This window comes from Salmo trutta, chromosome 5 (assembly GCF_901001165.1).
Source record: "Salmo trutta chromosome 5, fSalTru1.1, whole genome shotgun sequence".
NCBI classification, from domain to species: domain Eukaryota; kingdom Metazoa; phylum Chordata; class Actinopteri; order Salmoniformes; family Salmonidae; genus Salmo; species Salmo trutta.
The window spans coordinates 6,088,533-6,224,374 of record NC_042961.1 but is presented as its reverse complement, the minus strand read 5'-3'; the positions used below and the strand labels follow the sequence as shown (position 1 = coordinate 6,224,374).

The 135,842-nt window shown below is 43.7% G+C and overlaps 3 protein-coding genes across 13 annotated transcripts; 2 read left to right on the top strand and 1 right to left on the bottom strand.

Annotated features, from left to right (window-relative positions):
• Positions 1–20,208: 20,208 nt before the first annotated feature.
• On the bottom strand, positions 20,209–45,154 carry LOC115193573 (annexin A11). 2 transcript variants are annotated; one of them, XM_029752324.1, is made up of 15 exons: positions 44,958–45,154; positions 41,733–42,016; positions 39,306–39,394; positions 38,440–38,784; positions 38,081–38,168; positions 33,204–33,298; positions 29,755–29,868; positions 29,423–29,513; positions 29,218–29,297; positions 29,048–29,104; positions 28,748–28,841; positions 28,374–28,469; positions 21,885–21,943; positions 21,529–21,651; positions 20,209–21,334 (listed from the first exon to the last, which is right to left on the bottom strand). In XM_029752324.1, exons 2-15 carry the CDS (start codon positions 42,004–42,006, stop codon positions 21,275–21,277), a joined length of 1,665 nt encoding a protein of 554 aa, XP_029608184.1. In that variant the 5' UTR covers positions 42,007–42,016; positions 44,958–45,154; the 3' UTR covers positions 20,209–21,274. The 2 variants fall into 2 exon arrangements, with proteins under 2 accessions (XP_029608184.1, XP_029608186.1); XM_029752326.1 differs by lacking the exon at positions 44,958–45,154 and adding an exon at positions 44,526–44,951.
• A 10,864-nt stretch (positions 45,155–56,018) lies between these two features.
• On the top strand, positions 56,019–78,631 carry LOC115193572 (WASH complex subunit 2). 6 transcript variants are annotated; one of them, XM_029752320.1, is made up of 27 exons: positions 56,019–56,283; positions 56,770–56,913; positions 57,207–57,371; positions 57,855–57,914; positions 58,023–58,190; positions 58,512–58,605; positions 58,779–58,840; positions 58,989–59,042; positions 59,364–59,450; positions 59,889–59,973; positions 62,504–62,619; positions 62,836–62,890; positions 63,164–63,238; positions 63,746–63,925; positions 64,181–64,347; positions 65,716–65,817; positions 67,356–67,448; positions 67,542–67,643; positions 68,559–68,716; positions 68,851–68,974; positions 70,953–71,171; positions 71,497–71,679; positions 71,754–71,885; positions 73,722–73,916; positions 74,022–74,762; positions 77,521–77,683; positions 77,867–78,631. In XM_029752320.1, the coding sequence occupies exons 1-27, from the start codon at positions 56,206–56,208 to the stop codon at positions 78,013–78,015; spliced, it is 3,951 nt and encodes a 1,316-aa protein (XP_029608180.1). In that variant the 5' UTR covers positions 56,019–56,205; the 3' UTR covers positions 78,016–78,631. The 6 variants fall into 6 exon arrangements, with proteins under 6 accessions (XP_029608180.1, XP_029608181.1, XP_029608183.1 ...); XM_029752321.1 differs by having other exon boundaries at positions 58,020–58,190; positions 59,367–59,450; XM_029752323.1 differs by having other exon boundaries at positions 58,020–58,190; positions 63,185–63,238.
• A 3,850-nt stretch (positions 78,632–82,481) lies between these two features.
• LOC115193571 (AN1-type zinc finger protein 4) lies at positions 82,482–119,907 on the top strand. 5 transcript variants are annotated; one of them, XM_029752316.1, is made up of 11 exons: positions 82,482–82,710; positions 82,890–82,979; positions 84,115–84,424; positions 92,096–92,171; positions 93,135–93,202; positions 100,006–100,195; positions 100,642–100,789; positions 101,057–102,325; positions 102,662–102,713; positions 115,722–115,839; positions 119,319–119,907. In XM_029752316.1, the coding sequence occupies exons 3-11, from the start codon at positions 84,241–84,243 to the stop codon at positions 119,452–119,454; spliced, it is 2,241 nt and encodes a 746-aa protein (XP_029608176.1). In that variant the 5' UTR covers positions 82,482–82,710; positions 82,890–82,979; positions 84,115–84,240; the 3' UTR covers positions 119,455–119,907. The 5 variants fall into 5 exon arrangements, with proteins under 5 accessions (XP_029608176.1, XP_029608172.1, XP_029608174.1 ...); XM_029752312.1 differs by having other exon boundaries at positions 82,886–82,979; XM_029752314.1 differs by having other exon boundaries at positions 82,886–82,979; positions 84,081–84,424.
• Positions 119,908–135,842: the final 15,935 nt, after the last annotated feature.

Below are 135,842 nucleotides of genomic sequence, written 5' to 3'. Positions count from 1 at the left end.
TGTTGTAAAACAAATCTGTTTAATTACATAGCAATATACACAGCGCACAAAACATTAGGAACAGCTGCTCTTTCCATGACATAGACTAACCAGGTGAATCCAGGTGAAAGCTATGATCCCTTATTGATGTCACTTGTTAAATCCACTTCAATCAGTGTAGATGATAGGGAGGAGACAGGTTAAAAATATATATTTTTAAGCCTTGAGACAATTGAGACATGGATTGTGTGTGTTTGCCATTCAGAGGGTGAATGGGTAAGACAAAATATTTAAATGCCATTGAACAGGGTATGGTAGTAGGTGCCAGGCGCACAGGTTTGAGTGTGTCAACAATTGCAACGCTCTGGGGTTTTCATGCTCAACAGTTTCACGTGCGTATCAAGAATGGTCCACCACCCAAAGGACATCCAGCCAACTTGACACAACTGTGGGAAGCATTGGAGTCAACATAGGCCAGCAATCCCTGTGGAATGTTTTCGACACTTTGTAGAGTCCATGCACCAACAAATTGAGGCTGTTCTGAGGGCTATAAGGGGTGCAATCAATATTAGGAAGGTGTTTCTAATGTTTTGTCGACATATGTATACATGTGATACTGAATGAACCATTCTTACCAGTGTGCCAACTGTACTGAGACATTTCTCAGCCTCTGACACATTGCTGTGCAGCCAAAATGAATTGAAGGGAGGCAGCAACCAAGAAGATGAATAATACCATCACTAACACAGAGAGGCTGCTGCCTTCATACAGACTTGAAATCATTGGCCACTAATTGATCACTAGTCACTTTATTAATATTGCCACTTTAATAATGATGTTTACATGTCTGGCATTACTCATAACATATGTATATACTATATTTTATACCATCTATTGCACCTTGCCTATGCCGCTCAGTCATTGCTCATCCATATATTTATATGTACATAGTCTTATTCCATCCCTTTACCTAGATTTGTGTGTATTAGGTAAACGTTGTGGAATTGTTAGATGACTTGTTGATATTGCTGCACTGTCAGAACTAGAAGCACAAGCATTTCTCTACACTCGCAATAACATCTGCTAACCATGTGTATGTGACTAATCAAATTTGATTTGATTTACCATGTTGGTCGTGAATAAGATCAAATAGTCACAGAGTAGCAGGCCTGGAGTGTAATCATTAGTCTAAACAGTTAAACAAGAGTTTCTATTGGACAAATTCCGTTAAGTCCCTTGCCATTTAGTTTGCTTCCATTTAAGAAACATTTTGGGGTGCTTATATTTGCCCTGTTTCAATGCATTTACAAGTGGGTAACCTGTAAAAGCGTGAGGTGTGAAATGAAAATGTTTTTCTTTTGCATATCCTGAGAGAGTGAGGTCATGGCCAGGGATCAGCCATTATTGACAGCGACCCTTGAGCAATTTGGGATAAGTGCCTTGCTCAAAAGCACATCAACAGATTTTTCACCAAGTCAGCTCAAGGATTTGAACCAGCAAACCTTTCGGTTATTGGTCTAACTTTCTTAACCGCTAGGCTACCTGCCGCCCCAACAGAATCACCGGAATGAATACACCCCTAGGTTCAAATACAGTTCATTTCAAAATAAGTATTCAGATAACCTTTATTTGAAAAAACAAGTACTTATTAGAAAACACTCAAATACACGCCGATGCATTTAACCCAGGTATTTGAAAATAGTATTTCAAATAAGTATTTGAAAATACGTTCAAATACAATTTGATTGAGTAGTTGGTTTTAACAAATAGCCATTAAAATACTTAAAGACAGAAAAAAGTTTTAAATAACAAATACCTAATACAGATGTGTTTGAACCCTGGGCTGTGTTCAGATCGAAAATACGTCACTGATTTCTTCAAGCCACCCCCCACGATACCCACCAAACGTACCTTAAAGTCTGTTCAAGAACGTTAAAACATTTTGAGGGAAACATGCAGTGGCGACCCATCATTCATTTTTGGCTTGCCTATTTTGCATGTTATTTTGGCATTAATACGTGTCACATCAGTTTGAAAACAATGTAAAACAATTACATAATTGAGTTAATAAAGCTGCAAACTGTCACGTCCTGACCAGTAGAGGGTGTAGTTGGGTCAGGACGTGGCAGAAGAGAAGTGTGTTGGTTGGTTTGTTTCGTTTATTTTGGCCGTGTGGCTTCCAATCAGGCACAGCTGTTGAGGGTTATTGCTGATTGGGAGTCACACATAAGTAGCCTACTTTTCCTTTGGGGTTTGTGGGTAATTGTTCTTGTTACTGTGTTAAACGTGATAGGACTGTTTTGGTTGTCTGTTTATTGTTTTGTATTGTATAGTGTCCGTTTGATCATTAAATATATGATGAACACTAACTCCGCTGCATTTTGGTCCACTCTCTCTAAAGACAGCCGTTACACATACAAACATGGTCTCTTTTTTGTTTTATTGAGTAAGGCAGCTCCAAAATGTAGGTGTTTCAGCCTAGCTCAGTGCTTTCTGTGGTGGTGGGGTAGCCAGGGGAAAATACGGAGCATAGGTGTTGGTAAAGTTCTCTACTTGCGCCATGATTGGCTCAGTGTTCTGTCACTCATGGGGACACTACGTCACCGCCAAGTCTAAGTGTAGAGCTAAAAAAATTCAAGCCCCTTGGGTGCTGCCAGAGTTACATTAGAAGTGCCCTCGAGGTCATTGGCCACAGATAAAATGATGTCAAATCACGTTACATCTACAGTACCTTTGATTGGACTGATCATGTCAACATTATACTTTCGAAATCTTAGCTAGCAGTCATCCTCATGAATCAAGTCGACAATCTACTGGCAAATCCTTTTTAATCATTGTCATATGAAGATAAATAATAAAGAGAAATTATAGATAAAACTTAGCGGTGCTCATCGGCCATTGGACATCAACATTACACAACAAGTTGCAAATCGCAAATTCAATAATGAGTGGTTTGGAAGGAATCAGTGGCTAACTGCAAGCATTGCAAAGCAATCCCTAGCCTGCTATTCCGTGGAGTGGCTTTGTGGTCCCTAGTCTGGGATTAAGGGTCTCTTTTCCAAACTTAAAATCATAAACATTCAACATTGGCCATGCTGTCATTGAAGCATGATTTGTGCTGTGCTCAAAACAACTGTTAACTCAGAACTGCGAAATTTCAAGACAACTGGGAACTCGGGAAAAACGAGCTCCAATTGGGAAAATACGTTTTGAACGGTCATCCAACTCTGAATTTTAAATCCGGAACTCTGGCCTCTTTCTAGACCTACGACCTGAAGATCACTGACGTCATCATGATTCAGCCTTGTTTTTTCCCCAGAGTGCCCAGTTGTCTTGAAAGCACCATAAATCCAGAGAATGCCAAACTTTGATGATAAAGTGTGATAACAGTACCCCCCCTTGACACGTGGCTCCAGCGGCGCGCTGACACCGGCCTCGAGGACGACCCGTAGGACAAGGCGCAGGGCGATCCGGCCGGCGACGGTGAAACTCCCGCATCAGTTCAGGATCCAAAACATCTGCAACTGGAACCCAGCACCTCTCCTCCGGCCCGTACCCCTCCCACTCCACGAGGTACTGAAGGCCCCCCACCCAACGCCTCGAATCCAGGATGGAACGAACGATGTACGCCGGGGCCCCCTCGATGTCCAAAGGGGGCGGAGGGACCTCCCGCACCTCAGATTCCTGGAGCATACCAGCCACCACCGGCCTGAGGAGAGACACATGGAACGAGGGGTTAATACGTAATCAGAGGGAAGCTGTAATCTATAACATACCTCGTTCACCCTCCTCAGGCCTCCCGTGTCTCCTCCGCGCGCCTAAACCAGTCGTCCACCGCAGGAGTCTCGGTCTGACCCTGATGCCACGGTGCCGGCTGGTACCCCAATACGCACTGAAAGTGGGAGAGGTTAGTGGAGGAGTGGCGAAGCGAGTTCTGTGCCATCTCGGCCCAGGGCACAAACGCTGCCCACTCCCCTGGCCGGTCCTGGCAATAGGACCACAGAAACCTGCCCACATCCTGGTTGACTCTCTTTACCTGCCCGTTACTCTCGGGGTGAAAACCTGAGGTAAGGCTAATCGAGACCCCCAGACGTTCCATGAACGCCTTCCAAACTCTCCATGTGAACTGGGAACCCCAATCCGACACTATATCCTCAGGCACCCCGTAGTGCCAGAAGATGTGTGTAAACAAGGCCTCCGCAGTCTGTAGGGCCGTAGGGAGACCAGCCAGAGGGAGGAGACGACAGGACTTAGAAAAACGATACACAATGACCAGGATCGTGGTGTTTCCCTGTGAGGGAGGAAGATCCGTTAGGAAATCCACTGACATGTGTGACCAAGGTCATTGTGGAACAGGTAAGGGATGTAACTTACCTCTGGGCAGGTGTCTCGGACCCTTACAATGGGCACACACCAAGCAGGAGGAGACATAAACCCTCACGTCCTTAGCCAAAGTGGGCCACCAGTACTTCCCAGTCAGACAGCGCACCGTCCGACAAATCCCCAGATGACCAGAGGAGGGAGACGTGTGGACTCAAGAGATCAACTGGTCACAGACAGCAGACAGAACGTACACACGCCCAACGGGACACTGGAGGGGAGCGGGCTCTGTACGCAACGCCTGCTCAATGTCCGCATCCAGATCCCACACGACCGGCGATACCAGGCAGGAGGCCGGGAGTATGGGAGTCTGATCCATGGGCTGCTCCTCTGTGTCATACAGCCAGGACAGTGCGTCTGCCTTCTTATTCTGGGAACCTGGTCTGTAGGATAGGGTAAACACAAAACGGATAAAGAACATGGCCCACCTTGCCTGACGAGGATTCAGTCTCCTCGCTTCCCGGATGTACTCCAGGTTGCGAGGGTCAGTCCAGATGAGAAAAGGTTGTTTAGCCCCCTCAAGCCAATGTCTCCACGCTTTCAACGCTTTAACCACAGCCAACAACTCCCGGTCCCTCACATCATAGTTACGCTCCGCTGGGCTGAGCTTCTTTGAGAAGAAAGCACAGGGGCGGAGTTTTGGTGGCGTGCCCGAGCTCTGTGAGAGCACGGCTCCTATCCCAGCCTCGGACGCGTCCACCTCCACCATGAATGCCAAAGAGGGATCCGGATGGGCCAGCACTGGAGCCGAAGTAAACAGAGCTCTTAGTTGCCCAAAAGCCCTGTCCGCCTCAGTCGACCACCGCAACCTTACAGGACCCCCCTTCAGCAGTGTGGTAACGAGTGCGGCAACCTGGCCAAAACCCCGGATAAATCTCCGGTAGTAATTGGCAAACCCTAAAAATTGCTGCACCTCCTTTACCGTGGTGGGAGTCGGCCAATTACGCACAGCTGCAATGCAGTCACTCTCCATCTCCACCCCGATGTGGAAATGAGGTACCCTAGGAAGGAGACGGCCTGCTGAAAGAACAGGCATTTCTCAGCCTTTACTTACAGGTCATGCTCCAACAGTCGTCCAAGTACCTTGCGCACCAAGGACACATGCTCGGTGCGTGTAGCGGAGTAAATCAGAATGTCATCTATATACACCACTACACCCTGCCCATGCAGGTCCCTGAAAATCTCGTATACAAAGGATTGGAAAACTGATGGAGCATTCATCAACTCGTACGGCATGACGAGGTACTCATAATGCCCTGTGGTGGTGCTGAACGCTGTCTTCCACTCATCTACCTCCCGGAAACGCACCACGTTATACGCACTCCTGAGATCCAGTTTCGTGAAGAAGCGCGCCCATGCATTGACTCAATCGCCGTGGCGATAAGAGGTAGCGGGTAACTGTACTTCATGGTGATTTGATTGAGACCTCTATAGTCAATGCACGGGCGTAAACCTCCATCCTTCTTCTTCACAAAAAAGAAACTCGAGGAGGTGGGTGAAGTAGAGGGCCGAATGTACCTCTGACGTAGGGATTCAAAGACATATGTATCCATAGCCACCATCTCCGCTTGCGACAGGGGATACATGTGATACATCTGCCAGGAGATTTATCGCACAATCCCCACAATCGATGAGGTGGTAATTTAGTCGCCTTCCAAATCGGCATATTCTGGGGGGATGTGCAAGGTGGAGACCTGGTCTGGACTTTCCACTGTGGTAGCACCAACGGAAATCCCTACACACCTCCCTGAGCACTCTCGCGACCAGCCCGTGAGAGTCCTCTGTTGCCAGGAAATAGTGAGGTTATGCAGAGCCAACCAAGGAAGGCCTAGTATCACAGGAAACGCAGGAGAGTCAATGAGAAAGAGACTGATTCTCTCCTCATGATTCCCCTGCATAATCATGGCCAAGGAGATGGTGGCCTCCTTGATTAGCCCGGACCCTAATGGTCGACTATCAAGAGCGTGTACCGGGAGGGTCTAACTATAGGAAAAATAGGGATCCCTAACCTAATGGCTTATGCTCTGTCGATAAAATTCCCAGCTGCGCCTGAATCGACGAGCGCCTTATGTGGGGAAAACTCAGGGAAACAAACAGGCACAAACAGTTGATCAACAGAAGACTCTGGATGAGTGTGGTGCAAACTCACCTGGGGTGACGCCAGAGTGCCCTGCCTGTTGCCTCGACTCCCAGAGGAACCAAAACTGCACCGACCGGCAGTGTGTCCTCTGCGACCACAGATGGCGCACATGATGGCTCCTCCTCCAGTCTCCCTATGAGCAGCCCCTCCTAACTCCATGGGCACCGGAGCGAGGATGCTGGACGATGGAACCGACAGAGCCCCCTCTGGACGTCCGCGGGTGACCAGCGGGTTATTCAACCGGATGGACAAATCCACCAGTTGGTCAAAGGAAATGGTGGCATCCCTGCAGGACAGCTCACATCGGACGTCCTCTCGTAGGCTGCATCGATAGTGGTCGATGAGGGCCCTGTCGTTCCAGCCTGCTCCGGCGGCCAAGGTCCGGAATTCCAGGGCGAAGTCCTGGGCGCTCCTCGTCCCGTCTCAAATGGAAGAGCCTCTCCCCCGCTGCTCTGCCCTCAGGTGGATGGTTGAAGACGGCCCTGAAGCGACGGGTGAACTTCTCGAAGTGGTCTGGCTTCTTCTCTCCACACGGCGTTTGTCCACTCCAGTGCTCTTCCTGTGAGACAGGAGACGAGTGCGGCCACTCTCTCCCCTCCTGAGGGAGCTGGGTGCACAGTGGCCATGTAGAGGTCCAGTTGTAACAAGAATCCCTGGCACTGTGCTGCCGTTCCATCATACTCCCTGGGAAGGGAGAGACGCATCCCACTGGAACTCTCTCCGGATGGAATGGATGGAGACAACCCCGGTTGTGCTGGTCGAGGTACTGGAGAGACTTCCTGTCTCTCCCAGCGGTCCATGGTCTGGACAACGCGATCCATCATGGCACCAAGATGTTGTAACATGGCCGAATGTTCCTGGACGTGCTCCTCGACTCCTCTAACCGGGGTACCTGCTCCTGCTGACTCCATTGAAGGTGTGTAATTCTATCAGCGTGTGTAAAAGAGGCGAAGTCAGGTGCAGGAGAGTAGCGTGATATAAACAGGCGCACTTTATTAAAGTTCCAAAACGAGAGCACAACATAAATCAAATGCGCTCAATAACCCGGAACATGACAAAAGTAAAGGGCGTAAAAAGACACCACAGCAACATGAAACAATTACACACAAAACATGATGGGAAACAGAGGGTTAAATATAAGTAGCTTAATTGGGGAAATGAAAACCAGGTGTGTATGGAAACAAGACAAGACAAATGGATATATGAAAAAGGGAGCGGCGATGGCTAGAAAGCCGGTGACGTCGATCGCCGAACGTTGCCCGAACAAGGAGAGGAGCCGATTTCGGCGGAAGTTGTGACACCCATTGAAGGACCGCCGCGCCACCTTCCTGTTCAAGTGAACACAGCACAACAAGGTGAGGCCAAAAATGTCTTGTATGCTGCTGCATAAATCATGTAATATGCCAGGGACATATGTATACTGTAGCTAAGAAAGTAATACTAAGTGTATGTTGTGTAGTAAGCTGTTAGTAGCCCATGTGCCTCACCCTAATAATTTGGTATATTTTCCCTTCTTAATATAGCCTACTGTTCTGACTTGGTGGTGCACATGTAGTCTTTAACTTGTTTTAAAGAAATGTTATCATCGAATATTGAAAGAGCTTTCATTGTCTTCTTATATGCCCCCTTTATTTATCCTATGGTTCTGACTTGGTGTACAGGGAAAACACTGTACACCTGTTTCCTGTTTCCGGTCACAACTTGCAGACTTGTTTACGCTGTTGTGCGTTTTTGTTGCCGTTTTTACTTTGCTACCTGACGGTTTTTACTTTTTCATTACCGTATATTTTTACTTTTTCCCTCACTCAACTTTTTTTTCATTCAACTTTCCTACCCCGGAGGTTTTATCTGGACATGGTTCGTCAGGACTTCAAACAGCCGAAGCTAAGTAACATTAACATGATGCCTTCTAATTGCAGTCGTTGTACTCATAATATACAGGAGAACGATCGCCTTACGGCAAGGATAGCTGTGCTGCAAGCCCAGCTTCAGACGCAATCGTTAGGCAAGGGTCATTTCAGTGTAGGAAAGGATGAAACAGCGTCTGTGCCACCAGTAAGTACAGATAGTAACGTTAGTATAAACCCCCTCGCACGGTCCCCGCAGCCGGACATCTTTCTCATGGCTTCTGGAGGGAAACGCTGTAGGAATGCTCAACCGGTGTCGCTTATTCAGCCGACAGAAACTTTCAACCGGTTCTCCCCGTTAAGCGAGTCGGAGTCGGAGGCCGAGACTTCTCTGGTCTCTGCTCCTCCCGTTGTGGGGTCTGAGACGCCGACGGCTCCCACCATTAGCTCTGACAAATTGAAAACCCTAGTCATTGGCGACTCCATTACCCGCAGTATTAGACTTAAAACTAATCATCCAGCGATCATACACTGTTTACCAGGGGGCAGGGCTACCGACGTTAAGGCTAATCTAAAGACGGTGCTGGCTAAAGCTAAAACTGGCGAGTGTAGAGAGTATAGAGATATTGTTATCCACGTCGGCACCAACGATGTTAGGATGAAACAGTCAGAGGTCACCAAGCGCAATATAGCTTCAGCGTGTAAATCAGCTAGAAAGATGTGTCGGCATCGAGTAATTGTCTCTGGCCCCCTCCCAGTTAGGGGGAGTGATGAGCTCTACAGCAGAGTCTCACAACTCAATCGCTGGATGAAAACTGTTTTCTGCCCCTCCCAAAAGATAGAATTTGTAGATAACTGGCCCTCTTTCTGGGATTCACCCACAAACAGGACCAAGCCTGGCCTGCTGAGGAGTGACGGACTCCATCCTAGCTGGAGGGGTGCTCTCATCTTATCTACGAACATAGACAGGGCTCTAACTCCTCTAGCTCCACAATGAAATAGGGTGCAGGCCAGGCAACAGGCTGTTAGCCAGCCTGCCAGCTTAGTGGAGTCTGCCACTAGCACAGTTAGCGTAGTCAGCTCAGCTTTCTCCATTGAGACCGTGTCTGTGCCTCGATCTTGGTTGGGCAAAATTAAAAATGGCGGTGTTCGCTTCAGTAATCTTACTAGTATAAAGACCTCCTCCATTCCTGCCATTATTGAAAGAGATTGTGATACTTCACATCTCAAAATTGGGTTACTTAATGTTAGATCCCTCACTTCCAAGGCAGTTATAGTCAATGAACTAATCACTGATCATAATCTTGATGTGATTGGCCTGACTGAAACATGGCTTAAGCCTGATGAATTTACTGTGTTAAATGAGGCCTCACCCCCTGGTTACACTAGTGACCAAACCCCCCGTGCATCCGGCAAAGGCGGAGGTGTTGCTAACATTTACGATAGCAAATTTCAATTTACAAAAAAAAAAAAAATAAATAAAAAATAAATAAAAAAACAATAAAAAATAAAAAAAACAATGACGTTTTCGTCTTTTGAGCTTCTAGTCATGAAATCTATGCAGCCTACTCAATCACTTTTTATAGCTACTGTTTACAGGCCTCCTGGGCCATATGCAGTGTTCCTTACTGAGTTCCCTGAATTCCTATCGGATCTTGTAGTCATAGCAGATAATATTCTAATTTTTGGTGACTTTAACATTCACATGGAAAAGTCCACAGACCCACTCCAAAAGGCTTTCGGAGCCATCATCGACTCAGTGGGTTTTGTCCAACATGTCTCTGGACCTACTCACTGCCACAGTCATACTCTGGACCTAGTTTTGTCCCATGGAATAAATGTTGTGGATCTTAATGTTTTTCCTCATAATCCTGGATTATCGGACCACCATTTTATTGCGTTTACAATTGCAACAAATAATCTGCTCAGACCCCAACCAAGGAAGATTAAAAGTCGTGCTATAAATTCTCAGACAACCCAAAGATTCCTTGATGCCCTTCCAGACTCCCTCTGCCTACCCAAGGACGTCAGAGGACAAGAATCAGTTAACCACCTAACCGAGGAACTCAATTCAACCTTGCGCAATACCCTAGATGCAGTTGCACCCCTAAAAATTAAAAACATCTGTCATAAGAAACTAGCTCCCTGGTATACAGAAAATACACGAGCTCTGAAGCAAGCTTCCAGAAAATTGGAACGGAAATGGCGCCACACTAAACTGGAAGTCTTCCGACTAGCTTGGAAAGACAGTACCGTGCAGTATCGAAGAGCCCTCACTGCTGCACGATCATCCTATTTTTCCAACTTAATTGAGGAAAATAAGAACAATCCGAAATTTCTTTTTGACACTGTCGCAAAGCTAACTAAAAAGCAGCATTCGCAAATGGAGGATGGCTTTCACTTCAGCAGTAATAAATTTATGAACTTTTTTGAGGAAAAGATCATGATCATTAGAAAGCAAATTACGGACTCCTCTTTAAATCTGGGTATTCCTCCAGGGCTTCATTGTCCAGAGTCTGCACAACTCTGCCAGGACCTTGGCTCAAGGGAGATACTAAAGTGTTTTAGTACTATATCTCTTGACACAATGATGAAAATAATCATGGCCTCCAAACCTTCAAGCTGCATACTGGACCCTATTCCAACTAAACTACTGAAAGAGCTGCTTCCTGTGCTTGGCCCTCCTATGTTGAACATAATAAACGGCTCTCTATCCACCGGATGTGTACCAAGCTCACTAAAAGTGGCAGTAATAAAGCCTCTCTTGAAAAAGCCGAATCTTGACCCAGAAATTATAAAAAACTATCGGCCTATATCGAATCTTCCATTCCTCTCAAAAATTTTAGAAAAAGTTGTTGCGCAGCAACTCACTGCCTTCCTGAAGACAAACAATGTATACGAAACGCTTCAGTCTGGTTTTAGACCCCATCATAGCACTGAGACTGCACTTGTGAAGGTGGTAAATGACCTTTTAATGACGTCAGACCGAGGCTCTGCATCTGTCCTCATGCTCCTAGATCTTAGTGCCGCTTTTGATACCATCGATCACCACATTCTTTTGGAGAGATTGGAAACCCAAATTGGTCTACATGGACAAGTTCTGGCCTGGTTTAGATCTTATCTGTCGGAAAGATATCAGTTTGTCTCTGTGAATGGTTCGTCCTCTGACAAATCAATTGTAAATTTCGGTGTTCCTCAAGGTTCCGTTCTAGGACCACTATTGTTTTCACTATATATTTTACCTCTTGGGGATGTCATTCGAAAACATAATGTTAAATTTCACTGCTATGCGGACGACACACAGCTGTACATTTCAATGAAACATGGTGAAGCCCCAAAATTGCTCTCGCTAGAAGCCTGTGTTTCAGACATAAGGAAGTGGATGGCTGCAAATTTTCTACTTTTAAACTCGGACAAAACAGAGATGCTTGTCCTAGGTCCCAAGAAACAAAGAGATCTTCTGTTGAATCTGACAATTAATCTGGATGGTTGTACAGTCGTCTCAAATAAAACTGTGAAGGACCTCGGCGTTACTCTGGACCCTGATCTCTCTTTTGAAGAACATATCAAGACTGCTTCAAGGACAGCTTTTTTCCATCTACGTAACATTGCAAAAATCAGAAACTTTCTGTCCAAAAATGACGCAGAAAAATTAATCCATGCTTTTGTTACTTCTAGGCTCGACTACTGCAATGCTCTACTTTCCGGCTACCCGGATAAAGCACTAAACAAACTTCAGTTAGTGCTAAATACGGCTGCTAGAATCCTGACTAGAACCAAAAAATGTGATCATATTACTCCAGTGCTAGCTTCCCTACACTGGCTTCCTGTTAAGGCAAGGGCTGATTTCAAGGTTTTACTGCTAACCTACAAAGCATTACATGGGCTTGCTCCTACCTATCTTTCCGATTTGGTCCTGCCGTACATACCTACACGTACGCTACGGTCACAAGACGCAGGCCTCCTAATTGTCCCTAGAATTTCTAAGCAAACGGCTGGAGGTAGGGCTTTCTCCTATAGAGCTCCATTTTTATGGAATGGTCTGCCTACCCATGTGAGAGACGCAGACTCAGTCTCAACCTTTAAGTCTTTACTGAAGACTTATCTCTTCAGTAGGTCCTATGATTAAGTATAGTCTGGCCCAGGAGTGTGAAGGTGAACGGAAAGGCTGGAGCAACGAACCGCCCTTGCTGTCTCTGCCTTGTCGGTTCCCCTCTTCCCACTGGGATTCTCTGCCTCTAACCCTTTTACAGGGGCTGAGTCACTGACTTACTGGTGTTCTTCCATGCCGTCCATGGGAGGGGTGCGTCACTTGAGTGGGTTGAGCCACTGACGTGGTCTTCCTGTCTGGGTTGGCGCCCCCCCCTTGGGTTGTGCCGTGGCGGACATCTTTGTGGGCTATACTCGGCCTTGTCTTCGGACGGTAAGTTGGTGGTTGTAGATATCCCTCTAGTGGTGTGGGGGCTGTGCTTTGGCAAAGTGGGTGGGGTTATATCCTGCCTGTTTGGCCCTGTCCGGGGGTATCATCGGATGGGGCCACAGTGTCTTCTGATCCCTCCTGTCTCAGCCTCCAGTATTTATGCTGCAGTAGTTTATGTGTCGGGGGGCTAGGGTCAGTCTGTTACATCTGGAGTATTCTCTTGTCTTATCCGGTGTCCTGTGTGAATGTAAATATGCTCTCTCTAATTCTCTCTTTGTTTCTTTCTTTCTCTCGGAGGACCTGAGCCCTAGGACTACCTGGCATGATGACTCCTTGCTGTCCCCAGTCCACCTGGCCATGCTGCTGCTCCAGTTTCAACTGTTCTGCCTGCGGCTACGGAACCCTGACCTGTTCACCGGACGTGCTTGTTGCACCCTCGACAATTACTATGATTATTATTATTTGACCATGCTGGTCATTTACGAACATTTTAACATCTTGACCATGTTCTGTTATAATATCCACCCGGCACAGCCAGAAGAGGACTGGCCACCCCTCATAGCCTGGTTCCTCTCTAGGTTTCTTCCTAGGTTTTTGGCCTTTCTCAGGAGTTTTTCCTAGGGAGTTTTTCCCAGCCACCGTGCTTCTTTCACATGCATTGCTTGCTGTTTGGGGTTTTAGGCTGGGTTTCTGTACAGCACTTTGAGATTTCAGCTGATGTACGAAGGGCTATATAAATAAATTTGATTTGATTTGATTTGATTTTGATTTGCAAGAACGGCCCATGTTCTAAATTCTGTCGCTGTACATTTCAAAAGTGCTGAACAAATAGTTATATTGAGTACGTCCGTCCTAGCTCGCTCATTAATGTCTTAATCGAAATTACGGATTGCCTCTTATCCTCTTGTCGTCCCCTTATGCCATAGAGTGTACATCTCAATTGTCATTAGAAACCACATTTGTTTAAGCAAGTCAGCCATATCAGCTATGTTTTTTTTAAAAGCAGTAACTGAGGCTGAATTAATTGTTTCTCTGCCAGGCAAGGCTCCGCTGATAGCCAGGTGTAGCAGTGGTAAGGTGTTGGGACTGCTGTTGGGACTCTGCTGTTGGGACAGCTTTATGTAGGCCCTAACAGTTTGTGGGCACCATTTGTCACCGTTATAGTGCAATTAATGTATTGTTTAGTGTTGTGTTGTATAGTGGCTTTGCTGGCACGCATCCCACATATATTTATTTTTTTGCCCCACAAAGATTTCCATGCTAAAATAACCACTGGAAACATGTCATTCAGTACAAGCCGTTACGCAACATAGCAAATGTTCAATCATGTAATCACTGACATGTGTGCACGGAGCCTTTCGATAGGTTAACCACAACAGTGTCTGACTTTTGGCTGTCGATGATGCACCTACCCCGACTTCACTCATCGACTTGTGTTTAGTCGGCTGCGTTAGCCATACAAACCGACATACGTTTTACTGTTTCAAATGAAATGAAATCAAATGTTATTTGTCACATGTGCCGAATACAACACCGTGAAATGCTTCCTTACAAGCCCTTAACCAACAATGCAGTTTTAAGATCTGCAGTTTGTAGAGTTTATTATGTTCCTACCATTTCCTGACTTTACTTCTGTGGAAACAAACCATCCCATCATCCCTGCTATTGCATTCTACGAATTAACCAGGCAATAGTCCAAATAGCTGTACTCCTCTCCCTCTGTGTTTTTACAGACACACCACCCATACCAACAGCAGAAATCGAACCGAATATAAAGTTCTTTCAGCCTACCAGTTTTTACAATCACAATGAGTGTTCTCGGCCCTCTACTAAATCAGCAGTGCCAACACATAGAGAGAGAGAGACTCATCTTAAAACATGAGTTTGATCTCAATCATCATTATGCATACGCCACATTTCCATGGTGACAGTCAGTCAGCCAGAGTGCTGCTCAGTATCATGCATGCTACTCAACAGCTTACGCAACTACGCACCCCTTTCATTCATAATACACATTCATGTCAAAGAGGAAAAGAGAGGCAGGTGCTTCTATGACTGCTGACAGTACTTTAGACACACGCACGCACGTGCACACATGCACGCACGCACGCGCACACACACAGGGAAGGTGCATGGGGAGTGTTGCTGTCTATTATGCCCTGGTTATGAGGACAGGGCATTTGAAGACTACTTAGTGATTTTATTATGGGTGTATAATTTATAGACAGTGATGGCAGCAGGCACGTCAGTATGATGTCGTCATGTGTCTGGGAAATGCTCCTGAAACACCATGAGTTGTTTATTAAACCACCCTGACAAGACAGAGAGAAGGAACAGCACGTCAGAAATCAGCTCAATGTAATTGAAGAATCCATAGAATCTAACCACTTCCAGGAAAATTGGAACGCACTAAACAAACAACAACACTCTTTTTCCACATTTTGTTACATTACAGCCTTATTCTAAAATTCAATACATTATTTTGTTTTTCTCATCAATCTACACACAGTACCCCATAATGACAAAGCAAAAACAGGTTATTAGAAATGTTTGCATATTTATAAAACCAAAATACAGAAATACCTTATTTACATAAGTATTCAGACGCTTTGCTATGAGACTCGAAATTGAGCTCAGGTGAATCCTGTTTCCATTGATCATCCTTGAGATGTTTCTACAACATGATTGGAGTCCACCTGTGGTAAATTCAATTGATTGGATATGATTTGGAAAGGCAGACACCTGTCAATATAAGGTCCCACAGTTGACATTCCACGTCAGAGCAAAAACCAAGCCATGAGGTCGAAGGAATTGTCCATAGAGCTCCGAGACAGGATTGTGTCTATGCACAGATCTGGGGAACAGTGCCAAAAAATTGCTGCAGCATTGAAGGTCCACAAGAACACTGTGGCCTTCATTGATTAAATGGAAGAAGTTTGGAACCACCAAGACTCTTCCTAGAGCTGGCCGCCGTCCAAACTAAGCAATCGGGGGAGAAGGGCCTTGGTCAGGGAGTTGACCAAGAACCCGATGGTCACTCTGAAAGAGCTCCAGAGTTCCTCTGTGGAGATTGGAGAACCTTCCAGAAGAACGGCCATCTCTGCAGCACTCCACCAATCAAGCCTTTATGGTAGTGGCCAGACGGAAGCCACTCCTCAGTTAAAGGCACATGACACCCCGCTTGGAGTTTGCCAAAAGGCACCTAAAGACTCTCAGACCATGAGAAACAAGATTCTCTGGTCTTTTTAAAACATATTTTAATATTTTTTTTTACCCCTTTTTCTCCCCAATTTCGAGGTATCCAATTGGTAGTTACAGTATTGTCTCATCGCTGCAACTCCCGTACGGACTCAGGAGAGGCGAAGGTTGAGAGCCGTGCGTCCTCCGAAACACAACCCAACCAAGCTGCACTGCTTCTTGACACAATGCCCACTTAACCCGGAAGCCAGCTGCACCAATGTGTCAGAGGAAACACTGTACACCTGGCGACCATGTTAGCGTGCACTGCGCCTCTCGGGGGGCCCTTAAGATTCTCTGGTCTGATGAAACCAACATTGAACTCTTTGTCCTGAATACCAAGCATCACATCTGGAGGAAACCTGGCACCATCCCTATGGTGAAGCATGGTGGTGGCAGAATCATTCTGTGGGGATGTTTTTCAGCAGCAGGGACTAGGAGACGAGTCAGGATCGAGGGAAAGATGAACGGAGCAAAGTACAGAGTGATCCTTAGTGAAGACCTGCTCCAGAGTGCTCAAGACCTCAGACTGGGGCGAAGGTTCACCTTCCAACAGGACACCGACCCGAAGCACACAGCCAAGACAACGCAGGAGTGGCGTTAGTGACTATTTATATATTTGTGTATTGTTTATAGTAGTTTATTCTTTATTTAAAAAAAATACTTTTGCCATCTCTTGACTGGTGTGTTGACTGGTGAATTGACTCAATTTGTTCTCTTTAGCTCTGTATTACCTCTACTTGACAACAGCTCAGAGTAAATAAATGTTTCATTTATTTACAGGGAGGGAGAGGTTCCCCCTACTGGCCCTCATGCTTCAATACAATTTCAATGTATGAATCACTACGGCTGCGTTTAGATCTGCAGCCCAATTCTGATATTATTTCCACTAATTGGTCTTTTGACCAATCATATCAGATCTTTTCACATCAGAGCTTTTTCAGAGCTGATCTGATTGGTCGAAAGACCAATTTGTGAAAAGAATATTAGAATTGAGCTGCCTGTCTAAAGGAACTATGGAGGCAATTAAGCCTGTCTAGAAACAACCCCCAGTCCCTACACATGTGGAAATCTGAGAGGATTTGATAGCATTATGATAATAACTCCACCTTGTCCTCCGATTGGTTATGTGGGATTTCACAATATTGCTTACACCTCCAATCCTTTCAGAACTACACAACTCACTCAATGCATTGCTTTAGAATTCAGCCTATCATAAGGCAATCAGAAAACACTTCACTTTGTGTGGCTTTCCGGCAGACTAGACGCTATGTTGCATATTGCTGCCTTTCACAGTTTGGAAAGTGCACAGCACATTTGTTCACAGAACAAAAAGGGAAATGGGAAATAGGGAAAAAAGGAAATTGCACTGCCGTCAATACACACTGAGTGTACAAAACATTAAGAACACCTTCCTAATATGGAGCTGCACCACCCCCTTTGCCCTCAGAACAGCCTCAATTCATCAGGGCATGGACTCCTAAAGGTGTGTTCTACAGGTATGCTGGCCTATGTTGACTCCAATGCTTCCCACAGTTTGTCAAGTTGGCTGGATGTCCTTTGGGTGGTGAACCATTCTTGATACACACGTGAAACTGTTGAATGTGAAAAACCCAGCAGTGTTGCAGTTCTTGACACACTCTAACCGGTGTGCCTGGCACCTTCTACCAGACCCCATTCAAAGGCACATACATATTTTGTCTTGCCCATTCACCCTCTGAATGGCACAAATACACAATCCATGTTTCAATTGTCTCAAGGTGTAAAAAACCTTCTTTAGCCTGTCTCCTTCCATTCATCTACACTGATTGAAGTGCATTTAACAAGTGACATCAATAAAGATTCATAGATTTTACCTGGATTCACCTGGTCAGTCTGTCATGGAAAAGTTTTGTAAACTCAGTGTTTATGCAGACGGTGTAATTACAATGTAGTTACACATTTTGCCTTTTTATCAGCAGTTAATCCTGCCGGGGTCAAATTGTTGTTTGGGCTCCCGAGTGGCGCAGCAGTCTAAGACATGGCATCTAAGTGCAAGAGGCGTTACTGTAGTCTCTGATTTGAATCCAGGCTGCATCACATCCGGCCATGATTGGGAGTCCCATAGGGCGGTGCACAATTGGCCCAGAGTTATCCAGGTAAATAGGAATTTGTTCTTAACTTACTTGCCTAGTTAAATAAAGGTTAAATAAAAATTTTATAAATAAAAATACAACCAGTGAACACAATCTGAGAATGTTCTGAGCTTCAAGACATTACTGCCCTCTACGGGCCAGAATGAAGAACTGTCCTGAGCTACAATACATTACTGCCCTCTACGGGCCAGAATGAAGAACTGTCCTGAGCTACAATACATTACTGCCCTCTGTGGGCCAGAATGAAGAACTGTCCTGAGCTACAATACATTACTGCCCTCTGCGGGCCAGAATGAAGAACTGTCCTGAGCTACAATACATTACTGCCCTCTACGGGCCAGAATGAAGAACTGTCCTGAGCTACAATACATTACTGCCCTCTACAGGCCAGAATGAAGAACTGTCCTGAGCTACAAGACATTACTGCCCTCTACGGGCCAGAATGAAGAACTGTCCTGAGCTACAATACATTACTGCCCTCTACGGGCCAGAATGAAGAACTGTCCTGAGCTACAATACATTACTGCCCTCTGTGGGCCAGAATGAAGAACTGTCCTGAGCTACAATACATTACTGCCCTCTGTGGGCCAGAATGAAGAACTGTCCTGAGCTACAATACATTACTGCCCTCTACGGGCCAGAATGAAAATAACACATATGACAGGTTGAGCTATTGTTGGATATTGTATCTCGTAAACATGATTCTAATCATAAATGCACCAAATTAATACTGATTACATGTATTGACTATTGGCCTCATGATTATCTGAACTCCAGTCCCAATGTCTTCTGTATTGGAACAGGGTTTATAGACCAGTGTGAAGAAAAGGGTCAAAGAGAAATTTAAATTACTTTACTTCATATTTATCATCTCCAGCACCACCCCAACATATGTGGAAAACAGCACGTGTTTCCAATGACAACATCCGGTGTGTATCATGTGATTTCACTTAACTATGACCTTTAGTTACCTTTGCCTACTCATTGGACAATAAAATCACCTAACGCACACCAGATGATATCATCATAAACACTTATCTTCCTCTATCTTTTTGACTGCAAAACATAGAAACACACATTTCTTCGCATATGTTGATGTTGGGGTGTTGCTGGAGATGATGAATATGAAGTTGAGATTTCCCTTCAAAGCCTGGATCCATAATTGCTTTTCACAACAGAAGCCGCCCCCCTGCTTATGTTGTGAGAGAGAATAGACAAGAGTTTGAACGACAAACATGGGGGAGTGGCCCAGCCACAGGAAAGGTGTGTCTTTCTGATAAATCCGGGCCAGTGGAGTGAGAGGAAACGGAAGGTATCTGCTCCTACTGCCACCTGACTGAAACAAAGCAAACAACCAAAACCACTGACAAGTGACAAAGTCACAAATAAATGGCAGACGTTCTCCTATTCAGGTCAGTGTTGGCATTGTTGCCTTTACAATGAATGTACAAAACATTAAGAACATCTTTCTAATATTGACTTTAACCCCCCCCAGTTTTGCCCTCACAACAGCCTCTATTCATCATCAGCATGGACTCTACAAGGTGTCGAAAGCACAGGAATGCTGGCCCATGTTGACTCCAATGCTTCCCACAGTTCTGTCAAGTTGACTGGATGCCCTTTGGGTGGTGGATCATTCTTGAAACACACGGGAAACTGTTGAGCATGAAAAACCCAGCAGTGTTGCAGTTCTTGACACAAACCGGTGCACCTGGCACCTACTACCATACCCCGTTCAAAGGCACTTCAATCTTTTGTCTTGCCCAATTACCCTCTGAATGGCACATACACAATCCATGTCTCAATTGTCTCAAGGCTTGAAAATACTTCTTTAACCTGTCTCCTCCCCTTCATCTACGCTGATTGAAGTAGATTTAACAAGTGACATCAATAAGGGATCATAGTTTTCACCTGGTCAGTCTGTCATGGAATACTCAGTGTATAATTAAATAAGCCTGCTAGCTACTTGCTAGCCATTGGTTGAAAATGTCAGTAGCAGAAACAGGAAATAGTACTCTTTCTTGCCTCAAGACTAAAACACAGTATGACGCAACACAACATGAGCATGGATGGAATTACTAGGGGAAACAACAGCCGTGTTTCTCAGCATTTATTTTCAGATGTAGTGATCATCAGAGCACCGTTACTGAAATGTGATGCAATGAGGTTTACATTTGGAGTTATATTGACAGATATGCTCAAAGAAAAATACATTTCACTGTACTTGTGCACCATTAAAAACTTGAAACTTGCGCTCGTAGCAAACAGCAGAAAACACATGAGTGAGTGTAAAGGAAAGTAAACAACAGTGATTGTGTACACACACCATATAAACACAATTATAAACTGGGCAGTTCAATCCCTGAATGAAGATTGGCTGACAGATGGGGTATATCAGACCGTATACCACATGTATGACAAAACATTTATTTTCACTGCTCTAATTACATTGTTAACCAGTTTATAATAACAATAAGACACCTCAGGGGTTTGTGGTATATGGCCAATATACCAAGGGCTGTATCCAGGTACTGCTTAAGAACATCCCTTAGCCGTGGTATATTGGCCATACATTACACCCACTTGGGCATTATTGCTTAAATATAAACTGACCACTTTGGTATTTTAGCCGCTAATTATTCTTTTCAGAGTAACGTATTCAACATTGCTCAGCCAAATCAATTAGTACTGAATTAACTTGTACAATTAGATACGCATAATATTGGCACAGGCTGGTTAAAATAAAATATATCTTTAAAAAAAAAATATATATATTGATTTAAATTCCAAATCGAATCAATGTTGCACATTGTACCTTTAAGGGCATTTTCAGATCGACTAAGATATAATACCAATCAAAGGAAAACTTATTGAAAAATATATACTTTGTTGCTCATAAAAATATAGAAAAGGAACAGCTTTAGGACATGATGTTCTCATATCATAACATGTGACAACAGTTGCAATGAAAAAATGGATGGCATGGCATGCAGAACTGCTGATTGTGGTGCATGCATAGACAGACAGTCAGACAGATTGGCAGAATGGCATATATTATGATAAAGATTATATTATAGGCCAGTCAGTAAATGGATATAGTGTGGAGGAGATCCCGTAGAGAGCTGGCATGGTCCCTCTAGTCGCTTCCTCCACACAGCTTTAACAGCAGTTTCTTATAGTCCCCTGAGGTGTCTCCCTGTCATAGACAACAACAACAACACAAACACATCAACAAACTAGTCCAGAACATCATGCTAGAATAGCTAACCTGCTCTATAGCAGTAGCATTGTTGGAGGTTTGTGTGTGTGTGTGTGTGTGTGTGTGTGTGTGTGTGTGTGTGTGTGTGTGTGTGTGTGTGTGTGTGTGCGGTGATGAGGAGAGATACTTACAGAGATGTCTGTGTAGAGCGACTTGCCGTAGTTCTTGACGTATTCCTGACGGATATCCAGCATGTCCACCTCAGAACGGGTCACCATGATCCGAATCAGGGTTTTGTCTTTGGTCCCGGCCCCCTGAGAACACGAACACACAGGTCAGGCTGGACCTAAGCACTTATTTGAAGAGTACAATTATCAGAAGCAATTACAGTAATAACAATGTCATTTCATTGGGACTGGGAAAGTAGAAATGTAATGAACTTAAACAATGTGCACTTATCAGTCGTGGACAGTTCTGTTGTACTGTGTGTATGTACAGTATGTTGTAATCAGCCCAGACAGGCAGACCGTAAGGGAGCGTGTCTTACCTTCATGGACTTGTAGAGTCTCTCTGCAAAGTAGGCAGGCGTGTTCTTAATACACTTGACTGGAACACAGAGAGAGCAGAGGGTTAGAATGCCCAGCATGTACTGACCACCCTACTAAACCTTAGACCAGCCCCAGCTATATGGAGGGAGGGACTGATAACATAGCCCGATTACCAGTCTGTTAGTGCTAGCATGCCAACTCCTTGTCAGTCATTGTCATGACTAACGTTTGGGTTGACGATGAAAGCAATGGAACTGGCAAGAGCACAAACAGATCCGAGAGGAGGGAAACTCTCAAACAAACAAAACAGTTTCAAATTATAGGAAGAGATTCAACTGAAAATATTGTATATAAAGTCCTATCTGAAACCTGAACTTGAGAGTTGAAGAAAACAGAGAAAATATGACTGTAGTTTGGTGAAATACATTTTCAAACATCACATCAACATGACTTCTGTATGGATGAACATGCGTAATGGAAGAAGCAAACAACACGCCACATCACATCATCACAAGGGTGTAAGGTTGAGATATTCTCTTGATACACAGTCAGATAACAATGTCATCCAGTCAAATGAATCTAAAAGCATGTTACTGTACCATTAACCTGAGCAATGATAGCCAAGTGGGGAAAAACACAACAACAATTACTCATTCAGGCAGCAACAGTGTGGCAACACATATTGTTAAAGCATCTTCAATAACATCTTTCAACAATAACAATGAGTAAGTTATGGGTGTTAACCAATTATGTAAATAAACCCTGGATTGCTGATGCTATGTATTGACCATTGAGAGGCTTTGAAGCCACTGGTCGGCCATATTGTCACTCCCAGTAGGAGCAGTGCTCCATAGGAATGAATGGAATTCTACAGTATTTCAATTAAATGTTTCAAGGACAAAATTGCATTTATTTAAGTATTTCATTCTTGCAGTGGGGGCAGTAATGTTAGTAATCTGTAAAAAAGATATATTTTAATAAATCAGTTTTTATATATTTTTATGTTTAACTTACATAATATAATTTAAACGTATGCATGAATATTTTTTAAATGTATATTTTGTATTTTTTAACCTTTATTTAACTAGGCAAGTCAGTTAAGAACAAATTCGTATATACAATGACGGCCTACCCCGGGCCAAACCCGGACGACGCTGGGCCAATTGTACGCCGCCCTATGGGACTCCCAATCACGGCCAGATGTGATGCAGCCTGGATTCTAACCAGGTACTGCAGTGACACCTCTTGCACTTAGATGCAGTGTCTTAAGGAAGGGGTAGGCAACTAGATTCAGCTGCGGGACGATTTTTGTCAGAGACGATGGTCGGGGGCCAGAACATAATTATAAGAATTTGTACACTGCAAATTTACCACAACTAAGCCCAAAAATAGATCATTTTCAAATACAATAATTTCATACCTTGATTACATTGAGACATGTATCATGGCACTGTAGAAGATGGCTGGCGTTTTACGTGCTCCTAACCAAATGTGCTTTTTGTACAAAAAATCGCGTTGTTTGTAACTTCTTTTTAAAAATGATTCTGTACATAATGTTGCTGCTACTGTCTCTTATGACCGAAAATAACTTCTGGACATCAGAACAGCGATTACTCACCACGAACTGGAAGAAGCTTTTTTTTCCTTTAACGAGTCTGACGTGAAGGACATACTGCTTTCCCGGGAACAGGCCCAAATCCCCGTCATTTGCGGGAAGAGAAGACAGAGAAAAAGAGGACGGAGGTCGGGCTGCCTTCTGAGAATTCGTAGGCGATCGACTAATCCCCCATTGCCTTCCGTTCTACTAGCTAATCATTGGAAAAGTATTGGAAAATCATTCTGCAATCATTGGAAAATTCAATTGACGACCTACAAGGAAGATTAAACTACCAACGGGACATTAAAAACTGTAATATCTTATGCTTCACGGAGTTGAGGCTGAACGACGACATTATCAACATATGGTTATACTCTGTATCGGCAGGATAGAACAGCCGCGTCTGGTAAGACAAGGGGTGGCATACTATGTATATTTGTAAACAACAGCTGGTGCACGATATCTAAGGAAGTCTCGAGGTTTTGCTCGCCTGAGGTAGAGTATCCCATGATAAGCTGTAGACCACACTATCTACCTAGAGAGTTCTCATCTGTATTTTTCATAGCTGTCAACATACCACCACAGACCGATGCTGGCACTAAGGCCGCACTCAATGAGCTGTATTCCGCCATAAGCAAACAGGAAAACACTCGTGCGGCGCTCCTAGTGGCCGTGAACTTTAATGCAGGGAAACTTAAATCCGTTTGACCAAATTTCTATCAGCATGTTAAATGCGCAACTAGAGGGAAAAAAACTCTACACCACCTTTACGCCACACACAGAAATGCGTACAAAGCTCTCCCTCGCTCTCCATTTGGCAAATCTGACCATAATTCTGTCCTCCTGATTCCTGCTTACAAGCAAAAATTAAAGCAAGAAGCACCAGTGACTCGGTCAACAAAAAAGTGGTCAGATGAAGCAGAGACTAAGCTACAGGACTGTTTTGCTAGCACAGACTGGAATATATTAATGGCATTGAGGAGTACACCACATCAGTCATTGGCTTCATCAATAAGTGCATCGATGACGTCGTCCCCACAGTAACCGTATGTACATACCCCAACCAGAAGCCATGGATTACAGGCAACATCCGCACTGAGCTAAAGGCTAGAGATGCCGCTTTCAAGGAGCGGGACTCTAACCCGGAAGCATATAAGAAATCCCGCTATGCCCTCCGACGAACCATCAAACAGGCTAAGCATCAATACAGGACTAAGATCGAATCGTACTACACCGGCTCCGACGGTCGTCGGATGTGGCAGGACTTGCAAACCATTACAGACTAAAGGGAAGCACAGCCTACCAGACGAGCTAAACTACTTCTATACTCGCTTCGAGGCAAATAACTCTGAAACATGCATGAGAGCACCAGCTGTTCCGGACGACTGTGTGATCACACTCTCCACAGCCGATGTGAGTAAGACCTTTAAACAGGTTAACATTCACAAGGCCGCAGGGCCAGACAGATTATCAGGATGTGTACTGCGAGCATGCACTCCACACTCTATTGCACTCCACACTGCCCTTTCCCACCTGGACAGAAGGAACACCTATGTGAGAATGCTATTCATTGACTACAGCTCAGCGTTAAACACCATAGTGCCCTCAAAGCTCGTCACTAAGCTAAGGACCCTGGGACTAAACACCTCCCTCTGCAAATGGATCCTGGACTTCCTGACAGGCCGCCCCAGGTGGTAAGGGTAGGTAACCACATATCCGCCACGCTGATCCTCAACACGGGGGCCCCTCAGGGGTGCGTGCTCAGTCCCCTCCTGCACGGCCTAGCACGACTCCAACACCATCATTAAGTTTGCCGATGACACAACAGTGGTAGGCCTGATCACAGACAACGACGAGACAGCCTATAGGGAGGAGGTCAGAGACCTGGCCGTGTGGTGCCAGGACAACAACCTCTCCCTCAACGTGATCAAGACAAAGGAGATAATTGTGGACTACAGGAAAAGGAGACCGAGGACGCCCCCATTCTCATCAACGGAGCTGTAGTGGAGCAGGTTGAGAGCTTCAAGTTCCTTGGTGTCCACATCACCAACAAACTAACATGGTCCAAGCACACCAAGACAGTCGTGAAGAGGGCACGATAAAACCTATTCCCCCTCAGGAGACTGAAAAGATTTGGCATGGGTCCTCAGATCCTCAAGAGGTTCTATAGCTGCATCATCGAGAGCATCCTGACTGGTTCCATCACTGCCTGGTATGGCAACTGCTCGGCCTCCAACCACAAGGCACTACAGAGGGCAGTGCGTACGACCCAGTACATCACTGGGGCCAAGCCTCCTGCCATCCAGGACCTCTATAGCAGGCGGTGTCAGAGGAAGGCCCTAAAAATTGTCAAAGACTCCAGCCACCCAAGTCATAGACTGTTTTCTCTGCTACAGCACGGCAAGCGGTATCGGAGCGCCAAGTCTAGATCCAAGAGGCTTCTAAACAGCTTCTACCCCCAAGCCATAAGACTCCTGAACATCTAATCAAATGGCTACCCAGACTATTTGCATTGCCCACCCCACTCCCCCATCTCCTCTTTTACGCCGCTGCTACTCTCTGTTATTATCTATGCATAGTCACTTTAATAACCTTTAATAACCTACATGTACATATTACCTCAATTGCCTCGACTACCTGGTTCCCCCGCACATTGACTCTGTACTGGTACGCCCTAAATATAGTCTCACTATTGTTATTTCACTGCTGCTCTTTAATTACTTGTTCATTTTATTTCTTATTCTTATTTGTATTTTTTAAACGGCATTGTTGGTTAGGGGCTTGAAAGTAAACATTTCACTGTAAGGTCTACACCTGTTGTATTCGGCACATGTGACTAATAAAATCTGATTTGATTTGAACATTTGATATGACACAATCACGTATTTTTTTTTGTGGGAAGACTTGGGAACAGATTTCCTAAATTAAACACATTTTTTGCTGAATTTCTGGTGATTTTACAGTCTTGGACCAAAAACTATTTTTGGAGGCCCAAAAAAATCACTTGTCTGTATGAGTGAGAAAGTTACAGATGCACAAATATCATATCCTCCAAGACATGCTATCCTCTCACCATTACAATAACAGGGGAGGTTAGCATTTTATATCATACCCCCAAGACATGCTAACCTCTCAACATTACAATAACAGGGGAGGTTAGCATTTTATATCATACCCCCGAGACATGCTAACCTCTCACCATTACAATAACAGGGGAGGTTAGTATGTTTGGGGGGGTATGATATTTGTGCGTCTGTAACTTTCTCACTCATCATTATTCACAATTACTTCAGGATTTTCCGTAATCATGGTAGCATCCACATTCATGTAGAAGTGTTGAGAAACATATTCTATTCTTATTTACAATAAAAGTGACTCCAAAATGACACAATCAATTATTTATCATTAATTTCTATTGGGCACAAAATAATCTGAAACACAACCAAAACAAACAGCAAATGTATTTAACAAGTTTGTAAAGTCACAAACTTCATGTAATCCTTGCGTGCTAGGAATATGGGACTAAATACTACATTTTTCACTACTTTAATACACATATAAGTGAATTTTGATTCCCTAAAATGGGGGGACTACATAAACAAAGTGCTGTAATTTCTAAACAGTTCACCCGATATGGATGAAAATGCCCTCAAATTAAAGCTGACAGGAACTTCATAGTCATTGTATCATTTCAAATCCAAAGTGCTGGAGTAAAGAGCCAAAACAACAAAACATTCACTGTCCCAATACTTTTCAAGCTCATTGGTGTTAACACATTCAATAAATTTGGCCTCAACCCAATTGAGATGGTTTGGGATGAGTTGGACCACAGAGTGAAGGAAAAGCAGCCAACAAGTGCTCAGCATATGTGGGAACTCCTTCAAGAATGTTGTAAAAGCATTCCAGGTGAAGCTGGTTGAGAGAATGCCAAGAGTGTGCAATGGGTGACTACTTTGAAGAATCTCAAATATAAAATATATTTTGATTTGTTTAACACTTTTTTGGTTACTACATGATTCCATATAATTATTTCATTGTTTTGGTGTCTTCACTATTATTCTACAAAACTCAAACTTTTAACTGGTACTGTAGGTGTGTGTGTGTACATGTTTTACTATACCTGTGAGCCAGAAGTTCTCACAAGAATAGTAAACCAACATAAATTCATTTTGCCAGTCCTCACTTGTAAAAATGCAATTTTAGGCTTCGGTTTAAGGTAAGGGTTAGGAAATTATTATTATTATTATTTATATTTTACCCCCTTTTTCTCGATCTTGTCTCATCGCTGGGACTCCCAACAGGCTTGGGAGGCGAAGGTCGAGTCACGCGTCCTCCGAAACATGACACCCAAAACCGCACTTCTTAAAGACCCGCTCGCTTAACCCGGAAGCCAGCCGCACCAATGTGTCGGAGGAAACACCGTTCACCTGATGACCAAGGTCAGCCTGCAGGTGTCCGGCACACCACAAGGAGTCGCTAGAGGGTGATGAGCCAAGTAAAGCCCCCCTGGCCAAACCCTCCCCTAACCCGGACGACGATGGGCCAATTGTGCGGCGCTCTATGGGACTCCCAATCACGGCCAGTTGTGATACAGCCCGGGATCGAACCCAGGTCTGTAGTGACGCCTCTACCACTGCGATGCAATGCCTTAGACCGCTGCGCAACTCAGGAGGCCCGGAAAATATGATTTTGAATGGGAATCAATTGTTGCTCCCCAAAAAGTCCTCACAAGTAAAGTAAGACATAGTTGTGTGTGTGGGTGGTGTGCGTTGTTATGGGTGCTACGTAGTGTTAGTGTGTGCCTGTGTAGAAACGTGTAGGTGTGACACCGGATAAACCTGTATAGGCATGGCAGTGCATGTGTGTGTTTAACCAAAAGGTTTCCCCTTACCCACGGCCACCATTCCACTCTCCAGGTCTCCAGACATTTCTCTGTCAATGCTCTTCTCTAGGTCTCTGCCACACATCTGCTGGTACTCATGGAACACTACACACACAAACACAAACACACACACACACACACACACACACACACACACACACACACACACACACACACACACACACACACACACACACACACACAGATAAGGTAGCGGCAAAAGCTCTAGCTACGAGTCAAGGTGAGCGGAGAGCACTGATATTTCATATACATTAAATTGATATTTCATATACATGTAATTGATATTTTATATACATTTCATTTATATTTCATAGATATTTAACTTCTGTCGTCACAGTACCATTCCTCTCCCCTGTAGTTACCTGCTCTGAGGTGGGACTTGCTCCTAGAACACAGGATGGCGTTGAACTTGGACTCATCAGTTCCCACCTTGTTCTCCCCAGCAGCATATAGGGCCTGGACAGAGGGCACACAATACACACAGGCATCTTTCAACGAGGAGGTAGAGATTTCTAATATGTTGTGTAGAGTCCAGAGTTTTTCCTGCTCAAATCACGTGGTCATGAAAAACTCATGGCCCGAAGTATGCTGAAGACATACTACAGTATGTAGATTAGACGTCACAAGGTTTGTGACAGATAAGAAATGGCAATATACAGTACCTGAGCATCTTGTTTAGCTACAGAGATGTCCACCGTCTCTCTTTCATCTCGATTACCCTGAGAGCACAAACACAACACATAATGAATCATCCATCTATATGTACTGTTCCTATGTGTATATGTATTTAGAATGTATACACTATTCTATATCTATGGGTCATAGGCTGTACCTGGGCCAGAGAGATGAGGAGTCTACGGAAATGTCCCGAGGTGTCCCCACTGATGGCATCTTCCAGAGACTTCTTATACTCTGAAATAACACACACAGTCCACTTCCACAATCCAATACAACAGAGGCGTGGTGTGTTTCTGAAAGGAAATATACAACTTCCTTGTTAACATTGTCTCCCTGAACAGTGTTTGTATGTAACTCACCTGTCTTGTAGACCTGGTTGAGCTCTCTGATCTCTGCATTGGAGCGAGAGGACAGGATCTCTATCAGACAGGCCTCGTCTGTCCCTGCGCCCTGTCAGAACATACAGCAGAGAATGGCTGGGAGGTTATAACAGGGATATTATTATATACCAAGTATGATTTGTCTTTCTCTGTTCTTTAAGTTTAGTTTAGCTAGTTAATAACACAAAAATAACACAAAACAAAACATTACTCTTGTTTTCATGCACACACACACACACACACACACGCACACGCACACACATGTTAAGAAGAGGGAATCTGTCAGTGATTATAAAAACCCTTTCACAAACCTTAATGGCTTCCTTCAGTTCGTATGCATCAAGCTGGGATGGAGTCTTCAACATGGCCAGCACCAGCTTCTCAAAGTTCCCTGACAGCTCGGACTTAAGATCCTTAACCAGATCCTGGGAAGGTAAGGGGATACAAGCTTGGTATAATTCAATGCTATCCAAGCTGTCTTTGAGTTGGGCCGGTGCTCAGCAATACAGCGAACAAGCACCTTGAATTTTCTGACTTGAATACAGACACCGTAATTTTCTGTACTGCTTGAGGACTGGCACCTCTTTTAGAATATTGGCAGTAAGTCTATATAGTATAATGCAGGGCTCTCCAACCCTGTTCCTAGAGAGCTACCGTTCTTTAGGTTTTAACTCCAACCCTGTTCCTGTAGAGCTACCGTTCTATAGGTTTTAACTCCAACCCTGTTCCTGGAGCGCTACCGTTCTGGAGGTTTTTACTCCAACCCTGTTCCTGTAGAATTACCGTTCTGTAGGTTTTTCCTCCAACCCTGTTCCTGTAGAATTACTGTTCTGTAGGTTTAACCTCCAACCCTGTTCCTGTAGAACTACCGTTCTGTAGGTTTTAACTCCAACCCTGTTCCTGGAGCGCTACCGTTCTGGAGGTTTTTACTCCAACCCTGTTCCTGTAGAATATCGTTCTGTAGGTTTTTCCTCCAACCCTGTTCCTGTAGAATTACTGTTCTGTAGGTTTAACCTCCAACCCTGTTCCTGTAGAACTACCGTTCTGTAGGTTTACACTCCAACCCTGTTCCTGTAGAATTACCATTCTGTAGGTTTAACCTCCAACCCTGTTCCTGTAGAACTACCATTCTGTAGGTTTAACCTCTAACCCTGTTCCTGTAGAACTACCATTCTGTAGGTTTAACCTCCCACCCTGTTCCTGTAGAACTACCGTTCTGTAGGTTTAACCTCCAACCCTGTTCCTGGAGAGCTACTGTTCTGTAGGTTTAACCTCCAACCCTGTTCCTGTAGAGCTACCATTCTGTAGGTTTAACCTCCAACCCTGTTCCTGTAGAACTACCATTCTGTAGGTTTTAACCTCCAACCCTGTTCCCGTAGAACTACCGTTCTGTAGGTTTAACCTCCAACCCTGTTCCCGGAGCGCTACTGTTCTGTAGGTTTAACCTCCAACCCTGTTCCTGTAGAACTACCGTTCTATAGGTGTAACCTCCAACCCTGTTTCTGGAGAACTACCATTCTGTAGGTTTAACCTCCAACCCTGTTCCTGTAGAACTACCGTTCTGTAGATTTAACCTCCAACCCTGTTCCTGTAGAACTACCGTTCTGTAGGTTTAACCTCCAACCCTGTTCCTGTAGAACTACCATTCTGTAGGTTTAACCTCCAACCCTGTTCCTGTAGAACTACCGTTCTGTAGGTTTAACCTCCAACCCTGTTCCTGTAGAACTACCGTTCTGTAGGTTTAACCTCCAACCCTGTTCCTGGACAGCTACTGTTCTGTAGGTTTTAAATCCAACTCTAATCTAGCACAACTGATTCTAATAATTAGCTGCTTGATAAGCTGAATCAGGTTAGTTACAACTGGGGTGGCAGCAAAAACCTCCAGGAAGGTAGCTCTCCAGGAATAGGGTTGGAGTGAAAACCTCCAGGAGGGTGGCTCTTTAGGAACAGGGTTGGAGTGAAAACCTCCAGGAGGATGGCTCTTTAGGAACAGGGTTGGAGTAAAAACCCCCAGGAGGCTGGCTCTCTAGGAACAGGGTTGGAGTGAAAACCTCCAGGAGGGTGGCTCTTTAGGAACAGGGTTGGAGTGAAAACCTCCAGGAGGCTGGATCTTTAGGAACAGGGTTGGAGTGAAAACCTCCAGGAGGCTGGCTCTTTAGGAACAGGGTTGGAGTAAAAAACCCCAGGAGGCTGGCTCTCTAGGAATAGGGTTGGAGTGAAAACCTCCAGGAGGGTGGCTCTTTAGGAACAGGGTTGGAGTGAAAACCTCCAGGAGGCTGGCTCTTTAGGAACAGGGTTGGAGTAAAAACCCCCAGGAGGCTGGCTCTCTAGGAACAGGGTTGGAGTGAAAACCTCCAGGAGGCTGGCTCTCTAGGAACAGGGTTAGAGTGAAAACCACCAGGAGGCTCTCTAGGAACAGGGTTGGAGTAAAAAAACCCAGGAGGCTGGCTCTCTAGGAACAGGGTTGGAGTGAAAACCTCCAGGAGGCTGGCTCTCTAGGAACAGGGTTGGAGTGAAAACCTCCAGGAGGCTAGCTCTCTAGGAACAGGGTTGGAGTGAAAACCTCCAGGAGGCTGGCTCTCTAGGAACAGGGTTGGAGTGAAAACCTCCAGGAGGCTGGCTCTCTAGGAACAGGGTTGGAGTGAAAAACCCCAGGAGGCTGGCTCTTTATGAACAGGGTTGGAGTTACAATCTCCAGGATGGTGGCTCTCCAGGAACAGGGTTGAAGTTACAATCTCCAGGAGGGTGGCTCTCCAGGAACAGGGTTTGAGAGACCAAATGAGTAGAGGTACTTATTTCAGTCCACTTCAAGTACTGACGCCATCTGTGTTCAACTGCTGTGCCATGTGTGTTCAACTGCTGTGCCATCTGTGTTCAACTGCTGTGCCATGTGTGTTCAACTGCTGTGCCATGTGTGTTCAACTGCTGTGCCATCTGTGTTCAACTGCTGTGCCATGTGTGTTCAACTGCTGTGCCATCTGTGTTCAACTGCTGTGCCATCTGTGTTCAACTGCTGTGCCATCTGTGTTCAACTGCTGTGCCATCTGTGTTCAACTGCTGTGCCATCTGTGTTCAACTGCTGTGCCATGTGTGTTCAACTGCTGTGCCATGTGTGTTCAACTGCTGTGCCATGTGTGTTCAACTGCTGTGCCATGTGTGTTCAACTGCTGTGCCATCTGTGTTCAACTGCTGTGCCATGTGTGTTCAACTGCTGTGCCATCTGTGTTCAACTGCTGTGCCATCTGTGTTCAACTGCTGTGCCATCTGTGTTCAACTGCTGTGCCATCTGTGTTCAACTGCTGTGCCATCTGTGTTCAACTGCTGTGCCATGTGTGTTCAACTGCTGTGCCATGTGTGTTCTGGGTATGGCTGTAGCTAATAAAGTCTGAGTGAATCAGATCCCTCAGCGAGTCGTTTACTGGCAGAACCAACAGCTGCTGTTTAGATATCACTGGCACACTAGAGAATACACTCTGACTGTCACTTCAGGGCAACATATTCAGCCCATTTTATGATGCTGTAACACTTATTTCATTGTTCCCTAAAAACTTAAATAGATAAATAAGGTATAACGTTTTTAAATGGGAGCGAGAGTCATGCCTATTCCTTTCAAATACCTTCCTAGAAAGAAATTATAGAAAAAATGTATGGTCATAATCACTGTATAGTCTTTCTATAATAAGAAATAAGCTATTAGAAAATGTATATTGTACTTACATAGTATAATATAGTATAATGTCAATATGACTGTATTAGCTACCTTTCCGTAGGAGGTTTTGAAGGCCATGAGCATGGGAACACGCTGTCTGTTGGAGCGACTTCCTAGCAGGTCTATGATGGCCTGTTCATCAGTACCTGCAGGACAAGTCCACTGTCAGAACACATATTCAAACAGCCCATCCATTTCCCTTGATGGATTCAGAACACCAAGGTTTTTAGTAGTGTAGCTGAGCAAACAACATTACCAGGTCCTTATACATAATTAAGTCGTTCAAAGATCGATGATCATTAATAGAAGACAACATAACTGCTAGTGTTGATTATACCTATGCAAACTGTTCAAATCTACAGTGTGTATTGTATAAGGGACTGGCAAGGGGTTGTTTCAGGACAGGGCCTATTCTAACAGCTGGCCATTACGCATGCAATTTTTGTTTCTGGTTCCAATATTAGACTGGGTCTAACTCACTCACTAGACCCCTATATAAGGGGCTAGGGGTTGTTTCTGAATGGGGTCTAACTGGCCGTGTCCGAATACCCATACTTGCGTCCTAAATAGTAGGCTGTTTGAGTATGCACATTTTTTTTATTTTTATAGTATGTATTTCAAAAATCGAGTACCCTTTAAATGCCCAGATGTCATAGTAATTTCTGCTTTGACAACAGTTGATAATCAGATATGGGGATGTGCTCCCAAAATCAACCAATAATGCGAAACAACGCAATCGCGCATTGCTCATTCTGACTATGAGAAAATAGAACGTTTTATAGTAAGTTCATTTTTGAAAATCGAGTATGGTTGTATGTATTTATTTATTTTACTTAACCTTTATTTAACTAGGCAAGTCAGTTAAGAACAAATTCTTATTTACAATGACGGCCTACACCGATGAGCCAAGTAAAGCCCCCCGGCCAAACCCTCCCCTAACCCAAACAATGCTTGACCAATTGTGTGCCTCCCTATGGGACTCCCGATCACGGCCTGTTGTGATACAGCCCAGGATCTAAGCCGGATCTGTAGTGACGGCTCTAGCACTGCGATGCAGTGCCTTAGACCGCTGCGCCACTCAGGATCCCTAAATGCCAGGATGGTATACTAATTTCGGAGCTTCATCAAGTAAATTTCAATGCACACTATTCCACAATGCATTGGAAGAGGTGGGCTGGGTGTGATAGGCCCTAGTTCTGTACAAGTGGCCAAACAACTAAACTAGGCTACTTAAAACCCGTTCCTGCAGTGGAATGACCAAATCGCCCTTCTATGATGTACAGTTTATAGTGTAATATTGGGATGCAAACTCAAAATGTAAAACATCTCAACTCTATGTCTGACATGGAAAGGGAAAGGGATACCTAGTCAGTTTGTACAACGGAATGCATTCAACTGAAATGTGTCTTCCAGGCCCATAACCACGTGTGTGAGGTGTAAACTTTTGTTTCAAAGTAGATTTGTTTAAGACTACCAAGAAACACTGAGTGACGCTGATTTAGACCATTGCATTAAAAGGTTAATTGGGAAGATGCCGAATAGCGAAGCTTCTGAGGTTTTGTTCAAATGTAGGCTATGTAGTTTTTGTTCTTCTTAAAATTATCACAAGTATTGCATCGTAGGCTACATCTTTGAAAACAGAAGCATTTTTTTATTTTTAAAGTGGATTTCTGTTTTCTCATTGGAAAGTGTTTTTTGTTCTCTTGGTTTTTGTCAGAGCTTTTAAACTAAATACAAAACCATCTTTTGATTTCTGAATGTGTCGGCACCGGGACTCGGGATGTGGCTGCATTATTGATGTCATGTTAATCAGGCCTTTTGATTTGAACATATGAATTGTTTTAGTTTTGGAGGCTAGGCTACCTATTTAAAGCTGCAACATGTAACTTTTTGGGCGACCCAACCAAATTCACATAGAAATGTGAGTTATAGATCTGTCTTTCGCATTGAAAGAAAGTCTAAGAAGCGGTTTCTTAAGTTTCGTTTTTGCGTCTTTTACTTTCGGTCTTGTACACCAGCTTCAAACAGCTGAAAATACAATATTTTTGGTTATGGAAAATATATCACAGCGGTTTAGATGGTACAATGATTCTCTACACTCTGAGTGCTTGTTTTGTAACATAAACTGAAATTAGGCGAAATTATTTTAATTTTAGCAACCAGGAAATGGCGGAGCGATTTCTGCATATTGAACCGTGAATGATTTAATTTATGGATCAAGCCTTAGCAGTCAATCAGATCTCCTTCCCTATGGTCAGTGCTTTAGTTTGTTATGTTGCTGTCCAGCGGTTCAGAATTTGCAGTGCTTTAGTTTGTTATGTTGCTGTCCAGCAGTTCAGAATTTGCAGTGCTTTAGTTTGTTATGTTGCTGTCAAGTGGTTCAGAATTTGCAGTGCTTTTGTTTGTTATGTTGCTGTCCAGCGGTTCAGAATTTGCAGTGCTTTAGTTTGTTACGTTGCTGTCCAGCAGTTCAGAATTTGCAGTGCTTTAGTTTGTTATGTTGCTGTCCAGCGGTTCAGAATTTGCAGTGCTTTTGTTTGTTATGTTGCTGTCAAGCGGGTTCAGAATTTGCAGTGCTTTTGTTTGTTATGTTGCTGTCAAGCGGTTCAGAATTTGCAGTGCTTTTGTTTGTTATGTTGCTGTCAGCGGGTTCAGAATTTGCAGTGCTTTTGTTTGTTATGTTGCTGTCCAGCAGTTCAGAATTTGCAGTGCTTTTGTTTGTTATGTTGCTGTCAAGCGGTTCAGAATTTGCAGTGCTTTAGTTTGTTATGTTGCTGTCAAGCGGTTCAGAATTTGCAGTGCTTTTGTTTGTTATGTTGCTGTCAAGCGGTTCAGAATTTGCAGTGCTTTAGTTTGTTATGTTGCTGTCCAGCGGTTCAGAATTTGCAGTGCTTTAGTTTGTTATGTTGCTGTCCAGCAGTTCAGAATTTGCAGTGCTTTAGTTTGTTATGTTGCTGTCCAGCGGTTCAGAATGTGCAGTGCTTTAGTTTGTTATGTTGCTGTCCAGCGGTTCAGAATTTGCAGTGCTTTAGTTTGTTATGTTGCTGTCCAGCGGTTCAGAATTTGCAGTGCTTTTGTTTGTTATGTTGCTGTCAAGCGGTTCAGAATTTGCAGTGCTTTTGTTTGTTATGTTGTTGTCAAGCGGTTCAGAATTTGCAGTGCTTTAGTTTGTTATGTTGCTGTCCAGCGGTTCAGAATTTGCGATACACCCGACTGTCCACGTTTTCTGTGCAATAGCCTATGGATTAGAACATTTGAAAAGTTTTGGTGTACTAGGCTATTTGATGTCATTTATATATGTTACAGCACTTTGGTTTCACTAATAGATAACTTTTTCCTGTTTCTCCAGTTTTGCATTTTGCCTCCAGCAACTTCACAAATCAGTTTTGGGTATGTGGTAGATTCTGTATATTAACTAATAAATATGTTGAAATGGAACCAAATGTTCTGTTTCTGTCTTTAGACCTTTTTAAATAGCATAGATTGGCTATATGGGCTACAGTATAGCGTGAATGTGATAGTCTGGCTACAACCAGCCTGAGTAGGCCTACAACTCCATTAGGTAGAATGTGATAGTCTGGCTACAACCAGCCTGAGTAGGCCTATAACTCCATTAGGTAGAATGTGATAGTCTGGTTACAACCAGCCTGAGTAGACCTATAACTCCATTAGGTAGAATGTGATAGTCTGGTTACAACCAGCCTGAGTAGGCCTATAACTCCATTAGGTAGAATGTGATAGTCTGGCTACAACCAGCCTGAGTAGGCCTATAACTCCATTAGGTAGAATGTGAGAGTCTGGCTACAACCAGCCTGAGTAGGCCTATAACTCCATTAGGTAGAATGTGATAGTCTGGCTACAACCAGCCTGAGTAGACCTATAACTCCATTAGGTAGAATGTGATAGTCTGGCTACAACCAGCCTGAGTAGGCCTATAACTCCATTAGGTAGAATGTGATAGTCTGGCTACAACCAGCCTGAGTAGGCCTATAACTCCATTAGGTAGAATGTGATAGTCTGGCTACAACCAGCCTGAGTAGGCCTATAACTCCATTAGGTAGAATGTGAGAGTCTGGCTACAACCAGCCTGAGTACACCTATAACTCCATTAGGTAGAATGTGATAGTCTGGCTACAACCAGCCTGAGTAGGCCTATAACTCCATTAGGTAGAATGTGAGAGTCTGGCTACAACCAGCCTGAGTACACCTATAACTCCATTAGGTAGAATGTGAGAGTCTGGTTACAACCAGCCTGAGTAGGCCTATAACTCCATTAGGTAGAATGTGATAGTCTGGCTACAACCAGCCTGAGTAGGCCTATAACTCCATTAGGTAGAATGTGATAGTCTGGCTACAACCAGCCTGAGTAGGCCTATAACTCCATTAGGTAGAATGTGAGAGTCTGGTTACAACCAGCCTGAGTAGGCCTATAACTCAATTCATATTATATTCAGAGTTTAGAGAAATTAATTGAATTGGAAATGAGATATTATCAGGCTGGTTAATGCGAGACATGTCCGTTGAATTTGGAAAATGCACCCACACTCAGCCCTGCCCCACCTACTCAAGCCAGTCAGGAGTACATAGTGTGCACTTTAAGTATGTAGTACACTAGTATGGGTATTCGGACACAGTCTCTCACTCTCTAGACCCCCATATAAGGGTATAGGGGTTGTTTCTGAAGAGGGTCTAACTCACGCTCTAGACCCCTATATACGGGTATAGGGGTTGTTTCTGAAGAGGGTCTAACTCACTCTCTAGACCCCTATATACGGGTATAGGGGTTGTTTCTGAAGAGGGTCTAACTCACTCTCTAGACCCCTATATACGGGTATAGGGGTTGTTTCTGAAGAGGGTCTAACTCACTCACTAGACCCCTATAGTGTATAAGGGGCTGTTTCTTGACTGGGCCTATGTAACCAACTCACCAAAGCCCTTCATGGCTTTCCTCAGAACCTCCACATCTCTCAGTGGGTCTGCTCCTGGAAAATCCTTGATGCTTCCCCGGAATCCTCTCTGGAAGAACAGGGAAGAAGACGACATTTTCCAGATTGCTTTACCCTTTCAGTGTTAGCTGCCAGTAAAACTGTCAAATCTCTAATCATTGACATCTCAAGAAGAAACAGAAAACTATAGAAACACTATCAATATTATTGCAGAACACTCAGATATCCAAGTTGAAACCCATGGATGAAGTATGGACACTTAACAGGATGTATACCTGTCCTAAATAGTCTTTTGAAGTACTATTGTCACAATAGGGTTAAATCTTCCCAGTGTCTCTTACGTTGATGGCAGGAGCGACGGGCATGGCTCCACCTCCGTATCCTGGCATGGACGGGTTGGGCGACGGGGCACGAGGGTACCCTGGCATGGGCTGGTTAGGCGCTGGTCCTCCTCCGTAACCAGGCATGGAGGGGTTGGGTGAGGGTGCCTGTGGGTAGCCAGGCATGGGCTGGCCTGGGTAGCCCATGCCTGGGCCTTGAGTCTGTGGCATCTGCCCACCTGGCTGTGGGTACAGGCCTTGGGGCTGTTGGTTAGGGGGCTGGGGGGAATGTTGGGGGTACCCACCAGGGGTGAACATGGCAGGGTTGGGGTTAAAACCCCCCATGGATGATGAGATCTGGTTGGCCTATGATTGGATGAGAAATGGGCATCCAATAAAGATTTGCACAGACAGTACGCTGATTGGTTTAAACTATTATACACGCAAAACTGTTTTGCAGATGATCAATCATGTATTATAGGTAATACAGCATCTGCTGTTGTGTTTTGATTACAAAGAAAATAAAAGACAATGCAACAAAGAAATTATACAAAACATGTAGTTTTGAAGGATTACAACAGTGAAAGAGGAGGTTGCAGAAAATTCTAACATTTTTAAAGCAGTATCTTAGCTAATTACGAGCCATATTATTTTTGTCATGCAAGAGAGATTTTGAAGAAAGGTTAACAAGAAAGCTGCAACATAGATTATTTTTTATAAAAGTCTTACCAGTCAATAATTGGGTTGTGATTTCCAATATTGGCCATGCAATTCATGCTAACTGAAATATTTAATGCAATGATCTGAAGGGGGATGAAGTACAGGCATGTTGAGAATATTCTCTGTGTGATTTGGGGGGTGTGGATGTATTTTCATGCCAGACTTACCATGCCTGGAAGATTGCCTGCGTTGAATCCAGGGTTGGACAGATTATCAACACCTATGGTGGGGAAACCAGCACCACCTCCCCAACTACCTGCAACAGGTGACATAGATGGGTGTTTTTGTCACTAAACAGTTTATGGCAAATCACTGACAAACTGATATACAGTGGGGGGGAAAAGTATTTGATCCCCTGCTGATTTTGTACATTTGCCCAGTTACAAAGAAATTTTCAGTCTATAATTGTAATGGTAGGTTTATTTGAACAGTGAGAGACAGAATAACAACAAAAAAATCCAGAAAAACGCATGTCAAAAATTTTATAAAATGATTTGCATTTTAATGAGGGAAATAAGTATTTGACCCCTCTGCAAAACATGACTTAGTACTTGGTGGCAAAACCCTTGTTGGCAATCACAGAGGTCAGACGTTTCTTGTAGTTGGCCACCAGGTTTGCACACATCTCAGGAGGGATTTTGTCCCACTCCTCTATGCAGATCTTCTCCAAGTCATTAAGGTTTCGAGGCTGACGTTTGGCAACTCGAACCTTCAGCTCCCTCCACAGATTTTCTATGGGATTAAGGTCTGGAGACTGGCTAGGCCACTCCAGGACCTTAATGTGCTTCTTCTTGAGCCACTCCTTTGTTGCCTTGGCCGTGTGTTTTGGGTCATTGTCATGCAGGAATACCCATCCACGACCCATTTTCAATGCCCTGGCTGAGGGAAGGAGGTTCTCACCCAAGATTTGACGGTACATGGCCCCGTCCATCGTCCCTTTGATGCGGTGAAGTTGTCCTGTCCCCTTAGCAGAAAAACACCCCCAAAGCATAATGTTTCCACCACCATGTTTGACGGTGGAGATGGTGTTCTTGGGGTCATAGGCAGCATTCCTCCTCCTCCAAACAAGGCGAGTTGAGTTGATGCCAAAGAGCTCCATTTTGGTCTCATCTGACCACAACACTTTCACCAGTTGTCCTCTGAATCATTCAGATGTTCATTGGCAAACTTCAGACGGGCATGTATATGTATTCTTGAGCAGGGGGACCTTGCGGGCACTGCAGGATTTCAGTCCTTCACGGCGTAGTGTGTTACCAATTGTTTTCTTGGTGACCATGGTCCCAGCTGCCTTGAGATCATTGACAAGATCCTCCCGTGTAGTTCTGGGTGGATTCCTCACCGTTCTCATGATCATTGCAACTCCACGAGGTGAGATCTTGCATGGAGCCCCAGGCCGAGGGAGATTGACAGTTCTTTTGTGTTTCTTCCATTTGCAAATAATCGCACCAAATGTTGTCACCTTCTCACCAAGCTGCTTGGCGATGGTCTTGTAACCCATTCCAGCCTTGTGTAGGTCTACAATCTTGTCCCTGACATCCTTGGAGAGCTCTTTGGTCTTGGCCATGGTGGAGAGTTTGGAATCTGATTGATTGATTGCTTCTGTGGACAGGTGTCTTTTATACAGGTAACAAGCTGCGGTTAGGAGCACTCCCTTTAAGAGTGTGCTCCTAATCTCAGCTCGTTACCTGTATAAAAGACACCTGGGAGCCAGAAATCTTTCTGATTGAGAGGGGGTCAAATATTTATTTCCCTCATTAAAATGCAAATCAATTAATAACATTTTTGACATGAGTTTATCTGGATATTTTTGTTGTTATTCTGTCTCTCACTGTTCAAATAAACCTATCATTAAAATTATAGACTGATCCTTTCGTTGTCAGTGGGCAAATGTACAAAATCAGCAGGGGATCAAATACTCCCCCCCCCCACTGTAGGATTATTATTTTAATAGTATGTATGTAGTATGTACTGCTTTTGCTATGATGTTGTGGCTGTATATGCTTTTAAACAATCAATCGATCAATTATGTTACCAAAAAAAGTGCTGCTTTCAAAACAACATTGAAAGTGCTAAGATTTCATAGGAAGGTTTCAATAAATATCTGGTGATTGTGCTAGGCACCAGGACTGGCAATGAACTGTTCACACTTGCCAATATATGTGACTAACCTCGGCTTCTAGTCAGCAGATATGGAATGATTCTCAGGGCACACAGAATGGGAGGACTGTGTCAGACACTAGTTGGTCTGTGAGTGTTGTCTCTCAGCACAGCAGAGGTTGTTTAGAAAACACAACGCATGCACCACAACATTACATCTAAACCTCATGATGATCTCTGGCCCTGAGATACAGGAGGACAGAAGGACTCAGTCTCTGAGTCTGTCCAGCAGTACCCTATCCTCTTTTCTTGACCATGTCTTTATGTTTCTGTCTGTCTGTCTGTCTGTCTGTCTGTCTGTCTGTCTGTCTGTCTGTCTGTCTGTCTGTCTGTCTCCCTTAGATTACATTACATTTCATATACCTTGTACCTATAAGAAATACTGGACATGTCTGCATATTTTAGGCCAATCATGATCTGTTGAGCTGAGGCCTTACCTGCTGGGGGCATGGCTGGGTACCCTCCAGCTCCAGGCTGTGGAGGATAGCCACCAGCCTGAGGGGGGTAACCTCCAGGCTGAGAGGGGTAACCCCCTGCTTGAGGGGGATAGCCACCTGCCTGGGGTGGGTAGCCTCCGGCCTGGGGTGGGTAGCCTCCGGCTTGGGGTGGGTAGCCTCCGGCTTGGGGTGGGTAGCCTCCGGCTTGGGGTGGGTAGCCTCCGGCTTGGGATGGGTAGCCTCCGGCTTGAGGAGGGTATCCTGGATAGCTCATGGTTTATGGTCTGAAATAAAGAAAAAGATCAAAATATAAGGCCTGTTTAATGTGTAAATGCAATTTATAAGGCCAGGAGTTTTTCTGTTCCTGGTTAGGTCATGATGACAGGAACACCTCCTGCCTTACAGACACACAATATGGCAGTTGGACACACAGTCAGTGCCACGCATCTGTTTGTTGTAAAACAAAGTTTTATGACTCAAATTGTGGCGTGAACACATAGGTTGGTGTTGTGGTGTCCATAGCAACTACAGAGCTAGAAACACGCCCATATACACAGTGGGCCCCTCCACCCTCAACGAAGTTAAGCTGTGGAGGAAAAATAAGGCTGAATTCCTCAGGATGACCCAAGGTTTAAGGAATCTGGGTTCCCTAAGCTGATGGCTTAATTGTTAACATGGAAAATGTATGGGTTGGGTCATACTGTGTGAAATGGAACTACTATGTTCATGAAATTTAGTATTTTCCTGAAATCTAGCACAAAGAAATGCCATCTGGAAGAAGACATACATACAGTGTGTATCTGAAATAGTAATTAAGAAATAACTGATTAAAATGGGAGAACCTATTTAAAGCCTTACTGTACACTGAAATACTACATTTCAAATGACCCAACCTTGACTCTCATTTGCTATTGTTACTTTTGGTGCTGCTTGTTATTTGACAATGATTATGCTGCTGTGTGTGAAAAACCAATACTCCCATTTCATATGCCAACTTGTTCCATCCATGGCTCCATGTACAGAATCCCTTCTCATAATTTGCATTTTAAGTACAGGGGAAAGAATGACAGACTGCTGCTGTATTTGAATAGGAACACAGTTCTACATCAGTGGCCTGTTCAGAAGGATGTAAGGTTAGGCTAGAAAATGCTCAGATAGATATGTATAGTGTAGAACAGATATGATTCTCTCTCCGATTGAATAGGGAACATGTGAGCAATATTAATTATGTTTCAGACCATTTTATATTACCGACTACACCTCAGCAAAAAGTTCACTTTTAGATGATACAGTATAATATTTATGATATAAGGACTTACTACACTGTTATTACACCGTCACCCCCTATTTAATGTACTGTGCATGCGTATAAGTCTACAGCCTAAAGGCGTCCATCCATAGATTCGGTTTACTCCTTGCAGAACTCGACTAGACGAAGTGAACGTCTGTTTTCGCATATTACCTTAAAATATCTTAGCATGAAAAACGAGAAAAAAGCGGCAATATTACTGTTTGTCCCTCTTGAGACGCTGTAGCCAGTAGACGTGAAGACGAGGTCTTAGTTGCGCAATATTACATCTTAGACGTTTGGTGCAGTATTTCTCAAGTGGAAAACTGCATGAAAACTAGTCGTCTGTCGTTGAATGACAAACACTTGAAGAATCCCTACTGTTGCCCAATCACCAACGAAGGGTCAACAGGAAAGATTTGTATAACTATAGCTAACTGGTTGAACGAGACCTGTGAATAACGACAAGTCGGAAATGTTCGAGTTTCCCCTTGTTCCGGCTACCACGTGAACGCGGCAGTAGACAAGCCTAAAAAAATGTGTGTGCTCGAACGTCACAACATTTCGAAATAAAGCATCGTACTGTTGACGGGAAAGCCAAAGTCCAAACAGGAATCGACCACGCTGTCGAAAAGAGTAAGACGTATGAATGATTCTCATCTAACCCATGTACAAAATACTAATTTCAACACAATGTATTTCCCCTTCTATCATTGTCCTGAGGCTTACAGATTAAAACTAACGTTAAGCAAGTGTAATACTGGAGAGAAATTGTGACTGACGAAATCTCATCTACACAAAAACAGCATTTGACTAAGACTCCTGCTCGGCCTACTCACTAAAGCCGATAAAGGCTATTACTGTATAATAACCAAACCTCAAATCAGTGGCAAATAAAGGCTAACTGAAGAACTAGGCTACCAACTGACATAATCGCTTTGATAGATTACAATGAAATGTCACACCTTTTCTATTGATAAAAGGTGAGGAACGGTACTCATTATAAGTAAGTAGCCATTTGGGTTCCTTGTGTCCACCAACCATATTTGCTGGGGGGATGGGAGTGTTCAATACAATACACATGATGGGTGTTGGCTGTTGAGGCATTGAACTCATACAAAAATAGATGGTTTGAAAATAACTTCCGAGTGACTCAAATGTGTATAGGCAGGCCTATCCAAAAGTTCAAACAACTCTTTTGCTGTATGTAGTAGACACCAAAGAAAAATAAGTCTTATTTCCATCCACATGATTGGCCTATTACACAATATTTGAATAAATAAATAATTGTAGACAGCTAAACATCCTTATTCTAAATGTCATTTTCAACATTGAATTAATGAGAATAGCCATAGGCCGCCGCTTATACTAACGTTTTCGGAATAGCCTTACACTGACTGCCTCTACACCAAATGACAGCACAGCAACTGTCAAAATATACAGAAGCAAAATATTGTGCATCAGTCAACATCGAACCAAGGTAAAAAATGTCAATATATCAGTACCTTTTTAGTCGACTTTCAGGCGCCAGCTAAACGTTAAATTCGGTATTTCCTAGTTGTAATTTTGCGTTGTAAAGGTTTTCTGCACTCGGCCTACTAATCGGAAGAAGACAAGCCAATTTACCGAAGCTCTGGAAGGCCGCCTTTCGCGTTGTCAGGCAAATTATGCAAACATAGTTTCTAATAGGTCTATAACGAGAGGCCTAACCGCTTAGCCTACTGTTATCATGTTCTCTGTGAGACATTTTGTTTTTGCGTATCATATCCTTCGAGGAAGAAGGCTCGCTAGTAAATTAAATATTTCTGAGGAAAGCGACGTGTCAATAACACATCTACAAGAAACTCAATTGCGCACGATCGCTAATGGAAATGTTTGATCTACAAGGCTAAGTCACATTTGATTTAACCGAAACGTGCATTTCGTTTGCCACTTACTTTTGGTTCGCTAGACGCCTTGTCCTGGCTGCCCTGCGCTCTTTTTCAAGCTGTACGTATATAAGGAAGGTGGGTGGGACTCATATTTTCCATTGAGAAACACCCATAGACACACCATACAGTAATCGACACACCACAGTCAGCACAGTGCTAACACTCGAGCACTATTGAGTGGACCAACGTATGACAGTGACATGTTAGGTGACTCATCGAGTTAGGGAAAAAGGCACAAATGATGACACAATTCACCTAGTCATAGAGAATATGGTGCAATCGATTGAGCATAGCCTATGGTTATCTATGCTAGTACAATGATACACTCTTAGGCTTACGGTTTTTTCTATTCAACTGGCAATTGTTAATTTTTCTTCAATAATTGCTGTTGATTTTTGTTCACAGGGTGTACTTTTAGACTTTACCCGGCCTACTAATAACAGTGGTGGAAAATGTACCCAATTGTCATACTTGAATAAAAGTAAAGATACCTTAATAGAAAGTTACTCAAGTAAATGTTAAAGTCACCCAGTAAAATAGTACTTGAGTAAAAGTCTAAAAGTATTTGGTTTTATATATACTTAAGTATCAAAAATAGAAGTAAAAGTATAAATCATTTCAAATTCCTTATATTAATTAAGCAAAGGAGACGGCACCATTTTCTTGTTTTTAAATGTACGGATAGCCAGAGGCACACTCCAACACTTAGACATTATTTACAAAAGATGCATTTATGTTTAGTGAGTCCGCCAGACCATAAGGCAGAAGCGATGACCACGCGTTCTCCTGAAAAGTACGTGAATTTCACAATTTTCATGTTTTGCTAAGCATTCAAAATGTAATGAGTACTTTGGGTTGTCAGAAAATATTTATTGAGTAAAAAGTACAATATTTTCTTCAGGAATGTAGTGAAGTAAAAGTAAAATTTGTCAAAAATCTAAATAGTAAAGTAAAGTACAGATACCCAAAAAACGACTTAAGTAGTACTTTTAAGTATTTTTACTTAAGTACATTACACCACTAACTAATATATCAATGGGTGCGTCTATGACCATAATAACTTGACAAACAAACGGGACGAAAAGGGGATAGGCTACCTGAATTTGACCAATAAGAAATCCTTGTCTTCATTTTCGTTGCAAAACATTTTGTTGCCAGGTGCACTAATGAATATACGACCATGTTCTTCAATGGGCCTACGACCAGATGGGGCAGAATTTGCTGTGCCTTCTAGCCACAGAAATATTTGACAGTAACAAATATTCTATAGTTTATTTAGCCTATCTATTTTTGGAAGCTTGTGGAAGGTGTGACAAGTTTCGGTTCTTTCACAAACAGTACAATTGGATAGGCAGAGTTCCATCATTATGTGCTTTCGCCAATTACCACACTAGCCTATAATGACCTGCCTAAATTTCATCACAGCATTCACAGCATTGTGAACTATTTTATTTACTCTGGAATAGTTATATTTCATTTACAGTGGATCAATTGAAGTCAATGAACTAAGCAGACCAGACCCAGCTGCTATCACATTGATGTCTAAGGGAGAGCCACCTCGTTAAGCAGAAAGGATTCCCCCCCCCCCCAATGGTAAAAGGCCTGAGTGAACTATCTTGATTTATCCACCATCTTTAGCGATGTCTTATAACTATTACTTTATTCCCCTGTGATGGCACAAGAGGGAGTGTGAATATGTGCTGCTGTTTGTTAGGAGGTCAGGGTTACTCTCTGTAGACTAGCTCAGGGTTAGTCTCTGTAGACTAGATCAGGGTTAGTCTCTGTAGACTAGGTCGGGGTTAATGTCTTTAGACTAGGTCAGGGTTAGAAGGGTTAGTGTCTGTAGACTTGGTAAGGGTTAGTGTCTGTGGACTAGGTCAGGGTTAGTGTCTGTAGACTAGGTCAGGGTTAGTGTCTGTAGACTGGGTCAGGGTTAGTGTCTGTAGACTAGGTCAGGGGTAGTCTCTGTAGACTAGGTCAGGGGTAGTCTCTGTAGACTAGACAGTGAGGGTCTCTGTAGACTAGGTCAGGGGTAGTGTCTGTAGACTAGGTCAGGGGTAGTGTCTGTAGACTAGGTCAGAGTTAGTGTCTGTAGACTGGGTCAGGGTTAGTGTCTGTAGACTAGGTCAGGGGTAGTCTCTGTAGACTAGGTCAGGGGTAGTCTCTGTAGACTAGACAGTGAGGGTCTCTGTAGACTAGGTCAGGGGTAGTGTCTGTCGACTAGGTCAGGGTTAGTTTCTGTAGACTAGGTCAGAGTTAGTGTCTGTAGACTAGGTCAGGGGTTAGTCTGTGGACTAGGTCAGGGGTTAGTCTGTAGACTAGGTCAGGGGTTAGTCTGTAGACTAGGTCAGGGGTAATCTCATGTAGACTAGGTCAGGGTTAGTTTCTGTAGACTAGGTCAGGGGTTAGTCTGTAGACTAGGTCAGGGTTAGTCTCTATAGACTAGGTCAGGGTTAGTCTCTATAGACTAGGTCAGGGGTAGTCTCTACAGACTAGGTCAGGGGTAGTCTCTATAGACTAGGTCAGGGGTAGTCTCTATAGACTAGGTCAGGGGTAGTCTCTCTCTCGCTGGATGACCATTCTGCCCATTATCTGCTTTCTTTCCAATCAAATCTAAATAAGACTGTCTTTAACTGACTTTCTACTGCTGTTTATGTAAACACGCCTCTCTGTGGCAGACAGTGACGAACAAATGATGGACTAGTTTAACCAAAGACTGCTGAGCTGCTGCCCTTGCTGCCCTCTGCAGGAACATAGTACTGATTACACAAAGATGGGTGAATGAATGCAGATGATGAACTAAGCAGACCAGACCAAGCTGCTAATGCATTGGTGCCTATGGGAGAGCCAACCCCAACAGGATCGGTGTCCCCCCGCGGGACTGTTGAGCTAATGTGCGCTAATGTGATTAGCATGATCTTGTAAGTAACAAGAACATTTCCCAGGACATAGACATATCTGAAATGGGCAGAAAGCTTAAATTCTTATTAATATAACTGCACTGTCCAATTTACAGTAGCTATTACAGTGAAATAATACCATGCTATTGTTTGAGGAGAGCGCACAGTTATGAACTTCAAAATGTATCAATAAACCAATTAGGCAGTTTGGGCAGACTTGATAAAACATTTTGAACAGAAATGCAATGGTTCATTGGATCAGTCTTAAACTTTGCACATACACAACATCTAAATTGCGCCTAAACTGGAGTAATACATTGTGGCCTTTCTCTTGCATTTCAAAGATGAAATGTTCTTGTACATTAATAATTTCACATTTCCACAAACTTCAAAGTGTTTCCTTTCAAATGGTATCAAGAATATGCATATCCTTGCTTCAGGTCCTGAGCTATAGGCAGTTAGATTTGGGTATGTCATTTTAGGCGAAAATTGAAAAAAAGGGTCCGATCCTTAAGAGGTTTTAAGCAGACTGGAACAGTGAACATTTTTTTCCAATGGTAAACGGTCTGAGCGGTACATCTTTGTTTATCCACCATCTTTGGTCTAGTCTCTACTACAGCGTCTTTGGAACCAAGGAACTTGCCGAACAGGATATGTTGTTTTGTCTGGAGCTATACTATGATGACCAACTGAAGTATTATCGGCGATGGAAAAGTGTATCTGTAAAATTGGGAACCATCTTTTCCCAATATTCAGATACCTTGGGCTGATCTTCACTGTAAATAAAGACACAGTTGCCATTGTTATGAAGGTTCAAGGACTGTTACTGGATATAGTCTGGGGTTTATTTGAATTGTTATGAAAGTTATTTGCATTTAATTTAGTTGACAATCTCACTCATTCTCTCTCTGACACACACACACACACACACACACACACACACACACACACACACACACACAAGCACACACCCAGGCTACATCATATTAAGACTGAACAGTTTTATAGGTTGCCACTGCACACCAAACACAATTTTGTCAAGTACTATACAGTGTATATATTTTGGGGTTTAAGACAGAATGATTGGTTGACAAATAATGCTCCCACTAGACAGGCCATGGCTGCATAGTTGGTGAGAAGCCGACTTGAAGGAGACTTGATCAAATGGTTTTTGTAAAGTTCATGCAGTCGACATGTACAGTTGAAGTCGGAAGTTTACATACACCTTAGCCAAATACATTTAATCTCAGTTTTTCACAATTCTTGACATTTAATCTGAGTAAAATGTCCCCGTTTTAGGTCAGTTAGGATCACCACTTTATTTTAAGAATGTGAAATGTCCAAATAATAGTAGAGAGAATGATTTATTTCAGCTTTTATTTCTTTCATCACATTCCCAGTGGGTCAGAAGTTTACATACACTCAATTAGTATTTTGTGGGCTATACTCGGCCTTGTCTTCGGACGGTAAGTTGGTGGTTGTAGACATCCCTCTAGTGGTGTGGGGGCTGTGCTTTGGCAAAGTGGGTGGGGTTATATCCTGCCTGTTTGGCCCTGTCCGGGGGTATCATCGGATGGGGCCACAGTGTCTTCTGATCCCTCCTGTCTCAGCCTCCAGTATTTATGCTGCAGTAGTTTATGTGTCGGGGGGCTAGGGTCAGTCTGTTACATCTGGAGTATTCTCTTGTCTTATCCGGTGTCCTGTGTGAATTTAAATATGCTCTCTCTAATTCTCTCTTTCTCTCTTTCTTTCTCTCGGAGGACCTGAGCCCTAGGACCATGCCTCGGGACTACCTGGCATGATGACTCCTTGCGGTCCCCAGTCCACCTGGCCATGCTGCTGCTCCAGTTTCAACTGTTCTGCCTGCGGCTACAGAACCCTGACCTGTTCACCGGACGTGCTTGTTGCACCCTCGACAACTACTATGATTATTATTATTTGACCATGCTGGTCATTTATGAACATTTTAACATCTTGACCATGTTCTGTTATAATATCCACCCGGCACAGCCAGAAGAGGACTGGCCACCCCTCATAGCCTGGTTCCTCTCTAGGTTTCTTCCTAGGTTTTTGGCCTTTCTAGGGAGTTTTTCCTAGGGAGTTTTTCCTAGCCACCGTGCCTCTTTCACATGCATTGCTTGCTGTTTGGGGTTTTAGGCTGGGTTTCTGTACAGCACTTTGAGATTTCAGCTGATATACGAAGGGCTATATAAATAAATTTGATTTGATTTTGATTTGATATTTGGTAGCATTGCCTTTAAATTGTTTAACTTGGGTCAAACATTTCACGTAGCCTTCCACAAGCTTCCCACAATAAGTTGGGTGAATTTTGGCCCATTCCTCCTGACAGCTGGTGTAACTGAGTCAGGTTTGGAGGACTCCTTGCACACTCCTTTCACACACGCTTTTTCAGGTCTGCCCACAAATTTTCTATAGGATTGAGGTCAGGGCTTTGTGATGGCCACTCCAATACCTTGACTTTGTTGTCCTTATTAAGCCATTTTGCCACATCTTTGTAAGTATGCTTGGGGTCATTGTCCATTTGGAAGACCCATTTGTGACCAAGCTTTAACTTCCTGACTGATGTCTTGAGATGTTGCTTCAATATATCCACATAATTTTCCTCCCTCATGATGCCATCTATTTTGTGAAGTGCACCAGTCCCTCCTGCAGCAAAGCACCCCCACAACATGATGCTGCTACCCCGTGCTTCACGGTTGGGATGGTGTTCTTCAGCTTGCAAGCCTCCCCCTTTTTCCTCCAAACATAACGATGGTCATTATGGCCAAACAGTTCTATTTTTTTTTCATCAGACCAGAGGACATTTCTCCAAAAAATACGATCTTTGTCTCCATGTGCAGTTGCAAACCGTAGTCTGGCTTTTTTAGAGGTTTTGGAGCAGTGGCTTCTTCCTTGCTGAGCGGCCTTTCAGATTATGTCGATATAGGACTCGTTTTTACTTTGGATATAGATACTTTTGTATCTGTTTCCTCCAGCATCTTCACAAGGTCCTTTGCTGTTGTTCTGGGATCGATTTTCACTTTTCGCAGCAAAGTACATTCATCTCTAGGAGACAGAACGCGTCTGCTTCCTAAGCGGTATGATGGCTGCGTGGTCCCATGGTGTTTATACTTGTTTACTATTGTTTGTTCAGATGAACGTGGTATCTTCAGGCGTTTGGAAACTGCTCCCAAGGATGAACCAGACTTGTGGAGGTCTACAATTTTTTTTCTGAGGTCTTGGCTGATTTCTTTCGATTTTCCCGTGATGTCAAGCAAAGAGGCACTGAGTTTGAAGGTAGGCCTTGAAATACATCCACAGGTACACCTCCAATTGACTCAAATGATGTCAATTAGCCTATCAGAAGCTTCTAAAGCCATGACATAATTTTCTGGAATTTTCCAAGCTGTTTAAAGGCACAGTCAACTTAGTGTATGTAAACTTCTGACCCACTGGAATTGTGATACAGTGAATTATAAGTGAAATAATCTGTCTGTAAACAATTGTTGGAAAAATTACTTGTGTCATGCACAAAGTAGATATCCTAACTGACTTGCCAAAACTATAGTTTGTTTACATGAAATTTGTGGAGTGGTTAAAAAAACAGTTTTAATGACTCCAACCTAAGTGTATGTAAATTTCCCACTTCAACTGTACATGTACATCTCCTGGTCTGCCAGAAGGACATCATCTGTCACGTCCTGACCAGCAGATGGAGCTATTGTATTAGTTTTGGGGTCAGGACGTGGCAGTTTTTGTGTGTGTGAATGTTTATGTTGGTGATTGGGACTTCAAATTGAAGGCAGGTGTGTTGAGTTGCCTTTGATTGGAAGTCCTATATAGGTGTGTGTGTTTTTCTTTGGGGTTGTGGGTAGTTGTTTTTGCACTGCGTTTTTGTAGCCTGTAAAACTGTTGCTGTTGTCATCTTTATTGTTTTGTGAGTGGATGCTTTACTCCTTTTTTGAATTAAAACATGAGCATCCATATTCCCGCTGCACCTTGGTCTTCTCTCCATGACAACTTCTGTGACATCATCTCTCTGGTTCTGATTTGAAGGAACTATTTGGACAAAGTGGAGGTAGATGGCCTCTGACAGTATGCTGGTAGTGATTCTGTCCTGTCTGGATTTGGCCAGTTGTCTCAGTTTGATTTTGATATCGTTGCATCTTTGAGATCTTCTTGACAGATGTTTCTGGTCTAGGTCTCGCAGGTGGTCTGCCAGAGCTTCACGTGTAGAAAGCGGCTCTGTGTTCATTAGGAGTGCTTTAACACAGATCTGGTCTAAGAATACTGTAAGAGTTTCATTCAAGAGATCCCCAGGGGTGAAGTTAAACTGCTAGGACTGCATTTTGTTCAGCTGTAGTTTGGGTTTCACACAGGCAAATGCATCTGACTTGCAAAGGTCAGTTCTCAACCTATTCTGGGGATTGCTCTCAGCAGATACTGGTCCAGTCTCAAAACAGCAGGGGGACTATATGTTTCAATGTCACAAACACTGCTGGTTCTATGTATACCTTTTGTTGTATATACATTAAGTATGGCTTGACGATGTAGAGTTGTCGTGTGTCTGTGTATGAATGGCTGAGACTAAGCTTGGCTCTGAGGTTGAGCTTGAGGCTGAGGAGTGTTGAAAATGAACCCCAAGTTGCTTAATCTCTCTTGTGACCGCTGTAGTAATGGCAGTGGTCAGCTTCATGTTCCCGGTGCTGACAGCTCTTCTCAGTGCAAAGTAGGATCCCATTTGCCCCACAATCCCTGTGGAGTGACTAAACAATCCTAGGCCTCGCTGATCTGGAGTAGTGCAGTAGCAGGTCCTCCACAGTATCTATGGTTATTTTCAACAGTTGGTCGCATGCCAGGTCCTGCAGTGCAGATGTCACTATCCCAAAAGCCATGTCACTCAGGGTTGCCCTAGCTGACCTTTCAGAGATCACGACTCCATGGTCAGGTCCGATGTCCATCAGAAGGTTGGCGACCAGGTTGACCACCACTTCTCTGGCAGGAAGCAATGGAGACAAGGGCTGACTTTCATCCTCAGTCATGGCTGTCTCTATGTCACTGAAAACCCTGCGGGCAGTGCCGATGTCTTCGGATGAGAGGAGTTGGTTCCAAGAGCATGTCTCCTCATCTGAGTCAGAATCATAGCTGTGACCAGGTGTTCTTGAAACATTACATGAAACGTGTCTAGAACATTAATATTTGAAATTCTGAGAACATGGTAACCATGTTCTGGGTATGTTCTGTTTGACAGTAAGGGAATATTCTCATAACTGTAACGCCAAAATATATTCTCTGCTTCTCTGAAACACCCCCCCCATGGCTATCCAACTGGATGGATTCTCCATTCACCGAGCAGACTGGACAGTGGAGTCAGGGAAATCAAGAGGGGAAGGGGTTTGCCTCTTCATCAACAACAAATGGTGTACTGGCTCGAGCGCAGTCGTCCCATTGTTCACCCACCTTGGAATACCTGATAGTCAAATGCCAACCCTTGTACTTCTCGAGGAAGTTTTCAGCTGTTATCGTGACTGTTGTATACATTCCACCTCAGGACAAGAAAAATAACAAGATGGCACTTAACAAACTGTACAAGGCTTTAAACAAGCAGGAAAACTTGCACCCAGAGGCTGCTTTTCTTGTTGCTGGTGATTTTAATTCTGTGTCATTAAGACACATGATGCCCAACCCATCAACACGTCTCCTTCGCCACTAGGGACGATAAAGTCCTACACCACTAAGACTCTACCCACAATCAAGCAAACAGGGCCCTCTCTCGTCCCCCATTCGGCAAATCAGATCATGACTCCGTACTCCTGCATCCTGTTTACGAGCAGAAGCTCAAACAGGAAGTACCCGTGACTCGCTATATTGAGAAATGGTCATCAGAATCAGAAATTACTCTACAGGACTGCTTTGCTAGCGCTAATTGGAATATGTTCAGAGACTCCGCCGATAATATTGACGAGCTAACCACCACTGTCGCTGGCTTCATAAGGAAATGTATCGGTGAAGTTGGCCCCACAGTGAAGGTTTGCTGCTTCCCCAATCAAAAGCCCTGGTCATTCTGAGAGAGATAGCAAGAGAGCTGGCCAAGGACGGCACGTTCAAGAGTTTTGGAGAGAAAAGAAAGAAGGGATACTGGTCTGTAGTTGTTGACATCGGAGGGATCGAGTGTAGGTTTTTTCAGAAGGGGTGCAACTCTCACTCTCTTGAAGACGGAAGGGACGTAGTCAGCGGTCAAGGATCAGTTGATGAGCGAGGTGAGGTAAGGGAGAAGGTCTCCGGAAATGGTCTGGAGAAGAGAGGAGGGGATAGGGTCAAGCGGGCAGGTTGTTGGGCGACCGGCCGTCACAAGACGCGAGATTTCATCTGGAGAGAGGGGGGAGAAAGAGGTCAAAGCACAGGGTAGGGCAGTGTGAGCAGGACCAGCGGTGTCGTTTGACTTAACAAACGAGGATCGGATGTCGTCAACCTTCTTTTCAAAATGGTTGACGAAGTCATCCGCAGAGAGGGAAGAGGGGGGGAGGGGGAGGAGGATTCAGGAGGGAGGAGAAGGTGGCAAAGAGCTTCCTAGGGTTAGAGGCAGATGCTTGGAATTTAGAGTGGTAGAAAGTGGCTTTAGCAGCAGAAACAGAAGAGGAAAATGTAGAGAGGAGGGAGTGAAAGGATGCCAGGTCCGCAGGGAGGCGAGTTTTCCTCCATTTCCGTTCGGCTGCCCGGACCCCTGTTCTGTGAGCTCGCAATGAGTCGTCGAGCCACGGAGCAGGAGGGGAGGACCGAGCCGGCCTGGAGGATAGGGGGCATAGAGAGGGGGCAAAGAGAGAATGTCCACTTGGGAGAGATGAGGATTCCAGTGCCACCACCCCGCTGGCCAGATGCTCTCGGGGTATGCGAGAACACGTGGGCAGACGAGGAGAGAGCAGTAGGAGTAGCAGTGTTATCTGTGGTAATCCATGTTTCCGTCAGAGCCAAGAAGTCGAGGGACTGGAGGGTAGCATAGGCTGAGATGATCTCTGCCTTGTTGGCCGCAGACCGGCAGTTCCAGAGGCTGCCGGAGACCTGGAACTCCACGTGGGTCGTGCGCGCTGGGACCACCAGGTTAGAGTGGCAGCGGCCACGCGGTGTGAAGCGTTTGTATGGCCTGTGCAGAGTGGAGAGAACAGGGATAGACAGACACATTCACATTCTTTCAAACATGATTATTTGGATATAAAGATTAACTTTATCAAACAAAACAAACATTTATTGTGGAACTGGGAAACCTGGGAGTGCATTCTGATGAAGCTCATCAAAGGTAAGTGAATATTTATGTCCAAATACCTCAATTTTGTAGGTGCACTATTACAAATGCAAGGCACGTGCTTATTAAGTCCAGACGAAAAGTCAAAAAAGTTATACTACAGTTTTTAGAAACATGTCAAACGATGTATAGAATCAATCTTTAGGATGTTTTTATCATAAATCTTCCATAATATTCCAACCGGACAATTCCTTTGTCTTCAAAAAAGAAAAGGAACACAGCTAACTCTTACGTGAGTGCGCGCGAATGAGCTCATGCCATTTTCTCAGTCATCTGATTCCAATGGCTCTTATTCTCTCCCCATTCACAGTAGAAGCATGAAACAACATTCTAAAGACTGTTGACATCTAGTGGAAGCCTAGATTTTTTCTCAGGTTTTTGCCTGCTATATGAGTTCTGTTATACTCACAGACATCATTCAAACAGTTTTAGAAACTTCAGAGTGTTTTCTATCCAAATCTATATCATATCTTTGCCTCTGGGACTGAGTAGCAGGCAGTTTACTCTGGACACCTTCTTCATCTGGACGTGAAAATACTGCCCCCTACCCTATAGACCAAAAAGCTCATTTTTGTATTCATTTTTTATTTTATTTAACTTTTATTTAACCTTGAGACGTTATCCTTGGGACGTCCCTACCCTAACCCTTACCTAACCGTAACCTTTGACTGTTTGAATCGTCAACTTCAATGGGGTGACGTCAGAGTTAGGAAGTCCCAAGCAAGGAGCCTGTTTAAACTTTTGGCTTTGGCATGCTTACCCCACTTTCCCCTAGCTGGAAAAAAATGAATGAACTGCAGTGTTTCTCAAAAGATTAGACTAGGCCTAGAGTAAATAAATGAACAATTCTAGCTAAGGAAAACTGCATGCATTTCAATAACATGACAATGCATTCAACATACACATTACATACCATACAAACAAAGACCTGTATGTATTGATTACTATTGCTAATTTGATGTGGTAACGTTGCATTGAGTCAGGTGACTGCCGTCAGCTGATTGACTCCAGACAGACAGACAGACAGAATTATGGCCGACCTGTCAAGAGCTCAATGAGGAACGGCATAATCGAGTCTCTTTTTACGACTTTTGGGGCTCACATTTCACTAACGTGGACAACAGTTACTAAGGTGAGTTTAGTAAAAATATCTCTGAAAGTGCGAGAGTATGCTCTCAATGAATCATTGCCTGGCTAGCTAGCTAGCCAGTCTCCGGCAGTGCATAAACATTTATTCAACTAACGTCCTATACCTAGTTAACATTCCAAATGACATTTTGCGAAAGCTTGCGACTTCCCAATGAAACATTGCACCTACAATGTTCGAAAACTAGTTTGCTTGCTTACTAGGGTAGCAAACTAGCTAGCTTGTTTGCATTGCAATAAAGCAGACACTGGTGCCAGCTAATTTAGCTCGCATTTGCCAGTCCATGCCTGTGTTGATCGCGACCAAAGTTATATCATTTGGGCTTATTTTTGACAAATCAGGTAATGGATCGCGTCCAGTTTGCACGAAACAGTAGAGAACTTTTAAATGATTATTGTCTACGCTGAACGCCCGTTTGAAATGTTTTCTCCGGTTTATTCCCACTGAATACATCCTTCAATATTGTTTCAGATGAGCGGGTTGCCGGTTGGCATGGCGAATGTCCCCAGCAAGAGCAATCACACCGGGAAGGATGGCCAGGTGTGGGAGAGACTCTGGACCTTGGAAGAGATGCGACAGACCAGCGCCAACTGGTCCCTGGCTGCAGACTCAGGGGTAGGCTTTGGTTATTATCTACAAGTTATTATTCAGTTTCTGAATACCCAACTGTTTCTAATGCATTTAACAGTGTATCATCTGGTGGCTGAAGCAGAAACAGACTGGCAGGCAGGCTCTCAGCCTCTAACTCTACATTTTATGGGTAGAGCAATCACATAGCGTTGTAAACAGCAATGCAACAGATTAACTACCCTTATCGCTGTGGCAAAGACAACGTCCGCTACTGAACAATCAGATACACTGTTGAATAGATGAAGATTAAACAGTTGTTGGTATCCCCTCGTCCACAGCTATTCCTGTTCCTGCAAGACTTCTCCCAGAGGATGCTGTCAAAGACTCATGAGATAGAGAAGCAGCTGGATGGACTGATCAGAGACACCAAGGCCACAGACTGTTGCGTGCACACTGTCTTCAACGACTTCCTCATGCTCTCCAACACACAATTCATTGAAAACGTACGTTGTGGACTGGAAATACCATGGTCGTCTTCATTAGAGCATTTTAATGGAAGAAAACTGACTGAAACAGGGAAAGGACCACCTGTTCTTGACTTGTCTAATAAGTAACACAAATTTACTTTTTTTTGCTTCAAATTTGTTTTACTACAGTGTGCCCAAATGAACACGACCCATGTCTTGTTCTTCTGTTCAGCTTGGTGCCCCTCTACTTTAGAGGATGGTTATGCCGTATTTTACATTTCACAGATATTTTGAAACTTCACAAGCTTTTAACAAAATGAATAAAAGATGAATCGTGCTACATGGTACAGAACTATGAGGAACTGATGACACTTGTGTTTAATGATCTGCTTGCTCATGGTGCCGCCTCTTTTTGTTCACTATCTCAAGGTGCTGTGTTACATTGATAGATTCTAACTCATTCTTCTTGTATTGATTGTGTGATGTGTTACTGATCTTTGTTTTTGTTGACCTCATCAGAGAGTGTATGATGAGGAGGTGGTGCCAAAGCCTGAGGCCTTGGAGAGACCGCCTGAGCAGGTAAATCATCTACCTACTCCTTCCTTGATGTGTTGTGACATGTATAGCACTGTGACGTTGCGAGTTCCCCCCCGGGGATAGTTCAATTCAATTACCCCGCATTAGAAGACTCGTGAGCAGAAGGAAGCCCAGCTGATTCCTAAGGTCCAGGAAGCAGTGAACTACGGTCTGATGGTGCTGGACTCTGCCTTTGAGCAGCTAGACATCAAGGCAGGAAACTCTGACTCAGAGGACGAGGAGGCCACAGACAGAGTGGAGCCCATACTGGAGCCCAAGGTGAGTTTGGAATCATCTGGAAACATACAGGATTAGAGATAGAATGAAAGTTATTCACTGCTCCAGATATCACGTTAGGATTAATACCTGCCCAGTCTAGTCCAGGGAGGATGGCCAATGTTTCCATGCCACTGTGTTTTTGATCTGTCTTTGGGGTCTAGCTCAGGTTAAGCACTTTGACAACTGATGTACACGCTTATTTTACATTTTTTTGACTAACATTTGATTTCAATGATTCTGCTCGTATTGACCAATGACGTTTTCTCTGACCGCTTCCTCTCCGTCTTTCTTTCTCTAACCCACCTCTCTCTCTGTTTGTAGGACCTGTATGTGGACAGGCCTTTACCATATTTGATTGGCTCTCAGCTCTTTATGGGGCAAGAAGACGTTGGACTGGGAGACCTCTCCAGTGAAGGTAGATCACCTCTGTTCCTCATGTACTCTTTCTACTGAAGGAAAGTGTGTGTATTCTTGGCATGTGTTTATATTGTTAGTGTTCAACACTCTTCCAAGCATAGTGTTTCTCCTCTAACATTAGTCGTATTTCGCAAAGAGAAAGTGAAACTGATGTCATTCTTTACTTCACAGAAATGTCAGTCGACAGCGATCGAGACACCGTCATTTTGAGCGAAGATGGCAAAGATGCTGACGTAAATCTTTTTTCATATTTTCGGCTAGAAAGAGTCGGATGTTTTTTTAAGTGTGAAGTTGGCATTATTATTATCCTCAAAATAAGTTGAAAATACTGACAATTTTATTTAGATGACTGTATTATCCCTGTGGTGTTTATGTGAACAGCAGTCAGACGATGACTTTGACCAGGATGAGGAGGGGCCAGGCACCATGAAGAAGGTGAAGGTCAATTTCACTGTGACTGTCAGGGTCGACGATCAAACCCAGAGTTAGTTGATATCGCTGTGAAAACAATAACAAACGTACAGAATTGTATCTCTGTGTGCACAATTCTGACAATGGATGATTAAGGTATTTGCCAATTTAATCAATGACGAAACACAACAGAAAAGTGTGTGGTTGATTGAATCCTACCTACACTCTGGACACTGGCCATAAGCATGCTGTTGTTTATGGCGATCATGGTAATGATTACACCTTAGTGAAGATTGTGATTTTATTTGCAACCTCATGGATGACATTGAATGATTTCCCCTTCAGAAGTCGTCTATGTTGAGTGATGATGAGGAGGGAGATTCAGACATTTTCGGAGAATCGGACGAAGATGATGATGATGATGATAGAAAGGTATGTTTGATTATAGTTTGCTGGTGGAGACTGATACTAATAATATGACGGACAGATCATTTATAAAATATAACTAGCCTTTATCCAGCTAAGTCAACATTGCTAATACATTTGTTTTAGGACTTGAGGGAGCATAATGAATGTGTCATGTCTCAGCTATTGAATGTAGACAAATGTGAAATATTTTGAAGTTAATTGCATGTCCCCTTACTTTTACATTTTAGTCATTTAGCAGACGCTCTTATCCAGAGCGACTTACAGTAGTGAATGCATACATTTCATACTTTTTTTTCTCCGTACTGGTCCCCTGTGGGAATCGAACCCACAACCCTGGCGTTGCAAACACCATGCTCTACCAACTGAGCCACACGGGACCTTACATGATAATTGATGTTCTATTCCACCTCTCTTTTACGGAAGTCTTTGTGTCACATTCAGAACCCAAGACCATCATCCTTTGCTGATGAGCTGGCTGCCAGAATCAAAGGGGAACCCATCAGCAAGCCAGAGGGAGATCGCACATGTATGTTGGGTTGATATGACCTGAGTTACAAACTACTCAGCACGTCCATTATCACCTCCACCATCATGGTATCTGTATGAGCTCATATGCTAGCCTGGGTATCAGTGTGTTTCTGCTTTAGCCAATTTATTGCCATATGATCATGTGGCCCTGTGTTTTGTGCAGTAATGTGACATGCCTGGATTTTTACCCTTTTATTTAAAGCTTTTTCATCAAAATGTCCTTTTCTTTTTATGTCAGATGGTCCAGGACCATCTTCATCTAGGTCACAACAATAGACAATCACAGTCTGCTTAAACTAATAACACACAAACAATTATACGTTTTCATGTCTTTTTTGAACACACTATGTAAACATTCACAGTGCAGGGTTGAAAAAGTATGTGAACCGTTGGATTTAATAACTGGTTGACCCTCCTTGGGCAGCAATAACCTCAACCAAACGTTTTCTGTAGTTGTGGATCAGACCTGCACAATGGTCCGGAGGAATTTTGGACCATTCCTCTTTGCAAAACTGTTTCAGTTAAGCAATATTCTTGGAATGTTTGGTGTGAACTGCTCTGTTGAGGATATGCCACATCATCTCAATAGGGTTGAGGTCAGGGCTCTGACTGGGCCACTCCAGAAGGCGTATTTTCTTCTGAAGCCATTCTGTTGTTGATTTACGTCTGTGTTTTGGGTTGTTGTCCTGTTGCATCACCCAACTTCTGTTGAGCTTCCATTGGCAGACAGACAGCCTAACATTCTCCTGCAGAATGTCTTGATAAACTTGGGAATTCATTTTTACGTCAATGATAGCAAGCGGTCCAGGCCCTGAGTCAGCAAAGCTGCCCCAAACCATGATGCTCCTTCCACCATACTTTACAGTTGGGATGAGGTTTTGATGTTGGTGTGCTATGCCTTTTTTTTCCTCCTTTCTTATTAGTTTAAGCACACTATGTTTGTCTATTGTTGTGACTTAGATGAAGATTTGATCAAATTTGATGACCAATTTATGCAGAAATCCAGGTTGTGTTTTGTGTTCCTTCCAAACAACTCCACTGTAGTTTCATCTGTCCACAGAATATTTTGCGAGTAGCGCTGTGGAACATCCAAGTGCACTTTTGCCAACTTCAGACGTGCAGCAATGTTTCTTTTGGACAGCAGTGGCTTCTTCCGTGATGTCCTCCCATGAACACCATTGTGTTTTACGTATCGTAGACTCTAGTGTTCCAACTGTTAGTGTTCCAGAGATTTCTGTATGTCTTTAGCTGACATTCTAGGATTCTTCTTAACCTCATTGAGCATTCTGCGCTGTGCTCTTGCAGTCATCTTTGCAGGACGGCCACTCCTAGGGAGAGTAGCAACTGTGCTGAAATTTCTCCATTTATAGACAATTTGTCTTACCGTGAACTGATGAACAGGCTTTTAGAGATACTTTTGTAACCCTTTCCAGCTTTATGCAAGTCAACAATTCTTAATCTTAGGTCTTCTGAGATCTCTTGTTCGAGGCATAGTTCACATCAGGCTTCTTGTCAATAGCGAACTCAAATGCTGTGAGTGTTTTTTATAGGGCAAGGCAGCTCTAACCAACGTCCAACCGTCTCATTGATTGGACTACAGGTTAGCTGACTCCTGACTCCAATTAGCTGTGGAGAAGTCATTAACCTAGGGGTTCACATACTTTATCCAACCTACACTGTGAATGTTTAAATGATGTATTCAATATAGACAAGAAAAATACAACTTTTGTGTTATTAGTTTAAGCACACTGTGTCTGTTGTGACTTAGATGAAGATCAGATCAAATTTGATGACCAATTTATGCAGAAATGCAGGTAATTCCAAAGGGTTCACATACTTTTTCTTGCCACTGTAATTCTCAATTCAGGCTTAAAATAAAGGAAAACATCTTGATATGCCGTATGACTGCGCGGAACACACAGTCTGGCACCCAGACTAATGATCCTACACTTCACTCTAACAATCTACCTAAATTCATTTATCTGTCCTCTCTGTTTTGATTATTATGGCCACTGTTTGCTCCATACAAGTTCCAAGATGTGTTTTCAGTTGGTACATTTGTACATAATGTAGGCCATACAACAAATGTGATGTCATAATGCAAATAATGATGGCAGATTTCAACAGCACATGCATGTTTCACTACATATCATTGTTCTGCATGTGCATGCTCATGTTTCCTTCCCCGTGTCACTTCTCTGAAGCGTTGTCGTCTGCCTCGAAGAAGAACAGTAAAGCAAAGAAAGAGCCCAAGGCTGAGAGGCCACCGGGTTGGACAGCAATTCACTCATCTAAAAGAGTTTTCTTTACTGCACATTGTGTACAAGCACCTAATCTCTCTCACTATCTATACAATTATATTATACCTGCTAAGCTGTTACTTCATAACACTTCAGTCAGAAGAGCATTAGTGGAGTTGGTCTCGCTCCAAAGTGACTGAATGAGATGTCATTTGACAAGCAGTCATGACATTGCAGTATTTACCAGTCATTTTTTTGACTTGTTGACACCTGTTCGTGTTGTTGTAGCTATTGAAGATGACGGCGAGGAGTTATTCGGGCCGCCCAAGATGGAGGACGAGGACCTCTCTCCGTTTGGAGGGAAAGGAGGCCTCTTCAGCGGAGGGAGAGGACTGTTTGATGAGGTAGGCTCACATGAACGCCGTTTTGTAGCTTCCATGTCTTACTTTTTCCATGTTACTTACCCATTGTAATTTCACATATGATGGATAGAAATCAATAAGTGAACTGTTCAAAGAAAACAAAATGAATCTACAGCCTGTTAAAAGCTCCCGAAGAGTACATTTAAATGAGTTTTGTCTGAAACCATAGCGACCCTGATAATGATGTTTGTTGTCCAGGGGGATCTGTTCTCTGATCCACCTCAACAGCCTGTAGCAGAGGAGAAGACCACAGGTAATAATAGTCATACAAACTGTCTGTTGAAACACCAAGGCTGTTTTCATTAGGGCACACTAGATGTTTTGCAATCAAAAACATTTTTTTTCTTCTGCAAGTTTAGATGGTTGCTTTCCTTTTCAGGATGTTTTCTTGTAAGTGAATTGAGAATGTTGTGAAATGGCTGTGGTCACTGTTTCTAATTCATTTTTTGTGGGTTACCTTATTCATTTTGAGTAATGCTATTTTTCTGGACAGTATAGAGACTGACCTGTTAACAGAACCTGTAAGTCTCTCTTGTGTTTCTGCCAGAACCTGTCAAGCCTGCTAAGAAGATTCCTTCAGGGACTGTGTCAATATTCCCAGGTAATATAATTTGAATTTATTTATTTAACCTTTATTTAACTAGGCAAGTCAGTTAAGAACAAATTCTTATTTACAATGACGGCCTACACCGGCCAAACCTTATGGGACTCCCAATCAAGGCTGGATGTGATGTAGCCTGGATTCGAACCAAAGACTGCAGTGATGCCTCTTGCACTGAGATGCAGTGTCTTAGACCGCTGCGCCACTCGGGAGCATAGAAACATGCCCTAAGGACAGCAAAGGCATTTCAAAGATGAAGTAGTAATAACAGTGTTACTCAAATGAAGAAGACAGTTTTCTGGGGCTTGAGAACATAATGCCTCTGAAGATACCGTCCTGCCTTTCTGAAACGGAATTGGATTTATTAAGTTCAAACTAAATACTATTACAATACATGACCACAGACAGTCTACTGTACTATGTTGACTATTCTGTGACGGTACTGAAAATATTATCATCTCCAGGTTTTATCTGACGAGTCTATCCTGTCCTCTTCTTTCCCCATAGAGAACAGCCTGTTTGGCACTCCTAATGACTCTGACTCAGTGGGGGGTAGAGAGAACGGCAGTCCAGCCAAACCCCACAAGACCCAGACATCAGCCCCTAGAAAGACCGCTTTAGGGGGGCTGTTTGACGATGAGGAGGATGACTTCTTCACCGGCAAAAGCCTTAATAAATCCAGCTCAGGTAAGTCAATCAAACCGTAACTTCTCTCTCTCTCTCGCTAGCATGGTGGGCGAGATCCCAACTTCAGATCAATGATCGTAAAATATCAGTAAAAATCTTACATTGGCATCACGCCAATACATCATTTGCTCTTAGGTATGTGAATCAAGTTTTCAGCTTATTTTCATTCATGCAGTAAGTTTCACATCTTAGATCTTGCCACACTATAACTGTCTTCAGCACAAGCACTCATAATGTGTTGTCACCTGTGTTCAGCTGGACAGGAGGAACCCAAGCAGAGGAAGACAGTGGATCTGTCTGGAGGAGGTGATGAGGATGGTGACATCTTCAGTGAGAACTCCGGTGTTCTGCCCCCTCTACAGAGTAGGAGGGAGGTGGTGGAGGAGGAGGAAGAACAGGTGAAACAGTCTCCTCAGAAAAAGGTGAGTGTACAGAGCGTTGTTTTTACCTATACTGTATCATAGGGCCTCCGCTCACTACCTTAGAATTTAGAGAAAAACGGGGCAATTCAAGAGGATGCTACAAAAGTTATGTCAAAACGTTGTTTTCTTATGTGTCATTATAAATCACACATAATGAATCATTAGATTGTTCTCTGCAATATTGTAACTTGAGTATACTTATAGTTGACAGTGTTGATGAAATAAGAATGTTAGTTTGTTGTGACCGTTGCTAGTTTAGACTGTGCTGCTCTTGGGTCTATCTCTTCCATATTTGGCAATGGGAGGTGGTACCAGTTGGAGGTGTTTCTGCGGGTTAGATTGGTATCAAGTTGATTTAGATTTTTCTATGTTGAGAGGTGCCATTTCTATGGCGATTTAAAGGGAAAGATTCAGAAATACACAATGTAAACATGAACATATTGTCTTCACGGAGGGTGGTTATTGAAATTGTCTGTTAGCTTTGTAAATAAATACATATTTAGTCCCTATTTTGTTTTTATACTGCAGATTTCATTTAGAAAAAGCCAATGTTTTCACTCATTTGACCTGCAGCCACTAGTTGACTTTTTCCCCCAATTTCGTGGGATCCAATTGTACTATTGCTGCAACTCTCGTACGGACTCGTGAGAGGCCAAGGTCAAGAGCCATGCGTCTTCCGGAACACGACCCTGCCAAGCCGCACTGCTTCTTGACACACTGCTCGCTTAACCCGAAGCACCTTACACCTGGCGACTGAAGCCAGCGTGCATATGCCCGGCCCGCCACAAGGAGTCACTAGAGCGCAATGGGACAAGGACATCCCGGCCGACCTAACCCGGACGACGCCGGACACCTCATGGGTCTCCACGTCACAGCCGGCTGTGACACAGCCCGGAATCAAACCCGGATCTGTATGATGCCTGTATCACTGCGAAGCAGTGCTTTTGACCGCTGTGCCGCTCGGGAGGCCTGTTAGTGCTGTTCTGCCGCGGAGCAGAGTTCTATGGAGCAGTGACCACTTTGATCATGCCTGTGATGACATTCCATTCACTCTAAACATGATAAATTCTCAGAGTAAATTGTCTAACTTTTAAACCGTCTATGGTAGCGACATGGGGGTTAGACTACTGTTTTTCTGACACAATTCTCTGTTGTATGTTGTATGTTATTTGTATAAACCTTGAATTAATGAATACTTTTATGGGTGAACACCCTACATATTAAGTGGGATACTTGTTAATTGACTAACATTAGCGTGATCATGGTTATTGATTTAGGGGACTTGGGGATCATGATTACATGTTGCACTGATGGTTGTTGAGAATGATGGTTGTTGCTTTCAGTGATGAGGTTTTTGGTTGTGTTTAGATGCCAGCAGGAGGTGTCTCCATGTTTGGTCCTGGTACCAAGAGCCTGCTGACTGAGCCACTAAAGAAACAACGGCCCTCCACCAGTGAAGAGTCAGAGGAGGTGGGAGTCCTCTTTTATCCATCATCTCTATATGCAATATCTCTCTTTCTCTCTAACTCACTCACTCGCAGGTGTGCTTCTTTTCAACACTTATTCTCAAGTAAGGATCCATTACTTGAATGTCATTGAATTAAATGAGAGAACAGATAATGATGAAATATGTCAACATGAAAATTGTATTGGTCTTGCAAATTATTTTCCAGGCAGACTACTGAGTTGTATATCCTCAAACGTCACATTGATAGCTAAAATGGCAGTAAAATGTAGATTCAACCCTGCCTTTTTGTCCAAATGGAACATTATTGGGGACACTGCCCTGTGTAGGGTGCCGTCTTTCGGATGGGACGTTAAACGGGTGTCCTGACTCTCTGTGGTCATTAAAGATCCCATGGCACTTATCATAAGAGTAGAGGTATTAACCCTGGTGTCCTGGCTAAATTCCCAATCTGGTCCTCATATCATCACGGTCACCTAATCATCCCCAGTTTACAATTGGCTCATTCATCCCCCTCCTCTCCCCTGTAACTATTCCCCAGGTCGCTGCTGTAAATGAGAACGTGTTCTCAGGCAACTTACCTGGTAAAATAACAGATAAATAAAAAATCAAATAAAAAAAATTCAGGGATTTTTTTATTTCAACTCATGAAACATGAGACCAACACTTTACATGTTGCGTTTTATATTTTTGTATAGTTTACCCACCTTTTTACCACTACGTCAGTGGAACCAACCAACCCACACCATGTAAGGTGCAAATAAATGCGTCAGACTTTGAGATTGCGAGCATGGGTGAATCGCTCCTGAAGGGTCACATGAAGGGGGAATGACAACGCTGCATCCTGCGCTGGCGCCAGATCTACATTTGTGACTTTTTCTCTGCAACATCCTCCAGAGCTTTTTTGCCCATCGCCTCATTCACGGGGTGCCTGCGATATTCCGCTTTATCAAGTGACGGCTGTGCTCCTGCCCTTCTGGTGGCCGTTAAGGTGCCGTGTTCCTCACACAGCCCACCCACCCTTTTCCCGGCCGGCGACACTAAAGCTGCCAGTCGGAAGCGAGACGCTTTTCGTAGCTATTAAGTAATAGATTCCCAAATGCCGAATAAAAGCACAGTCATTAAGCTGGAGTTGTGTAGTAATGTGAATAGGAAATGTGTGTTCACCAGTAGGCATGTCCCAAAACTCTGCTCATCACTACTCAAATTAGAGGCTCATCAGTACTGACATACCACTCATGTATGTAGTGAAACAAGGTATTATTGAGTAGAACTTGTAAGGTAGTAATGAAAACTACTTTTTTTTCACCATTAGGTTGTAGCTATATACTGCCATCTGGTGGCGACTAGAAACAATGACATAATATGAACCATTACAAATTGATGGTCCTTGAAAATAAATATTAGTGACTGAAAAAGTACTTAAGTCCTTGAATTTGACTTGCCACTGTCTGTACGAACCCTGTAGAATTTTCTGGGTAATCATGGAGCACACTTTGTTTTACAGATTTAACCTCAACCTTCTGTCCCTGTCTTTCTACAGATATGTCCAACCATCCCTAAGAGTCAGTCCAAGCCGGAACCAACACTTCAGAGCAAAGCTCATCTGTCCATATTTGTTGATGAGGAGGATAAGGTGAGAAAATGAGCTATGACTGATATCGGTCCATAAAATATAATTAATTGGTACCTGCATCTTCATATCTAACCACTTTCTTTCATTATGCAGGATCTGTTTGCGTCTGCGAAGAAATCTAAATCAAGCCAAACTGAAGATGCCACACCACAAGTCAAGAAACCTGTCTCTCGCACCCTCTTCAGTGAGGACGAGGTAATGGGAGGGAACGGAACCTTGCTACATAAACTTCCGTTCAACATCAGCCTTTCAGAAAAGAATGCCTCCTTCTGTAGCCACTACCCCTTTTTGTATTCACAGATGTGAAATAACTGGACAGGTGTGTGGGCAATTCCACAGTAACAGAATGATCATTTAACTAAAAAATATATATACACTACCGGTCAAAAGTTTTAGAACACCTACTCATTCAAGGCTTTTTCTTTATTTATACTATTTTCTACATTGTAGAATAATAGCAAAGACATCAAAACTATGAAATAACACATGGAATCATGTAGTAACCAAAAAAGTGTTAAACAAATCAAACTATATTTAATATTTAAGATTCTTCAAAGTAGCCACCCTTTGCCTTGACAGCTTTGCACACTCTTGGCATAGTAGGTGTTCTAAAACTTTTGACCAGTAGTGTAAATCTTTTTTTTATTGCAAAGTTAAACCATACAACTCTATGCACAAAGACTACTTTTAAGTTTCCACAGAACATTTTACAAAAACACATTTACTTGAAGAACTGTACAGATGTAACGTTTGGTACCAAACTTTGCATCTGCACTGCATTTCTGTGGAAATTGTTTGTTGTCCTTGGGCTTAGGGTTGTATGGTTTGCGTAATTTTTCAATCATTGGTTTTTGTTTGACATATATTTTAAAGTGTAAGATCTGAGTTTCTGCAACACTCTAACTGTGGAATTGCCCATAGCCAATATGGTGATGGCAACTCCATCCAATGGGCTCAGCACAGCTTCAGATACAGCTTACAACCATCCTATTCCTACAAATCTGCAAACACCAGAAGGGTAGGGGGCAATTTTGGGCTTGATAGTGAAGGTTGTCGCTAATACTTCAACACATGCTATCTATTTAACCCTTTGTATTCTGTCTGTATCAGGACCATTGGATGAGCTCCAAGCATAGTGCAGGAAAGACTGGAGGGATGAAGTCCAGTTATAGCGCCCGCTATAGTCTACCCAGTGTCAAAGCAGATCCTTTCGACAGCCTGTTCGATGAGGATGATGACGATCTCTTTGCTGCTACCAAGGAGTTGAGGTAAACTTTATATCCACAACAATAGAGACACTGTGCCAAAATGTTTGACTAGTGTTAAAAAAGAAGTTAAATCATTATCTCTAGTTAGGGTCTTGGTGTTGTTTTGATGGGTGTAAATGTCTGTGTTGATGCAGTCAGAAGAAGCCACAGAGAGTGTCTCTCCTGTTTCAAGATGAGACTGAGGATGGTGAAGATAAGGGATCCCTCTTTGGCTTCAAACCAGCCATCAACAACAGCTCTACTCTAGCTGACCCTAAAGTAAGCCTGGGTTACAGATTTTGTCTGTCACAAATGGCAACCTGTTCCCTATATAGTGCACTATATAGGGAATAGGGTGCCATTTTGGGAAGCAGCCACTGACATGAATTATAGCCTAAAGATGAAAAGCCTTCGGGGCAACAATAGAATTCAGTAATACCGTGCATTCGGAAAGTGTTGAGACCCCTTCCCTTTTTCCACATTTTTGTTATGTTACAGCCTTATTTTAAAATGGATTAATTAAATAAAATCCTCATCAATCTACATTCAATACCCCATAATGACAAAGTGATAACAGGTTTTTAGAAATGTTTGCAAATGTATAAAAATATAAAAAACTGAAATACCTTATTTACATAAGTATTCAGACCCTTTACAATGAGTCTTGAAATTGAGCTCAGGTGCATCCTGTTTCATTGATCATCCTTGAGATGTTTCTACAACTTGATTGGAGTCCACCTGTGGTAAATTCAATTGATTGGACATGATTTGGAAAGACACTCACCTGTCCTATATAAGGTCTCACAGTTGACAGTGCATGTCAGAGCAAAAACCAAGCCATGAGGTAGAAGGAATTGTCCGTAGAGGCCCAAGACAGCATTGTGTTGAGGAACAGATCTGGGGAGGGGTATCAACAAAATTCTGCAGCATTGAAGGTCTTCAAGAACACAGTGGCCTCCATCATTCTTAAATGGAAGAAGTTTGGAACCACCAAGACTCTTCCTAGAGCTGGCCACCCGGCCAAACTGGACAATCGGGGGAGAAGGGCCTTGGTCAGAGAGGTGACCAAGAAGCCGATGGTCACACTGACAGAGCTCCAGAGTTCCTCTGGAGATGGGAGAACCTTCCAGAAGGACAACCATCTCTGCAGCACTCCACCAATCAAGCCTTTATGGTAGAGTGGCCAGACAGAAGCCACACCTCAGTAAAAGGCACATGACAGCCCGCTTGGAGTTTGCCAAAAGGCACCTAAAGAATCTCAGACCATGAGAAACAAGATTCTCTGGTCTGATGAAACCAAGATTGAACTCTTTGGCCTGAATGCCAAGTGTCATGTCTGGAGGAAACCTGGCACCATCCCTACGGTGAAGCATGGTGGTGGCAGCATCATGCTGTGTGGATGTTTTTCAGCGGTAGGGACTGGGAGACTAGTCAGGATCAAGGGAAAGATGAACAGAACAAAGCACAGAGATCCTTCATGAAAACCTGCTCCAGATCGCTAAGGACCTCATACTGGTGCGACGGTTCTCCTTCCAACAGGACAACGACCCTAAGCACACAGCCAAGACAACGCACAAGTGGCTTTGGGACAAGTCTCTGAATGTCCTTGAGTGGCCTAGCCAGAGCCCGGACTTGAACCCGATCAAACATCTCTGAAGAGACCTGAAAATAGCTGTGCAGCAACGCTCCCCATCCAACCTGACAGCGCTTGAGAGGATCTGCAGATAAGAATGGGAGAAACTCCCCAAATACAGGTGTGCCAAGCTTGTAGCGCCATACCCAAGAAGACTCAAGGCTGTAATCGCTGCCAACGGTGCTTTAGCAAAGTACTCAGAGTCTGAATACTTCTGTACATGTCATTTTTCAGTTATTTTTTTACATTTGATTTCTTAACATGTTTTTTCTTTGTCATTATGGGATATTGTGTGTAGATTGATGAGAAAAAAACTCCCAATTTAATAGATTTTAGAATAAGGCTGTAACTTAACAAAATGTGGAAAAAGGGAAGGGGTCTGAATACTTTCCCAATGCACTGGATGTAGGCTCTTATATATTATTTCAAAACAATTCAAATATTGAATGAAAAATGTGTTTTTATTCATGATATTTTTGGGGGGAGAGTACTGTTTGTATTGTACTCATGGAAATATATGTGTGGTAACATCCCTGCAGTGACATGTATGTATTGTTGAATTTTAAACTAGTAATTTACCCCCTAGTTCATACCCGTCTCCTGTGCCCTTGTGCTGTTCTCTAGGCTGCTGCTGTGGCCTCCCCAGCCCCCTCGCTGGTCCACACAGACAAACATCCTCCCCCAGTGGAGAAGAGGCATGCAGAGGAGAGGGCAGCGAAGGGTCCTGAGGTACAACCCCTGTCCTCTCTACTTGAGGGCAGTGAGAGTAAGAAGAAGCCAGTAGGGGCCGTCAGTCTGTTTGGAGGGATCAACGTGCTGGGAGACCGACTGGGAGCCGCCAAGGTGAGACGCTACATGAGGCTCAGGGTAGAAGTTCTCCCTAAGCTCAAATCTAGGATCAGCTGAACTCATCAAACCCAAATCTTAACCATAACTTAGTTTTAGTCATTTGGGCCCTTTCTCAATTCATCTTTCGTTAATGCCTCACATCCTCTCTCCTTCTCAAAATGCATTGGAGAAGAAGGCCTAAGGGGAGGGACCTTGGACATTCTCTTCCAGTATGGTTGAGATTGAGGTAAGGAGAGAGGAAAGGTGAATTGAGATGGAGCCCTGCTCCTAAGTGTAAGGTGCTGTACTCAGACTCTATATCTTCCTGTCACTTAACAAGCAGACTAAGAGCCCATTGGACGAGACGGATGGTGATGACTTCCTGTCTAAGGAGGGCCCGCCCCCCATGGAAAAGGAATCCAAAATGAAGAAGAACACCATCAGTCTGTTTGATGATGAGGGTGCTGACTGGACTGTCCCCATCTCCATACCTAGCAAACCAGCTGCCATAAACACACTAAAGGTTTGTCTGGGTTTGTTTATTCATACTACTGACAATTCGTGTGTGTGTGTGTAAATCCTATGTCTGTGTGTTAGCCTACAGAGGAGCGTCCTCATACCAAGAGCAGTACCGGGGTGTTCCAGGATGAGGAACGGCTCTTCAGTCACACTCAGCAGAGAGACAACCACCCCGACGTTGACATCTTCGCCACGCCTGACAAGTCTGTGGTGAGTTCTAGGGACAGTACTCAGTGAGATGGGAAAGGTGTTAGTGTTGGGCGAGAGCAAAAGCCTGCACTCACCAGGACCAGGGTGGATGCACATTGACTAGTACTACCTGCTATTTCATTTAGTGATAAATTAATTGTACTTCTGATATTCCTGGTGATAAAGTGCTGTGTTCCTGTCTGAGGTTCAGCCCCAGTAATGCCAGTAGCTCAGTGAAGTCCAGGCCCAGCTCAGTGAGGTCGGCAGCCCCAACACTTTTTAGTGATGAGGATGAAGATGACCTCTTCAGCTCTGTCAAGCCCAAAGCTCTTCGGCCAGTACCCTATTCAATCAATACAATAACAACTTGATTAATTTACTAATGACTACACCCTCAGTCCTTGTCTTTCATTTGACCTCAGAAAGTATGGGAGAAGCCCAGTAAACCCGGTAAAGACGAGCCATCCCCAAAACCTTCTGGCACAGGGAGTGAGATAAGGCTGATGAAACAGTCTTACGTAGGCTGGTTTACACAGGTAGCCCAATTTTGATATTTTTTTCCACTAATTGGTCTTTTGATCAATCGCATCATATCTTTTCACATTAGATTTTTTTTCAGAGCTGATCTGATTGGTCAAAAGACTAATTAGTAAAAACAAAATTAAGATCAGAATTGGGCAGCCTGTGTAAATGCAGCCTTAGTGCTCTGCAGTCTATGTGATTGCCAATGTGTTTATGATTGAAGGGTTTCAGATTTTGAAGGTTATCTATAGACAGTAATGCTCTCTCCTCTCAGTTGAGACTTGTTATACTGTGATATATTTCAAGGGAATGTTATCCAGGCTGTTACATTGCTTTTGGAGGTACTCCTGTCTGTGTCAAGATTACTTAAAGGTCAAAAACGTGATTTTCCTATGTTTTAGATATATTTCCACACTATGAGTTTGGCATAACATTGTGAAAATGATAATGCCCTTTTTGTGGAGGAGCTGTTTGAAAAGACTGCCTGAAATGTCAGCCTGTTTTGGTGGGATGATGTCACCAGGTGGTAAATTAGTTAATAGACCAATGAGAAAGAGTTCCACACCGCTCTACCAATAACAGCTTGTTATCCCCTCTACACTCAGACAGTCCTGGCAAAATTCTTTGTTGAAAGATTGCTCTTCGCTAAGACACTATTTTTGTTTTTCAATTAAAATGGTCAAAAATCACAGTTAGTTACTTAATTGTTACCAAGAAATTATTTGATATTGAGATAAAAACAGCTACATTGGACCTTTTCACCTGATCTATGGTGTTCAACTGCACAGAAGCCGGCACCAAGCCCTGTAAAATCTAAAGAGCCTTCGTCACGAATTGGAAAACTCCAAGTAAATAACTTCTTCTTTTAAATCAGTCAACGCTTTACTCTTTCTGAGTGAGAGTTTATTCGTCCAACGTGTTCTCTGCCAGACATCTTTGAACCTCCGCCTTTGACATGAATCATGTGGTCTTTTCCACTACTGGCTTAAAAGCTAAACGGAGACAGCGTGACTGTCAGATTGATTCGCATAATGTTGACTTTTTTTACCATCAGACTGAAAGTGATTGCTCAGCCTTTCTTCTTCCTGAAACTGCATGAATAGATGTCATTCCTATGTCTACATTTTGACTTTGGCTTTATTCTTGGGCTCTCTCTTTCCTCTGTATGTCTACCGCTTTGTTCTGATGATTATGAGGAACTGCATGAACAAAATTACTTGTAAATCCAATTCTATAATGTGATAACCATTTGCATGTGTCCTCACTGTGCTACAAACACTCTCTTATAAAGGACTTTAGTTGATGAACAAATGTGTTCCTCCTCCCCACTCTCAGACCACCCTGGTGATCAACCCTGCTGCCCTCCTGCCTAGCGCGTCCCCTTGGATCCTAGGGGGGGTCAGTGGACTACCAGGCCTCAGCCCCAGTCCGGCATGGACCCAGTCCCCCAGCAACAGAGGGCTTAGCTTCGACCACCCTGTCCAGGTGTCCGTGCTACAGTGTGCCAACAAGGTTGGTCAAGGGTCAGAGGTCAGGCACTGGGGTGTGGGGGAAACGAAGCACACCTAAAGCTCTAACCTTGTACCTTCCTAAAGAAGCCCCTGTTCTGACTTCATGTGTCTTCTCTTCCTGTAGGGTCGAGCTAAAGGCTCCATCCGCCGCAGGCCCCAGACCAGGGCAGCACGGCAGATTTCTGCTCAGCGCTCTGTGGACCAGAAAAACCAGGGAGAGGACCGGGCCGGACACAGCCCAACCCTACCTCATCCAACCCAGCCTAGTTTGGCACTACCTAACCCAATCCAGCCTAGCCTGGCACTACCTAACCTAACCCTGCCCAGGCCTAGACTACCCAACCAAGTCCCAACCACTGCCTTGCCCTCCTTACCTGCCTCCTTACCCTCCCAACCCCTGCTCACTGATGTCTCTGTCAGACCATCAGTTCTAACACTACCAGTATCCAACACCCCTCTAAAGAGAGACTTTTCTAAGGGTTGCAAGGTGAAGGTGCTACCCTCTCCCGACGAGGCTGACCTGTTTGGGTCTGACAGCCCCTTCGGGTCTGTCCCTGCCCAAGCCCCAGTCCCCAAACTTACCACCCCCTCACCCAAACTCACCACAAAGACTACGGAGGGTGAGTTGACGCCGAAGAAGGAGAAAGAAGCGACCCCTCCGTCCCTCTTTGACGACCCCGTGGGTGACCTGTTCCAGAAGGTCAAGCCGAGGTCGGCGAAGAAGGCAAAGGCCTCTTCCTTCCTGGAGGATGAAGAGGATATCTTTGTGTTGGGAAAGAGCTCCACTCCCACTACTAAAATTACTGCTGGGGGGAAATTCACTAAGGCAGGGAGCAACTCTACTCCAAAACAGGACCTCTTCCAGGTATTGGTCAGGATGATCAATATTGTCAGTTAATTGAACAATCAATCTGTCCGTTTTTTTTTATTTTTTGTGCAGCCAGGAATTTACATTCTTACAATCATTGAAATGTTAGTTTATTATTCATCGTAGTAGTTGGAGGAAATATCGATACAGTTACATATCGCATATTATTTTGGATGGTATTATGTCGATACTTTGACTCGCAAGTACTAATTGGTGGTATCTGTGCCAAAACTCAGGTATTTTTCATCCTATAGCAAGTTCTCCATATTCTTTTTAAATGTTGAGTCGACATGTTTTCAGCACTTTTCTTTCCATGACTGATTTAAAACAAATTTTCTCATGCTCTTTTGTCTGTCTGCAGCAGACATACACTGAGTATACCGAAAATTAGGAACACCTTACTATTATGGAGTTGTACCCCCCCCCCCCCTTGACCTCAAAACAGCCTCAGTTTGTCAGGGCATGGACTCTACAAGGTGTCGAAAGCACAGGGATGCAGGCCCAACAACGCTTCCCACGGTTGTCAAGTTGGCTGGATGTCCTTTGGGTAGTGGACCATTCTTGATATGCATGGGAAACTGTTGACCGTAAAAACAGTAGCGTTGCAGTTCTTGACAAGAACTGGGGCGTCTGGTACCTACTACCATACCCCGTTCAAAGGCACTTAAATCTTTTGTCTTGCCCAATCACCCTCTGAATGGCACACACATACAATCCATGTCTCTATTGTCTCAAGACTTAAAAATCCTTCTTTAACCTGTCTCCTCCTTTTCATCTACTCTGTTTGAAGTGGACTTAACAAGTGACATCAATAAGGGATCATAGTTTTCACCTGGATTAACCTGGTCAGTCTGTCATGGAAAGAGCAAGTGTTCTTAATGTATTATAGACTCAGTGAGCAGTATGTTTCAAACATTAAATTGCAATAAAATCACAGTATTGAATCGCAATACATATAGAATCGTGAGAATCGCAATACTTATCGTATCGGCACCTAAGTATCGTGTTAATACACTGCTCAAAACAATAAAGGGAACACTTAAAACAACACAATGTAACTCCAAGTCAATCACACTTCTGTGAAATCAAACTGTCCACTTAAGAAGCAACACTGATTGACAATACATTTCACATGCTGTTGTGCAAATGGAATAGACAACAGGTGGAAATTATAGGCAATAAGCAAGACACCCCCAATAAAGGAGTGGTTTTGCAGGTGGTGACCACAGACCACTTCTCAGTTCCTATGCTTCCTGGCTGATGTTTTGGTCACTTTTGAATGCTGGCGGTGCTTTCACTCTAGTGGTAGCATGAGACGGAGTCTACAACCCACACAAGTGGCTCAGGTAGTGCAGCTCATCCAGGATGGCACATCAATGCGAGCTGTGGCAAGAAGGTTTGCTGTGTCTGTCAGCGTAGTGTCCAGAGCATGGAGGCTCTACCAGGAGACAGGCCAGTACATCAGGAGACGTGGAGGAGGCCGTAGGAGGGCAACAACCCAGCAGCAGGACCGCTACCTCCGCATTTGTGCAAGGAGGAGCAGGAGGAGCACTGCCAGAGCCCTGCAAAATGACCTCCAGCAGGCCACAAATGTGCATGTGTCTGCTCAAACGGTCAGAAACAGACTCCATGAGGGTAGTATGAGAGCCCGACGTCCACAGGTGGGGGTTGTGCTTACAGCCCAACACCGTGCAGGACGTTTGGCATTTGCCAGAGAACACCAAGATTGGCAAATTCGCCACTGGCGCCCTGTGCTCTTCACAGATGAAAGCAGGTTCACACTGAGCACATGTGAGACGCCGTGGATAACGTTCTGCTGCCTGCAACATCCTCCAGCATGACCGGTTTGGTGGTGGGTCAGTCATGGTGTGGGGTGGCATTTCTTTGGGGGGCCGCACAGCCCTCCATGTGCTCGCCAGATGTAGCCTGACTGCCATTAGGTACCGAGATGAGATCCTCAGACCCCTTGTGAGACCATATGCTGGTGCGGTTGGCCCTGGGTTCCTCCTAATGCAAGACAATGCTAGACCTCATGTGGCTGGAGTGTGTCAGCAGTTCCTGCAAGAGGAAGGCATTGATGCTATGGACTGGCCTGCCCGTTCCCCAGACCTGAATCCAATTGAGCACATCTGGGACGTCATGTCTCGCTCCATCCACCAACGCCACGTTGCACCACAGACTGTCCAGGAGTTGGCGGATGCTTTAGTCCAGGTCTGGGAGGAGATCCCTCAGGAGACCATCCGCCACCTCATCAGGAGCATGCCCAGGCGTTGTAGGGAGGTCATACAGGCACGTGGAGGCCACACACACTACTGAGCCTCATTTTGACTTGTTTAAAGGACATTACATCAACGTTGGATCAGCCTGTAGTGTGGTTTTCCACTTTAATTTTGAGTGTGACTCCAAATCCAGACCTCCATGGGTTGATAAATTGGATTTCCATTGATTATTTTTGTGTGATTTTGTTGTCAGCACATTCAACTATGTAAAGAAAAAAGTATTTAATAAGATTATTTCATTCATTCAGATCTAGGATGTGTTATTTTACTGTTCCCTTTATGTTTTTGAGCAGTGTATGTCTTGAGGTCCCTGGCAATTCTCAGCCCTACAGTACATTGTAGTAGTCTAAATGCAGTTGGTCTGGCTCAGCGCATGCTGCCTCAGCTTATCCAAGAGTCACGATCTCTGCAACAGGAGGTGGAGGGAAAGTGTGTGTCTGCTTCTTTTCTGAATGTGTCTGTTTCTGTTGTCCCAGGATGAAGCGGAGACGACCCCCAAAGCTCACAAAGATAAATCCCTGGATGCCAGCCTGTTTGACGACAACGTTGACATCTTTGCTGATTTGACGGCCACTTCGAAACCAAAAGAGAAGAAGTCCAAGAAGGCGGAGACTAAATCCATATTTCATGATCATATGGGTGGGTGTTTGCGGAGCACATATTTCAGAATATCTTGCATTGTTTGTTGTTCCTCTAACTTTCAACATGCACGTTGAAATTTACCACAGACAAATATAGGCATACGTACACACACATTCTTACAATGCCATTGCCACCAGGTTGAACTGAAACATCTACTGGACATGCTCTCTCTCTGTACAGATGACGTCTTCTCTCCCAGCACTGTGAAGCCAATGGCCAAGCAGCCTCCATCCAAGTCCAAGAAAAGCCCTCCCTCCCAGGACACCAGTGCAGCGGACGACTTGGGCAACATCTTCGACGACCCTCTCAATGCTCTGGGTGGGAACTGAACCGTGGACTGTTCCTGATGAACTAAAACTTTGTGTCCCAAATGGCACCGTATTCCCTAGATGGTTCATTAATTTTGACCAGGGCTCATAGTGCACACCCTATGTGGGGAATAGCGTGCCTTTTGGGATGCAGTCTCTAACTGTTCAATTGTGCAGAAAACTTTGTTGTTTTGGAGGACAGAAAAAGGTGTTGGAGATATTAACACTGTTCTTATAGAGACTATTTCTATATAGAGACTATTTCTATAAAAACAATCCATCGATCGGCATGACCTCGGATGGAAATTTAAACCCAGGATAAAGGGGATGATTCTGATACTCATCTCTGATTGATAACAAGTAACTATTTGTCTTTATTTCATGTCCATGGTAGCAGCACTTAGCCATCATTAGGCCAGCTGCTAATAAAGAGGTAGTTGAGTTCTGGGTATGTGGTTTGGCATTGCCATTCTGAGATTACATGTCGCCATCGGGCTGTGCCATATCACCGTTATGAAATCATTGTTTTTGTTTTTCAATTAATATGAAATTGTTACATTTGTTAACTTTGCCTGTGATAAATGACAATAGATTATTTTTTTTAAAGAATTAAAATAATATTTTGCTAAATTTAAAATGTGTGTGCTGAGTTTGTTTCTAAGATCTCCAGCACGACGTTAAAGTCTCTTGTTAAGATGATGAATCGTGGAATTACTAATGCAGCTAAAAGAGGAACATGGCCGTTACTCAGATCCACTGTGACTCCATTTACACGGTTCCTTCCCTTTTATAACAATTCTACTAATACCAATACAAATAAGATTCACTGCCATCTCTAATCAACTTTTAAATGTTGACTAACTGCACTGGTGCATTTAGAGGATTCTGCTACATTTTATAATAATAAGGAACATCTATATTTTGATCAATTCAAATCTATCACTGATGATATTTTAAGTTTTAATGTCATGCTCAAGTACAATGACATGCCTTTCTTGCAAACTCAAAACCCATCAATGTAATGCTAAAAATAAGATTAGAAAAAACAGATTAAATATGTCAGCAGACTATGTACAGGGTCAGTTCCAGTACCATATTTACAATGTGCAGGGATGCTGGATCGCTAGAGGTAGATAATGTATGTATGTAGGCAGGTAGCCTAGTGGTTAGAGCGTTGGACTAGTAACCGAAAGGTTGCAAGATCGAATCCCCGAGCTGACAAAGTAAAAATCTGTCGTTCTGCCCCTGAAGAAGGCAGTTAACCCACTGTTCCTCGGCCGCCATTGAAAATAAGAATTTGTTCAATACTGACTTGCCTAGTTAAATAAAGGTAATTAAAATATGGGTAAGATGACATCAGGATATATGATTAAGAGTAGCAGCATATGATGATTTATGTGTTTGTGTGTAGAGTCTATAAATGTATGTGCATATTGTTTGCGAGCAAATTATGACGTGTATGTGTTGGAGTATCAGTGTGTGTAACTGTAGGGCCCTGTGAGTGTGTATAGAGACAGTGCAAAATAAGAATAAAATACATTGGTCAACTCAGTCCCAGCCATTTAGTTAGCTATTTAACAGTCTTATGGCATGGGGATAGAAGCTGTTCAGCAGTCTGTTGGTGTCAGAATTGATTCACCAGTACCGCTTGCCGTGCGGAAGCACAGAGGACAGTCCATGTCTCTGGTGGTTGTAGTCTTTAATGATTTTCCGGACCTTCCATTCACACCGCCTGATAGAGAACCAGTGGAGACCCATCATTCAGGGCTTTGCCCCACACATTTTTAGCAACATGTTTTGCATGTTATTTTGACATTCATACGTGTCACATATCAGTTTGCAAACAATGTAAAAAGTATATAAACTCAGCAAAAAAGAAATGTCCCTTTTTCAGGAGCTTGTCTTTCAAAGATAATTTGTAAAAATCCAAATAACTTCACAGATCTTCATTGTAAAGGGTTTAAACAGTTTTCCATGGTTGTTCAATGAACCATAAACAATTAATGAACATGCACCTGTGGAACGGTCGTTAAGCCACTAATAGCTTACAGACGGTAGGAAATTAACTTAGGACTTTAAAGACTTTAAAGAGGCCTTTCTAATGACTCTGAAAAACCCCAAAAGAAAGATGCCCAGGGTCCTTGCTCATCTGCGTGAACATGCCTTAGGCATGCTGCAAGGAGGCATGAGGACTGCAGATGTGGCGAGGGCAATAAATTGCAATGTCTGTACTGTGAGATGACAGCACTACAGGGAGACAGGACGGACAGCTGATTGTCCTCACAGTGGCAGACCACGTGTAACAACACCTGCACAGGATCTGTACATCCAAACATCACACCTGTGGGATAGGTACAGGATGGCAACAACTGTCCGAGTTACACCAGGAACGCACAATCCCTCCATCAGTGCTCAGACTGTCAACAATAGGCTGAGAGAGGCTGGACTGAGGGCTTGTAGGCCTGTTGTAAGGCAGGTCCTCACCAGACATCACCGGCAACAACGTCGCCTATGGGCACAAACCCACCGTCGCTGGACTAGACTGGACTGGCAAAAAGTGCCCTTCACTGAAGAGTTGCGGTTTTGTCTCACCAGGGGTGATGGTCGGATTCGCATTTATTGTTGAAGGAATGAGCGTTACACCGAGGCCTGTACTCTGGAGCGGGATCGATTTGGAGATGGAGGGGTCCGTCATGGTCTGGGGCGGTGTGTCACAGCATCATCGGACTGAACTTGTTGTCATTGCAGGCAATCTCAATGCTGTGCATTACAGGGAAGACATCCTCCTCCCTCATGTGGTACACTTCCTGCAAACTCATCCTGACATGACCCTCCAGCATGACAATGCCACCAGCCATACTGCTCGTTCTGTGCGTGATTTCCTGCAAGACAGGAATGTCAGTGTTCTGCCATGGCAAACGAAGAGCCCGGATCTCAATCCCATTAGGCACGTCTGGGACCTGTTGGATTGGAGGGTGAGGGCTAGGGCCATTACCCCCCAGAAATGTCCGGGAACTTGCAGGTGCCTTGGTGGAAGAGTGGGGTAACATCTCACAGCAAGAACTGGCAAATCTGGTGTAGTCCATGAGGAGGAGATGCATTGCAGTACTTAATGCAGCTGGTGGCCACACCAGATACTGACTGTTATTTTAGATTTTGACCCCCCCCATTTGTTCAGAGACACATTATTCCATTTCTAATAGTCACATGTCCGTGGAACTTGTTCAGTTCATGTCTTAGTTGTTGAATCTTACGTTCGTACAAATATTTACACATGTTAAGTTTGCTGAAAATAAACACAGTTGACAGTGAGAGGACGTTTCTTTTTTTGCTGAGTTTATATCATTGAGTAAATAAAATAATACAAACGTGGTCTCTTTTTTGTTTTCTTGAGTAAGGCAGCTCCAAAATGCAGGTGTTTCAGCCTAGCTCGGTGCTTTCTTTAGTGGTGGGGCAATCAAGCAGAAAATATGGAGCTCAGTGTTCTGTCACTCATGAGGACACTATGTCACCTCCAAGTAAGGGTAGAGCTAGAAAATTCTAGCCCCTTGGGTGCTGCCATAGAGTTACATTAGAAGTCCCCATCCAAGAAGGCTCAAGATCATTGACCACAGATAAAATGAGGTCAAATCACATTATGTCAACATCATACTTTCAAAATCTTAGCTAGCAGTTCCCATTATGAATGAAGTCGACAATCTACTGGCAAATCATTTTTAATCCTTGTCATATGAAGAGAAATAATGAAGAGAAATTATAGATAAAACGTATCTATAGATAAAACGTAAATTGACTCAAGGTGAGTCAACTTAATGATGGTGTTGTAGTCGTGTATGGCAGGAGGGGACTAAGCACACACCTCTGAGGGGCCCCTGTGCGAGAGTCAGCATGGCAGAGGGGATGTTGCCTGGAAGTCCAGGATCCAGCTGCAGAGGGAGGTGTTCAGTCCCATGGTCCTAAGATTGGTGATGAGCTTGGAGGGGACAATGGTGCTGAACGCTGGGCTGTAGTCAATGAACAGCATTCTCACATTGATATTCGTCTTATCTAGGTAGGTGAGGGCAGTGTGGAGTGCAATTGACATTGTTGTCTATTGATCTGTTGGGGCGGTATGCAAATTGGAGTGTGTCTAGCCTTTCAAAGCACTTCATGATTACAGATGTGAGTGCTACAGGGCGTTAGTCATTGTGGTGTTAGTCATTGTGGCATGAAGCCTTAGAGTTTATGATTGCTTAAAGAGAACTTGTACACTTCCAGTTATTCAAATGTAGAGAGACAACCGTTTGCATTATTCCATGAAAGGTTAGTTTGTTGGGCTATCAGTATCTTTGTCACTCTGAAGCCAGTGTTCTTGTTGTAGCAGAAGGGTCAGTCTCTGTGACCAAACAATATTGGTCCCGTCTCTGTGTACTCCTCATTGGTTCACCTAGACTTTTCACGTTGCGTCATAGGATGCCTTTGTTGTCAATCAAGAGAGTCACAATGGGCTGGTTCAGGAGTCTCCTGTTTTCTGACAGGTGAGATGAGTAGAGTTCACGAAAACCGAAAGGTTTACCAATCTATCACAGTTCATGGGCAATAAGGGCAGCTTTCAGGCTTTCCTTTTTATATTTAAGCATGAAGATAAGCAGACCCTTTTGATTCTAATCTACAATGTCGAATCTGAAGAGGAGAGTATGCGTAGCAGTTTGCTAGCCAACCATCGACCCAAGCAAGGTAGCCATTGTTTGGGTTGCTAAAGTGGTTAGCTCGCTAGCTAGCGAGCTAACTAGTTCTAGCTAGCTAGTCGCAACATATTTAGTTAGATTAACGAACTTGCTAGCTAGCTAAATAATGAATGCATTTAGTTTTCTACTACTGTCTTTCATTTGTGCTATTTTATTGTTTCAAGCTAGCTAACATACGGAGTGTTTGTAGTCTTGGGACGACAGACAGTTGTTCATCGCCGGTGCACTCTTGCCAGCTAGTCTTGGGATGCTGTTAAGGTGAGTTCAAAACGCTAGGGTTTCTGGTGAGACAGAGAGAGAAAAGCGTGCAGTCTGGTCGTGTATTAACTAGCTAGCTTTGAAGTTAACATCCTTGTGTAACCATGTAAGCCATGTGTAACAAACAAGCCACTGATAAAGGCAAGATTAAGACCCTTTGTTTTCACGATTGACACACATTTAGGGCAGCTGACTGAAATGGTATAATATAGCCTTAAACATTGGGAATAAAAATTAGTGTTGGTGTGAAAGGGATCTCTAGTTGTTTTCCTATCAATCAGCCCACAACTTTACATTTGCATGCTTTTAAAATTAAATGTTACTGCAGTCACATAAAATACAGGTTAACTGTATTGCAGAGAGCTGTCTGTGTGTTTGACACAACATACTCCTCCCAATGGCTTTATATAGGCTAACAGCTGACTATATTGCAGCCAGGAGCTGTGGCCTGGGCCTTGCTCTCTGCAGAATGTTTCATGAAGGTGCTTATAAAGATTTACACTTGTCACTTCCATTGTACTGTAATTTCTTGATCTAGACTATTGCTCTCTCATATAGACCTAGGCCTATTTAAGGTGAGAGAGTTGGTGACATTTCAGTGTGTGTCTTGGTGTGAGAATATTTTAATACGCATTTCTTCCGAATGACATAATGGAATACTTTGCATTCTGCTCACTAGTATTAACAGAGGGGGTTAGGCCCCCTTACATAATGTAGGACCTAGATGTTTCATGTTGATTGTTTGTTGTCAGGGAAGTACAGGACTCCTTTCCTACCAGGTTCATACAGGTGTGTCAACTCCACCCTTCCTTCCCAACTTATTTTTTTATTTAACCTTTATTTAAATAGGGAAGACAGTTCTTATTTACAATGACGGCCTACCCCGGCCAACCCTAACCACGCTGGGCCAATTGTGAGACTCCCAATCACGGCCGGTTGTGATACAGCTTGGAATCAAACCAGGGCCTGTAGTGATGCTTATAGCATTGAGATGCAGTGCCTTAGACTGCTACGCCACTCAGAATCGCTGTTTGTTTTTCTCTTTTGCCTCATGGTGTCTTGTGTATGAGGAACAGAGACGGATGACCTTGGACTTAGAAGAAAGGTCAAGGTACTGAGACCTCTCTCTCCACAGCTTGGGGCTTCCTGCATGATGTGTTACCGTGGTGACAACAGAGAACACCCATCCCCCTCTCCCTTCCCCTGGGCCGCCGCCCCTCCCACACCCCCCTCCCCCTAAAGCAGTCCTGACCTCACCAAGATGTCGGACAGAAAGGAGCCGCCTATCTATAACGACGACAGTGTGGGGACCTTCCAGTACAAGTTGCCATTCTACGAGACCATGGAGCTGTTCATCGAAACGTTGACGGGGACCTGCTTTGAGCTGCGTGTCTCGCCCATCGAGACAGTCATCTCTGTCAAGGCCAAGATCCAGAGGCTGGAAGGTACAGTATATAACAGTACAGTAGTGACTTTTCCTGACCCAGCATGTTGGCTACAAGGCTATACTGTTTCCCCTTCCTTTACTTAAGCAGGATAGGCTCCCTCCCTGTCTAACACTGTCTGGTGAAATGCGACCTGAAAAATGGCCAATTGAAAATGATGTATGAATATTAATAAGCTCAGACTTAATGCAATACTAATCCTGGCTGCCTAGAATAAGAAACTATAAAGAGAGACGTGGATTTTCACCTTACACAGAAGATGAGCCAAGCAATACAAAATACATTTCTAAGCCAAGAAGAGGGATGGATACAAATGTATTCCATTGCAAATAATGGCTTTCTGTTTTAGTAGAAACATTTATATCCTCACAGCATCAGACTTCGTATATCACCCTGCTCCTCCGGCCAAGCAGACAAAGGCTCTGGCTAGTTGGCTTTCCACACACACGTTAAACCTTATTTAATCCAAGCACTTTTCTTTAATCATTTATTCGGCCTCATCCTCCGTCCGTCTTCCTTGAGAGCTCGATAGAGCACTGCACGTTTGGGATATTAAAGGCCCCAAACGGCCTCATCAATCCAGCCACGGCTGAGCTGAGCTGGGCCTGGTGAGGTGGGAGGCTCTGGGAGCCAGTGTGTTTAGTAGTGATGAAGTACAGCTGGGGGGATGGAGGCGTTCGGGAGAGGAACATCGTGTGCGTCCCAAATGGCATCCTATTCCCTATATAGTACACTACTTTTTACCAGGGCCCATAGGGGAATAGGGTGCCATTTGGGATGCTGTTTGTGTGTAGAGTGATGGCGGTTGTAAAAAAACAACAACAACAAAAAAAAAATAGGCGTTTATGATGCAGCTATGCATGTTCTTCCTCAGGTTTTAATATTGTACGACAGCCTATCGGGAGAGGCAGAGGGGAGTCAATGTGTTCTCTACGGTTGTCACTTGGTTGTCAGTGGTGTGGTAAATGGTACCAGTAACTGAATCTGTGGACACTGATACAAATCATGTTCCTATTTAATACTATTGCTATGGCTTTTTATACACAATGCTCTTTAAGAATCTTTATAGTTTCTGTCCACATATGTTCAAACTTTTATTTAGTTATCAACAATAGCCATTATTTGACTAATGCTCTAAGATAATTGACAGGATCATGCAATATCTTACAATATTGATCACCACAAATTGGCTTTGTACAGTTCAAGATGACGCACAGCTTGGTAAAAGCGTAAATCCCTTGCAGCTCTTGCTTACCACTTGCTTCAGTGGTAGGCCTACCTCCCAAGCCTTGCTTAATTTTTTTATCCTTTAATTATAGCCATTTATCTCCTTTCAACTGCAGTGTGATTTACAGGAAGCTCAGGTTTGAGATAGCTAACAGGCACTAGTGCTGACAACAGAGAGGTGAAAGTCTCTAGCTGAGATTGACAAACAATTCTGTCAGGAGACAGACTCTTTGAACTACTCTGGATGCATCTCAGTAGTCTACAGTAGCCTCCTGTTTGTCTCCTCATCCTACTCTTACTGATCTGAAAATAGGTTGGAAGTAGACTATCATTAGATAGTAGATGCCTATCATTTCCATAGCGATGCAACCATGCCTAGATTCCCTGGGCTAAGGTGTTCTATTTGTTGTATTTCTTTGTCTTGCTCCCTATCTGAGGATGTTTGTGGTTCTACTTGTTTTATTTCTACCTCTCTCTCTGCGTGTTGTGCTCTTCTGCAGTCAGTCAGTGGGGGGTGTGTTAGTCAGGGCTGCTGTCGGGGGGAGTCCTCTGTCCTCAAGTACCCCAGCATGGTTGTAGAGCAGGGATGGGCATGCGGCCCCATTTTTGAAGGGCCTTGGATTGCATTTTTTTGTTTGGGGGGTGGGGGACTTTTTCGGGGTTCTAAACTTACTGTTGCGAAGTAGAATAGTAGAATACACAAGGTGAAATTTGGTTGTGCGCCAACAGTTTCTCTTAAAGTATACTAGTCACTGATAGCCACTCAATTAGCCCATGTCAGCAAACATTAGTCTAACGGCCAGCTATCTAAACTTGTATTAATCAAGGTCGAGATGGAGTTTGTTAGTCAGTCTCACTCAGGTATCATTAAAAACGGCAAACATTTATCTCCACCCTATGGCAAAACGTGTAGAATTGCAGAAAATGAACACTAAAATCAAAAAATGTTCATGAAACGAGTTATAAAATTCTAAATCTTCTCTCCAACCCCATGGCAAAATGTGTGTAATTGTAGCAAACTAGCTTTTAAACAGCAACATTTTCTCTATACCCCATGGTGAAATGTGTTGAATTGCACAAAATTAACTTTATTAATTTCTCTCCGGGGGGGGGGGGGGGGGGGTCAACGGCGGCACCTCATGATGAGTTTGTATTTTTAGTGGCCACCACCCCATCAAAGGTTCCAATCTCTGCTGTAGAGAGAAGGAAGAGAAGTCACAACTCAAGTACCTTAGTATGGTTGTAGAGTGAGGGAAGAGAGTACTCTTGCCTGTTTATGCACTGCAGGTGTCATGCTCTCTAGTTATGCCAAGCTTATCTGCGTGAGATGTCAATGTGTGAGGGTTTTCACGCTGACGTCAAGTGCTAGTGTCTGATGGTCTTCAGAGAAAAGTTTGCCTTGTGGCCTGAGTCTGTCTTTAGCATGCTATGTCCTGTAGGGGGCATGAGTGAGTCATCTTGCTGGTCTGTGGTGAACTAATAAACAATAACACTTAGACTTCTACCTTTTAGTTTATACATCTTATACACATTTTACAGACACAATAGATATATTTTGTTTGTTTTTAGTCCTTCCTCTATTCCTGATGTCCATCTAGTTTGATTTCTATTTGTAACTGCTATTTCACAACATTTCTGAACCCCATTTTACAGACCCCATATGTTTTACATTGGTTCTTGTTATTAGTCCTTCCTTCAGCTCCATTCTACCCCTCCCATCTATCTCTCAACACTATCCATTTTGGATTTCTATTTGCCATATATGTTTTAACTGTGCTGTGATGCTTGACAGAAGTACTGAACCTTTCTATTCTCATAGCTTCTACAGATTGTAAATTAAAAATAAAGATTTTTGCTAAAATAATTATTATATTATTGATTGATTGACTATGGCTTTTCAAATCACCCAGTATTGCTATCTGCAGCGTTAATTCTAGGCAAATGTTGCAATTCTTAAGCCATTCCTGGACCTGTGACCAAAAACGAGCTACATATGGACAATACCAAAATAAATGATCAAATTACTCTGCCTCCACACAGCAGAATCCGCAGAGCTGGGAAGATTGAATCCCCCATATATATAACATTCTATTGGTTGCAAGAATTTTGTATAGTCATTTAAATTGAAAAATTAGAAGTTTTGAATCCGCCGTTGTTTTGCGTATCAATTCATAAACCATGTGCCATGGAATCGGTACATCGAAAATCTCTTCCGAACTATTTAGCAATTTATATGGCACAGCTGTCAGTTTTTTGGTCCTTAAGTTAAATTGGTATATGTTTTTATTTATCACACTTTTCTTTAACCATTTATGTTCTTTAATACAGGGCCGTCATACAAGTTCTTTTACTTTTTTCTCCTTCTACTTGCTTCTTCCATTTTTGTGGTAATGCTGCAATTAGTTGGTTGTAATTTTGGGTAGAGCAGACATTTCCATATGTCTGTGTTAGCTGCATGTGTGACAACTCCAACAATCCTATTTATGATATCATTCACTAAAATTATACCTTTATTAAATAGTATATTTGAGTTCAACCACAATATTTGTTGTATTATTTGTTCTGTCTTTTCAGGTGGATGAAACTGAAATTGCAACCAACTTTCTAAGGCTTGTTTAAAAAATAACTATTTTGGAGATTATTTCCTTTTCTAACAACTGAAAGTGAGCAGGTGTAATCTGAATAAAGGGAAAAAGGCCATTCTTGAAGATAGGATGAGACATTCCTACCAATTTACTAGAGAGCCAGTTTGGATTTAAGTATAACTTTTGTTTGACTGATGCCTTTAGTGAGAGGTCCAATGCTTTAATATTTTCTGCCCTCCGAATTCATATTCGTTATATAAATAGGCCCTTTTAATTTTGTCTGGCTTGCCATTCCAAATAAAATTGAATCTTTTTTGTTCATATAATTTAAAAAGCAGGTCACTAGGTGTAGGCAAAACCATAAGCGAATAGGTCAACTGTGATATGACTAAAGAGTTAATCAGGGTGATTTTTCCACAAATAGACAGGTATTTTCCTTTCCATGGTAGCAAGATCTTATCTATTTGTAACTTTTTATAAAATTGTATTGGAGTGAGATCATTTCTTTCTTTTGGGATTTGTATACCAAGTATGTCCACATCTCCGTCAGACCATTTAATTGGTAAACTACATGGTAATGTAAAATTTGCAATTTTTTGTGATCCAATACGTAATATCACTTATCATCATTTGGTTTAAAAAATATATTTCACCTTTTTATTTAACCAGGTAAGCTAGTTGAGAACAAGTTCTCATTTACAACTGCGACCTTATTAAATATTAACGCATTTGACCTCTCACTAAAGGTATCAGTCAAACAAAAGTTATACTTAAATCCAAACTGCAACCAGAGAGGATTGCAAAGGTATCTAGATCTTCTATGAGGCCGTGGAGAGATTCTAATTGTGGTTTTAAAAGAAAATATGAATCAGCGTACAATGACACCTTAGTTTTTAAGCCACAGATTTCTAATTCCTTAATATTATTGTTTGATCTCATTTTAACAGCTAACATTTTGACGGCAATAATAAATAGATATGCCGATAGTGGATAACCTTGTTTTACTCCTCAAGATAGTTTAAACTTTCTGAGATGTAGCCATTATTTACTGTTTTACACCTAGGGTTACTATACATAACTTTAACCCATTTTATAAGAGATTCCCCAAAATGTAAATATTCTAGGCATTTATATATACACTCCAGTCATACTTTATCAAAAGCCTTTTCAAAATCAACTATGAAAACCAGGGCTGGTGTCCCTGATATTTCATAGTATTCTATTGTTTCCAGTACCTGTCTTATATTATCTCCAATGTATTGTCCATGTAAAAAAACCTGTCTGATTAGGATGAATAATATCTGACAATAGTTTTTTAATTCTATGCGCCAAGCATTTTGCTAGGATTTTTGTATCACAACACTGAAGTGTAAGAGGTCTCCAATTTTTTTTAAATGGACTTGATCTTTATATATACCACTTGGGTCCTGTTTCTTTAATAATGATATCAGACCTTCTTGTTGCGTGTCTGATAATCTACCATTTATATAGAAGTGGTTAAAACATGCTATTAATGGTCCTCTGAGTATATCAAAAAAAGTTTTGTATACTTCCACTGGTATGACATTCAGCCCTGGAGTTTTCCCAGCCTTAAAGGCTTTAATTGCATCAAGCAGTTCCTCCTCTGTAATTTGGCCTTCACATGAGTCTTTCTGTACAGATGTTAATTTTACATTATTATTAGGAAATAAATCCATACAATTAGTTTGTTAGTGGAGATGGAGGCGACTGAAACTTAAACTTAAAGTACTTTACTTCCTCTTTCAAAATATCATTCGGTGAATCGTGCGTGACTCCATTTGTAACAATTTTCAATACATTTGTTTTGGTAGCATTTCTATATAGAAGATTTAAATATTATTTGGTGCATTTTTCCCCATATTCCATCCAGTTCGCTTTATTTTTATAATATATTACCCTTGATCTTTCTTGAATAAGTTCCTCCATTTCTTTTTGTTTTTCCTCGAACTTATTCTGTGCCTCCTATGCGTTTATATTTTTGTTCAGTGTTGTTAGAACTGGTTTTCTATGACTCAGCCTCCCACTGGATGGAGCCAGAGACACGTTTATTCAACAGAGAAGCCTCTGAGTGTCCTAGAACTGTCTTTTTTTGTGTTCTGACTTAGAAAATGGTGGGAAATTCATAAAACAAGTAATATAATGTAATCTTATGAGGATACTGAATAAGATTATATTGACGGGGTACCTGATCCAAGTTCAGCACTCCTACTCTGAAATGCTTTGTGAATATGGCCTCTGTAGTGTCGTCACTTTCTGGCCATACTAGAAATGATGGAAGTATGTTTCTTCTTGCCTGGCTACCCACACTCCTTGCTAAGGTCAAAAATTACGCCACGCCTACGGACGTTAGTTTCTTCTCCGCAATGAGTCTGGAGCCGAGTACCTCCCCGATTTCACCAGATGCGAACACATTCGGGACTTTCTGATTGGTCCACAAACTGATGGGTTGCGCCAGAACATGTGTGGGTATTGCAGCGGTTTTAAAATGTTATTGGCTTTGATACTCTTGATTGGTTAGAGATTATCCAACCGCTGATGGCCTTTGTTTTGTACAATGCCCCTTGTCACCACAGACGACTTCAATGATGGCAGTCTCAGATTAAAAGTATGTAGCGATTGACAGAGCAGCGGACGAATTGAGTTGTCAGGCTATGTTTTTTTTATTTACCTTTATTTTTATTTACCTTTATACCTTTATTTAACTAGGCAAGTCAGTTAAGGACAAATTCTTCTTTACAATGACGGCCTACCAAAAGGCCACCTGCGGGGATGAGGTCTGGGATTAAAAATAAAATAAAAGGAAAATATAGGACAAAACACACAAGACAAGAGACAACACTACATAAAGAGACCTAAGACAACACAGCATGGCAGCAACACAAAACTTTTTTTTTACCCCCTTTTTCTCCCCAATTTCGTGTTATCCAGTAGTTACTGTCTTGTTTCATCGCTGCAACTCCCGTACGGACTCGAGAGGCGACGGTCAAGAGCCATGCGTCCTCTGAAACACAACCCAACCAAGCCGCACTGCTTCTTAACACAGCGTGCATCCAACCCGGAAGCCAACCGCACCAATGTGTTGGAGGAAACACCGTACACCTAGCGACCTGGTCAGCGTGCACTGCGCCCGGCCCGCCACAGGAGTTGCTAGTGCGCGATGAGACAAGGATATCCCTGCCGGCCAAACCCTCCCTAACCTGGATGACGCTAGGCCAATTGGTCGTGGCCGGCTGCGACAGAGCCTGGGCTCGAACCCAGAGTCTGTGGTGGCACAGCTAGCACTGCAATGCAGAGCCTTAGACCACTGCGACACCCGGGAGGCCTGGTTTAACATTAGAGACAACAATAAAAATAAAAAAACATCTAGCCGCTCGAGAGCACCCTTACCTGCCAATCTATAAATTACGTCTCCGTAATCTAGATTGGGTTGGATGATTATCTGAATCAGGGTTAGTTTAGCAAAAGGAGTAAAAGAGGAGCTATTACGATAGTCTAGATTTTTAAGCCTGCATCTTTGTTATGTGCTGAGAGAAGAACAGTTTACTGTCTAGCCATATTCCCAAGTACTTGTATGAGGTGACTACCTTCTTTCTCTGCTTTACTTTCTGACCACACAAGTTAGTTGATTTCTCAGTGTGTTGTAGTACTTTTGTTCATGGATGTTCTGTACTGTAATTCGTCCTGTGTGGTGAGCCTAAAATATTGGTGGAAATGAGAGGGGTGTTCTGTACGGTAATTCCTTACTTGGTTATGAGGTTGGAGGAAGAGTGAGATCTTGTGTAAACTCACCTCTGTCTGTTCTGTCGTCTTGCTCGCTCTCTCGTGCCCCCCCCCCCAGGTATCCCTGTTGCCCAGCAACACCTGATCTGGAACAACTTGGAGCTGGAGGATGAGTACGGTCTGCATGATTACAGGTGAGTTTAACTAGGTCGTGTTCATTTGGCACCTAACTGAATGAAACTGTGAGGGGCTACCTGGACTAAGTAAGAGTAGTTCATTTTACCTTTCTGTTCCAAAGCATTTTAAAATGTTTCCTGTTACGTGCCCTAATTAACACAACCCTATTCACAACCCTTATTTAAAAAAAAAAATCTGGTCAGTTAACTGGGACCTATTTTCATATATAGCAATGCCCTGTAAACGAACCATAAACTTTGATCTTGTAATTAGTGGTTAATTGAAATTAGTGAAGTGGAGGACTTGACTATATGCTTTGACATGAACTCCCCTTGTAGTAAATACATTTTCTCCCCAAGCCCTGATATCAATGAACCAAAGATGCCAAATTGGCTACAGTCACATATTGAATGTGTTTGTGAGTTGTCAGTTTTATTAGATACAGACCCAGTCTATAGATTGCAGATGGTGGTTGCGTCATGAATGCTTGTCGCTTAATTTTCCACATGAGCGGTCCCCGGTGAGGTTTAGTTAGGTCTGAGTAACAACAAAACATCCTTTTGAAGTCTGAGAAATGGAGGGCGAGAGTGGGTGGATTTGTATTAAACGGACGTTCCGTTTGAATTCCAATGGAATTCCCAGATGTGTGTATAAGTTCATCTGGAGCGCAGACTGACTGAGGAACGATGTTTGTTCCGGAATAATTGTCGTTTTCACAGTCAATGTTTTTTGGGCACCAAATGTAAGAAAACCAACTGAAACAGGGAAAGACTACCTGGAAATGCATATTTTGTTTTTTTTGATAATGATGGTATGTTTTCCGCTGCGTGCCCTAATGAACACCACCCGTGCCTGAACGATCAAGCTAGCTGTAAGGCAAAGCAATACGATGATAGCTTAACCGATCCTTCCAAAGGACTTGGGACAGCTTCAACATAATTGCTGACATTTATCTTGTCTGTCTATTTGTGTTTCTGCAGTATTGCTGAGGGCTGTACTCTGAAACTGGTGCTAGCCATGAGAGGAGGACCAATCAACACCAGGAGAGGTAGGTAGCTAGGAGGAGATGTGTTGGGATTTCTCTGCCTTCACTGCTGTACTCCCATAAGTATTCACACACAGTAAATTCACCTCTTCTAGTCCTGTAAGCCTCTGTAGCAACATGTTGATTTGATGAACACTGCCCTAACAGTCTCGACTCTCATCCTAATGTCCATGAAGTGATTGGTTGGTTCTTTCTCTTGGGCAGTGTCCATGAAAGACTTGGTGGCTGGCTGACTTGGTGGCTGGCTGACTGGGTGGCTGGCTGACTGGCTGACTGGCTGGCTGACTGGCTGACTGAGTGGCTGGCTGGCTGACTGAGTGGCTGGCTGGCTGACTGAGTGGCTGGCTGGCTGACTGAGTGGCTGGCTGGCTGACTGAGTGGCTGGCTGGCTGACTGAGTGGCTGGCTGGCTGAGTGGCTGGCTGGCTGGCTGAGTGGCTGGCTGGCTGGCTGGCTGACTGAGTGGCTGGCTGGCTGACTGAGTGGCTGGCTGACTGAGTGGCTGACTGAGTGGCTGGCTGGCTGACTGAGTGGCTGGCTGGCTGACTGAGTGGCTGGCTGGCTGACTGAGTGGCTGGCTGGCTGACTGAGTGGCTGGCTGGCTGACTGAGTGGCTGGCTGGCTGACTGAGTGGCTGGCTGGCTGACTGACTGAGTGGCTGGCTGACTGACTGACTGAGTGGCTGGCTGACTGACTGACTGAGTGGCTGGCTGGCTGGCTGACTGACTGAGTGGCTGGCTGACTGACTGACTGACTGACTGACTGACTGAGTGGCTGGCTGACTGACTGACTGAGTGGCTGGCTGACTGACTGACTGAGTGGCTGGCTGACTGACTGACTGAGTGGCTGACTGACTGACTGACTGAGTGGCTGGCTGACTGACTGACTGAGTGGCTGGCTGACTGACTGACTGAGTGGCTGGCTGACTGACTGAGTGGCTGGCTGACTGACTGACTGAGTGGCTGACTGACTGACTGACTGACTGAGTGGCTGGCTGACTGACTGACTGAGTGGCTGGCTGACTGACTGACTGAGTGGCTGGCTGGCTGGCTGACTGACTGACTGAGTGGCTGGCTGACTGACTGAGTGGCTGGCTGACTGACTGACTGAGTGACTGGATGGCTGACTGACTGGCTGGCTGACTGGCTGGCTGGCTGGCTGACTGACTGACTGACTGAGTGGCTGGCTGACTGACTGGCTGGCTGGCTGGCTGACTGAGTGGCTGGCTGACTGACTGGGTGGCTGGCTGGCTGACTGGCTGGCTGGCTGGCTGACTGAGTGGCTGGCTGACTGACTGGGTGGCTGACTGACTGGGTGGCTGACTGAGTGGCTGACTGACTAACTGAGTGGCTGACTGACTGACTGAGTGGCTGACTGACTGAGTGGCTGACTGACTGAGTGGCTGACTGACTGAGTGGCTGACTGACTGAGTGGCTGACTGACTGAGTGGCTGGCTGACTGACTGAGTGGCTGGCTGCCTGGCTGACTGACTGGCTGACTGACTGACTGAGTGGCTGGCTGACTGACTGACTGAGTGGCTGGCTGACTGACTGAGTGGCTGGCTGACTGAGTGGCTGGCTGGCTGACTGACTGACTGAGTGGCTGGCTGACTGACTGAGTGGCTGGCTGACTGACTGAGTGGCTGGCTGACTGACTGAGTGGCTGGCTGACTGACTGAGTGGCTGGCTGACTGAGTGGCTGGCTGACTGAGTGAGTGGCTGACTGAGTGAGTGGCTGGCTGACTGAGTAAGTGAGTGGCTGAGTGAGTGAGTGAGTGAGTGGCTGGCTGGCTGGCTGACTGACTGACTGAGTGGCTGGCTGGCTGGCTGACTGACTGACTGAGTGGCTGGCTGGCTGGCTGACTGGGTGGCTGGCTGACTGACTGAGTGGCTGGCTGACTGACTGAGTGGCTGGCTGACTGACTGAGTGGCTGGCTGACTGACTGAGTGGCTGGCTGACTGACTGAGTGGCTGGCTGACTGACTGAGTTGCTGGCTGACTGACTGAGTGGCTGGCTGACTGACTGACTGACTGAGTGGCTGGCTGAGTGGCTGGCTGACTGACTGACTGAGTGGCTGACTGACTGACTGACTGAGTGGCTGGCTGGCTGGCTGACTGACTGAGTGGCTGGCTGACTGACTGACTGAGTGACTGGATGGCTGACTGACTGAGTGGCTGGCTGACTGACTGAGTGGCTGGCTGACTGACTGAGTGGCTGGCTGACTGACTGAGTGGCTGGCTGACTGGCTGGCTGACTGACTGACTGACTGACTGAGTGGCTGGCTGACTGACTGGCTGACTGACTGACTGGCTGGCTGGCTGACTGAGTGGCTGGCTGACTGACTGGGTGGCTGACTGACTGGGTGGCTGACTGAGTGGCTGACTGACTGACTGAGTGGCTGGCTGACTGACTGAGTGGCTGGCTGACTGACTGAGTGGCTGGCTGACTGACTGAGTGGCTGGCTGACTGACTGAGTGGCTGGCTGGCTGACTGACTGAGTGGCTGGCTGGCTGGCTGACTGACTGAGTGGCTGGCTGGCTGGCTGACTGACTGAGTGGCTGGCTGGCTGGCTGACTGACTGAGTGGCTGGCTGGCTGACTGACTGACTGAGTGGCTGGCTGGCTGACTGACTGAGTGGCTGGCTGGCTGACTGACTGAGTGGCTGGCTGACTGACTGACTGAGTGGCTGGCTGACTGACTGACTGGCTGGCTGACTGACTGACTGACTGACTGAGTGGCTGGCTGACTGACTGACTGACTGAGTGGCTGGCTGACTGACTGAGTGGCTGGCTGACTGACTGACTGACTGAGTGGCTGGCTGACTGACTGAGTGGCTGGCTGACTGACTGAGTGGCTGGCTGACTGACTGAGTGGCTGGCTGACTGACTGACTGACTGACTGAGTGGCTGGCTGACTGACTGACTGACTGACTGAGTGGCTGGCTGACTGACTGACTGACTGACTGAGTGGCTGGCTGGCTGACTGACTGACTAACTGACTGACTGAGTGGCTGGCTGACTGACTGACTGACTGAGTGGCTGGCTGACTGACTGACTGACTGAGTGGCTGGCTGACTGACTGACTGACTGAGTGGCTGGCTGACTGACTGACTGACTGGCTGAGTGGCTGACTGACTGACTGACTGGCTGAGTGGCTGACTGACTGAGTGGCTGACTGACTGAGTGGCTGACTGACTGAGTGGCTGACTGACTGAGTGGCTGACTGACTGAGTGGCTGACTGACTGAGTGGCTGGCTGACTGAGTGGCTGGCTGACTGAGTGGCTGGCTGACTGAGTGGCTGGCTGACTGAGTGGCTGGCTGACTGACTGACTGACTGAGTGGCTGGCTGACTGACTGACTGACTGAGTGGCTGGCTGACTGACTGACTGACTGAGTGGCTGGCTGACTGACTGACTGACTGAGTGGCTGGCTGACTGACTGACTGAGTGGCTGGCTGACTGACTGACTGAGTGGCTGGCTGACTGACTGACTGAGTGGCTGGCTGACTGACTGACTGAGTGGCTGGCTGACTGACTGACTGAGTGGCTGGCTGACTGAGTGGCTGGCTGACTGAGTGGCTGGCTGGCTGACTGACTGAGTGGCTGGCTGACTGGCTGACTGAGTGGCTGGCTGACTGGCTGACTGAGTGGCTGGCTGACTGAGTGGCTGACTGAGTGGCTGGCTGACTGAGTGGCTGACTGAGTGGCTGGCTGACTGACTGAGTGGCTGGCTGACTGACTGACTGAGTGACTGACTGAGTGGCTGGCTGACTGAGTGAGTGGCTGGCTGACTGAGTGAGTGGCTGGCTGACTGAGTGAGTGGCTGGCTGAGTGAGTGAGTGAGTGAGTGAGTGAGTGAGTGAGTGAGTGAGTGGCTGACTGACTGACTGAGTGAGTGAGTGGCTGGCTGGCTGGCTGGCTGACTGAGTGAGTGGCTGAGTGAGTGGCTGGCTGGCTGACTGACTGAGTGAATGGCTGGCTGACTGAGTGAGTGAATGGCTGGCTGACTGAGTGAGTGAGTGGCTGGCTGACTGGCTGGCTGGCTGACTGGCTGGCTGGCTGACTGAGTGGCTGGCTGACTGAGTGGCTGGCTGACTGAGTGGCTGGCTGACTGAGTGGCTGGCTGGCTGGCTGAGTGAGTGAGTGAGTGGCTGGCTGAGTGAGTGAGTGAGTGGCTGACTGAATGAGTGGCTGACTGACTGAGTGAGTGGCTGGCTGGCTGAGTGAGTGGCTGGCTGGCTGAGTGAGTGGCTGGCTGAGTGAGTGAGTGAGTGAGTGAGTGGCTGAGTGAGTGAGTGAGTGAGTGAGTGGCTGGCTGAGTGAGTGAGTGAGTGGCTGGCTGGCTGAGTGAGTGAGTGAGTGGCTGGCTGAGTGAGTGAGTGAGTGAGTGGCTGGCTGAGTGAGTGAGTGAGTGAGTGGCTGGCTGAGTGAGTGGCTGGCTGGCTGAGTGAGTGGCTGGCTGAGTGAGTGAGTGAGTGAGTGAGTGAGTGAGTGAGTGAGTGAGTGAGTGGCTGAGTGAGTGAGTGGCTGAGTGAGTGAGTGAGTGAGTGAGTGGCTGGCTGGCTGGCTGGCTGGCTGACTGAGTGGCTGACTGGCTGGCTGGCTGACTGAGTGGCTGACTGACTGACTGACTGAGTGTCTGGCTGGCTGGCTGACTGAGTGTCTGGCTGGCTGACTGACTGAGTGGCTGTCTGGCTGACTGACTGAGTGGCTGACTGACTGAGTGGCTGTCTGGCTGACTGACTGAGTGGCTGTCTGGCTGACTGACTGAGTGGCTGTCTGGCTGACTGACTGAGTGGCTGTCTGGCTGACTGACTGAGTGGCTGTCTGGCTGACTGACTGAGTGGCTGTCTGGCTGACTGACTGAGTGGCTGTCTGGCTGACTGACTGAGTGGCTGGCTGACTGACTGACTGAGTGGCTGACTGACTGACTGACTGAGTGGCTGACTGACTGACTGGCTGGCTGGCTGACTGACTGAGTGGCTGGCTGGCTGGCTGACTGAGTGGCTGCCTGGCTGACTGAGTGGCTGCCTGGCTGACTGAGTGGCTGCCTGGCTGGCTGAGTGGCTGCCTGGCTGGCTGAGTGGCTGCCTGGCTGGCTGAGTGGCTGCCTGGCTGGCTGAGTGGCTGGCTGGCTGGCTGAGTGGCTGGCTGACTGACTGAGTGGCTGGCTGACTGAGTGGCTGGCTGGCTGGCTGACTGAGTGGCTGCCTGACTGGCTGCCTGACTGGCTGCCTGACTGGCTGCCTGAGTGGCTGACTGGCTGACTGACTGGCTGACTGACTGAGTGGCTGCCTGGCTGACTGAGTGGCTGGCTGCCTGGCTGACAGACTGAGTGGCTGGCTGACAGACTGAGTGGCTGGCTGCCTGGCTGACTGACTGAGTGGCTGGCTGCCTGGCTGACTGACTGAGTGGCTGGCTGCCTGGCTGACTGACTGAGTGGCTGGCTGCCTGGCTGACTGACTGAGTGGCTGGCTGCCTGGCTGACTGACTGAGTGGCTGGCTGACTGACTGAGTGGCTGGCTGCCTGGCTGACTGACTGAGCGGCCGGCTGACTGACTGAGCGGCCGGCTGGCAGACTGAGCGGCCGGCTGGCAGACTGAGCGGCCGGCTGGCAGACTGAGCGGCCGGCTGGCAGACTGAGCGGCCGGCTGGCAGACTGAGCGGCCGGCTGGCAGACTGAGCGGCTGGCAGACTGTGCGGCTGGCTGACTGGCTGACTGTGCGACTGGCTGACTGGCTGACTGTGCGGCTGGCTGACTGGCTGACTGTGCGGCTGGCTGACTGGCTGACTGTGCGGCTGGCTGACTGGCTGACTGTACGGCTGGCTGACTGTGCGGCTGGCTGACTGGCTGACTGTGCGGCTGGCTGACTGTGCGGCTGGCTGACTGGCTGACTGTGCGGCTGGCTGACTGTGCGGCTGGCTGGCTGTGCGGCTGGCTTTGCGGCTGGCTGGCTGACTGTGCGGCTGGCTGACTGACTGTGCGGCTGGCTGACTGACTGACTGACTGACTCTGCGGCTGGCTGACTGACTGTGCGGCTGGCTGACTGTGCAGCTGGCTGACTGGCTGACTGTGCGGCTGGCTGACTGTGCGGCTGGCTGACTGTGCGGCTGGCTGGCTGGCTGGCTGACTGTGCGGCTGGCTGGCTGACTGACTGTGCGGCTGGCTGACTGACTGACTGACTGACTGTGCGGCTGTCTGACTGACTGACTGACTGTGCGGCTGGCTGACTGTGCGGCTGGCTGACTGTGCGGCTGGCTGACTGTGCGGCTGGCTGACTGACTGACTGTGCGGCTGGCTGACTGGCTGACTGACTGTGCGGCTGACTGGCTGACTGACTGTGCGGCTGACTGACTGACTGTGCGGCTGGCTGACTGACTGACTGACTGTGCGGCTGGCTGACTGACTGACTGACTGTGCGGCTGGCTGACTGACTGACTGACTGTGCGGCTGGCTGACTGACTGACTGACTGTGCGGCTGGCTGACTGACTGACTGACTGACTGTGCGGCTGGCTGACTGACTGACTGACTGTGCGGCTGACTGACTGTGCGGCTGACTGGCTGGCTGACTGTGCGGCTGGCTGGCTGACTGTGCGGCTGGCTGGCTGACTGGGTGGCTAGCTGACTGGGTGGCTGGCCTGGCTGACTGACTGGCCGACCGAGCAAGTGGCTGTCTAGCTGACGTGTTCAATCAATGAATCAAATTTATTTATTAAGCCGATGTCACAAACTGCTGTACAGAAACCCAGCCTAAAACCCCTTACAGCAAAAATGCAGATGTAGAAGCATGTTTCTCTCTCCTTCAGTGCCTGTTGAGGACCCAGTGAAGGATATGGTGGAGGTAATGGAGGGAGGCAGGGAGGAGGGCTGGGATAAGAGTCTGCCTAGCAGCAAGCAGGTCACTTTCCTAGTGTACCGAGAGGGAGACCAGCTCAACTTCTTCCGGGTCGTCGACCGAGGGGATGGAACTCTGACCCCTGTCTCAGAATCACTCAGGTGAGCACCATCCACTTTCAGAATAGTGCAATACCAATTTCCCAGTCCCAATTCAACTACGTAATTGTCCACTCTGACGATAAACAGATCTTAGATCGTGTGCTTTATTAGGAAGAGTAGGTGGCAGGTCCAAAGGTTAAGAATAGGGAATGAAATTGTTTAGGGTTAGGGCCAGCATGTCAACAATACGTTATTAAAATGACTGTCTCTGTGTAGAACTGTCTAAAAATAGACCTGGTTTTTATTCTTCCTCAAATCTCTGGTCAATGTCAGGATGGGTGAATGTGTGACGACATTGTGGACTAAAGTAGTTTAGGACAGTTCAGAACAGGATATATTTCTCTCTGTTAGCTGTTGATCTCTTCCCCCGTAAAAGGCCTGTCCATGTGTGATCTTTGCATTTTCTGTCCAAGTCGTTAATGTTTGTGTCTTGGTGTCCGTTCCAGTGGTGGCTCAGTGTACAACATGTACACGGAGGAGGAGGACGAGACAGGGGGCTTGGCTTTGGGACAGCCGTCCCTGGAGAACTCTATCACCATGAACAAGATGAAGCTGCTCAAAGCCAAGATGGAGGACATGAACATCAACAAGAAGGTAGATGGATTTTACTTCCTAGTTCTTTCCTTGGGATGTCATTATTCTCTATCCATTAACACGGTTAGGATGGAAGAGAATGGACATCTTTATTATCCAAAGAATTTTATTGGCCAAGTGCTTAACGGCAACTTAAACCTTGAAAATGCAAGTCCAGGTGGCGACTCAGTGATTTACGAATCAACTTGCATACTCAAATAATTACTCATTTTCTTATCGCTCGAACTGATCCCCTCAAACACACTGTATGACTTTGTCTTCCCCCAGCCTACGAAGTCTGCCAAGTTGAAACCTCTGTCACCCGTCGGTGCCCGGCCCTGCAGCAACTTTCTGGGGCTCCCCAGACACCACCGCCTCTTCCGTGTCCTGCCCCAGATCAACCAATCCCACCACTCCGCCTCACACTTACCTCCAATCAGGGACCAGGGATCCGCAACTCCCTCTCCTCCTGTTGCTACTACCTCTGCCACCCACCTGTCAATCAGCAGCCAGGCGACACCCTATTTCTCTTCCTGTTACATGCTTCAGGAAGAGGAGCCATGGGAGACCAGCCCCAAGTTGATCCGGCCCCCTCCTAAAGTGTCCCGGTTGGACATCGGCAGCACCAGGCTCATGAGGGACTGTGTGTACCCGCAGCTCCCCGCACTCCCCAGCAGGGGGCAGGCTGAGGGGACAGTGGAGCTGCCTGACTCCAGAGGAGAGGCACTGGGGCTGGAGTTGCTGGAGGAGGTTGCAAGCCTGCTGGAGCCCACACCGCCTGGAGCTCTGTACGGAAACCTGCTCACAGACCCCCTCATCCTGGACATCTCTACCCAGCCAGAGGAGGGTTTGAGTGGGTTGGATGGGCTAGGAGCCCTGGGGGTTGGAGCAGAGCACCAGCTCTCCTCCACCCCCTCTCTCCTCTCCCAAGCTGAGGGGATGAACTCTTTAAACAACTGGGCTATGGGTGGTTCTGATAGGTTAGCCTGCAAAGGTCAGAGGACACAGTTACTAGGCAACACCCTTGATCATTTACCCGACTCTCCTTCCCCCTCTTCATCTTCCCCGTCTAGTAGATGGAAACTACCACAACCCTTTGAATTCACAGGCTCAGCAACGCCAACCCTACAATCCAATCCCCCCTCCCGCCCCACCACTCTCTTCTCCCCTGCTCTACCTCTCTCCTCCTCTCTTCCACGTGGCTCTCATCTGCGAGGCATCAAGATGGACTCCCCAGGCAAGCGGCCGGAGATGAGTAAAAGTGAGGCACGGGGCATCACCAAGCTGGCCAACCAGGCCTGTAAGAACCCTCTAGGGTCCCTCAGCAACACAGAGCTCCTGGCCTCCCTGTCCTCTTCCTCCAGGACCCCAGTCAGCAGCAGCAGGGAAGGCCTGGGACAGAGCCTGGGATTCGGGTTGGAGCTGCCCGCTGTTGGGGCCTCCAGGCTGGGCATGCTAGGCTCTACGGCCCCCTCCCTACAAGCCAACATCCAGCTGCTCCAGGAGGACCTGATCCGACGGATGTCCCCACTACACAGAGCGACCGCCTCTTACATGGTGAGTCATGAGGACAGACTATTGATATACATCCCAGCTAGGCAGGAAAATGGTTACTATCCACAAATAAGGACTTGATGAACTGCCTAAATAGAAATGAGCAAATCAAAGCAGCACAATGATAGTGTGTTGTATTGTGAGGTACAGTACTCTTGTTCACTATATAGTTTGTGCGTAGCCTGAAATCTAACCCGTTTGCTAACATTCACCTCCTACTGTGTCATTGCTAAACAATGTTTAGTATGATAAGGAGTGGAATGATGGCTAAACAGACTGATACCCAACCGGTGTCGATATCCTTGTATTGACCTGGTCTGAAACCTCTCATTGTTCCAGGCACCCAACAGCCTGGGATCAGCTGGAGGCTGCAGTTCAATAAGGAGACTAGGTGAGTGGGAAAACCCAGGGATCCAGGTCTGCTCAAAAGGAATCCCAAGTACTGCACTAGAGAATAGCATGCCATTTCAAATGAGGCCCCAATTAGAAGTAGTGCATTATATACTCGGGTAGTCCTCTCCAACCCTGTTCCGAGAGAGCTACAGTGGTTGCTCTACTAAAAGTTGTGTGATTATGCTGCGGTACTTAAGGAGGTAATTTGTGCTTTAGTACGGTACCCTGCGTCACCACTTCATTGCTCCAGACCAGCACAAGGGGGAGTTAGAGCACTGATTATGCTTTTGGTTTCTACTGTGTCTCTAACTGACAATGAATGGGCGACATAAACCTAAATATAAACTGATAATTGTTCACGACTTCAGTATTACTTACTAAAACTGTTGTGACGCTACGGTTTTTATTATTTTATTTTGTTAGGATTATTTTGCTCTTACTGTAGTACTGTAGGCCACTCCTGACCGGTCACGTTATTCAGCACCTAAGTGGCAGCCTCGACTGGAAGACCCATGAGATGACTGTAGGTTTTTGGTTTCTCTCCCTCTAAAAACAGAAATAATTCTAAATAACAAACAGGCTGTATTTACAAATTAGTAACAATGTCTCACCCCGTGTTCAAGAATGGCCTTTTTCTCGCTCTTTTTACGTTAATTTGAAAACAAAATCATCTCCAAAATATTGTTATTTTTTAAACAAAGCTATTGTTATTAATGTAGAATTATATAAAAGCCCCTTGGATATTCTCACAGATATATTATTAACCCTGTTATTAGCAGGACAATATATATTGGTCATATTGATCAAGGCTGACCGAGTGGCGCACAAGGGGACTGCCTTGCAGTTCTCCAGCTGTATCCGCTGAAAGCGCACAGGGTTCAAGGCACGAGGGCAGGGGGCACGGGATGGGCCGCAGAGCCGCGCACAGAAGACGGACCTAGCCCATGAGGAAGGAGAGGCGGTGGACCCGCCACACTGGGTAGCACAGAGCAACACTTTAAGGGGCATTGCACTAATAATGGCGCAGCCTTGGGAAACGTTCCCGCTGTTCTTAGTGCCAGTCTGCACGTTCAAACTAAAACAATGTAACTAATAATGGTATCTTTATGCTTTCATTAATATAATAATGATAAAAATACTTTCCAAAATGCCGACTTTCATTTAGTTATGGATCCATAATGAATTACTATGGGAATAAATATCACTGAATTACAGAAATATTGTGTAAAAGTTGTCTAATGAAGGTAAACAAATGCTTACTGGAAAATACTCTTTCAAACACACACGATCACGTTGTACAGCGCCATTGTGGCTATAAGCAGGTAGCTGGACAATAGACTTGCCTAGAAGGAGGGTAGGGGGAGAATTCTATCGTCAAATATATTTCTTAGTTAGGTTGGCTGTATCACAACCGGCCGTGATTGGTTGCAATTTCAGTTTAATCCACCATGAAAGAAAAAACAAATAATACAACAAAAAGTATTATTATTATTATCTATCACATCCGACCGTGATTGGGAGTCCCATAGGGTGGTGCACAATTGGCCCAGTGTTTCTATCACTTAAATAAAAATAAATAACCTCAAATATTGTTATATTATCAAGTTGATGGCACAGTCATAGCGGAACCTACATAAAGTTGAGTGACTCACTCATTTGTGGATTTGGATCAAAATAAATAAGTACCAACATTCTTTCTGATAGTCTTTAATAAATAAATGTTTTGGTTATCCTGACCTGGCCATTATGGGCTATTAGCAGGACAATAAACCTTTACCAACACCTCTCTGTATTTTGATACTTTGTGGGTGGGGCCTCCCCAGTGGCGCAGCTGTCTAAGTCACTGCATAGCAATGCAAAATGCGTTGCTACAGATACCCGTGCCGGCCGCCACCGGGAGACCAAGAGGTGGGTTTTGGCTTTAATTTAGAATACTTCAAACCTCTATATGTAATTATTGGAGAGTCACATCATATTTTTCAATATACTGTAGGTCTACCGTAGGCGACATGAGGCTCTCTAGTGTTGACTAATGTGCTGAAGTGGTGTAGGTCTTATTTATTTAAAGAGCATATTTAAGTTAGAAGCAATAGGTTTGAAGCAATAGCCTACAACTATTTTAGCACTGTTTCGCGCTGCTCTGAGACAAGCATGGGGACTGGTCTTGATAAATCAATGAGATTTTATTTTGACTGAATCTCCGTTTGGGTATTGGTTAGACTACAATTAGGGTGTAGAAATGTTATGCTCTTAGTGTAACCTTTATTTAACAAGGCAAGTCAGTTAAGAACAAATTGTTATTTACAAGGAAAGCCTACTCCTTCCTCCCCGTCGGGGAATTGAACCCCGGTCTCCTGAATGCCCGCACAACACGGGATTCGTTTAGCTAAATAGCCCAGTACTGTAGCCTACCCCCGACCATCATGTTGTACAGCATATTTTTTTCTTGGAATAGAAACAACATAATATTAAGCAAATAAATTAAGCAACATTTCTTAATCAGTCTCATATACTATGTTCTTACAAAAAGGTTTTAAATTCTCTAGTACAGCCACTATTGAAGGCTATCAAATGCTTCTCAAAGATGCCCTTTGGTGGTCAAACTAGCACTAACTAACATTAATGGTACCAGTGGTTGGCACTTAAATAACGTGCCATAGAATTCTGCTGCACCACGCAAGCTGTGCTGCAGTACGCTGAAACTTTTAAAGGACCAAACACTGTACCATTCTGTAGGTTTTCCCTCCAACCCTGTTCCTGTAGAACTACCATTCTGTAGGTTTAACCTCCAACCCTGTTCCTGTAGAACTACCATTCTGTAGGTTTAACCTCCAACCCTGTTCCTGTAGAACTACCATTCTGTAGGTTTAACCTCCAACCCTGTTCCTGGAGAGCTACCATTCTTGAGGTTTAACCTCCAACCCTGTTCCTGTAGAACTACCGTTCTGTAGGTTTAACCTCCAACCCTGTTCCTGTAGAACTACCGTTCTGTAGATTTAACCTCCAACCCTGTTCCTGTAGAACTACCGTTCTGTAGGTTTAACCTCCAACCCTGTTCCTGTAGAACTACCGTTCTGTAGGTTTAACCTCCAACCCTGTTCCTGTAGAACTACCGTTCTGTAGGTTTAACCTCCAACCCTGTTCCTGTAGAACTACCGTTCTGTAGGTTTAACCTCCAACTCTAATCTAGTGCACATAATTCTAATAATTCGCTTGTTGATAAGCTGAATCAGGTTAGTTACAACTGGTGTTGGAGTGAAAATCTACGGAGGGGGGTAGCTCTCCAGAAACAGGGATGGAGATCCCTTCTATTTGTCCTGTAATAAGACAGAATGAGACATAATCTCATTGAGTCCAAGAGGAAATGTGGTGGAAGATATCTGGAAGGGAAATTCCAAGTTTCATGAGAATCCGAACTTTCAAATGTCTTGAGAATCACTCAGTCAGGCGAAACTATGTATACCCTCTTTATTGAGATGAAAAAGCTGCTGGTTGCTGGTGCGTTTTCAACCCAAGTCTTTGTGAAAGCAACATGTGTATCCTAGTATCCCAGCACGGGGTCTGTAGTATGCAGTATAATGCTGTCTTGCAGACTGTTGTCTTTGTGTCTCTGGCCAGGTGGGTTGCCACAATCAACACACTGCCACGGAGCAGATGCACACACACACACACACACACACACACACACACACAGTGTCAGAGAGACAGAACCGCTCTCTGACCGACCCAGGGATAGTCGCAAACTGAGGGCGCATGCATACAGACAGATACATTGGCGCATGGACTGACACACCACACACACATATGTATAAGCATGTACACAGTAACAAAGCAGCTCACTGACCTAGGATTATTGCCAGTGAGACCACACACATACAGCAAGTACATTTTCATGCAATTGGGTGTAGAAAAAGTGTTGCAATTTTAAAGCAAGTTTTTTGCAATTCTACACGTTTTGACATGGGGCGGAGAGAATATTTAGCCATTTTTAACTAATTTCATGCAATTCTACTCATTTTGCAATGGGGCGGAGAGAAATGTTTGCCGGTTTTAATATTTGAGTGAGACTGACCAACTTGGCATTCTAAACATTTTTAGTTGACATGGGCTAATTGGGACTGCAGGTAGCATAGTGGTTAGAGTGTTTGGCCAGTAACTGAAAGGTTGCTGGATCGAATCCCCGAGCTGAAAAGGTCAAAAATCTGTTGTTCTGCCTCTGAACAAGGCAGTTAACCCACTGTTCTCTGGTAGGCTGTCATTGTAAATAAGAATTAGTTCTTAACTGACCTGCCTAGTTAAATAAAGGTGAAATAAAAAATAAACTTAACAGAGCTGGAGAAAATCTGCCAGGAAGAATGGGAGAAAATCTGCCAGGAAGAATGGGAGAAAATCTGCCAGGAAGAATGGGAGAAAATCCCCAAATCCAGATGTGCAAAGCTGATACAGACATACCTTAGAAGAATCAAAGCTGTAATCGCCACCTAAGGTGCTTCTACAAAGTATTAACTCAGGGGTGTGTGAACTTATGTAAATGAGAGAATTCTCATGTTCACACATACGTTTCACACAATGACCCATACACACCGTGTAATGAGCCAAGGACAGGCTTGCAGTACATCTTTGAGATCGGCTACATTGCAGTCGGCCTGCACAGATCACTAATCTGCAAATGACCTTGCATCCGAAATAACTACTCATTATTTAATCAAGATGAGCGATTCTATGTCTCACTTTGCTCAAACTGATTCTCTTCAAATAGCTCATCTTAGTGTGGCTGGCCTTTGAGAACGTACCAGTGTTTCCTCTTGAACATTTTGTAGCAGTGGGGGAAAAGGTCATCTAGGTGTGGTTCAAAGAGGGGTCCCTCTCCCCTTGTTTTGGGGGTCTGGAATCTCCCCCTATTTTATGTAGAAGGACTGAGAAGCTCAGTTCTGGTGAATTTTAAAATGATGCTGACACCATCTAAAATATAATTTCCACGTCTAGAAATTAGCCCAATAAATTATTTTAAAGTGGCAATGTGTAACTTGTTGGGCGACCCGACACAATTCACATAAAAATGTGAGTTATAGATCTATCATTGTACTTTATAGCAAGTCTACGAAGCGGTAGATTTGTTCATGTTGCTATTTCTATGCTTCCTGGTAAGTTTTGTTTTTGCATCTTTTACTTTTGGTTTTGACAAACCAGCTTCAAACAGCTGAAACAACTATATGATGGTACAATGATTCTCTACACTATGCTAGCTTATTTTGTCACATAAACTATTATAGTTTTAGCAACCAGGAAATGGTGGAGCGTTTTCTTCATAGTGCAACTTTAACATATTGGACCATGCATATAGCCAATGCATAGTCCATATTATTAGGTATGCTATTAGCAATAAGCATTATCACATGTAGCCCAACTGATGCAAATCAAATTTTATTGGCTGCATACACATATTTAAGCAGATGTTATTGTGGGTGTAGCGAAATGCTTGTAATGCTTGCAGCATGGTGGCTATAAATAAATAGTCTGAAGCATGGGGTTGTCTATAGTATCTGTATTTAGTAAGCATTTCCCAAAAAACTTGCATTAACACAGTGAATATAATGTACCGGTAGAGTAACTTGAGGTGAAACCCCATGTTCAAGAATGGCGTTTTCCCCTTTATTCAGATTACAACTGTTCACTTTCAGGTATTTGAAAACTAAATCATCTCCAAAATATAGTTATTTTTTAACAAGCCATAGAAAGTTGGTTGCCATTTCAGTTTAATCCACCTGAAAAGACAGAACAAATAATACAACAAATATTGTGGTTGAACTCAAATATATTAATTTATGTAAAAAAAAAAGGTATAATCTTTGCAAATTATGTCAAACATGTCTGCTCTACCCAAAATTACAACCAACTACTTGCAGCATTACCACAAAAATGGAAGAGTCAAGTGGAAGGGGAAAAAAGTAAGGAACTTGTCTGTCGGCCCTGCGTTAAAGACCAAAAAATGTAAAAAAAAAAATTAAAAAAAATGGTGATAAGTAAAAATACATACCAGTTTCATTTAAGGACAAAAAATGGACAGCTGTGCCATATAAATTGCAAATTAGAGATTTTCGATGTACCGATTCCATGGCACATGGTTTATGAATTGACACGCAAAACAACGCCGGATTCAAAACTTCAAATTTTTCAATTGAAATGATTATACAAAATTCTTGCAACCAATAGAATGTTATATATATGGGGGATTCAATCTTCCCAGCTCTGCAGATTCTGCTGTGAGGAGGCAGGTTCATTTGATCATTTATTTTGTTATTGTCCATATGTAGCTCATTTTTGGTCACAGGTCCAGGAATGGCTTAAGAATTGCAACATTTACCTGGAGCTAACGCCACATATAGCAATACTGGGTGATTTGAAAAGTCATAGTCAGTCAGTCGATCAATAATATAATTATTATTTTAGCAAAAATCTATATAAACTATGAGAATAGAAAGGTTCAGTACTTTTTGTGAAACGTCACAGCTGAAAAATATCTGGCAAATAGAAATCTAAAATGGATGGTGTTAAGAAATGGGAGGGGTTGAATGGAGCTGAAGGGGGGGACTAATAAGTTAACAAATGTAAAACATACAGGGTCTGTAAAATGTGTATATAGGTTCAGAACTTTTGTGAAATAACACAATTACAAATATATGGCAAATTGAAATCAAGCTGGATGGACATCAGAAATAGAGGACTAAATACAAACAAAATATAACTATTGTAAAATAGATTGTCTGTAAAATGTGTGTAGTATGTATAAGCTGGAAGTAGAAGCCTACATGTTATTGTACAGACAGGATGTGTGCTAACCCGTGTAGCGTTTCACCTCTTATTTTATTTAGGGGGTGCATCAGCCTTAATATTGCGGATAGATTGTTTCCATCAACATAATTGTCTGCATCATTTCCAATCCCCCCTATATTTTTGGGGTGAATATATAAATACACACACACTTTTTTTTCAGATTTTTTGTTGTTGAGTATACCTACCTATATTATTCCCCACAAACCTACCACCGCTCCCTCAATTGGAGTAAACTAATAAAACTACACACAAACCACTTCCCCCAACACTTTCCCTGGTTGCCGCTACTCTTGTGCAACAACAAATGTAATCTGTCTAATAACAATTTAAGTCACTCCCCAAAAATTATTTTGCGAGAGGGTGGCGTTTTTACCCCAAGTTACCCTATAATTGACCCGTCTTACATTTAGCCCCACTCTCCCCTATGCGCTCATGGCGAATTGCAGAGCAATAACGTGCTTAACCATGCCTCTGATAAAAAGTCTGGATTTAAAATGGGGCAGTTCACATTCTGTTTTTAAGAGTTGACAAATAAAAAAGGAATGGAAAGCTGAGATCCACATCTTTTTTTAAACAAAGGCCATTAAAACTGCTATTATCCCCACCATTGCATTAAGAATTGTTGTGCGTTGACTGCTTATCAGAATGCATGTTTCCCTCTCTATGGCACTCGCACCTTGAGAGGAATATTTATCTAAAATAGAAGGCACAACACCAAGCCAACCGAGGTAAATAGATAAACCAGACAACTCCGTAGTAGGATGGTTTTTCTAGCCATTACTCGTTTTGTTTGCAGATTGAAAGTAAATGTGGACGGTTCTTGCATCTTCAAAGTGCTCCTCAACAAATCTTTTTTCATGTTCCATTTTTTGGGGGGAGCGTGGCAGCAGTGATTTTGCCGTGGCACAGACTGCAGCAGAAACATTGTAGTTCATACTGTAATAGTATATCAGAGCAGATTAGTGAGGAGGACATAACATCCAATCTCATGGCCCATTGCCTGCCTGGTTGGGAGATTCTCCTGTCTGCTGTGTCACACTAACCTCTGTTTATATCGGTCCTGTTACGCCTGGGCTTCACCCCTATATCTCAGTGAGCACAGCCTTGCCATTGAGAAGGGTAGACACAGGAAAACCTGGCTCCCTGTAGAGGAAAGGCTGTGCAACCACTGCACAACAGCAGAACCTGAGACGGAGCTGCATTTCCTGACAAAATGTCAAAAATATAAAACAATTAGAGCGTGTCATTTCCCCAAATTTGAAACCCTTATTCAAGGTTTCAAAGACCTCTCTGATGAAGATAGGCTACCCGTCCTGTTGGGGGAGGACACAGAGAGCTGTGTGTTGGCAGCGCACTACATTGCTGCCTGCCATAAGTTGAGGGACAGTGTCTGACAGACCAATAAACCTGCACATGTCCTCTACTGTATGCTTATTGTTATTGTTGAATGTATGGTTATTTTGACCCTTGGTTATTGTTGTTACTGTTGTCCCGTTGACAATTTTGATTCTCATTTTTATTAAATTTTTTTATATTGTAAATATCCAAAATAAGCTTTGGCAATATGTACATTGTTACGTCATGCCTATATATATATATATATATATATATATATATATATATATATATATATATATATATATATATATATATATATATATATATATATATATATATATATATCTTGGTCAATATATATCAATCAATATATATCTCGGTCTGTCTTTCTGTCTCTCTCTCTCGCTGGCTCTCTTTCTCTCTCGCTGGCTCTCTCTTTCTCTCTTTCTCTCTCGCTGGCTCTCTCTTTCTCTCTTTCTCTCTCGCTGGCTCTCTCTTTCTCTCTTTCTCTCTCGCTGGCTCTCTCTTTCTCTCTTTCGCTCTCGCTGGCTCTCTTTCTCTCTCGCTGGCTCTCTCTTTCTCTCTCGCTGGCTCTCTCTTTCTCTCTTTCTCTCTCGCTGGCTCTCTCTTTCTCTCTCGCTGGCTCTCTCTTTCTCTCTTTCTCTCTCGCTGGCTCTCTCTTTCTCTCTTTCTCTCTCGCTGGCTCTCTCTTTCTCTCTTTCTCTCTCGCTGGCTCTCTCTTTCTCTCTCGCTGGCTCTCTCTTTCTCTCTCGCTGGCTCTCTCTTTCTCTCTCGCTGGCTCTCTCTTTCTCTCTCGCTGGCTCTCTCTTTCTCTCTCGCTGGCTCTCTCTCTCTCTCTCGCTGGCTCTCTCTTTCTCTCTCTCTCTCTCGCTGGCTCTCTCTTTCTCTCTCTCTCTCTCGCTGGCTCTCTCTTTCTCTCTCTCTCTCTCTCGCTGGCTCTCTCTTTCTCTCTCTCTCTCTCGCTGGCTCTCTCTTTCTTTCTCTCTCTCTCTCTCTCTCTCTCTCTCGCTGGTTCTCTCTCGCTGGCTCTCAATTCAATTCAAGGGGCTTTATTGTTATGTGAACATATGTTCACGTTGCCAAAGCAAGTGAAGTAGATAATATACAGAAGTGAAATAAACAATAAAAATTAACAGTAAACATTACACTCACAGAATAAAGATATTACAAATGTCATGTGTATATATACAGTGTTGTACAATGTACAAATGGTTAATGTACAAAAGGGGGAATAAATTAGCATAAATATGGGTTGTATTTACAATGGTGTTTGTTCTTCACTGGTTGACCTTTTCTTGTGGCAACAGGTCACCAGTCTTGCTGCTGTGATGGCACACTGTGGTATTTCACCCAGTTGATAAACTCCCATATCTACCCATATCAGGTTTATTTTCGAGTTCTTTGTGGATCTATGTAATCTGAGGGAAATACTTGTATCTAATATGGTTATACATTTGGCAGGAGGTTAGGAAGTGCAGCTCAGTTTCCACCTCATTTTGTGGGCAGTTTGCATATAGCCTGTCTTCTCTTGAGAGCCAGGTCTGCCTACGGCGGCCTTTCTCAATAGCAAGGCTATGCTCACTGAGTTTGTACATAGTCAAAGTTTTCCTTAAGTTTGGATCAGTCACAGTGGTCAGGTATTCTGCCACTGTTTACTCTCTGTTTAGGGCCAAGCAGCAGTCTCGTTTGCTCAGTTTTGTTTTGTAAATTCTTTCCAATATGTCAAGTAATTATCTTTTTGTTTTCTCATGATTTGGTTGGGTCTAATTGTGTTGCTGTCCTGGGGCTGTGTGGGGTCAGTTTGTGTTTGTGAACAGAGCCCCAGGACCAGCTTGCTTAGGGGACTCTTCTTCAGGTTCATGTCTCTGTAGGTGATGGCTTTGTTATGGAAGGTTTGGGAATCGCTTCCTTTTAGGTGGTTGTAGAATTTAACGTCTCTTTTCTGGATTTTGATAATTAGTGGGTATCGGCCTAATTCTGCTCTGCATGCGTTATTTGGTGTTCTATGTTGTACACAGAGGATATTTTTGCTGAATTCAGCATGCAGTCTTAATTTGGTTTTGTCCTATTTTGTGAATTCTTGGTTGGTGAGCGGACCCCAGACCTCACAACCCTGAAGGGCATTGGGTTCTATAACTGATTCAAGTATTTTTAGCCAGATCCTAATTGGAATGTCGAAGTTTATTTTCCTTTTGATGGCATAGAATGTCCTTCTTGCCTTGTCTCTTAGAATGTTCACAGCTTTGTGGAAGTTACCGTGGCACTGATGTTTAGGCCAAGGTATGTATAGTTTTTTGTGTGCTCTAGGGCAACGTTGTCTTGATGGAATTTGTATTTGTGGTCCTGTCGACTGGACCTTTTTCGGGAACACCATTATTTTTGTCTTACTGAGATTTACTGTCAGGGCCCAGGTCTGACAGAATTTGTGCAGACGATCTAGGTGCTGCTGTAGATCCTCCTTGGTTGGTGACCGAAGCACCAGATCACCAGCAAACAGTAGACATTTGACTTCAGATTCTAGTAGTGTGAGGCCTGGTGCTGCAGACTTTTCTAGTGCAGTCGCCAATTCGTTGATATATATGTTGAAGGTAGGGTTTAAGCTGTATCTCTGTCTCACCCCACGGCCCTGTGGAAAGAAATGTGTGTGTGTGTGTGTGTGTGTGTGTGTGTTCTTTGCCTATTTTAACCGCACACTTGTTTGTGTACAGTTGACGTCGGAAGTTTACATACACTTAGGTTGGAATCATTAAAACTCGTTTTTCAAGTAGTTTTGGCAAGTCGGTTAGGACATCTACTTTGTGCATGACACAAGTAATTTTTCCAACAATTGTTTACAGACAGATTATTTCACTTATAGTTCACTATCACAATTCCAGTGGGTCAGAAGTTTACATACATTAAATTGACTGTGCCTTTAAAAAGCTTAGACAATTCCCGAAAATTATGTCATGGCTTTAGAAGCTTCTGATAAGCTAATTGACATAATTTGAGTCAATTGGAGGTGTACCTGTGGATGTATTTCAAGGCCTACCTTCAAACTCAGTGCCTCTTTGCTTGACATCATGGGAAAATCAAAAGAAATCTGCCAAGACCTCAGAAAAAATATTGTATATTCACAAGTTTGGTTCATTCTTGGGAGCAATTTCCAAATGCCAGAAGGTAACACGGTCATCTGTACAAACAATACTACGCAAGTATATACAGCATGGGACCACGCAGCCATCATACCGCTCAGGAAGGAGATGTGTTCTGTCTCTTAGAGATGACCATACTTTGGTGCGAAAAGTGCAAATCAATCCCAGAACAACAGCAAAGGACCTTGTGAAGATGATGGAGGAAACGGGTACAAAATTATCTACATTCACAGTAAAATGAGTCCTATATCGACATAACCTGAAAGGCCCTTTGAGCAAGGAAGAAGCCACTGCTCCAAAACCGCCATAAAAAAGCCAGACTATGGTTTGCAATTGCACATGGGGACGAAGATCGTATTTTTTCCTCTGGTCTGATGAAACAAAAATAGAACTGTTTGGCCATAATGACCATCGTTATGTGTGGAGGAAAAAAGGGGAGGCTTGCAAGCCGAAAAACACCATCCCAACCGTGAAGCACGGGGTTGGCAGCAGCATGTTGTGGGGGTGCTTTGCTGCACAAGGGACTGGTGCACTTCACAAAATAGATGGCATCATGAGGAGGGAAAATTATGTGGATATATTGAAGCAACATCTCAAGACATCAGTCAGGATGTTAAAGCTTGGTCGCAAATGGGTCTTCCAAATGGACAATGACCCCAAGCATACTTCCAAAGTTGTGGCAAAATGGCTTAAGGACAACAAAGTCAAGGTATTGGAGTGGCTGTCACAAAGCCCTGACCTCAATCCTATAGAACAGGAGGCCTACAAACCTGACTCAGTTACACCAGCTGTCAGGAGGAATGGGCCAAAATTCACCCAACTTATTGTGGGAAGCTTGTGGAAGGCTACGTGAAACGTTTGACCCAAGTTTAACAATTTAAAGGCAATGCTACCAAATACTAATTGATTGTATGTAAACTTCTGACCCACTGTGAATGTGATGAAAGAAGTCAAAACTGAAGTAAATAATTCTCTCTACTATTATTCTGACATTTCACATTCTTAAAATGAAGTAGTGATTCTAACTGACTGAAGACAGGGACTTTTTACTAGGATTAAATGTCAGGAATTGTGGAAATCCTGAGTTTAAATGTATTTGGCTAAGGTGTATGGTATCTTACTTCAAGTGTGTGTGTGTATATTTTTTAGCCCTTTTTCTCCCTAATTTAGTGGTATCCAATTGGTAGTTAGTCTTGTCTCATCGCTGCAACTCCCATACGGACTCAGGAGAGGCGAAGGTCGATAGCCGTGCGTCCTCCGAAACACAACCCAACCAAGCCGCACTGCTTCTTGACACAATGCCCACTTAACCTGGAAGCCAGCCGCACCTATGTGTCAGAGGAAACACTGTACACCCAAAATCTCTAGTGGCACAGCTAGCACTGCGATGCAGTCACTTAGACCGCTGCGCCACTCGGGAGGCCCTTGTAAACCTCGTAAATCTGCTGCGAGGAGTGTAAGATTGTGATCACAATTCCCTCACTGGACCCAAGGGAGCACATTCAGTTGAGAGAGCCTCTTCTTTTACGTGTTACCTTGGTAATAGTTAGGAAACTCAACATCATTTAAGAGTGACATATTTTATGTTAATATCACCGCAGTGAGCTTGGCTTACAATATTCTTTTGATTACTCAACATAGAACATAACTATCTTTTTATTCTGGTCTTCTCCCTCCAGGCCCCCCTGCATATCACCTGTCTTCAGTCAAGGTTCCGCTGGCCAATAAGAAGAAGAAATCTAAACACTGCTTCCTCTGTGGCAAGAAGACTGGTCTGGCCACCAGCTACGAGTGCAGGTACACCTCTTAATTCTTCTATCATTCTCCCTCCCTACCTGCCTCTCTCTCCCTCATTAATCATTGTATTTCAATCTAGTCTGTTTTGTGTCTGTCCTACTCCTAGGTATGCCAGGAGTTAGTTTCATTAGTCGTATGTACTAGGATTGAGAAGCTCAGTTCTGGTGACTTTTAAAAGGACATTATGCTCCCAAATGAATAAAAATGAAATGATGCTGACACCATCTAAAATAGGATTTCCACGTCTAGAAATTAGGCCAATAAATTATTTTAGTGTCAATATGTAACTTGTTGGGCGACCTGACCAAATTCACATAAAAAGTGATTTATAGATCTATCATTCTACTTTTAAGCAAGTCTGCGAAGCAGTAGATCTGTCCTATGTTGCAATTTCAATGCTTCCTATTTCTATGCTTCCTGGTAAGTTTTGTTTTTGCATCTTTTACTTTCGGTTTTGACAAACCAGCTTCAAACAGCTGAAACAACTATATGATGGTACAATGATTCTCTACACTATGCTAGCTTATTTTGTCACATAAACTATTATAGTTTTAGCCATCAGGAAATGGTGGAGCGATATTGGTGGTCCATATTATTAGGTATGCTATTAGCAAAAATACACTATCTGTATTTAGTAAGCATGTCCCAAAAAATGTGCATTAGGGTAACTTGAGGTGAAACGCCACACGGGTTATCACACATCCTGCCTGTACTTCTCACACAAACCACTTCATAAAACAATTGTGTGTGTGTGTCTGTCCTACTACTCGGTATGCCAGGAATTAAAGTTTTATTAGTCGTATTTACTAGGGCTGGGGGTTTGAAATAATTTCACATTGTATAGTATCATTCATCAGATATTCAAAACGCATGTTTATTTTATTTTTTAAAGTACTTTTTAACCTGAGCATTGCTGCGTGAGGGAGAGAGGCTGGTGCCCTATTGCTGCAGCTGGCTGCGGATGTTATATGGGGTTATGTGTGTAGCGAGCAGACATGGGGAGAGACACCAACGCAATTCAGCTACAGCCAAGACTTGCTAACTAGTAGCAGCCACAATGTTATTTATCATTCCATATAATAGTGCCTGTCTTGACTGGAGTAGCCTAGAGAAGCTATAGCTAGCTAGCCAGCCAAGCTAGCCAGGCTAATTGAGGCACACATGCTGCTCTTTCTCTCCAACCCCATTCATATAAAACAGCAGCCTACCTGTTGGTTGCTCATTGTATCCTACTCCTTCTAATTGCAAAAATGTATTCCATATTGCATTGCATTAGTGAACATCCTTCTCCACTTGCTACACATTGAGCCTCTTTGCCACTTTGATTGGCCAACATAAACAACAAGCTCTACACTGGGAAGGCTACCAGTTGGCTACCGGTCTTTTCATGGGGCGCACCATGCACGTCATAAAAATGTAAATGTTTGTTGTTTTATTAAATGAAATGTCATGGTATATCCTTGTATGTAACAATGTGAAATGGCTATTTGAATTTAATGACAGCCTTTTCAGTGTTAAAATAGGCATTTGAATACTAACGTCCTTTCGAAAAAATGTAGTAGCCGTGCACATTCCTAGTATGTACAGGATACACATGGTATACACCATCCAACAAAATGCTTAGTTCAGGTTCCTTCTCGACAATGCAACAATAAGAAATAAGATAATAAGATGAACATAAAGATAATGGCTCAGTGGAATAAAATAAACGTTTTAGCATAAGTATAATACAGGAAGGCACAATTTATAGTCCAATATTTACACATGCTTTGGGGAAGGGGGATTGTTGATGTCCAGGAGTTTTCATGTCATCAACATGATATCACATGCTGGCTTAAGTCTCCACCACCACTACTCCATTATCACTCCCCTTCTCCTCCCCATCTCCCCTCTTCCTTTTCCCTTCCTCTCCCCTCTCCTTGTCCTTGCTTAGAGAACACAGTGTGTGGTGGTGACGCAACAGAGTAACTGGAGCTGTGTAATCTCCTGGTCATAACGCTTAACCATCTGATGTTGGAGTCATGCTGTGTGCAAAAGATTGTAATTGGACTAGATCACACAGCGCTAACTGTGATAGTGTTACACTTGGTGTGTGTGGTTGAAAGTAGGACAGTTGCGTTGTAACACGCCCCTAGTCTGTAGTTTCCCCTTCATCTGAAAACGGATCTGAAAATGTTTGTCATAGTTAAATAAATGTGGAGGGTGCCCAGTTTTTTCTACAGGCGTTAAGACATAGGAAAGGGGTCACTGTATATAGTATGCTTACTTTCTCTAGTTCTTCTTAATTCTTCTTTTTATTTATTGTGTGTTTGTGTTCTACCTTATGTTATTTTTAGTACTACATTGATTACTGCATTGTTGGGTTGAGAGCTTGCAAGAAAGGCATTTCACTCTACTTGTGCATAGGACATTAAAACTTTAAACTTGAGGTGAGGAATCCATTTTAGACCAATGAGAAGCACCATCCCATGGTGTTATGAGTTCAGATGAAGAAAAGGAGATGGTGCACCCATGGTGTTATGAGTTAGGATGAAGGAAAGGAGATGGTGCACCCATGGTGTTATGAGTTAGGATGAAGGAAAGGAGATGGTGCACCCATGGTGTTATGAGTTAGGATGAAGGAAAGGAGATGGTGCACCCATGGTGTTATGAGTTAGGATGAAGGAAAGGAGATGGTGCACCCATGGTGTTATGAGTTAGGATGAAGGAAAGGAGATGGTGCACCCATGGTGTTATGAGTTAGGATGAAGGAAAGGAGATGGTGCACCCATGGTGTTATGAGTTCAGATGAAGGAAAGGAGATGGTGCACCCATGGTGTTATGAGTTAGGATGAAGGAAAGGAGATGGTGCACCCATGGTGTTATGAGTTAGGATGAAGGAAAGGAGATGAGGAGAGGACTATAGAGCAGTCAAGGGTAATACTGGAAATGATGATGCAACAACTTTCAATACTGTGCCCTTGGATGACTCCTTACCCCTAGCTGCCTAGCACGAACCATCACACACACACACACACATTTTCAATGATTGATTGCTGTTAGTCATTCAGGATGGATTGTTGTCTCTATTTCAGTTCCTCTGGGATGAAGGGATAGAGGTCTGAATAAAGCTAGATATACAGTGCATTTGGAAAGTATTCAGACCCTTTGCAGTTAAAAAAAACAACTGTTTTTGCTTTGTTATTATGGGGTGTTGTGTGTAGATTGATGAGGGGAAAAAACAAACAATTTTAGAATAAGGCTGTAATGTAAGAAAATGTGGAAAAAGTCAAGTGGTCTGAATACTTTCCAAATGCACTGTAGCTGCAGGCTTCAGTAAAGTGTTACCAATTGGTGTTCTACTTATTACTATTGTTATTGTTAAGTAGAATTCTGTAATTATATCTTCACACTTTCAAATTCCCTCCAACTTCGGGAGGTTAAAATGGAACAATCACAGCCATACTGTCTGAATAGGGCTGTTGTGTTCTTTCTCTCAGGTGTGGGAACAATTTCTGCGCCACCCACCGCTATGCAGAGACCCATGACTGCACGTACAACTACAAGAGCGCCGGCCGCCGCTTCCTCCAGGAAACCAACCCCATCGTCAACGCTCCCAAGCTGCCCAAGATCTGAGCCCCTCCCCATGTCTACCTTCTATCCCTGCACTCCTCTTTCCTCTTTGGGATGGAGGGATGAAGAGTGAGAAAGTAACGGATGTACCTGAATGATTAAAAACAAAAAGAAAGAAAGAACTTGATCACCACTGTGTGCTTTTAAATTGACTTAACGACTTCAAAACGCCAAGTGTGAACAAAACAGAGAACACAGAATATTAGCAAATTAACTTTAGTGGCTAGCTGTTTCCTCCGCTCTGGACAATGTGAACGAACTGTTCATCCGCTTTTCCTCATACAGTAACCTTGATCGTTTTCCATAGCAGGAAAGTATTGCATGTACATTTGTAGTTTTTAAAGCAGAATGTCTGTCTATTTCATGTTTTAACAGAACAGAAGTGCACGACTCCAAGCATATAATGTTATATCTTTATATTTTTTGCTTTCTTTATCAGATTGTTTCTAAAAAAAATAGGACTGCAGATCAGTCTTTGAGAGATGCACTTTAGAATTATCATATTTATATACCAATGTTTGACTTTGACATTTTTTCGGGGGAAGGCTGTTCTGTTTTTCTTTTTGTAATGAAGTGTTTTTATGTTGTCTTACTGTATCATAATGTTTTATATCCAGCACCTATCTCTCCTTTCCCCCGCTCCTATGGGCACATACACTACCAGTCAAAAGTTTGGACACACCTACTCATTCAAGGCTTTTTCTTTATTTTTACTATTTTCTACATTGTAGAATAATAGTGAAGACATCAAAACTATGACATAACACATATGGCATCATGTAGTAACCCAAAAAGTGTTAAACAAATCAAAATATATTTTAGATTCTTCAAATAGCCACCCTTTCCCTTGATGACAGCTTTGCACACTCTTGGCATTCTCTCAACCAGCCTCACCTGGATTGCTTTTCCAACAGTCTTGAAGGAGTTCCCACATATGCTAAGCACTTGTTGGCTGCTTTTCCTTCACTCTGCAGTCCAACTCATCCCGAACCATCTCAATTGGGTTGCGGTCGGGTGAGTGCGGAGGCCAAAGGATGCTGTGGTTGCCATGCTGGTTAAGTATGCCTTGAATTCTCAATAAGTTACTGACATGGTCTCCAGCAATGCACCACCACACCAACTCCTCCATGGTTCATGGTGGGAACCACACATGCAGAGATCCGTTCACCTACTCTGTGTCTCACAAAGACACGGAGGTTGGAACCAAAATGTCCAATTTGGACTCAATGGACAGATTTCCACCGGTCAAATATCCATTGCTCGTGTTTCTTGGCCCAAGCAAGTCTTCTTTTTATTGGTGTCCTTTAGTAGTGTTTTATTTGCATGAATTCAACCATGAAGGCCTGATTCACGCAGCCTCCTCTGAACAGTTGATGTCTGTTACTTGAACTCTGTGAAGCATTTATTTGGGCTGTAATTTCTGAGGCTTGTAACGCTAATGAACTTATCTCTGGGTCTTCCATTCCTGTGGCGGTCCTCATGAGAGCCAGTTTCATCATAGCGCTTGATGGTTTTTGCGACTGCACTTGAAGAAACTTTCAAAGTTCTTGACATTTTCAGGATTGAATGACCATGTCATTTATCTTTTCTTATGACTATGGCAATAACAGCTCAAATATGGTAAGTCTATACGATCTTCTGTATACCAACCCTACCTTGTCACAACACAACTGATTTGGCTCAAACACATTAAGAAGGAAAGAATTCCACAAATTAACTTTTAACAAGTCACACCTGTTAATTGAAATGCATTCCAGGTGACTACCTCATGAAGCTGGTTGAGAGAATGCCAAAAGTGTGCAAAGCTGTCATCAAGGCAAAGTGTAGCTACTTAAAATATATTTTGATTTGTTTAACTTTGGGCTAGACGTGCCGCTAGCGCCACCCCTCCTCGACAACATCCGGTGAAATTGCAGTGCGCGAAATTCAAAATACAAAAATCGTAATATTAAAAATTTATGAAAATACAAGTGTCATACATCATTTAAAAGCTTAACTTCTTGTTAATCCAGCTGCTTTGTCAGATTTCAAAAAGGCTTTACGGCGAAAGCATACCATGCGATTATCTGCCCCACATACAAAAGCATTAAAAACATTTTCCAAACCAGCAGAGGCATCACAAAAGTCAGAAATAGTGATTTAAAATATATCACTTACCTTTTGAAGATCTTCCTCTGTTTACAATCCCAAGGGTCCCAGCTACACAACAAATGGTCGTTTTGTTCGATAAAGTCCTTCTTTATATCCCAAAAAAGTCAGTTTCGTTGGCGCGCTTGATTCAGTAATCGACCTGTTCCCCTCGTTCAAAATGCATACAAAGGAATCCCAAAAGTTACCAATAAACTTTGTCCAAACATGTCAAACAACGTTTCCAATCAATCCGCAGGTACCCTAATATGTAAATAAACGATACAATTTAAGACGGAGAATAGTGTGTTCAATACCGGAGATAAATAACGAGGTGTGCGCCCTCATCTACGCGCGCCACAAGACTACAGTCAAAATGAGAGCCACCTTGAAAAACTACATTCTAGCTAATTTTTCAAAAAACAAGCCTGAAACCCTTTCTAAAGACTGTTTACATCTAGTGGAAGCCATGGGAACTGCAATCTGGGAGGATTTCCTTTGATTATTCCAAAGACCAGCATTTCAATGGATGGTGATCTCCAAAAAAAAAACTGTTTTCTATCCAATACTACCAATGATATGCATATCCTAGCTTCTGGGCCTGAGTAACAGCCAGTTTACTTTGGGCAAGTCAGTCATCCGAACTTACAAATACGGCCCCCTATCCCTATTAACACTTTTTGTTACTACATGATTCCATATGTGTTGTTTCATAGTTTTGATGTCTATGCTATTATTCTACAATGTAGAAAATTTTAAAAATTAAGAAAAACCCTTGAATGAGTAGGTGTGTCAACTTTTGACTGGAACTGTACATATTGGCATCACCCTTACAACACGTATTTTACTAAAGGGTATAACACTTCCCGTTGATGAGAAACTACACTGAACAAAAATATAAACGCAACATGTAAAGTGTTGGTCCCATGTTTCATGAGCTGAAATAAAAGATCCCAGAAATTTCTCTCATTGTGCACACATATTTGTTTAAATCCCTGTTAGTGAGCATTTTTCATTTGCAAGGATAATCCATCTACCTGACAGGTGTAGCATATCAAGAAGCTGATTAAACAGCATGATCATTACACAGGTGCACCTTTGTGCTGGGGACAATAAATGGACACTCTAAATTGTGCAGTTTTGTCACACAATGCCACAGATGTCTCAAGTTTTAAGGGAGCGTGCAATTGGCATGCTGACTGCAGGAATGTCCACCAGAAATGTTGCCAGAGAAATTCATTTCTCTACCATAAGCTGCCACGTGTTGTTTTAGAGAATTTGGCAGTATGTCCGACCAGCTTCACAATCGTAGACCACGCCAGCCCATGACCTCCAGCATCTGGCTTCTTCACCTGCAGGATTGTCTGAGATGAGCCACGCGGACAATTGATGAAACTGTGGGTTTGCACAACCAAAAGATTTTATGCACAAACTGTCAGAAATCGTTTCAGGGAAGCTCATCTGCATGCTCGTCTTCCTCACCAGGGTTTTGACCTTACTGCAGTTTGGTGTCGTAACCCACTTCAGTGGGCAACTGCTCACCTTAGATGGCCACTGGTACTCTGGAGAAGGGTGTTCTTCACGGATGAATCCTGGTTTCAACTGGGATTAATCCATGTGGATGGGCCTTCCCTGTGGCTCAGTTGGTAGAGCATGGTGTTTGCAACGCCAGCATGGTGTGTGCAACGCCAGGGTTGTGGGTTCGATTCCCACGGGGGGCCAGTTCAAAAAAAAAAATGCATGAAAAGAAATGTATGCATTCACAACTGTAAGTCGCTCTGGATAAGAGCGCCTGCTCAATGACTAAAATGTAAATGTAAAATGATGAGCTGTTTGCTGATGTCAACATTGTGAACAGACTGCCCCATGTTGGCGGTGGGGCTATGGTATGGGCAAGCAAAAGCTATAGACAACAAACACAAGGGGTTTGGATCACTACTGGCTGTAAGCGAACGAGTGATGCGCGTTTGGATCAATACTGGCTGTATCCAAGGCTCAGCCGATCGTTTACATAACAGAATGCAGCGCTGCACGCGACTGAAGAAAGAAGAGACAACCAATTTACTACAGTATCAGTGCGCGTTCTGGAAAGTCAGCTTGCTAGTTACAGTAGCGCGTCCCCTGAACGATAACGAAGAGGTAACGTTAGATGAAAAGCCTGACCACGGAGACGGTGGTGAGAAGGTGATGAAGTGTACTTCACGAGCTGTAGCCAAAAAACTACTGGCATTTGGAAAGTTTGTGAGGGAGAAAGTGTGGTCTTGCTAGCTGGATCGAATTCTCCGTTAGCTAGCCAGAGAAATGTTGAGCAACATTAGCCAACTTATCTGATCAAATGTTTATGGTGTAAAAATTTGCTTGCTAATAAAGTCAACTAGCTAACGTTACAACATCAGATGAGCTAAGATTAGTAACCTAACCAATTCACCATAGTATTAACTGGTATGACTCCTTGCCATTCCTCAAAGTATTTTGACGTCTGGATGAAAGGCTTGCCCAAATTAAACTGCCTGCTACTCAGGCTCAGAAGGTAGGATATGCATATTATTAGTAGATTTGGATAGAAAACAATCTGAAGTTTCTAAAACTGTTTGAATGATGTCTGTGAGTATAACAGAACTCAGAAGTACTCATCATAAACGTTGATAAAATATTAAACAGTTACTTAAAGAATTATAGATTAGCGGTCGACCGATTAATCAGAATGGCCGATTAATTAGGGCCGACTTCAAGTTTTCATAACAATCGGTAATCGGTATTTTTGGACACCGATTTGCCTATTTTTATTTTTATTTTATTTTTTTACATTTTTAAAAAAAAAATTAAATATTTTTTTTTAAAATATTTTTTATTTTATTTTTTTAAATTATTTTTATTTTTTTATATATATTTTTTTTTATTAATTATTATTATTATTATTATTTTTTTTTTTTATAAATATTTTTTTAACTAGGCAAGTCAGTTAAGAACACATTCTTATTTTCAATGACGGCCTAGGAACGGTGGGTTAACTGCCTTGTTCAGGGGCAGAACGACAGATTTTTACCTTGTCAGCTTGGGGATTCAATCTTGCAACCTTACAGTTAACTAGTCCAATGCTCTAACCACCTGCTTTACATTGCCCTCCACGAGGAGCCTGCCTGTTACGCGAATGCAGTAAGAAGCCAAGGTAAGTTGCTAGCTAGCATTAAACGTACCTTATTAAAAACAATCAATCAATCATAATCACTAGTTAACTACACATGGTTGATGATATTACTAGTTTATCTAGCCTGTCCTGCATTGCATATAATCGATGTGGTGCGCATTTGCGAAAAAGGACGGTTGTTGCTCCAACTTGTACCTAACCATAAACATCAATGTCTTTCTTAAAATCAATACACAAGTATATATTTTTAAACCTGCATATTTAGTTAATATTGCCTGCTAACATGAATTTCTTTTAACTATGGAAAATGTGTCACCTCTGCAACAGAGTCAGGGTATATGCAGCAGTTTGGGCCGCCTGGCTCGTTGCGAACTGTGTGAAGACTATTTCTTCCTAACAAAGACCGCCAACTTCGCCAAACGGGGGATGATTTAACAAAAGCGCATTTGCGAAAAAAGCACCATCGTTGCACTACTGTACCTAACCATAAACATCAATGCCTTTCTTAAAATCAATACACAGAAGTATATATTTTTAAACCTGCATATTTACCTAAAAGAAATCCAGGTTAGCAGGCAATATTAACCAGGTGAAATTGTGTCACTTCTCTTCCGTTCATTGCACGCAGAGTCAGGGTATATGCAACAGCCTGGCTCGTTGCGAACTAATTTGCCAGAATTTTACATAATTATGACATAACATTGAAGGTTGTGCAATCTAACAGGAATATTTAGACTTATGGATGCCACCCGTTAGATAAAATACGGAACGGTTCCGTATTTCACTGAAAGAATAAACGTGATAGTTTCTGGATTCGACCATATTAATGATCTAAGGCTCGTGTTTCTGTGTGTTATTATGTTATAATTAAGTCTATGATTTGATAGAGCAGTCTGACTGAGCGATGGTAGGCACCAGCAGGCTCGTAAGCATTCATTCAAACAGCACTTTTGTGCGTTTTGCCAGCAGCCCTTCGCAATGCATTGCGCTGTTTATGACTTCAAGCCTATCAACTCCCAAGATTAGGCTGGTGTAACCGATGTGAAATGGCTAGCTAGTTAGCGGGTGCACGCTAATAGCGTTTCAAATGCCACTCGCTCTGAGACTTGGAGTAGTTGTTTCCCTTGCTCTGCATGGGTAACACTGCTTCGAGGGTGGCTGTTGTCGATGTGTTCCTGGTTCGTGCCCAGGTAGGAGCGAGGAGAAGGACGGAAGCTATACTGTTACACTGGAAATACTAAAGTGCCTATAAGAACATCCAATAGTCAAAGGTATATGAAATACAAATCGTATAGAGAGAAATAGTCCTATAATTCCTATAATAACTACAACGTAAAACTTCTTACCTGGGAATATTGAAGACTCATGTTAAAAGGAACCACCAGCTTTCATATGTTCTCATGTTCTGAGCAAGGAACTTAAACGTTAGCTTTCTTACATGGCACATAATGCACTTTTACTTTCTTCTCCAACACTTTGTTTTTGCATTATTTAAACCAAATTGAACATGTTTCATTATTTATTTGAGGCTAAATTGATTTTTATTGATGTATTTTATTAAGTTAAAATAAGTGTTCATTCAGTATTGTTGTAATTGTCATTATTACAAATAAATAAAATGTAAAAAAAAAAAATGGGGGGAAAAATCGGCAGATTAATCGGTATCGGCTTTTTTGGGCCTCCAATAATCGGTATCGGCGTAAAAAAAAAAAAAAATCATAATCGGTCGACCTCTATTATAGATACACTTCTCCTTAATGCAACCGCTGTGTCAGATTTCAAAAAAGCTTTACGGCGAAAGCAAATTTTGCAATAATCGGAGTACAGCGTTCAGACACAAAACCAAACCCGCCATTTTGTGGAGTCAACAAAATTCACTTACCTTTGATGATCTTCATCAGAATGCACTCCCAGGAATCCCAGGTCCACAATAAATGTTAGTTTTGTTCAATAAAGTCCATAATTTATGTCCAAATACCTCCTTTTGTTCGCGCGTTCAGTCCACTACTCCAAATGCAGGAAGTACGCGCAAATGTCACGACGAAAAGTCAAAAAATTTTATATTTAGGTTCGTAGAAATATGTCAAACGATGTATAGCATTAATCTTTAGGACGTTTTTAACATAAATCTTCAGTAATATTCCAACCGGACAATTCCAATGTCTTCAGAAAAGAAAAGGAACACAGCTAACTCTCACGTGAGTGAGCGCCTCTGAGCTCATGTCATTTCCTCACTCATCAACTTCCAGGCCCTCTTGTTCGCTTCATATTCACAGTAGAAGCATGACACAACGTTCTAAAGACTGTTGACATCTAGTGGAAGCCTTAGGAAGTGCAAAATGAACCCTAAGTCACTGTATACTGGATAGGGAATCACTTGAAACACTACAAACCTCAGATTTCCACACTTCCTGGTTTGATTTTTCTCAGGTTTTTGCCTGCCATATGAGTTCTGTTATATTCACAGACCTCATTCAAACAGTTTTAGAAACTTCAGAGTGTGTTCTATCCAAATCTACTAATAATATGCATATCCTACCTTCTGAGCCTGAGTAGCAGGCAGTTTAATTTGGGCATGCCTTTCATCCGGACATCAAAATACTGCCCCCTACCCTAGAGAAGTTAACATGTTTTTTCCCCAAGTGCAATATTTAGATGTGTGTGGTCACAAGCGTTCTATTATAAAGGCTGTCATGGCTAACTGCAATATTAGTGTATTGTTTTTTTCTCAATACTTGTGTCATTTGCAGTAAAGTCTAGGCAACAAATAACATTGGATTGCTTTCTTTACATTGTTTAGCTGTGAGTTAGGTTCACATTAACCACTTTTTATTTTACACACAGAGACTGATCATGTAGATCATATTCTATGTCGTTTAATTAGTTAAAACCTGCATTTTTCCTAGCAGGGATTTTTTGCGTGTTTTGCGTGTCACCTTTTTGGGCACTCAGCAGTTTGCATCCCTGATCTGTAGCTGAAAATGTTCCAGTTCATCCATGGCCTACATACTCACCAGACATGTCACCCATTGAGCATGTTTGGGATGCTCTGGATTGACGTGTACGGCAGTGTGTTCCAGTTTCCGCCAATATCCAGCAACTTTGCACAGCCATTGAGGAGTGGGACAAGATTCCACAGGCCTGATTAACTCTATGCGAAGGATGAGGCAAATGGTGGTCACATCAGATACTGACTGGTTTTCTAATCCAGCCCCTACTTTTTTTTTTAAGGTATCTGTGGCCAACAGATGCATATCTGTATTCCCAGTCATGTAAAATCCACAGATTAGGACCTAACGAATGTATTTTAATTGGCTGATTTCCTTGTGAACTGTAACTCAGTAAAATCTTGCATGTTGCGTTTATATTTTTGTTCAGTGTATAAAACAGATTACTTTCATGTTAATTCAAGATTAGCTTTCACATAAGTATGCAAATTGTATAATTTATGTACGTTTGTCAGATATACTTTGGTAATGCAGGAGGGGGCGGTCATATAGAATTCCAGTTTGTGGCTGCCAATTGCCATAAAAAACATGATTTTGTATCATTTACTAATTGCACAACTGTTGCAGAAAACGTAACAGTAATGGAGGAAGGGGATAATCTAATAAAATGTGTTTGTGTTTGCTAACATGTTTGAATGAGTAGTGTGGGGGTTTTTTTTATACACGAACTGGTCAGTTGTCTGACTGAAGAGAAATGACTGGAATTTTAATGCCTAATGTGAACGTAAGCATTACAAGTTCAGCAGTTATACGTTTGGACGTAGCTCAAGACCTTCATACGTTAATTTTACGTGATAATAATGGCACGTGAATTCCAACATCCGTCCATATATCTGCTGTACTTTCTCGGTTGGGAGAGTGTGGTGCTTGCAAAGCCAGGATTGTTGGTTAAATTCCCAGGGCCACCCAAAGCGTCTGCTAAATAGCATATTATATTACTATACCTCCTTATCATTACTGTACTTAGCATACCTCCTTATCACTACTGTACTTAGCATACCTCTTTCCCTCAACCTACTCTTATTACCCTCCTCTGAGATGTCTTGTAAGTATTTTGTTTGTCCTCAGTACAACCCAGAGGCATTCTGTTCTTCAAGCATTACAGTACTAAAGGGACCTTCTGTCCTCCACATGCCTCTTCTCTTCTAGAAATGTCCCTCTGAATGTTCTGGGATATAAGAGGATGATTGCCTACGAAATGGGCTCTGACAGGTATTCTCTAGTTATCCTAGTTCACTAGCTACTAGGTGACCAACTCAGTGGCCTTGTTAGTGTCTGCTCTGAGATTGAAAGGTTGGTGTTTCGATCCCTGGTCAAGTCATACCAAAGACTAAAAATGGGACCTGATTCTTCTGCTCGGCATTAAGGATATTGATTGGGGTTAATGCCCTGCAACAGACTAGCATCCTTGTCCAGGGGGGTACTTGTACATCAAGCTGCCTCAAGCTACAGAAACAGGAGATAAGCTCCTTCCCTATGGGTCGTTCTGACTCAGTCAAGGCTTTTTTACTAGGGCACTGGTCAAAAGATGTGCACGATTGGGAACAGGGTGTTGGGCTCTGGTCTTTAATAGTGCAGTACTTGTAGTAGTATTGCAGTAGAACCTAAATGATCCCAAGGAGGGAAATTGATATCACCGGTCCATAAGCATCAACAAAACACAGTGTATAGAAACTATATAGCAAACAGGGTGACAGAAGTAGTACTCTACATTTCAGACCCTGACAGTAGCCCAGGGAGATCCTATATTCTGTGAATTATAGGATCTTTAAGCAATAAGCAAATTTGAAATGGCTTCCTATTCAGTATGTAGTACACTCCTTTTCAGAGACTGGCAATGTCTTTCATTGTTAAATAGAACAGAAAATCATTAACTGATTCATGTCACATAGAACTCCCCCTGCCCAGACCCACCTGATGTGCCACTCCTGTAGTTTCTTAGCAACATCCTGGCTTTTATTACAGGGTTCCTTTGTGATTTTGGCAATGCAACCCTTTCTCTACTTCCCCAGAGTCTGATGAATTCATGGATACCATTTTTGTGTCTCTGCATCCAGTATGAAAGAAGTTAAAGGTAGTTTTGAGAGCCAATATTAACTAGCGTTAGCGCAAAGACTGAAAATCTATGGTATCTATCAGCATGCTAGAAGTTACCATAGAGTTCCAGTCATTGCGCTAATGCTAGCTAGCAACTTCCTTCAAACTGCACGCAGACATAAAAATGGTATCAACGAGTTAATCTGTTCGGGAAAGTAGATTAACGGCTTAATTGCCAAAATCCTAAAGTATCCCTTTAACATGAGGAATTTAAGACCTCTCTCTCGCTCTATTAATCATTCTGATGAGGAAGGAAGAGCAGTCAAGAGGAGAACATATTACAGCACACCTTGATATGGAGATGTTTTTTTTAAAGGGTTCACCCTGCCAATCTAAGGCAATGCATCTCAGTGCTAGCTGTGCCACTAGAGATCCTGGTTCGAGTCCAGGCTCTGTCTCAGCCGGCCGTGACCGGGAGACCAATGAGGTGGTGCACAATTGGCCCAGCTTCGTCCAGGTTAGGGGAGGGTTTGGCCGGCAGGGATGTTCTTGTCCCATCGCGCTCTAGCGACTCCTGTGGCGGGCCGGGCGCAGTGCACGCTGAGACGGTCGACAGGTGTATGATGTTTCCTCCGACACATTTTTACGGCTGGCTTCCGGGTTAAGCGGGGTTGTGTCAAGAAGCAGTAGGGCTTGGCTGGGTTGTGTTTTGGAAGACGCACGGCTCTCGACCTTCCCCACTCCCAAGTCCGTACGGGAGCTGCAGCGATGGGACAAGACTGTAACTACCAATTGGATACCACAAAACTGTATTCTCAGGCCCAGTACTGCTGTGCCTGATTCACATTATAGAGCCAAGCCAAGCTGTACTGGGCTGGCCTGGTTCCGCATCCACCGTAGCAGAGAATGGTTCAGTTTGGCCCTATAGTATAGATCAGGCATTACACATCTAGATTCTAAGTGAGAATTTCACGGTAAGGTCTACACCTGTTTTATCCGGCACATGTGGCAAATACAATTTCATTTGATTAGACTAATGACCATTGTTTCGCCGCACTGTCTTGAACTGAGATCCATAAGCAAATATATATTTCTAATCTGAAATCAGGTTTTTAGCACTGACCCAGATCAGGAGTAATATCGTGATCCAAGAGGGCAGGAGGACATTGTGATCCAAACTCAGTTATGTGTTTACCACCTAATGATTGAGCTTAAGATTTGAGAGGGGTAAAATAATCCTTGATCTGTGATTATGGGAAACTTTTACCCAAAGTGGAATAAGTCCCAACTCATTCAGGAAACTGATTTCAGCAATATGCCTTTTGGCTTGGAGTAGAGATACAGTGGCTAGGAACAGGTTTCTGTACTCAGACTCCATCTCATTACAGGGTCTAGAGCTTATCTGCGGATATAAGAACTCCGTAATACACTCTTGACCTCAATGACTTGTCACAGCCGTGTATGTCTGTAAGAGAAATAGAATCGAGACGATTTTAGGCAAGAGAAAAGGAAAGGACCTGTGAACCTCACATCATATAACTTGCTATTGTTACAAAATCACTATTTAAATAGGAGGGATTACCGTGGGAAAGGTAGAACACCGCTCCAAATCTCACTCATGGGAAAATGAGGGAAAGGCCATTTGTTTCCATAAATGGATTCACATGGCTGATAAAGTAGGAAACATTCTCTATCGATTGAAATCTAGTTGGTGTTGAGTTTTCAGTTTTTTAGTAGGATCCCCATTAGCTGTTGCGAAAGCAGCAGCTACTCTTCCTGGGGTCCACACAAAACATGAACACTAATATGCCTTTTGGCAGAACTACATACCTTTAAAAACGGCACACATAGCCTACATTACAGTATCAATACATACACACAAACTATCTAGGTCAAATGGGGGAGAGGCATTGTGCTGTGAGGTATTGCTTTATCAGTTTGTATTATCTGGTTTGCTGTTCATTTTTGAGCAATATGAGATTGAAGGAAGTTCCATGCAATCATGGCTCTATATAATACTGTGCTTTCTTGAATTTGCTCTGTATTCGGGGACGGTGAAAAGACCCCTAGTGGCATGGCTGGTGGGGTAAGTGTGTCAGAGCTGTACGTAAGCTGACTATGCTAACAATATGGATATTTCAACACATTGACTGCATCATTTCTTTTTATAAGAAACAGTCTCTCAACTCTTAGGCCAGAGAGACTGGCATGCATTGTATTTATATGAGGCCTCTGATTACAATGAAGAGCAATACGTGCCGATCTGTTCTGGGCGAGCTGCAGCTGAACTCGTTTTTTCTTTGTAACACTTAACCACATGACCACAATAATCAAGATAAGACCAAATTAGAGTCTGAAGGACTTGCTTTTTGGAATGTGGTGTCAAAAAAGCAGAGCATCTCTTTATTACGGACAGACCTCTACCCAGATTTACAACCATTGAATCCATATGTTTTGACCATGACAGTTTACAATCTAAGGTAACGCCAAGTAATTTAGTCTCCTCAACTTGTTCAACAGCCACACCATTCATTACCAGATTCAGCTGAGGTCTAGCACTTAAGGAATTATTTGTACCAAATACAATGCTCTTAGTTTTAGAGATGTTCAGGACCAGTTTATTACTAGCCACCCATTCCAAAACTGACTGCAACTCCTTGTTAAGGGTTTCAGTGACGTCATTAGCTGTGGTTGCTGACACGTACAGTGCCTTTGTAAATTATCTCTTGACTTTTTCCACATTTTGTTAGGTTACAGTCTTATTCTAAAATTGATTAAATTGTTTTTTTCCCTCATCAATCTACACACAATACCCCATAATGACAAGGCAAAAACTGATTTGTAGAAATGTTTGCTTATTTATTCATAATAAAACACTGAAATATCACATTTACATAAGTATTCAGATGCTTTACTCTGTACTTTGTTGAAGCACCTTTGGCAGCAATTACAGCCTCGAGTCTTCTTTTGGGTTTGACGCTACAAGCTTGGCACACCTGTATTTGAGGAGCTTCTCCCATTCTTCTCTGCAGATCCTCTCAAGCTCTATCAGGTTGGATGGGGAGCGTTGCTGCACAGCTATTTTCAGGTCTCTTCAGAGATGTTTGATCGGGTTCAAGTCCAGGCTCTGGTTGGGCCACTCAAGGACATTCAGAGACTAGACCCGAAGCCACTCCTATGTTGTCTTGGCTGTGTGCTTAGGGTCGTTTTCCTGTTGGAAGGTGAACCGTCACCCCAGTCTGAGGTCCTGAGGGCTCTGGAGCAGGTTTTCATCAAGGATCTCTCTGTACTTTGCTCCGTTCATCTTTGCCTCAATCCTGACTAATCTCCCAGTCCCTGCTGCTGAAGAACATCCCCGCAGCATGATGCTGCCACCACCATGCTTCACCATAGGGATGGTGCCAGGTTTCCTCCAGATGTGATACTTGGCACTCAGGCCAAAGAGTTTAATCTTGGTTTCATCAGACCAGAGAATCTTGTTTCTCATGGTCTGAGTGTCTTTTTAGGTGCCTTTTGGCAAACTCCAAGCGGGCTGTCATGTGCCTTTTACTGAGGAATGGCTTCCATCTGGCCACTCTACCATAAATGCCTGATTGGTGGAGTGCTGCAGAGATGGTTTGTTCTTCTGGAAGGTTCTCCCATCTCCACAGAGGAACTCTAGAGCTCTGTCAGTGTGACCATTGGGTTCTTGGTCACCTCCCTGACCAAAGCCCTTCTCCCCCAATTGCTCAGTTTGGCCAGGCAGCCAAACTGAGCAAGACCCACCAAGAGTCTTGGTGGGTCCAAACTTCTTCCATTTCAGAATGATGGAGGCCACTGTGTTCTTGGGGACCTTCAATGCTGCAGAAATGTTTTGGTACCCTTCCCCAGATTTGAACACACCTACTCATTCCAGGGTTTTTCTTTATTTAAAAAAAAATATTTTCTACATTGTAGAATATCAGTGGAGACATCAAAACTAAGAAATAACACATATGGAATCATGTAGTAACCAAAAAAGTATTAAAGAAATCTAAATATATTTTAGATTTTAGATTCTTCAAAGTAGCTACTTTTTCTTGACAGTTTGCACGCTCTTGGCAGTAGCTTCCATGTCAGTTGTCATTATTGATCGATAACAATAATGTTTCCATCTCTCACACACTAACTTTATAAAATTCAAACTTACAACGCTTTTCTTTCATTATAGTTTTTTTTATTCATGAATAAAATGGCTCACTCTTCATTGTTGGCATTTCCTGCCTAAGTTTGCCCACTTTGGCCATGAAGTAATCATTAAAATAATTGGCAACATCAAATGGTTTTGTGATGAATAAGCCATCTGATTCGATGAAAGATGGAGTTGATTTAGTCTTTCTGGCCAGAATCCCAGAGTCACCTGACAAGAATAGACTGGCGAGTTTCAGAAGAAAGTTCTTTGTTTCTGGCCATTTTGAGCCCCTAATCGAACCCACAAATGCTGATGCTCCAGACACTCAACTAGTTTAAAGAAGGCCAGTTTTATTGCTTCTTTAATCAGAACAACAGTTTTCAGCTGTGCTAACATAATTGCAAAAGTGTTTTCTAATGATCAATTAGCCTTTTAAAATGAGTAACTTGGATTAGCTAACACAACGTGCCATTGGAACACAGGAGTGATGGTTGCTGATAATGGGCCTCTGTACGCCTATGTTGATATTCCATAAAAAATCTGCAGTTTCCAGCTACAATAGTCATTTACAACATTACCAATGTCTGCAATGTATTTCTGATCAATTTGATGTTATTTTAATGGACAAAAAAAATGTTTTTCTTTCAAAAACAAGGACATTTCTAAGTGACGGCAAACTTTTGAACGGTAGTGTATCAAATCAAATCAAATCAAATCAAATTTATTTATATAGCCCTTCGTACATCAGCTGAAATCTCAAAGTGCTGTACAGAAACCCAGCCTAAAACCCCAAACAGCAAGCAATGCATGTGAAAGAAGCACGGTGGCTGGGAAAAACTCCCTAGGAAAAACTCCTGAGAAAGGCCAAAAACCTAGGAAGAAACCTAGAGAGGAACCAGGCTATGAGGGGTGGCCAGTCCTCTTCTGGCTGTGCCGGGTGGATATTATAACAGAACATGGTCAAGATGTTAAAATGTTCGTAAATGACCAGCATGGTCAAATAATAATAATCATAGTAATTGTCGAGGGTGCAACAAGCACGTCCGGTGAACAGGTCAGGGTTCCGTAGCCGCAGGCAGAACAGTTGAAACTGGAGCAGCAGCATGGCCAGGTGGACTGGGGACAGCAAGGAGTCATCATGCCAGGTAGTCCTAGGGCTCAGGTCCTCCGAGAGAAAGAGAGAAAGAAAGAGAGAATTAGAGAGAGCATATTTACATTCACACAGGACACTGGATAAGACAAGAGAATACTCCAGATGTAACAGACTGACCCTAGCCCCCCGACACATAAACTACTGCAGCATAAATACTGGAGGCTGAGACAGGAGGGATCAGAAGACACTGTGGCCCCATCCGATGATACCCCCGGACAGGGCCAAACAGGCAGGATATAACCCCACCCACTTTGCCAAAGCACAGCCCCCACACCACTAGAGGGATATCTACAACCACCAACTTACCGTCCGAAGACAAGGCCGAGTATAGCCCACAAAGATGTCTGCCACGGCACAACCCAAGGGGGGGGCGCCAACCCAGACAGGAAGACCACGTCAGTGGCTCAACCTACTCAAGTGACGCACCCCTCCCATGGACGGCATGGAAGAACACCAGTAAGTCAGTGACTCAGCCCCTGTAAAAGGGTTAGAGGCAGAGAATCCCAGTGGGAAGAGGGGAACCGACAAGGCAGAGACAGCAAGGGCGGTTCGTTGCTCCAGCCTTTCCGTTCACCTTCACACTCCTGGGCCAGACTATACTTAATCATAGGACCTACTGAAGAGATAAGTCTTCAGTAAAGACTTAAAGGTTGAGACTGAGTCTGCGTCTCTCACATGGGTAGGCAGACCATTCCATAAAAATTGAGCTCTATAGGAGAAAGCCCTACCTCCAGCCGTTTGCTTAGAAATTCTAGGGACAATTAGGAG

Coding starts and splice junctions, on each gene's coding strand:
- LOC115193573 (XM_029752324.1), bottom strand. CDS start 42,006: ATGAGCTATCCAGGATACCCTCCTCAAGCCGGAGGCTACCCATCCCAA. Junction 29,298..29,422: donor CAACCAGGTCTACAAGACAG/GTGAGTTACATA, acceptor GTGTTATTTCAG/AGTATAAGAAGTCTCTGGAA. Junction 21,335..21,528: donor CGCTCTACACAGACATCTCT/GTAAGTATCTCT, acceptor TGTCTATGACAG/GGAGACACCTCAGGGGACTA.
- LOC115193572 (XM_029752318.1), top strand. CDS start 56,206: ATGAGGAACGGCATAATCGAGTCTCTTTTTACGACTTTTGGGGCTCAC. Junction 62,891..63,163: donor AGCAGAGGAGAAGACCACAG/GTAATAATAGTC, acceptor AGAACCTGTAAG/TCTCTCTTGTGTTTCTGCCA. Junction 71,886..73,721: donor CCACGCCTGACAAGTCTGTG/GTGAGTTCTAGG, acceptor CCCCACTCTCAG/ACCACCCTGGTGATCAACCC.
- LOC115193571 (XM_029752316.1), top strand. CDS start 84,241: ATGTCGGACAGAAAGGAGCCGCCTATCTATAACGACGACAGTGTGGGG. Junction 100,196..100,641: donor CCTGTCTCAGAATCACTCAG/GTGAGCACCATC, acceptor TGTCCGTTCCAG/TGGTGGCTCAGTGTACAACA. Junction 115,840..119,318: donor GCCACCAGCTACGAGTGCAG/GTACACCTCTTA, acceptor TCTTTCTCTCAG/GTGTGGGAACAATTTCTGCG.